The 116,737-nt window shown below is 39.2% G+C and overlaps 8 protein-coding genes across 19 annotated transcripts; 4 read left to right on the top strand and 4 right to left on the bottom strand.

Annotated features, from left to right (window-relative positions):
* The first annotated feature begins 841 nt into the window (after positions 1-841).
* LOC115765533 lies at positions 842-2,819 on the top strand. The gene is made up of 4 exons (XM_030709151.1): positions 842-1,102; positions 1,161-1,734; positions 1,792-2,291; positions 2,350-2,819. The coding sequence occupies exons 1-4, from the start codon at positions 933-935 to the stop codon at positions 2,660-2,662; spliced, it is 1,557 nt and encodes a 518-aa protein (XP_030565011.1). The 5' UTR covers positions 842-932; the 3' UTR covers positions 2,663-2,819.
* Positions 2,820-3,194: 375 nt separating this feature from the next.
* Positions 3,195-20,143, bottom strand: LOC115765481 (embryonic polarity protein dorsal). Of its 5 annotated transcripts, XM_030709072.1 has the most exons (10): positions 19,891-20,128; positions 18,705-18,814; positions 9,095-9,490; positions 8,359-8,537; positions 7,898-8,292; positions 7,752-7,830; positions 5,341-5,448; positions 4,312-4,374; positions 3,647-4,251; positions 3,195-3,585 (listed from the first exon to the last, which is right to left on the bottom strand). In XM_030709072.1, the coding sequence occupies exons 3-10, from the start codon at positions 9,469-9,471 to the stop codon at positions 3,295-3,297; spliced, it is 2,097 nt and encodes a 698-aa protein (XP_030564932.1). In that variant the 5' UTR covers positions 9,472-9,490; positions 18,705-18,814; positions 19,891-20,128; the 3' UTR covers positions 3,195-3,294. The 5 variants fall into 5 exon arrangements, with proteins under 5 accessions (XP_030564932.1, XP_030564927.1, XP_030564928.1 ...); XM_030709067.1 differs by lacking the exons at positions 3,195-3,585; positions 3,647-4,251; positions 4,312-4,374 and having other exon boundaries at positions 5,401-7,830; positions 19,891-20,143; XM_030709068.1 differs by lacking the exons at positions 3,195-3,585; positions 3,647-4,251; positions 4,312-4,374; positions 19,891-20,128 and having other exon boundaries at positions 5,401-7,830; positions 18,705-19,031.
* A 2,421-nt stretch (positions 20,144-22,564) lies between these two features.
* Positions 22,565-24,041, top strand: LOC115765504 (interaptin). 2 transcript variants are annotated; one of them, XM_030709118.1, is made up of 4 exons: positions 22,565-22,972; positions 23,040-23,249; positions 23,309-23,589; positions 23,636-23,744. In XM_030709118.1, exons 1-4 carry the CDS (start codon positions 22,658-22,660, stop codon positions 23,661-23,663), a joined length of 834 nt encoding a protein of 277 aa, XP_030564978.1. In that variant the 5' UTR covers positions 22,565-22,657; the 3' UTR covers positions 23,664-23,744. The 2 variants fall into 2 exon arrangements, with proteins under 2 accessions (XP_030564978.1, XP_030564977.1); XM_030709117.1 differs by having other exon boundaries at positions 22,566-22,972; positions 23,647-24,041.
* Positions 24,042-25,550: 1,509 nt separating this feature from the next.
* Positions 25,551-28,914, top strand: LOC115765505 (short-chain dehydrogenase/reductase family 16C member 6). The gene is made up of 4 exons (XM_030709119.1): positions 25,551-26,132; positions 27,827-27,944; positions 28,092-28,692; positions 28,755-28,914. Exons 1-4 carry the CDS (start codon positions 25,971-25,973, stop codon positions 28,855-28,857), a joined length of 984 nt encoding a protein of 327 aa, XP_030564979.1. The 5' UTR covers positions 25,551-25,970; the 3' UTR covers positions 28,858-28,914.
* Positions 28,771-31,022, bottom strand: LOC115765503 (probable ATP-dependent RNA helicase DHX35). Its single transcript, XM_030709116.1, has 2 exons — positions 28,938-31,022; positions 28,771-28,853 (listed from the first exon to the last, which is right to left on the bottom strand). The coding sequence occupies exon 1, from the start codon at positions 30,990-30,992 to the stop codon at positions 28,944-28,946; it is 2,049 nt and encodes a 682-aa protein (XP_030564976.1). The 5' UTR covers positions 30,993-31,022; the 3' UTR covers positions 28,771-28,853; positions 28,938-28,943.
* Positions 31,023-32,456: 1,434 nt separating this feature from the next.
* LOC115765554 (slowpoke-binding protein) lies at positions 32,457-92,911 on the bottom strand. Of its 7 annotated transcripts, none has more exons than XM_030709187.1 (13): positions 92,668-92,911; positions 74,939-75,022; positions 73,819-73,895; positions 68,064-68,551; positions 67,390-67,509; positions 66,841-67,008; positions 63,343-63,550; positions 63,050-63,286; positions 62,815-62,996; positions 39,956-40,166; positions 39,769-39,894; positions 39,550-39,692; positions 37,759-37,978 (listed from the first exon to the last, which is right to left on the bottom strand). In XM_030709187.1, exons 3-13 carry the CDS (start codon positions 73,822-73,824, stop codon positions 37,939-37,941), a joined length of 1,929 nt encoding a protein of 642 aa, XP_030565047.1. In that variant the 5' UTR covers positions 73,825-73,895; positions 74,939-75,022; positions 92,668-92,911; the 3' UTR covers positions 37,759-37,938. The 7 variants fall into 7 exon arrangements, with proteins under 7 accessions (XP_030565052.1, XP_030565051.1, XP_030565047.1 ...); XM_030709186.1 differs by lacking the exon at positions 92,668-92,911 and adding an exon at positions 86,515-86,804; XM_030709188.1 differs by lacking the exon at positions 92,668-92,911 and having other exon boundaries at positions 74,939-75,034.
* Positions 90,914-102,245, top strand: LOC115765557 (myosin-VIIa). The gene is made up of 10 exons (XM_030709194.1): positions 90,914-91,158; positions 92,965-93,228; positions 93,290-94,411; positions 94,467-94,982; positions 95,389-96,429; positions 98,485-98,694; positions 98,756-99,042; positions 99,210-100,748; positions 100,808-100,931; positions 100,986-102,245. Exons 1-10 carry the CDS (start codon positions 91,135-91,137, stop codon positions 102,237-102,239), a joined length of 6,381 nt encoding a protein of 2,126 aa, XP_030565054.1. The 5' UTR covers positions 90,914-91,134; the 3' UTR covers positions 102,240-102,245.
* Positions 102,184-104,199, bottom strand: LOC115765555 (zinc carboxypeptidase). The gene is made up of 5 exons (XM_030709193.1): positions 103,696-104,199; positions 103,493-103,629; positions 102,956-103,337; positions 102,511-102,898; positions 102,184-102,454 (listed from the first exon to the last, which is right to left on the bottom strand). Exons 1-5 carry the CDS (start codon positions 103,858-103,860, stop codon positions 102,261-102,263), a joined length of 1,266 nt encoding a protein of 421 aa, XP_030565053.1. The 5' UTR covers positions 103,861-104,199; the 3' UTR covers positions 102,184-102,260.
* Positions 104,200-116,737: the final 12,538 nt, after the last annotated feature.

The raw sequence follows: 116,737 nt of genomic DNA, 5'->3' as shown, positions 1-116,737 counted from the left end.
ATTTAGATGCCAAATGTATCTAGAGGCCAAAACATGACAAAAAAGCCAAACCTCATGAAAATCGGATGAGATTTGACAAAGTTATGGGGGTGGGTATATTATAGGTATTATATCTATGTGTATGTATGCATGCATGTATGTGTGCACTTATTAATATATGTACGCATGCATGTTTTATTTTCTAATACCAAATGCAGAACAGGCTTTTTTGTAGCTGAGCTGCTAATTTAAATAAAACGAATTTCTACCAAGTGCTGTCCTCCTCGATTCTCAAGAATTCAAGTAGCCTCGTCAGTTTTTGATGCAAGTTTAGTTAGTGCCTGGCAAGTGGGTTGGCGATGAAGTCAGGGGTGAGTATGTTTTGTATGTATGTATGGACGTATGTACGTATGTATGTATGCATGTATGTATGTATGTATGTATGTATGTATGTATACATGTATGTATGTTTGCATGTATGTATGTATGTATGTATGCATGTATGTATGGTTGTGTGGTCGTATGTATGTCTGTATGTATCTGCGTGTGTGTATTTTTGTGTGGATAAATGGATGTATGTATGTTCGTACATATGTATGTATGTTTAATGTATATATGTAATACAAACAAACATGTATACATATATATACAAATATGCACAGAAACATACATGTACGCATGCTTATATTTATGTATGCAAAAATGCATACACATACAAATGCATGAATATATGGATATGTATGTACATATATATAAATTGTGAGCAGTAGGCATTGGGTTTTATTTAGTTTAGAGAACTGTTACAGTTTGAAACGATTTTAGTTTTATATTCCTGAACAATCTGAGCGCATTACAGCAAAAAACTTTCAATTTTGTGTGTGTATTACAAAAAAAAAGTTGTATTTATTTGTGACGTGTAGAAAAATTGAAGAATATAATAAAAGTGAGGCAACATGTGGCCCAAGAGTCCGCGCATCCGTAGAAACGAGCTGCTCGCCAAGCAGAACGATGATTCGCCCCGCTCCAAGAAGAATTCCCCCCGGGCGCCCTACAATGTCGGATCTGTGCTGAAGAAGCGTCGCCCCCAAAGCTATAGCCAGCGCATGCAGAAGAAGCTGCAGGGGTGAGGCCAAAGATAAAAGATAAATTTATGTGCTTTTCCTGGAAAGCTTATTTTACAGCATTGAGAGCAAGGAAAATGTCCAGATCTTAAAAATACCCAAGGCTGTGCTGCTCACACCTTCCTCCTCGGAAATCTCACTCACCACAAGCATGTCCAGAGCGGGTGTGCCCACCTATACAGTGCAGCCGAAGCTGGAGAAGACTGCGGAGGCAGAGGCGCAGCCAGCTGCACTGCCTCCGTACCTGACACTCAAGCGGCAACAAACGGCGGCCATACTGAACTTTCGAGCACGCAAATCTGTGTCCCAAATGGATTTTAAGGAGGCACGACGTACCGGCAACTATCAGCTGGTGGCACATGTGCCCAACTCGAACGCCCTGGTGCCGGCTGCCCAGCACCCAGAGGGTCGTAAGCTGACCATCAAGGACGACAGCCTTACCCAGCTGCTGATGCAGGACGCGGCCCAGCTGTGCAGCACGCGGGAGGGCAATGTGCGCTTTGTGGTCAACGGAGATCAGGATGTGCGCATTGCCAGTCTGCGCATCTTCAATACGATCATGCTGCGCTCCTGGCGCCGCCGTCGCGAGGAAGTGCGTCATCTTAGCGAACAGGTCGAGGACTATAAGCGCAGCGTAAGTGCACAAGATTCCATTGGAAGCGACTTACTTATAACTCCTTTTTTTTTGTAGTTTGTAAAGAGTCGCAATCAGCTGCATGTCTACAACACGCTTTTTGCGGTGGAGAAGCGTCGTAACGATACTCTGAACGATCAGCTGAAGCAATCCTACATGGACAGTGCCAAGACGAAGCTGTCTTACAACGAGCTCAACATTCTGCTGAGCCAAACCAACCAGGAGAAGCAGCAGTTGGCGCAGGAGAACGCCTACAAGACGCAGGAAATTGAGAATCTGCAGGAGTTGCTGCAGGCGACCAAAAAGGAACTCTTCCAGGCGAATACGCTGCAGCGGGAGCAGCTCGAGCAGCTGGCACGCGTTCAGCTCGAGTGCCAGGCTGCCAAGTTCGACATCGAGGAACTGACGGCTCAGTTGCATTCCCTGAGATCAGAATTGGCCGAAAAGCAAGAATACGTGGAGAAACTGCGTGACAATATTACCCGCATTGCCGACGAACTGCAGCTGTCCCGCACAAGCTTCGTAGAGCACAAGTGTGAAAAGGAGCTACAAATCAGGTGAGATTCCTCACTAAAACAATGATTATTTTATTCACTAATTATTTCTCCCACCTAGTAAACTGATGAAGCTCTCGGAGGAGCTGGAGAAGGATATCAAGCTGAAGGACGAGCAGCTGCTCACGCTGCAGAACTGCCTCGCCGCCACGGTGGGTCAGCGCATTCGCCAGTGCTTCGCCCAGAGCCAGGCCTATCAACATGCCACCTATCGCCTCATGCACTTTGTCGCCTACTGCATGCTGCCCGGCACGCCCCCGCCAGCTCTGCCCATGTCATCGATTCCCTGTGCCGTCAAAAAATTGCGTGGACTTTTCCATGGCGGCACCGGTGGCGCCGACGGAGCCGAGGATAGCCGGGTAATCAGTAAATAGTATGCAAAATTTTCAGTAGGCATTTGTTTATAATTTATAATTGCACGTTCCGAGTTTTTTGGCGTTCCTTGAAGTTCTTTTTGGTGTTTAATTTATTTTCTATTTAGTAACGGAATTCAAGTAAACAATTAAAATTGTTTTGTTCACTAAAAAGTTGGTCGTTCCACTTAAATTAAATAAATACTCATTTTTGCTGATTGTAAAATTTCAATAATTTCAAATTTTGGTTCAGTTTTAACGAGACTTGCAGTCAAGGAAAGACATTCACTAGGGGCTTGTGTAATGCTACCTTAAAATCTTATTGAATGCAGCTTTCTATATAGTTTTAATCGCATTCGAAAAAGAATGTTTAAAAATCTGTAAAACACATTATATCCGCGAGAAAAGGTGTTATCAAAAATGCATAATTTTCTAGTGTTGATTTAATCAACCATGTCCAACCATGACCGCAATGTTATCAGCCAAGAAAATCGCCCCCGTTTTGCTATTGATTGGAAAAACTTGTTAATGATTTATTTACTGCTAAAACGATTAATTTATTCGTATTGAAAATATTATGCTAAAAACACACAGATTTTACATTTGTATAAAAGACGACTTAGGGACTAACACAACAGAGCTTAGCCAAGGTATTACGTAGATATTGATAGGTTTGATATTTGCAGATCTTCTGAATTGAGGCGCAACATTTGCTGATCCTCCGAGTTAATGCGAACCAGCTGCTCGCTGTCGAAGCTGAGCAGGTTGCTGATCGTGGGACCATTCTCATTGTTGTTCGCGTTGTTGTTGTTGCTGTTGTCGTTGTTGTTGTTGTTGCTGTTGTTATTGTTGGCAGCAACATTGTTGTCGTACTGCTGATGCATGGGCGTGATATGCTGCTGCAACTGTTGCTGCTGATGCTGCTGCAGAGTATGCTGATTTTGCTGCAAAATATAAGAATTATTATTGAATGAAATTGAGTTTATTTCAGGCTTGTGAACCTACCAAGTGATTCGTGGTCAGATTCCATTGCAGATTGCTGGCCGCGCCCGCGCCTGAGGTCAGCAGATTGTGCATGGTAAATGGATTGTTGAGATTGCTTAAATTGTTGCCGTTGCCAACAGCAACAGTTGGCGACGCCGACACCGCAGCAGCAGCAGCCACAGCAGCTGCCGAGAATTTGCTCTCCCAATGCGTGGCAAACGGATTTGGATTCGGATTGGAATTATATTGCAGCTGTTGCTGTTGCTGCTGCTGCTGTTGCTGCTGCTGTTGCTGCTGTTGTTGCTGCTGCTGCTGCTGTTGTTGGTGCTGTGCCAGTAGCTGTTGCGTAAAGGGATTGTAGTTGTTGCCCAACTCCAAGTTGCCAGCACCCGGAGCAGCATATTGCTGCTGCTGCTGCTGTTGCTGGTGATGATTGGGCGACATCAACTGTTGTTGCTGCTGCTGTTGCTGCTGCTGCTGTTGGCCATTGCCGGAGCCTGCCGCTGCCATGTTGTAGGGCGACGGCGTGCTGTTCTGATTGTAATTGCTTGCGGGGGACAATGGCTGCGGCGAGGGCGTTAATTCTGGCGGCGCCCGATATAAACCAAAGGGTTGCGGTGAGGTGTCTACAACATTTGCAAACATTTAATTAGCATTCAGTTCATAAGCTGTCAAGTTGTGCTCACCTCTCGGTTCGGTTTTAATGGGCGGTATGTTCTGTGCGTTCCAACAGTTCATGTTGTTTTGTCCTAAAAGCAGTGCACAAATATGTTAGCAAAAATCAAAGCAATTAATAAATAAAAATATTGTATGAAGCAAACATAAACACAAAGCAACAAAACTAAAAGATTACTAAAAGCAAAAAAATAAATAACAAAAAAAGAGCTTTAGAAAAAGGGCACAAAATAAAGGCGAAGTTTGTGATTTGAATTTTGCATAAAAACTAAAATCTAACTTATAGCAAAAATATAAAAAGCAAAAGAGAGTATTAGAAAAAGGGCAAAAAAAATAAAAGCGAATTTTATGATTTAAGATTTTGTAAAAAATTGTAACTCATGCAAAATTTGTCGTGCTCAAAACTTACTCCGTTTAATTGTTTCTTTAGCTCGACAATATAAAAACTTTAATATTCGAATTTTTCGATTTATAATTATTTTTTTTATTAATCTATACGTTTTATAAAATAGTTTTGATTACTTTTAATATTCAATAATTTGTTTTTTGTATAAAAATATCAAATTGTTTTTCCGTGTTTTATGCAAAGCGACAAATAATTGTTTTTTTTTTTTTTGTTTCTTAAAATTCCAACAACAATATTGCTACTATATATTTCTACAACGTATTTATTTAAATATAATTTGTATTTATTTTTGCATAGTTTTAAATATGGTTTTATTTTTCGTTTCAGATAACTTGAATATTTTCTAATAGTCTATACGATTAATACATCATAGAGCTTGCCAAGTCTTTGGTTTGGGTCGAGCATACTTTAATAGGTAGAATCTGAATTGACTAATCGATGTCACACTCAAACAAAACTGCGCTCGGGTTGGATTTATCCAACACACACACACAACATCCGCCAAAACACACCTGATAAAACAAACCACAGGGACAAACGAGACAAACTGGACAGGTGAGAACGGGACAAATAAACCAGCACCATAAAAGACAAAGCCCGCAACCAGGTAAGTGAAAAATTGTAGAAAACTTACTCCCATCCTGGGGATCTAGCTGATGCTGCTGTTTCTGCTGCTGCTGGAGCAGCAGGTGCATGGGATCGCCGCCAGTCTTTTGACGTTTCCGCCTCAGGTGTGCTGGATCTATAAAAAAGAGTTTACAAAAGGGGACAAATTGTTGGACAAGTCTTGATTCGGTTTAGATTACTTAGACGAATCTATTAAATACAAAATCAGGCGCACTTTTCCGGCGCCCGCTCAAAACAAATTCGCGCAACGATTTTCCCTTTCCCTTTTGGGGAAAACGCGCTGCTGCACAAATCAAATTTCGTTCGGGTAGTTGCGACTACGACTACCGCTTACAAAATGTGGGTTTCGGTTCAACAAATCTAAAACAAATACAATTACAAATTTTTCGGGTTAAGCTGCACGGCTTCCCGCTGCCAAGTGTAAATTGCTGCCAGGATGCAATCCTCCGCAGCTGACCAGACATAAATTGTTTTCTGATCTATCAAAAAAATTACAATATTCAATATTCAATTTCAATAACAAAAATTAATTGCCATTTGCCGCCGCCAAGCGTTTGGCCACCTGGTCAGGTGTTAGAATCTCGCCGGCATCCACCTGGGCATAGTAGGCGGATGTCTCGTCGAATTCGCTGGCCGTCGCCTGGGGCGGCACACTTGTATAGAGCGCAAAGTGCTCGACCTCGGTGAGATCGAGATTGGGATCCATTTTCACGTTAAAGTGCGCCTCAATGGAGCTGACCAAATTGTGCAGGCTCTGGCGATCGGCAATGGCCACCAGCTCCATGCCGCCCTCGCTGATGGGTATCTCGGCCAGCTGCAATGCGGATGCAGTGCGTCTATCCAACTGGCCGCCCACCGTAATCGTGCTGGCATTCGAGTAGGCCTCGTGTGGCGCCTGCTGCAGGCTGCTGGCGCTGTCGCCCTTTAGAGGTATGTGCACCACGTCCGCATTTAGGTAAGAGGGTCGCTTGCCCGACACGCTGCTCACGCTGCGTCCGCAGGGCTTCCCAGCCTTGCCGATCTTTCGTGCCGCACCCGCTCCGCCCGACTTCAACGGACCCGAGCTGGCCGCTTGATTCGATTTGGAGGAGCGTTGCGAGGCGCGCAGCGGATCGCGCATATTGAGATTATCCAGGCTGGGCTCCCGACTGGCCGCTGCGCTGGTTGCCTTGGAACAATTCTCGCTGCTCTGCTGCATTAGCTCCGGTTTACTCTTGCGGCGCGAGAACAGCTTCGAGAAGAAGCCGGGCTTCTTCTGCCGCGGCAGCGTATTGAAGTTGGGATTCGTTGTGGATTTGCTTTTGGACTTGGTCTCCGGCGGCTGTGGCAAGCGTTTTGTGGGCGCGGCCGGCAGATCGGATACACGCGGATGGATTATGGGCGGCGGCAGGCCACGTGCCTTCTCGCGCACGGCTGGAGGCGCCGCATCCCCGTTGTTAGCCTCTATGGAGCGATTCTCGGCATTGCTGTCCTGCTTGCGCAAACGCTTGGGCGGCAGCGGCGGCAACTTCTCCTCCTCGGTGGCGGCAAGTAGCTGGGCAGCCGCCAGTTCTAGCTGCTCCCGCTCCTGAGTACGCTCCTGCTGCTCCTGAATCCTCTCCTGCTGCGAGTTGACCTCCACTGCATCGTAATGCTGCGCATCTTCTGGCGCACACTGCGACATGGGCGGCGTTGGTGGCATTATATCCTCCATGGGTATATCGACTGGATGCTTGTAGGCGATCTGCAGACTTGTGTAGGTGGCGGCATCGTCGAAGCTGTCGTCCACCTGCATGGGCGGCCGGTCCATGCTCTGCAGCTCGTTCTGTAGCGTGTTGTTGTAGGTGTCGCGCTGCATCACAAAGTCCGTGTAGATCTCATCTAGCTCGGCCACCTGCTCGAGCAGCTCGTTTAGCGTCTTATCCTCCTCCGTGGTGGCCACCTGCGTCTCAACCGTTGCCTCGGTCGCATCGCTGTCGTCGGCCTCGACTTCAGCCGGACTTGGGCTTGGCTCGTGGGGCTGTTCCGGCAGCTCGTTGGACTTCATCCATTCGTTGATTTTGTCGTTGGCCGTCAGCTGGTGCGGCTCTGGCGCCGCCATCTGCTGCTCCAGTTCCAGTTGCTCCAATTCGCGCACCTTTTCATCGATAATCGTATCGATTTCCAGTTCCGTGCGCAAACGCTCCGCTTCCGCTTCTGCATCCGCTGCTTCCATGTCCTGCGGCGCTTGATCTATGACATCCACCGCCTCCGTCGTCCCGTCAAACAGTCGCAGCTCCGGCTCCGGCTGCTCCAAGGTGGGCGTATTTAGATCAATTACCTCAATCGTGGGCGGCTCGCGCTTGGCGGCGCCCGTATCGACCGACAGAATTTGCTGAAAGATGTCTTCATCGGGCTTCCGCTTGAGATGCCGATGAAGATTCCAGAACGTATGCCTACCTGAATCCAATGGCACATATTCGAAGGGCAGAGCCTCGCTGGTAACGCCGTCCGAGGGTCGACGCAGCTGGATAAAAACCTGCGCGACAACAACAATCCCCATTTAGTTGGACAGGAAGCTCTAGAGGATCAACTGACTGGCTCACCTTGGCGGGCTCCGTTATCTCCAGTGTGTGATAGCGCGGAGTCTTAAACGTAATGGCAGTCTGCTTGTGCACGTCCGTGTGCTGAAAATCGCCCAAGGCCTCCCACACCGTTTGTCCGTTCTTCTCCTCAAAGAAGCGCACCGTGATATCCTCCTTGGCCACCTTCTCGCACAGCAATATGATCTGGGTGTTGCCCAGCACGCTCGCGGAGCAGCTGCACAGACGGCAAATGACCAGATCGGACATGGCCTTCTTGTCGAAGATCGGCTCGGAGACAACTGGCGGCAGGGGCGATGTGAAGCGTCCCTTCTGCTCGCTCTCCATAAATACTTGAAAGCACAAACGCACCGAGTTCAGATCAATGCTCGACGGCTGAAAACGATGCGAGAACCCAGCTAAATATGAAGAAATTCATGATTAATATATACATAAAGAAGTCTGTGCTGTATTTGGGCACCTACTCTTGAACGGATCCACGCGAATCTCTTCTCGCGCCTTCAGCGCCGCCTCGATGTCCTTCTTCTTGACACACTGGATGCCCAAATTGCTGAACACGGCTCGCATTGTCTCGCTGCTGATCTCCAGTGTGCAGACGCCCTTTTTGCAGCCCTCCTTGCCCACCAGATTATGCGGATGTGGCCTGTGGATCAAGCAAATGAGAGCTAAGTAAACCAATTTAATAAAGTTAAATAATGTCTAACTAAAGGACTCAATCCAAGATATCAAACTCTTGATATCTGGATTTCTAACTTCATTTTTGGATAAATTTTGAAATGATCCGAAAAACGAAATAGTAACAAAATATATCTTATCTTTACATAGTTCGATTCCCAAACTTTGTTCTCTACATAGAAACATAACCCAATTATTTGTAGTCCAGTTTCCAGTCATATTGCAATTAACAATGGTTTTTACGGAATATTCTCGTTCGAACCACAAGATATTGCATATATTGTATTATACATATTGTATTATATTATAAAATATGTTTAAGGTTGGTAACTGTCCCAACTATCCTCTCCAATCCTAACTATTCTATCAACCATAGTTATTATAGTGATAATGACAATGCACCCAAATATCTCGCTCCTCTAAAGACTTCATCTACGACTATTTCCAAATCTTCAAAGATCTTTATCTAATCTTATGCTGATCTAATCAAGCTATTTGTGTCTGTATTATAATGTTTCATATTACCGATATGGCGTATCCTTGGTAACGCAGGAAACGACAACAACGGCGCGTCCTTTGTAGCCGACGATTTCGATGGTCGGATAGGTTTTGTTCTCGGGCGTGGAATTGACGCCGGGTATGGAACCCGCCGAGCGTCCCTCGCATTCATAACGGAAACGCAACGCTTTTCCGGCTGGCTGCTCCGTAATCTTCACATACGGTTTCTTTCTCACATTCTTGGTTGATTGTGACAATTGTTGAGTTTGTTGTTGTTGCTGCTGTTGTTGTTGCTGCTGTTGTTGCTGCTGTTGTTGTTGTTGCAGGCCATTGTAGTTGAGGTTCTGCTGCTGGGGATCACCTGCTGCACCCGCAGCGGCCAAATTATTTTGATTTGGAAACATTTCAAGGCCGAAATATTAGCTGCAAAAGAAGATCGAACGGAAAATGGTTTAGTTTTAGTTCAGCCGCATCCGAATATACTTGGCAACTAATGACGCCGACGGCGACAATGACGACGCACACCAAAAATAATGCCCAATTCAAATTTTCGTTCAGTTTCCGCGAAATTTTCTCTTTAAATACACACATTCATTTTTACAGCATAGGTAAACAGACTAGACTCTGTGATTTATCCAAAACCCTAGAGATTTGCAGTCTAGACAGAACTGAACACAGAAACTAACAGGAAAACGAAAAAAAAAGAGAAAGAGAAAAAAAGAAAGTTATCTTCGGCACGCCGAAGATTTAATACCCTTGCAGACATAACTTTTTCATAACGCTTTGATCGTATTCAAGGAGCACAGGGAAAAAGTTAATGCCTAGTTTGGTTAAGACAATAATAACAAAAAGTTGTTCTCATAACTTAATTTTCGACCGATTGTACCAATGGAAACTATATAATATAGTAGTCCGATGTAAATAAGAAGTGTCTGCTTGGAAGGCAACTTTATTTTCGACCGATCGTTCATATGACAGCTATATGATATAGTGGACCGGACAGACGGACATGGTTGTTAATACTGATAAAGAACTGATATATACAATATGGTGTCTTTTTCTATGCGTTACACATTTAACGACAATATTATAATACCCTGTGCAAGGGTATAATGATAAAACGTGGGCGTTTGTATACGTTGTTGTTTTACATTCGAGTGTATAGACATTATATTACATTTGTTTTGATCCCCTCAAAAATGCAGTTGACCGAAAAAGTGCGCCTGTTCGTGTTCGTGGAACCGGCTGCTGGTCTGGGCCAGGCCAGCTTCGGACATTCATTTAAAAATAACATTTTGCGTAATGCGTAAGCGACAAAATGCTCCGCTGCGGAACTTTGCAGTAGTACAAGTGCCCGACACGAGCAGGTAGTATCTATAGTAGATATACATATAGATATAGCTATAGATGAGACATAGACAGATATAGACTCGCTCGGAGAGTGGCCTCCCCAAAGATGTGGCGTTCCAAAACAAAGTTGGGATTTGACTAAGCAACTTTCTGGCGGCACTTTTATATATATATATATATCTTATATAAAAATATACTATAGCCATATGACCTCAGACTTTCGATTCGTTCACGTCTAGACATTGGTCTGCCATTAAAAGAATACGTCAATTGGTCTGCAGCAAGGCATGGGGTAAATTAGAAGCAAAAAAAAATAAAAATAAAAAAGAATAATAAAAGCAAATAAACGTGTCTACGAGTTGTCGATTTTGTAATCTTTGAGATAATTAATAAAGACTGAAGACATATCAAATAATTTAAGACTTTTTTTTGACAGCATCTAAAAGCAACATTAGAAGTACGCTCTCCGAAAGTCCAACACCAGGCAATTATTAAATAGATTCATCATTTACTTGAAGATGTATAAATTAATATATGAATTTAGTTGAATGAAACTATTTGATTATAATTATTTAATGATTGCCCAAAATGTGGCTCCAGATATAAGACATGCCATAAATTGCGCGTGAAACTATTCGCGAAGGAAACTAAACTAGACACATAAATCTTTTGGAGGCAGCCAGCATATGTCTGTGTCTAAATGGACCTTTGAATATGAACTCGATCTGCCAGTTTAAATAATAGACAAAATCGGCAAATGTGCCTGTCATTTTCAATTTGGCTTTTACCGAGCACACACACACACACATATATTTTATATATATACAATTTATATATAAAAATAAAATACATTAAATGATCGTTGATATATTTCGTGCATTGCTTTTATGTTTTTTTATACCCTGAATCCATTAAGAATGGGTATATTGGAAGAAGGAAGCATCTCCGACCCCATATATATATATTCTTGATCAGCATCAATAGCCGAGTCGATCTAGCCTAGATCCGTCTGTCTGTCTGTCCGCCTGTCTGTCCGTCCGTTTAGATGTAGGTGCTCCTAGTTCCCGCGCAGATCGAGTTTGTTTCCGATAATCGATAACTTACTCCGTTTCCATCGATAATCGATAGAAATCGATATCGATATCCTGTTTTTTGGGCAATTTTGGTAAATAATAAGAGCTAGAGTCACCAAACTTTACATATAGCTTCTAGAATAGTATATATATATGCATTTGGTGTTGGAAGAAGAGGGTTGAGGGTATCCCCTAGTCGGGAGCTCCCGACTGAACCTCTTACTTGTTTTTGTTATTTGACAATGTAGAATCTCGATTATCGATTCTCGAGGACAAACACACAATATTACAAAAATTACGTCATTAATTGTTGCATTAGGCAAATATGGAATAGGCCAATTGGCCAAAAGCCAATATTTGTAATAACTCCAAGTATATATGCATATACTAGATATATATCTATATTTTAATCTAGCGGGCAGCTTTTCTCAATAATCACCTTTTACTGTATCTAGTTAAATGTTGGTCTGAGCTCACAAAATTTTCCAAAATTTTTCGGTTTTTGAACAAACTATTTTCAATTCTTTGGCTTTTTTTTGTTTAATAATAATTTCTTGAATGCCACACTCTATTTTTGATGTTCTTTTGCGGATTTGACCGGTTCGCGCAGGCACCGAAAAGAGGCGAAATTTTCTATATACGCGCACGATTTTCCCAAACACATATAGATGTGTGTGTATATATGTATAGTTATATATATATATATATATTTGAATTTTATTTTTCGAAACGCACGTCCTGGGTTCTCGCCTATCGGCCAGAGACTGAGCAGCGAAAATGAAAGCGAGCAAATATTCATTCGAACATTTTCGTATACGCTTCTCCCTAAAAGTTGTTGTCGCCGAAATGAAGGAAGCTTTTCTGATATTTTTATCTCAATTTTGTCTTTTAAATTGTTAATTTTCTTTTTTCAATAAATGTATGTGTGCTTAATGCAGCATTCATGCTCCACTGTATATTTATTTTAGAGGGCTTTCGACGAGAATCAGTTCAGATTTTTATCAATTTAGTTAAAACTGAGGTATACAAAAAAGTAGCATGTATATTTAGTTAATATTATGAACTATAGAAAAACTGCTGGTGAATGGACTCTGTTGGCGATGTCAATAAACCTTAAGACACTTGTGTCAACAAATCGTTAGAAAAATACTAGAAAACAAGTAAGAATTTCTAGTCGGGAGCTCCCGACTAGGGGATACCCTGAACCCTCTTCTTCCAACATCAAATGCATATATATATTCTATTTCAGAAGCTACATGTCAAGTTTGGTGACTCTAGCTCTTATTATTTACCAAAATTGCCCAAAAAACAGGATATCGATATAGATTCTTATCGATTGCTTGGAAACGGAGTAAGTTATCGATTATCGGAAACAAACCCGATCTGCGCAGGCACTAGGAGCAGACCCATTTTCAATGGGTTCAGGGTATAAAAAGACTATCATAGACTGCAAGAAATGCAAATAAATAATAAAAACAACAAATGGAGCTGATACTCAGCTGTTACAACTGTTTAACAATTGATAAGGGGGAAGAAAATAATAACAATAAAATTGCAAACAGAAATTCGTCTAAAAATATTTTTGTATGATTTCTAGAAACATATTTTTCAAGTTGATTATAACAAGTTTTAAGATATGCATATTTAAATTCCAATAAAGTTGAGTCACAAAAATTCATTGAGAAAAATAAGCATGCATATGTATGCTACGCTCGAGGCTGCTTGACTAAAAGATACCCTGTGCCAGTCGTAAGCGACTGAATAAAAATCAAAATATAAAAACATGATTGACATACAAAATTCCTAAAAATGTATGTTTCTTAATGCTATTTGTTTGCAATGTGCACGACTTAATATACCCTTTAGTTTTTGGAAAGAGAGAGTATAGAGTATAGTAATAAATATATGAAACAATCTCTTCTTAATCTCTTCAGGCTTTATGTATCAGGCTAATGTATATAGATTTGCACAACTTAATATACCCTATAGTTTTGGCAAAGCGAGTGTATAGAGTATAAAAATGAGTTAATGCAACAAGATAAACAATATTTCGGTTGAAATTGGTTAATCTGAACGAATTAATTGCTGTATATGTAAAAGAGCTGCAACTGAATAAATGCGCTGTCCGAACGCAATTTTGCTTTATGTTCACAATAAACACAATATTCAGGTAGATATATAATACGTATTAGGCATTCGGCATTAGGCATTAGGCATCTGGCGATCTGGCGATCTGGCGTTTATTGGCATTTCCGTTCAACGGCCACAGCGAAGACACTTGTCAGCATTTCTTTCTTAGGGGCTGTTGGCGCCGCCCCAATACGAAACGAGAAAGAAGGGCTATTTACGGCACGCCGAAGATTTAATACCCTTGCAGACATTACTTTTTCATAATGCTTTACTTGTATCTAAGAAGCACTGGGAAAATAGTTCATGTCGCGTTTGGTTAGGATATCTTGATAAACAAAAAAGTTTTCCATAGAACAACTTAATTTTCGACCGATGTTTCCTATGGCAGCTATATTTTATAGTGGTCCGATGTTGATATGATTTGCCATTTATTTGAGGAGCATAGTAAAACTAATAAATGCCGAGTTTGGTTAAGTTATCTTGATAAGCAAAAAAGTTTTTCATACAAAAACCTCCTTTGCGACCGATCATTCCTTTGGAAACTAGATAAATAAGTAGCCCGATGTAAATAATACTTTGCATAAATGTAGGTAACATAGTAAACCTAATAAATGGCAAGTTTAGTGCAGATATCTTGAAAAACAAGAAAGTTCTCCCTAGAATCGATGTTTCCTATGATATAAGATATCTTCCACTAGCTAAATGATATAGTGATCCGATTCAGAGGGTTCCGACATTTGTCGATAGATTTAAAACTGAGAGACTAGTTCGCATAGAAACAAACTATGTTGACTCGGCTATTGATACTAATCAAGAATACATGTACCTTATGAGGTCTCCTTAAATGCGTTAGACTTTTGAGACAAAATGATAATACCCGCTGCAAGGGTATAAAAAGAAAATACCTTTACCTCTATACACTATATTATAATATTTGTGTGTGTATTGGTTTGCCGAGCACATGTGCATTATAAATTTTTGTGATAATTATATACAAAAGGCGACTTGTACAAAATGTTTTTGTTTTTAACAAAACCCAAAGAATTTCCAAGAATATTGTGACTCACAAGGCAAAGATAATCATTACGTTTCGGATATATAATGGGGGCATCTATAATTTTGAATATGCCAGGAATTCGCTCGTGTGGCCAACGCTGCACAGAACCGAATCATTCAGAAAACGCGTGCTCTGTCGTTTGTGTGATGACATTTTATGCAGGTGATTCGCATAGAAATTCAAACCTGTTCTAAGGGAGCGTAAGGTCAGTTACCCCGCGCAGTTAGGGGTTGGCAGTTTGTACTATAGATCAGGCTTATGGTAACTTTTTATCTGGTTGCACGGCAACAATTGCTAACACTTTTTAATATTCCCAGTAAATTGTCACACATATTCTTACAATGCCCTTTTTATTGGTAAATAATAAGAGCTAGAGTCACCAAACTTGACATATAGCTTCTAAAATAGAATATATATATGCATTTGATGTTGGAAGAAGAGGGTTCAGGGTATCCCCTAGTCGGCAGCTCCCGACTGGAAACTCTTACTTTTTTTATTTAGTCTTTTGTTTTTTAGGGGACTCGAACCCTAATGTTCGTGCTCGGTCCCTTTATGCTACTTTATCGACTTTAAGATAAGATAACATTAGTAGCTAGTTTTAATTGCCTTAACATATAAAAAATTACGTTCATTCATTAGAAGGGTTAGTAAGAGAAAATATTAGAACTATTTATTTATTTATTTATTAGCAATATTATTATTATTATTTGTCCCGGACCCAGATTATATTTGTAACGCTTTTGTTTATAGCACCTTGTCATATACTAACAAGTAAGTGGGCTCTTGTCGGAAGAGCCCGACTAGGGGATACTCTGTAATATCTTCTACCAACACCAAAGTCGGGAAAGTATGTATGTTCTTTTGGAACGTAAACGTCATAGTTTCGCCGGACAGATGGACATATTATTATAGGCATAATGTCCCGGGCTTAGATACGTCGGCGGAATTATAGGTTATAGATGGGCACAAACAAAGGGACGGAGGGACAAACAGACAGAGCCCCTAGATTCGGCTATTGATGTTAATCAAGAATATATACCATATACTTTATGGGGCTCAGATGTTTCCATGCTTCCTGTTACATATATGTACATACATGGGCACACTCTCTCAGGGCTTAGGGCATAAAAACATATATGCCCAATAAAACAGTTGGAAACGGAACGCACAAAATGCTGCAGATAAGCTACCGGATTGCCGGCTTTCAGATAGGCTACAAAAATATGCGTATCAGATGGAATGATATGGCACGGCGTAGTATACGAATAAAATAATCGATGATATATAAAAACACGTCGGGCAATAATGTGCTAGATGCGAGAGTTCCAGAAGGTAGAATGAAACCGAATAGAATTGATTCACAAAACCGTAAAAAAAAGAGAAGTTTGCATCCATAAAATTGATTAATGATAGGCAAAGAAAGAGAGAAAACCAATGTGACAGACAGAGAGAGAGAGAGAGGGAGACAAATGCAGAAGAAATTAACTAACCGGGCGCCAATCGGGCAGCTATGGGCTATTCGGCCAATAGAATGGAATCTGTTGAATATTAATTATGCAAATTTTATGCTATATGCAGGGGGTAAAAAAAAAAGAAAAGAAAAAAACATTTGGCGCCAGGCTCTACACATTAAGATTAAGATCAACATCAAAAGTAGCAGCGAATTCTTTAACCTGGCCCAAAACAAGCTCCAACTAGTTGGGAATTCACAGCGAGACGCCGACTTGTCGCCAATATGTTTGGACAAAAAAACTTAAATGATTGCTGGCGTCAAGCAATTTACAGGTAAAATAAAAATACAAATAAATAACTGATAGCTGATGCTGTCGTTGTCCAATCTGGAACTAGTTCCGACTTTCAAATTGAAGCAGTTCTTGTCGAGTCTACTCTTCTTTCTGTTCATCTATATACATAAAACTGTTTGTGCTGACTGATTGACTGACTGATTGGTGAAAAACGCACAGGTCAAACCGTAAGAGCTAGTTTCGGGGAATTCCACCCGCATGTGTGGAAAAATCGTGAAAAACGTCTGTATGCAACTTTTTAGTTAACCTTGATGGTATTATTTTCAGATCTTTGTTCAAATTCATTTGAGGGCTGTTTCACGCTTTTCTTCTTGGTGGAACTGGGTCTCAAAGATTTGGTGGGTGACGTTTCATGCTCAAATTTGTTACCAAAGATCTATACGAAAATTCATTTGAGACGTGTTTCACACTTTTCGCAGCATCCAAGCTGCCTCGGTGGAAAATGCAATTCAAAGATTTATTGGGCTATGTTTTAAGAGCTTCGGCTTCAAGATTCCCACCACAATACTAACATGGGCGGCAACCGTTTATTACAACACTTGGTGGAAAGATAATATCCACAATTCTTGGCGCAAAACCTTGTCACGGGCAAGGTCGGGCAATACCCGTTAGTAATTTGTTAAATCGACTCCATTTTCAAACAGTTTTCTATTAATATTCTTAAGTACAAGTCTGAGTTGCTTGAAAGCGGTAGAAGAAACGACTGCAGCAGAAATCTATTATATATATATATATATATATCTATTAGACTGATATTCTGGCAAATCAAACTAAGATACCAAATTTTGGTTATAATTTTGAACTGAAGTACTTTACGTATTTGTTTTTTTTTTCGGCTCAAATCAAATCACGGCATTTGGCTTTAGGCGCAATTATTTCAATGTATTCGCTTTTGATTAATGATTGACTGAATATGAGTCCTATGCCATAGCGGAGCTCAACTTTAGTTAAATCCCGGGTTTGTTCCATGAAATGTCGTTTATTGACTTGGCTTCAGCTCGTAGAGTACACAAGTCGAGCTTTATATTGTATATCGCACAGTTGAGATAACTATACTCTTCATGACTTGCTATATTTGCAGTCGTTGTTGTCGATGTCGATGTTGTTGTTGTTTGTCTCACACACACATTTAACACTAAATAAACTGAGTCAGCAGCCGGTTTTGCATGCCGTTTGTGCAATATAAAATTACGTTGAATTAGCAAGAAACATCACATCTTTAATTACCTGTAGTCTTAGCCAAGGACAAGTTAAACTAGAATTTACATTTTTATATATTTTTTTTTTTTAAATTATTTGATGCTGTTTTTAATGTAATTTTCAAAAAATCAACGATTTCGTCTAAAATTTTTCTTTTCACACAAGTTAGTCGGATTAAAAGTGATTTATCGCGTGGTAATTTCCGTTGTGAATTTATCCGGACAACAGAACCGCAAACGCATCGAGTCGATCTTCGAATGAAACACAATTGAAAATTCTCGTGCCGTATTTGACGCCCTAAACAAATGCAAGTGCCTACAAAAACGAAGCGGCAAAGCTTTCCTCACACCCCCCACAGACACACACACACACACACGCACACATAGGCACACTGAGTAGAAAACTTTTAGGCGATGTTGGATGCGCCGCGTGCTGCGACTGCGACAGCGACTGCGACTGCGCTGCCATGTACACAGGTGTTTTAGTTTTCTGTTTCAATTTATCGTTTGTATATACGCCAGACGATTTAATCCACACAAGAGAAAAAGAATGAATGAAGAGAGGAGGAGGAGAGGCAGAGAGGCAGCTTGTGCTGAAAGCTTTTACAAGGGGTTGTAAATACACAGAAACTAAATTTGGGCTACCATCTGCAACAAAATTGGGTGATTATAGCCTGATTCCACTATGCGCAAAATATGTTACATTCACAAACTTCACATTCTGCGATTCCATTAGCTAGTGTCATTTGTCGGTAATGCATGAAAAAGATTTAAAAAATGTAGTTTCCTATGGGAAAACGTACAAGCAACATACATACATACTTATCATTCGCAAAAAATGTTAGATTCGGAAAAATGTAAGAAATGTTGGCTGTGATATTAGGCTATACTATTGTATTTGTGTACGTCTTATTGGGCTTACACTCATTCCAAATTGAAAATTCCCGTGGTAAATGGATAAAAGAAATACAAACATTCGAAATGTAAGTCCCCTATCCCCTTTGAAACTTATCATGTACTTACCTAAATTAATGTTTTTTTAATGAAAACTTAAAATGCATCGAGTGTTGCTTTTTGGTTTTTATAGCTGTACTGTTATAGCTTTCGATGCGAAGTTCGTTACAATTTGGGATCTGAAATTAAACACGTACAAAACCACTTTAAGAGCTAAGTTTTTCTCTACTTCACAGTAACGCGAGAAGATCGAAGAATACTGTTGTTACGTAAATAAGCTAAGTAAACAAGTATTTTCTATTTATTTGTTGCATCGACAACAATACAAATTATTTCAATGTCTATAGTGCACACAAAATAACTACATGTTACAGTAACCGGTTCGGTATTTCAGTTATATTTGAATAAATGTACATAAATAATTTTTTCTTAGCTTATTTGAATTTTTTTTTGCACGAAAAAAACAACACGATTTAATGCGACAAGCACACGGCACACTACATGAACTGTGCGATAATAAAGCGAAAGAAAAAAAGAAAAGTGTGAGATAGGAAAAAGAGCTATAATAACAACAACAGTAAATGTTATAAAATAAAATAAAAGTACAGAGCGCAAAGTCAAAAATTGAAAACTAACGAAACTCTAAGAAATCGAAGTTTACGGTGAACTGTCGTCGAAAGCGAGAGCGTGAGCGTGAGCGTCAGCTAGTGAGAGCAGAAGAAAGAGCACAAGCAAAGAGAGATAGCAACACAGAAGTAGTGGTGGGGAAGGGGTGAAAGGAAGAGCGTGAGCGCGCGCTTTTGTAATGACGTCGTTTTCTTTTTGGGAATTCCGGGCTTTATGCTTATGCGATCATCATGATGTTTTTGTTTTTGCAACAGCGGCGGCGGACTTAATTTGAATTCGATAATGTGTGTGCGCACACACACACACACACACATATACATATATATGCAAAGCGTGTAAGCAGACTGTTACGTTTTTTTTTTTTTTGTTATTGTCTGGCAAGCTTTTGTATAACTTTGGCGCTTCGGCGAGATCTCAGCGCGGCGTCCGACAACAATTTTGTGTGGCGTAATCTAATCGGCAAAACATTAAATTCTTAGCCATATTATCGAATGTACGTGCATTTGGGCCCGTTACAAATATGAATTTGTTGTTATTGTTATCGTTTTTTGTTTTCTGTTATGCTTTGCGTTGTGCTCTCTGCTAAACTTAAAGCTTGCAGGTGAAACTTTGATCATTTGTAATGCACCTTATTTTACGTTTTCATTTTATTTTTATCTACAATTTGTCTACACTTGGCATGCACAGGTTTTCTTAACTTGCCTGCGCCACAAGTGCGCAGCAGAAGAGAGGCACAGTCACAGAGACAAAGAGAGAGGTGGAGAGCGAGAGCGAGAGAGAGGGAGCTTTTAGCATTCGCGCGCGCGCTGTTTTGTAAGACGTTAAAACACAGTTAAAATCACACGTTATCGACGTCCGACCGACCGACCGATCACGTCGCAAGCGAATTGAAGACTAAACTGGAAGCCAAAAGAAGAGCAAAACAAGTCACGCAGACGCCATTAAAGTTGCCGCCAAGCGAAGAGCTTTTCGCTCAATGATAGGGCAAACAAAAACAAAGATCACAGTTTAACCGAAGACCCAAAGCAAGGGGCATGACGCAGCCATGGCCGTCGACAACAAGTGCAAGCGCGGCTCAAGAGAGCGCGAGAGAGCAACAAAGACACAACGTCACAATCTCCGAGCGAAGCTTACCTGAGCCGAGCTGAGCTGAGCTGAGCTGATCTGAGCTGAGTCACGTTGACGTCGCGACATCGAAGGCGGATTGCGAAACAAACAACTGGTTCTGTCTGGAAAATTTCTCGCAGTGTTGCGTGAGCGTGACTCACACGAGTTCGCTCAAGAAAAGCTTTTTCCGCGCCACAACGCTTTTATGAATGAAACAGTTCTGTTGTGGCTAAATGGGGTGGCATGGGTGGCAGCTGCCGCTTGTTTGTCTGCGACAACATCGACTGATTCAGGCCACAATTCCTGGAAAAGGATATCATCATTCGCCGGCATTTGTTATGGCATTAACCATAGTCAAGGCGCCATGACTCACATGCGCCCTGCAGCATGCCTATGTCGTAAATTAACTTTCACTTTCCGCCTGAACTCTGACATTCGGGATGCCTTATTCCATGGAACTCATCAGTTGTGAAAATGCATGCCCTGCTGATTCATGCAACGACAATGAAAATTACCCAAAGTGAAGAGATAAAGTTTTGAATAAGAAACTTGTACCTTTTTTTTTAATTTTAATAAATCAGAAATCTGTATCGTGCTTGATAATTTACATATGCAACTTGGGTCAATTCGCACACTTCTAAGTAATTTTAAATGGACATTTTCCCTTATCCCTTTGCTGGCAATTCCCAAAGAATTTCCCACTATTCGCCTTACTTATAACACATGTTTAAAAGACACTCGACCCATTCAACGGTATCTGAAGCACCAAAGCAAAAATTCCCTTATCACCAACTAGCATTTATGCTGGCAATTCCCAAATAATTTCCCACTATTTGCCCTACGTTATCTAAACACGCGACCGATGCAAGGGTATCTGAAGCACCAAAATTTCCCCAGCCAAGCGCGTATGAGCTAAACTCCAAATAAATAGAAATTATGTCAATCGTGAAATTTCACAACAAATAATAATACCAACAGAATTTCGAGGAAAAACAACAACAAATGTCCTGGCTAATGGCACACGGGTCCCCCAGGCCAGACATCGATCAAACATACGCCACCTGCCTCACCTGTTTTACCTGCTAATGCCACAGTCAACGGCCAATTGGAAAACGTTTGTCGGTAAAATCACGCGATACTTGTCCAGTGTTTACCTGGCGAGCAGGTTTTTCACGTAGGGGGATGACTGGGCTGGGACTGGGTACGGGTACGCGTAAAGCCGACACGTGCTGGGCAGGTAAGAAGTCGCATATATTACCTTATATACACGACATATTGATTTTCCTGCTACCATTTTTCTTGTTGTTGTTGTTGTGCTGTTTAAGCTCTTTGAACTTCCTGCGACACGTGTCCTTGAGGCAGCTCGACCTGGGCAACTAACCATACAAAGTAGACGCGTTCAATGCGAAGGTGAAAATGCGGTGAAGGACCTTGTAAAAGTTGCGCCAGGCAGATTGAGAAATGAGATATTATACGAAAATGTAATTTCACTAAGCTGAAATAAATTGCAAGAGAATTCTGAATTTAAATGAAATGCAATTGGAATAATTTCTTTTTTTAAATAACTTTTTTAAATATTTATTTTAAATAAATGTATATTTTTTGGAATACAGATTGAAAATGAGATATTAAAGGAAAAGTGCAATTACACTGAGCTAAAATAAATTGAAATATTTATGTAAGAGAAATATTTGTTTTTTTAATATTGTTTTAAAAATATATATATTTTTGTAAGAAATTCTGTCAGTGAAAAAGAAAACTATTTTGGAATAAATTGGATTCAGTTATATAAGCATATACATAGTTACATAGTAACATTTTTTGTTGACAAATTTCCATTTAGCTTTCAGTCTGTTGAAAAAGTAAGGGCATGCCGCAGTCGGCTAGACCCCAGCTGATGTGCTTGGTGGCCGGAATCTCCGCCTCCAATTCGGAAGTGTGCGTGCAATTTGCCAGTTAACATGCAAGGACTTTTGTCGATTCTACGAAATTCTTGTGAAATACTGCAGTGCAATTATATAACATAATATTCAAAACGATTTAATCAAGACATATACATATATATATATATATATGTACATATATACTATATCCTAGTGCACATCGAATGAAACTTCTTAACCTACAGTACAAATTTAGTGTAGGCATAAAAATTCATTAAAGTTATCAATTTTTGTTTTATTTTTTTTTTTTTTTTAATATTTTAACAACATTTTTTGATACCTGGACTAATTAGTTAATGTTTTTGAGGTTCGCCTTTGCAGTTATACATAAAACATTTTTGTAACATGGATGTCGTACAACTGGGCCCGGAGAATAACCAAAAATTCTCCTATACCCATGATCCCAATCCGAGCATGGACTCCACTGCGCTGCGTCCGGCCCAGTGCCATGTGGACGACTCGTGGAGCACGGTCGGCACGCAGGTGCTGGTCACGTCCGAGAGCATAGTGGAGCAGCAGTCGGTGTCATGGAGCCCTAGCCGGGACATGGACAGAGTTGCCAGCATGAAGATCTTCACCTCGGTCATGCTGCACGCCTGGCGGCAAAGACGCGCCGATGTGCGCCGGCTGCAGCAGGTGGTGGAACGCCTCCAGCGTAAGGTGAGCTGCGAGGGATTCAAAATTGCAATCAATATATATTTATATGTAATATTTATTCCCCTTTCAGTCCATGCACTCCAAGAACGAGCTGCATGTTTCCAATACTCTGATGCGCGTGGAGCAGAAGCGCTGCAAGGAGCTCCAGCTGGAGCTAAAGAAGTCCACATTAAGCATCAACGAAGTGCGCAGCTCTTGCGAGAAGTTAAGCACATCTGTGCGCAGCCTGAAGGCCGACAAGGATCAGCTGGAGCAGGAGCTGAACTTCAGCCGACAGGAGGTTCGTTTGCCTAGCAATTCCTTCTTTATCGTTCCCTGAAAAACTATTTTCTCTTGCAGCAATTGGAGCTGGAAAGAAAGTTGGGCAAATGCAAAGATGATCTGTTGGGCGCGTTGATGGAACAGCGCAACTTGCAGCTGCAGCTCTCCGAGGAGCAGAGCAATGCGCAGCAATTGGCGCGCGAGAAGGAGCTGCTGTCCATAAACATGCGCAGCATGGAGACCGAATTTGGCAGACGCGAGGAGTCGTACATCCAGGAGTTGGAGCAAAAGAACGAGGCACTGCATAATATGCGGATGACGATCGAGAACCTCGAGCGGCGGCTGAGGGACCGTCAGATGTAAGTGCCACGAGCTAGCCTCCGACAGCTTTACAATTTCTCAAAGGTGCATTTCAGCAAACGTTATGAACTAAAGCACTATCTGAAGAATATGGATCGCAGGGAACTGGACGACTTCCAGACTGACCTTGAGACAGAGCTACCTCCGAATATGACCGCTATCACGGGACTTCCGTCAAGTTCGGTTAAGCGCAGCACCTTGGCCCTCATAGCCGAAGATTATGGAATTGGGCAATTCTGGTCCACAGTACATTATTATACATCGAGCGCAGCTCTGCTTCTCTGGTTCGTTATACTGCCGAAACAATCGCTGAGAAATGGATGCATGCCGATAAAGAAAAGAATAGCTAGTCTAAAGTGAAATGTCCCCCCATTAAAGTAATTAGTGTATTCTAGTAAAAATAATTTTTGCAAAAGAATGGGCAAATTGCTCGGCAATGCCGCGAGAATGGAAGTGTTCTGAACAGCAAATTTATTACGAAAATCCGAAGCTAAGCTACAAAGTTACTTAACCAAGAAATTTTGAAAATGGCTGACTTGGGCAACTGTTGTTGGCTTCAACATAAGCGCCCCCCGCCCAACCCGTTGCCTATACGCATCATCAATCTCAAAAGCGACTGAAATACGCGCGAGGCGAAGGTTGGGCGGTGGGTTGGGCTGATGCATAACCGTGCGTCTGTTGCTATTCGACCCGTCGTCGGTAGCAAAGGCAGCGGAAAGCCAATCGAAACCTGTTGCCACAGCAATGCCAGGCAGAATTACTGGGAAACAAAGTGTGACGGAGGGTCGGCACTGAGCAGATCTGATAAACAGATGGGCATCTATATATCGATCAATGCACAGAGAACAATCACAGAAGACACTTCCAACGTTCACGTGAGCACTGCTTGTATTTATACTCAGCAAGCGCAAAATACGCGCTTGGGAATTACAAGACGAAGCAGCAGCAACAGCCGCTGCCAAAACAGGGGTGGATTTTGCATCAACACTGCGCAGTGTGTACCAAATAATGCAGGTAAACGTATTTGTTGCTGTTCAAATAAGAAGCCTTAGACATTTTTATTTACATTACATACAAAAAAAAAGCCAAAATAGCTTTTATTATTATTTTGTTTTAAAAAAAGCTAAAAGCAAATTTCTTCATAAAATAATATGTTGGTGTCCACGGCATTCGAACCGCAGACCTGACTTAGAAGACACCAAGATACTTTATGAAATACATTTTTAAGATACTTTACGTAAATAAATACATAATTATTTTAAAGAGTGCTAAAAACAAATGTATTTATAAGAAGTTTTTTGGTGTCCACGGCATTCGAACCGCGGACCAGTCCTAAAGACACCAAGATACTTTTTAAAATGAATTTTTAAGATACTTTGCGTCAATAAATAAATTTATATAGTGCCTAAAAGCATGCTATGGTTTTAAACGATTTTAAAAAGATAGCTTAGTTGCTCGTAAAAATGTGAACGTATGTAGAGTATCAAACTCAAATATTTATAATTAATATTCCTATAAATATAATAACAATATAATAAGACTTCAGACAAAAGGCATGAATTTGAAAATGAATACGAGTCAACATAAATGGGTACAACAGCATAAAAGATAAATTACAAAGCAGAGAAGTCTATTAACATTTGATTATCTTAAACTTTGTGATAGTAAAATGAACTATCAAACAGGTTCTGAAGAATTTCTTCGACTTACCAAGTAACCTAACCTAACGCAGCTGTTGAACTAGCCAAGTTAAGAAAGTGATAGACGCTGACATTTGCCTAACGTATTTCTGCGGTCACGACACGACTATTTTGTGAATCTTGCAGCAGATCTCCAGCGGCTGCCCACAAATAAATAAAATAAAAGTAGAAAGAGCGACAGAGCTCAGCTGAGGCATGAGACAAGATTCCAGGCGCTAGACGATAGGTTTCAGTTTGTATTTTGACTTCGGATGGCGCGGACGCAAACCTGGCCAGCAAAATAAAAATACAACAACAACGAAAAAAAAAAGATACAAAGCCAGCGAATTTTAACAAACGTAGCGCGCGCCTCCGCAAATAAAAGAAATAAAATAGTAATAATAAAACGGCAACAAAAGAGTGAAATTTCAAATGAGTTTCATTTGAATTCATTGTGTTCGTTCGGGCTCGGTTCACTGGCGGAATACCTGATCATTAACATGCAAAGTGCTTGGCCCACTCTGCGCAAATAAAAGCTATAAGCCGACAATTTTGTATTGTGTCTCGCATACGAAACTACATCCACACGTGTTTGGCAGCCCATTGCGAATTTATTAATAATTACAAGGCCCTTGTCTTGGGGTTCAATAAAAGCCTTTCGGACACATCGATCTTTGGTTTATGAGAAATTCTTCGGCAACATGAACAATCCTACGGCTCCTGGCCTGCTGCACATGGAAAAGCCTTTGGCTGCTTTCTGTCAATTTTTCTTGGATTTAATTGTGTTCACAATTAAATCTATATTTTATATATCGGAATCGCTTTATTATACAATATTGCCGCAGCGTTTTAGAAAGTTGAAGGTAAGGAAAATACTGAAACCAAAAAAGGAAAAGCGAATTTACATAATTTTATAATTAGCCCCTTGTTTTTTATTTGAGCTCTTGACTTGCGGCAGCTATAAGTTAATGTTTTTTTTCCCCCTAACTCAACGGAGATGAACTTCATACTCATAAACCTAAATTAGCCGCTGCCTTGTTTATTGTTTTTGTTATTGTTTTTCTGTTGTTGTTGACAAAAGCTACCTAACCCTTAATAAATGACAGTTCATTTGGACGTGTTTTCTGTTTCGTTTCAAACAAAACCCAAATACATCACAGCAACTAATTAGTTAGTAGCAAGTAAATTAAGCTAACACTTTATGAAGCTTGTTAAATGCCATTTTAATTACTTGCTACAATTATTAGTTTAATTGAATAATTTAGCAGCGTGGCTTGGAATTAAATTAAATAATTATTTGAAGCAATATCTAATGTTTCAGCAAGCTTTAGTTTTTCCCAATTCGCTTGAGTATTTGCCATCCAAAATTGTCTGCATTGTACCGCCGGCATTTTGATGGCTCTAAACTTTCCAATTGATTTTGCTTTGTTTTCCATTTTACATCTTTCATTTGCAACAATCGTAAACCTCAATTTTGACAGACTCAACAAGATCCTAAACAAAACGGTGGCGTTGTTTGGACATACTTCAACGGTTTCCGTTGGCATTACCAAAATATTGAAAAAAAAAAACAATATATATATGCATCATATTCACACGCTGGCGCGTTTTGTACTCTTTTTAATGGCTTTTGGTCTATGAATGAACTCGTCTTTATTTATTTGCACAATTTTGTGTTTGTCTTCGGGCCTTTATTTTGGCATTCGTGGACGTCACTTATAATACGAGTACTCGCAGACTCCGCAAATATTTATGATAGTTTTTGGCTTCTCAGTTATTTGTTGGGGCTTTGTTTGCAATTGGGGCATGTGTCATTAAAGTGAAGCAGGTCTGAACCAAAATACAGTTCCATCGCACATCATTTTTCATTAAAAGTTGGGCGCTTTTCTTAACAAATTTTTCAATTAGTTTGTGCAACTGGTTTTTCGCATACAAAGCTATTTTCTTAGTCATTGTTTTTGTTGTTGTTGCTGGGGCAAGTCGGTAATCAACAGACATAAAGCACAACCCGAAATTACACAAAAGAAAATCAAGTAAAATAATATACAATCTTACTAGAGTATACAAATATATGCGCCTGAGGGCCTTTGACTAACTTTTGTTGTATATCTGCATATATGTTGAAATGGCAACTGCTTACAAAATCGATTTGAAATTATAGTTCGACATTTTGATGTTGAAATAGACGCTCCTTACTTGGTTGATCATTCATAAAATATGCAAAACGTTTGCTGCACATTAAATATTCGTGTATCTTTCAGATAAATACATATGCAAAGCAAGAAATATAACTACAGATAAACGTAGATATTGTAAAATTAATATGTTTTTACACATTGAAAAATAAATAAGTATATTTATTATCTATTTACTAGTCAATGGTATTTACTTAATCTACATATAATTTAAGAAGTACTAATTAAGACTATTATTTGACATATATTTCAAAATATCTATATATTTATGTATACAATTCGTATTAACCTTAATAATATTGATATCTTATCTGTTTATTCAGTTTAACTTTCACTTGTCACTTGTCTCCACTTTTGAACAGAACATATCGGGCCAGGTGGTGCTCATAACTGGCGGGGGCGGCGGAGTTGGACGATTGATAGCCCTCAACTTTGCCAGACTGGAGGCGCGCATTGTCATCTGGGACATCAATCAAGAAGGTGAGTTTCGCTTCAGCTGTGCCTCGGCTAATTAACGCTGTTCGGCTAAATGCTTCAATTAGCAGCTGGGCGGGTGAAGGAACTCGCAGGGAGAAAGCTCTGCTACACTTACAAATTGATTAGCTAACCGTAACTCTTGGTTAACAGCCATCAAGACGACAGTCGATCTGCTGGCCAAGCATGGTTTTAACAATTGCAAGGGCTATGTGGTGGACATATCGGATCGTGAACAGATCTATCAGCGTGCGGCACAGGTCGTCGAGGATGTCGGCCATGTGGATATCTTGATCAACAATGCGGGCATCGTGTGCTGCAAGCCCTTCTGGGAGCTGCACGATCGCGTCATCCAGAACACGTACAACATCAACATCATTTCCCATTACTGGACAGCGAAGGCCTTTCTGCCGCACATGATGCGACAGAATCGTGGACACATTGTGACCGTTGGCTCCGTAACAGGCATGCTGGGCACCTACGGATGCAGCGATTATGCGGCAACCAAGTACGCTTGCATTGGCTTCCACGAAAGCCTGCTGACGGACCTGAAGGCGCACGGCTATGACCAGATACAGATGAGCCTCGTTTGTCCCTATTACATCAACACGGGCATGTTCTCGGGCGTGAAGCCGCGCCTGGTGCCCATGCTGGAGCCCCAATACGTGGCCGATCGCATCGAAGGCGCGGTGCGTCGCAACGAGGTCTGGTGCGTGCTGCCCAACTCTATCCGCCTGCTGACGCCGCTTAAGTGGTAAATATCTATACAATCCATAATCTATATCGAGTCTGAATAGTCTTGAATCTTGCTTGCAGCTTGCTGCCGGCCAAAATGTGCTGGGAGCTGATTTCGCGCGTCATTCGCGGTCCCGAGTCCATGATGATGTTCCAGGGTCGCGGACGCGTCGCCGCCGGCTAGCAATATATAAAAGAGTTCCAATTTTAGACTTAAGCTTAAATTTATATTCATATTAAATATCATTATATTTTGATTGTTACCCGCTGCTAATCCCTGACTGTGGTCTGCTGGTAGTAGTGGGGCGCCAGTTCCGTGAGCCATTCCTTCTTGATGACCGTCACGTGGTTCATGAAGAGCTTTGTCGTTTGGAGCAGCTCGGAGTAGACGACGTACTGCGCCTGGGGCAGCGTGTAGAGAGTGGAGTTGGGATGTATGGCCAGCTCGGTGCCGCTGCTGATTTGCCTGTAGACGCCCGAGTGATGCAGGTAGGCGACCTGCGTGAAGAAGCCAGCGGTGATGCATTTGCACAGCATCTCCACGTCGCCCTTGCACGAGAAGATGGCTATGCCGTACTTTTTGCGGGCTAGCGTCAGGAGTTGCTCGCGCAGCTCGCAGGCACGCTTCAGATTGCGATAGATGAGATAATATTGGCCGCAGAACTCCTTGGTCATGCCCTCCTCCACAAAGGCGGTGTGTATGTTCAACAGCGTGATGAGATCGCCTTCGGCCACCTCGAAGTGACGATGTGCAATGCGTCCGCTTTGCTGAGCTGCCGCCGACGCCGGGCGGGAAAAGACCGACTGCACCTGGAGCATGGCAATAATCGTAATGATTTCCTCGGCGCAGCCCATTTGCCCGGAAACGTACAACATCTTGGACAGCATGGCGCTGAAGGGCAATTCGGCCAGCAGAAAGCCCACGGGCCTGGTCAGCTGACCCTGCTCATCGATGGCATCCAGGGCGTAAAGCGTCTCCAGGGCGGACAGCAGATTTTTGGCCGGCGGCGGCGAGGGGAAATCAAAACGCAAAATGTTGCCAATGCCCAGCGCCTTCAGCTGCAGCACAGCGCCGCTCATCTCGCTGCGGCGCATCTCCGGCGGCTGACGTGGCGCCAAGGCATCGTAGTCCTGCTTCGTGTACAGTCGATATACTTTACCGGGACGCACGCGACCCGCGCGACCAGCACGTTGTACGGCCGAGGCCTTACTGATGGGCACAACGACGAGGCTGTCGCTACAGGTCGCCGGATTGTACCACTTGACCTTCACGTAGCCGCAGTCGATGACGTACACAATGCCCGGTATCGTGATGGAGGTCTCCGCTATGTTGGTGGCCAGCACCACCTTGCGCACCCCCTTCGGCGGCGTAAAGAACACCGCCAGCTGATCGCTGCTCGACATGCTGCCGTACATGGGCAGCACCTTGAGATTGGTCGTCTCGGCGCCGGCTATGTATTCGCGCAGCAGGTCCAGCGCCTCCAGCACCTCCTCCTGGCCGGTTAAGAAGGCCAGGATATCGCCCAGCGACTCCTTCTGATGCAGCTTCCAAACGGTCTCCACGGTTTCGCGCACATAGTCCGCGCAAGGCTCGTTCAGATAGAAGTGGCTGACCGCGTGCATGCGTCCCTCTATGCTCAGCTTGACGCTGATGGGATGATCGGAGTCTGCACCTGGCCAGCTGAAGAACTCGCTGAAGAAGTTCGCATCGATGGTGGCCGAGGAGATTATTAACTTCAGATTGCTGCGCTTGCGCAGAATCTTTTTCAGCAGCCCGAGCACCATGTCAGTGAGCATGTTGCGTTCATGCGCCTCATCCACAATGATGACGCCGTATTGGGTCAGCAGGGGATCGGCTAGCAGTTCGCGCAATAGAATGCCCTCCGTCATGAACTTGATGTGCGTCTCGCTGGAGATGCGCTCCAGAAAGCGCACCACATATCCGACCGTATCGCCCACCAGCTCGCCGCGCTCCTGGGCCACGCGGTTGGCCAGCGTCACGGTGGACACACGGCGCGGTTCGGTGATGCCAATCATGCCCTTGCTGTGCCAGCCCCAGTCGTACAAGTACTGCGGCACCTGCGTGCTCTTGCCGCTGCCCGTCTCGCCCACCAGTATGACCACCTGATGGTGCTCCAGGCAGTACAGAATCTGGTCGCGGTACTTGCGGATGGGCAGGCGCTCGCGCTGCTCGACTAGGCCAAGATTGTGATTCGCATTGAAGACAAAGGCAGAGCCCTGCGGCTCCTGCCCGCCGCCGGCATCGGCAATCGCATCGTCAGTTTCCGGTTTCAGAAACTTTGGCTTAAAAGTTGCCATTTGTGGATTAAATATAAGCGGCTTTTTTACAACTATTTAGTTAACTTGATTGTTATCGTGTAATCGAGTATGAACAGCTAAAGTGGTGGCTGGTCGATATATTACAGCTCGCTGATATCGATATGCGCGTACATCAATATAGAGAATAAATAAGTGCTGTGCATTGCCAAATGGGCGCCAAATTGAATGTGCCCATGAATGTTGCAAAATTTGAATATTAATTCGAATGTGAACAGCTGAAGTGGCGGCTGGTCGATGTATTTCAGCTCGCTGATAACTTATCGATATGCGTGGATCAAATAAGTGCTGTAAATTGCATAATGGGCGGCAAATTGAATGTGCCCGGCAACGTTGAACAATTTGAATTGCAATTTATGTGCGTAATTATTTATTAGTTTTCCGTTACTGATCTGCGGCTGGCTTTAAGAAATAGATTGTTTCAATAGGATTTCTAGACTTATTTCTTTATTCAAAGCTTAAAATCATAAAAATATTCACTTAATATCACTGATTCTATAAATAAGTTTATATATTGTTTGCTTTAAAAATTGTTTTGGGATGATTTTTTTTTCAGCCCATTAAATTGGGCAGTATTTTATAAGGATACGTACACAAAAATATTTTAACTTTGCCATACTTGTTAAATAAATGTACACAAACATTGTAATGTAGTATAATAAAACGGAAACAAGCTGTTTACTTTTGTCGTAATCATTATAATTAATCAAGAAGTGTACTTTCAATATGTATGTAGTTTGAATGTGGAACTCTGTGCTCTGTTCAAGATCTATGTTCAATATTTGTATTGACTCGAACTGGATATCCGGGGGGAACTTCCATGAAAGTGCGTCTCGCTAGGTGCGTGCGTCTAAATTTATAGTTTTAATAGTTATTATTTTCTCTTGTACATATTGTATATATATTTTTCTCATTTTTCTTGTGTGCCTTCTGATATATGTAAGTTTTGTAAATTTGATTGCATTTTTATTGGATGTTTCGTAATCTTTCTTATATTTAAGAATACACGAGTATTTTCCACGATTTTTATTTCTGTCTACCAACGTTTCATTGACTTATTTATTATTAATTTATTTGTTTTTAATATTTAAGTGAATTCGTACTTTCTTGTCTTTAGTTAATTAACATAAACATAAACATTTTGTTATATTTTTTTTTTTTGGTAATGGATTAGTTTTTTGAACTCTTGTGTTTTGATTACTTACTTTTCGTATACTCTTCCTGCTCTACATGTGATCCATCGTAACTGAAGGTTAAGCCCCTGCTAAAACATTTGAATTGTATTTTGCTTTACATTTTATACTAAATTGAATTTAGTTGTATTTTATCTATATAAATATTTAATTTAAATCTGTTTTGGCCGTGTTATACTCTAGATATACTTGGTATTAAGTTTGTATTTTGAATATTATCCATTTTATTAATTTTCTTTATTGATTTAACACTCTATGTTTTATTTTATTTGCTGGGCTTTAAAACAATTTTAAGCTACAGTAAAATATTTTAAATACTCGCTGCGTAAGCTTAAGTCTTAGCTGTGTAGATGGCTACAAATAATTGTGTATAATTTTGCGTTCGAAAACGTTTTACTCAAAAGTTTGTTAGCTAAAAAACCATCAGAAGGATGGAGGTGTATTTGATGCTCACATTGTTGATGTTGTTTTTATTTCGTGTTATTTTTTTATTAGCAGTCTAAAGAGTTGAAAAGCATCAGTATAGACTTATTTTCAGTAAAAGAGCTTTGTACACTTGTACACAATAAGCGTAAAATACAATAGATACAAAGAAAATATTATTGTTACCAGAAGAAAGCTTTATGTGTGGATTTGGGCATAGGCGAAAGCAGCCCCACGATTATTAGCCAAAAACATGTTTGGGACAAACGACAACATTCAAATTCTTGCGCCACTATCGGACAGTGTTGAAAAAGCGCCGAAGCTGTACCAGCATGTACCAAAGAGGTAGGCTAGAAAGAACAGACGTACATATTGCAAGTGTCATTCCGCTCTAAACACACATTTGACTCGTATTTAACCAGTCATCCTTTTTAAACTTAAAACTCATTGGTTGATTCCCTTTTCGATTTCATTGCTACGTACATACATATTTTATCACATGCTTTGCATTTTGTCTGTTTAATACGTTTCTGTGTGTGGGTACTTCATGGCACGATTGAGAGATCCATCGTGACGTCACAATATCATGCACTCGTACAAAAAAAAAACATGTCTTACGATAATTTCTCTCACGCACGCTGAATTTAAAATATATGTAAGCAAATTCCAAGCCGACATTGTGACGTCACACTCTACAAAAACCGCCATTTTTCGTGTCGGCTCTCAATAATATTTCTCAATCGCAGCTTATAGCTGGTCCAGGTCCGATTGCGGCTCAGTTGGGCTAATCGGCGACATCTCGACGCTGTCGAGCAGCGGCGTCTTTTCCTCGCTGCAGCTGCTGCCCGGCGCATCGTCCATGTCCATGACAAAGATGCGCGACAGCTCGGCGCCGCTCAGCGTTCGCCTAGAGGGCGACTCATCCACGGAACTGTTGTCCTCGGCGGCGGCGCTGTTGCTGCTGCTGCTGTTGCTGTTGCTGGTGCTGCTGTTGGTGTTACTGGTGCTGCTGCTGCTGACGTTGAGTGCCTGATCCAGGGATTTGGATGGTGTGCGATAGCTGGCAGTTGCTGGCGACTGGGCGGAGGGAAAGTTGGAGCTTAAATTCGTTTGGCAGGTGAGCGTAGCCAGCGAAGTGGTCTTGATATTGGTCGTCTTCAGGTGGTTAATGGAGCAGCTGCTCCAGCTCAACTTGCCGGCTCGTGCCGGCGGCTGCAGCTGCTGCTGTTGTTGTCCCTGGCTGCTGCCGTTGCTGCTGGCTGCTGCGAATGCGGATGAGAATGATGAAGGATTATTGTCCTCGTTGAAGCTCAGCTCGTCCTCGCTGCCGCTGTGCGTATTATTGATGGCCGTCTGCTTGAGCCGCACCAAATGCCGTTCCGAGTACGATTTACGTGCGTCCATCACACGCAAATAGTCGGAGGACTCGCCCAGATCTTCACTCTTGGAGCTGCAATAGCGTCGCGTCGCGTGCCCCGTGCCACAGAAGCTGGTCGTCACGCTCAACATCTGCTGGCTGCCGCTGAGAGAGCGCCGACTGCCCTGGGCGGAGGAGCAGCAGCTGCTCTCGTAGTGATTGTCCCGCAGCGAGCTGGGCGAGAGCCGGGCCGAGTGCGACGAGTGATTCGGCGAGTGCTCCAGCAGGGAATCGTTGCTCTTGGCAATGCGATTCTTGCGATAGAACTTGCTGTCGCGCCAGAGCGTCTGGCGCTGGCTGCCGCTGGCGCTGCCCGTGCGCTGCAGCTCCATGCTGGAGGCCGGATGATGGCCAGGGGATTGGTCCGTCGACGCGGTCTTGCTGATGCGGAACGAGGCGTGCGTCAGCTTCTTGTATTTCTCGCTCTGCATGTTAACCCTGTTGTCCGAGTGCGTGCGGTCCGCCATGGGCAGGAAGGCGTTATCGATGCGCCGCTCCTCCTCGAGCGAGCGAAAGGCCAAGCGGTTGACGTTCTTCAGATGCTGCTTGTCCGAGCCGGAGCGCTTCGGCGACATGTCCTCAAAGGAGCTGACCCGATACTTCTGCGAGAACACCTCAATCATGCTGGAGCGCTTCGAAGGCGATGTCGTGTAAATCGAATTCTGATCATTGACGAGAATCTTGGGCGGATCGAACTGCTGCTGGAGCTGCTGCTGCTGCGGCTGTGCCGTGCTGCTGGAGGCTAGCGAGGAGTTGCTCGAGTTGCTGGTGGCCGTCACCAGAATCTTGGGGGACAGCGACACGGGAAAATGCTGCGGTCGCATGTTGCCCAGTGACGCGCAGCCCGATCCGGATCCGGATGAGGTCGAGCCCGTGCCGGACATGGCATCGTCAATGTGCAGAAAATTGCTGGGCGAACTCTCGCGACAGGGCGACGAAATGGCCGAGTCCTGCGAGACCATGCTGCGCGGTATGGTGGCCAGTTCAAGGCAGGTCTCCTTGCCGCCCGTTGTCGTGGCTATAATGACATCCTCGACGCCTTCGTCAATAGGCGAAGAGATCGATTGAAAACTGTTCAGACGTATGCTCGAGGAGCCAATGGAGAAATCGTTATCGGTTAGCGAACCAAAGGCCGAGTCCTGCGACGGATTACTGCGTCCATATTTCAGACACTTGAGCGAATACTCCAGGCGACGACTCTTCGAGTTCTTGTAGTTGCACATGTCCGCCGTCAGCTGATGATTGAATGAGGCCGCCGCCGCCGAAGAGCTGGACGAGGCGTGCAAGCGCTGTGCTCCACCCGAGCCACTGGCCACCGCATCATCTGGCGCCGCCAGCGTTAAATGCTCATCATCCGCCTGCTCCCGCCCCTCGCTCTGCTCGGCGAGCAGCACATTCAGATTGCTTTGACTGCTTGTACTGCAGTGAATTGTCGGCTGCTTTTGGGCACAGTTGCTGTTGCTGTTGCTGTTGTCATCCGAGTAGAGCACCGCGTGGTCACAGTAGTGAATGGGCGACTCTGTCGGGGCATACTGCTGTCTGTGCTGTGTGCGTGTAAACGAGGACGACCCGGAGGCGGAGTCCCAGTTCTGGTTACGCTGCAGTCGCTGCAGGCCCTTCATCTGACAGACGCTGCTGCCCACCACAATCTCCTCGAGCAGGCCCCCCTCCTCCTCCTCGCTTGATATGTCAAATGAGTCCATTGTTCGGCTGATGCTGTGCGAGGCGAGAACAACAATCAGAATGCGATAGACCACATAAAGGCTCAATGGGCTCAATAGCAATAGATTTCAGCCTGGATTGATGCAGGTAACGCTGCCTCTGGCATCACCTGCTGCTATTGTTTTCGTATATCTGTGTGTTTGTGTGTGTGTGTGTATGGGTATATGGGTAAGTGCGGGCGTGGCCATCTGCCAACGTGCTGCAGTTGAAGCATCAATAATAACTTGCTGGGTAGGCACGTGCTTTGTTCGCCTCGAATCTAATTAGGAACCCTGACCTATGCTCAAAATGATTAATTTTCCTTTGAATCTTCAACTAGCGTATACTCTATTCTTTAGTATAATTACTTAAACTATTCATTAGGAACTGTACATTAGTGGGAATTTAGGGTGGGACTAGCATATACTTTATCCTTGCTTGGTTTATATTCTTTAACTATTCATTAGCATCTGCACAATAGTGTGACTTTTTCTTCTAATTTTTCTAATGGGTTGCCTACAATATCATTTTTTTCATGATGTTATACCCTTAAAGCTTTTGCTCGTCTGTCTGTTTCTGTTCAAGCTAGCATCTTAGTTTTAAGGATTTCCTCGAAATATATCGATATATGAGCTATGCTTTCAGGATACCTTCGGGAACTCACTGACCATTCCCAGCTAGGAGTAGGAGCATAGCTGGTCGGACAGGCTATAAATTTTCCCCACAGGTTATTTCCCATCATTATCTATTGATCCTAACTCTATATATCTAGATAACATTTCCTTACTTTATGAATAACTTTTGTCTTTCTTTTTCCTATTTATTGTATTTTCATAGTTAATATAGTAAATAATGATTATTTTTAATTCAATTCCTATATCTGTAAAACATTTAAATTTGTTGTCAAACAGATCTTTGATTTGTTTACTATACAAATATTTGAAATGTGGTGTTGTATGTGCATTGCATAGCTAGATGACACTTAATTTTGAGAGTATGAAATATAACTCTACCAAACCTAATGTTATTTATTTCATTTTTACCGTTAGTAAAAAAAAGTCAAATGTTCTAAAATTCGGAAAAAATAAGCAAAAGAACAAAAAGTATTATCTCAGCACGAAATGCAGAAATTTTTGCTTTTAGAAATTAGTTAATTACAAATAATATATATTCTAAATATGGGGGGTATCTAATGTTTTATATCAATATTTTATTGACTAAAAGTAGATACTTTGGAGAGTATCAATAGAGTATAATCAAAAGGCAACTTTTTATCGATATACATATATATTATGTTAGGCGACAAGTTTGTCAAACATCGGACTATTATATGGTGCTGCACCCATATAATAATTTGGTCAAAATTCCGAGCTTAGCTATGTGAATAGATTTTTAAAATAATATCAACAGATTATCTACATTATGGACTGTAAGGGTATCTAATCTTCGGCAGGCCGCAAACAAATTGCTTTTATTTTGATACAAATGTGCATGCAATATTAATTTGAAAGCAGTTAAAACAACGTGTATAAAATAAAGCCGTACAAATGGAAACAACAGTTATTTACACACGGAAATTATTTATTTATCATTTTTAAGCGAACAAAAAAAAAACAATTGCAGATGGAAAAAGTCGATTCTCTACAAAAATCGTTTTTGGTGAATGTATTTTTGGGCATGTGTCCGATTTGACGAATGCCAAATTTGGAGATTCGTTCAAAAACGGGGCGTGGCTTGCTAGCTAGGCGCTGTGCACTGAGGGTGGAGTGAGGGGGGTGGGTAGGGGGGGGGGTCGCCGCTGGTGGTTTTAGCATATACAAAAATTTGCCACTTACCACAGTTATTTTTATTTTTTTTCTTAACCCAACAACAACAACAATTTGTTTGTATTTAGTATTACTTCCATTTTTGGGAAATTTTTGTTTGGTTTTTTTTTTTTTTTGGGGGTAATAAAAAATTGCAGTTGAGTACAAAAATTGTTGTGATTGATACAAATTGCGCTGTCAGCTTGTTTTTTAGGTTTTTATATTTTATTCAGGTATTCTTTTCATTTGCCATTTGGTCTTACACTTTGTAATTGTGGTAATTGTATTTGTGAGTGATTTGTTGTGGATTTTTTTGTTTGTTAATTTCATATTCGTTTGTTCTGTTTGCATCTTGGTTGATTGATTGATTGATTGATTGGTTGGTTGGTTTAGTACATACGAAAGACTTCATAGGGCGCAGGCGGAACACTGTAGTTGGTTCGAACGGGTTATGTAAATAAACAAATGCAGAAATGCAACAATTTGTAAATCATAAATAAAACACACACGTATGTTAGATAGACAAAAACAAAAGTTGATAGACATTCAAGAGCTGATCTGTATGTATTTATGTAGAGATGGGGCTTGTGTAACTGCAACTGGTTCAGTTTGATTGTTCGGCTCGCAACACTAAGACATACATATATATATATAGATAGAGTAGGTTTTTTATTCAGATGTATTATAGACATTGGTTTTTGGTTGATTTGGTTTTAGTTGTAGAGAGAAAGAGAGAGTAAACATTGCATACAAAAAACTTTAGTTGAAAAATTCCTCTACTTATATGTATATAAGTTAATATATGTATAAGACATGCGTTTTGTTAGGCAGCAAAAAATAAATTTACACTGAGAGAAATATATATATATGTATATATGCTTAAAATATACATGAGCAACGATGTGTATTGGGCATTTAATAAAGTAGTTGCTTCTGCTACCTCAATTCTATACTCTGCCCTCTCCCTTCTCCTTTCTTCCCTCACCGTTCTCCATATTACCTAATTACATTCTCGTTTTGTATGCATAATTTTCGAGCACTTAATACTGACAACAGGCGCAGACAGAGGCAGTCCGGTCGCGGGGCGGGGGCGGGGGTGGGTGTAACTGCGAGAGCGAGGGATCTCGGCCAGAACATTATCATAATTACCGCAGGCACGCACACCAAAGCACACAGACAAACGGACAGGTGCTTGGGTGAGACACATGTACACTTATACATACATACACACATAACTGTACAAATGCGCACACACATTCGCACATTAAGTTTATGACGCCATTTTTTGCTTATGCTCTCATTTTGCGTTATGCAGTTTCTTCACTGTTTGCCTTTTTTCTCTTTGTTCGTTTTACAACACATTTTATTCTATACACTCATTATGTGTGCGTTTTGCAGAACTTGTCTGGGTGTCTGAATGTGACATTGTGTTATCTTTTATTAACCTGAAATGCATCTACATATTAATTTGCAGGAGCAGAGCCAACTAAAAACTTTACCCATCTCGAGTCGACAGCAAAAGAATGTGTTATATTTTTTGTTACAATTTTTATTTTTGCTCATGTTGGTAAGGTCTACTTGTTTGAAAACATTCTAGCGCTCATTAAAATAAATTTAAAAGAAAATAAAAAAAAAGCCTGCATTGTTAACTACACATTTATTAAAGAAGATACTGTAATAAATAAATATATATATTTCTTAATTTCATGCAGGTTTTAAGAAATATTGAATATTGAACTTTCGTAAAGAGTTTTAAAGCTAACTATAATATTACCCTCTATATCACTAGACCCAACATAGATCTTAATGGACCAGACCTCACTTAACAAATGGCCTTTTGCTGGCAGCTGTAACAGTACGTGAATGTGTGTACGCTGAGATTCGAATATGTATTAGCCTGTGTGCGTGTGCATGTGTGAGCGTGTGTGTGTGTGTGTATGTCGGTGGGCTGCATGGCTATGTGTTGGTGTCACGAATCTCTAGTCTCCATGGACACTTACCCAGTACGTCGATCGTGCGGCGTCGAGGGGGGCGTGCACGGAGAACTCGCCGCGCTGAAGGAGCTGCCCAGCGAGGCGCATTGCCGCTTCTTTACAGCGTGCAGCAAATTTAACGTGGAACGGCTGAGGCTCGGCTTGATTGTCTGAATGCGGTGTAAAAATAAATAACGCTATAATGGGCGGCATTTTGATAAGGTTTCTTTTATTATTGATACTCACACTGAAGCACGGGCCGCGCAGCTCGCGTAAATCGATGCTACGGAATAGATCGCATAGGACTAGGTCCTCGACGGAGGGGCATACGCCGCTGGGCGGCTCAAAGATAAGGCCTAATATTTCTAGAACCTACAAAATGCAAATTGTAACAGCAATCTTATCGTGGAGACGGTCATGAGCTGTGGCTTACCTGGCCAATTTGTGGATAATGCTGCAACTCCATTTCGAGCACCCGCATGGACGGTTTCGGTGTGGTCATTTCCTGACCGGTGCACATCTCATAGAGCAGATGGCCAAAGCACACGATGTCAACATTCTCAATTTCCGTCACGGAACGAGACCACATCACGGCATTATTGCGCGAGCTCAGCCCCAGCAGGCCATTCTCCAGGCCCGATAACCTGACAAATGGAAAAGCAGACATATGATGAACCATTAAGAAATTGCATAATTAGAGGTCGACACCATCATCCTCTCCAAAAATGACATCGCTTAGTGCCATTTTCCTGCCTGCCTCAACTATGCTGGGAATGGCCAACACGTGGTAAATTTTATGTCTAAAATGTTTCTCTCAAATGCCGGCAAATCTGCTTGTGTGATAAATGTACTTTATGTGGTGATAAAAAGGTAGTTCATGAGTTTTTAAATAAGATTAAACCTTTCTTAAAATCATTATCAAACGATTACCATATTTTTATCATAGGTAATGAATTAAAAACATTATTTGAATTTAAAGCATAAAAGTGTAAGTCGTGTAAAACTTTATGCTTTAATCGATTTCTATATTTACTCTGGCATCGGCATACACAAAAACGCCCCTGGTCACGACCACAAAATGTTCAGCAAATTTAAATTAAAAGTGCAAAAAGCTTGGAGGATTTTTTTGCGTTTGTTGAGCCTCGCTTTTTTCGTGTTTTTGCCTCTTTTGAAAGGTGTTAACGGGGGCGTGAACACGGGCTGTCGCTTGCCGCGAAAGGCACAAAGGATGAGGGCTAGGCCTAGGCGTGGGTTAATGGGAAAAACGTTATTTTGGATGCATTTGGTATGACCAACAACGAGGGCAATTATTTTGATGAATTGATTTTCCCAAAAACGATTCGTTTGTAAAGTCACCCCTTCTTGATGATTTTTTGGAATATCTGGGCCAAATAATGTCCGATTGTGGAATTTAATACCATTTTGGACTCGTAAGGATCAGTACTATCGACTGGCATCAAAACATTGAAAATCTAAATTTTGACCCAAATCGACCAAAATGGCAAGGGGTTATATCACGTTTTTTATCAAAATCGGGATCGGTTCGAAAATCATCAGTTTTTTTATGATTTTTTTTTGAATATCTCAGGTAAATAACGTCTGATATTCAAATATTATACCTTTTTGAATTTGTACGGATCCCTACTATCAAATGGCATTCAAACAAATTAAAAATCGGTGGGTTAAAAAAATTTGTTGACCAAAAAACGATTCGTTTGTAAAGTCAACCTTTTTTGATGATTTTTTGAGTTTTATCTACTTTTTGAGCGACAACTTTTTTTAATATATTAAATATTATTTATTTCAGGTAACTACAGTCACAACTTGACAAAAGGGAGGACAGAAGGAGAATAGCTGGAAAAGACCAGACAAAGCTTACTTGGGCAACGCCGGATAATACCCGCTAAGTGTAGATACATGAAATAAAAACTAAATACTCAAATGCGTTTTTTATCAAAATCGGGGTCGGTTAGAAAATCAAAACTTTTTTGATGATTTTTTTTTGAATATCTCAGGTAAATAACGTCTGATATTCAAATATTATACCTTTTTGAATTTGTACGGATCCCTACTATCAAATGGCATTCAAACAAATTAAAAATCGGTGGGTTAAAAAAAGTTGTGGACCCAAAAACGATTCGTTTGTAAAGTCACCCCTTCTTGATGATTTTTTGGAATATCTGGGCCAAATAATGTCCGATTGTGGAATTTTATACCATTTTGGACTCGTAAGGATCAGTGCTATCGACTGGCATCAAAACAATGAAAATCTAAATTTTGACCCAAATCGACCAAAATGGCAAGGGGTTACATCACGTTTTTTCTTAAAATCGGGGTCGGCTCGAAAGTCACAACTTTTTTGATCAATTTTGTTGAATATCTCGGTTAAAAAGCGTCAGATTTTTAAAAGTTACACCCTTTTGAATTCGTACGGATCCCTACTATCAATATCAATCAATATTGACATTCAAGTAAATTAAAAATCGATGTGCTTAAAAAAAATTGTTGACCAAAAAACGATTCGTTTGTAAAGTCAACCTTTTTTGATGATTTTTTGAGTTTTATCTACTTTTTGAGCGACAACTTTTTTTAATATATTAAATATTATTTATTTCAGGTAACTACAGTCACAACTTGACAAAAGGGAGGACAGAAGGAAAATAGCTGAAAAAGACCAGACAAAGCTTACTAAGGCAACGCCGGATAATACCCACTAAGTGTAGATACATGAAATAAAAACTAAATATTCAAATGCTGTAAAACATATATTTTTTGGAATAACTATATAAATAATAATTAAGCAATGAAAATACGATGCTATGAAACAAAATAAATATATTGAAAAATAAATCAATTCTGATGTTTTTTTTGTGAGGAATTTGTTGGACAGTTGAGGTGAGTAATTCGAAAGAGTCGACATAGCTTCGCCGTTGATCTGCGCGAGATTATTTTGTTAGAAAACAACTCTCGGGTAAAAAACGTCTGATTTTCGTTTTTAATGCGTTTGAGATATGTCGTTTTGAAACGACATAGCTCCAACGTTCTGATTTTCGTTTTTAATGCGTTGGAGATATGTCGTTTTGAAACGACATAGCTCCAACGTTCTGATTTTCGTTTTTAATGCGTTGGAGATATGTCGTTTTGAAACGACATAGCTCCAACGCTCTGATTTTCGTTTTTAATGCGTTGGAGATATGTCGTTTTGAAACGACATAGCTCCAACGTTCTGATTTTCGTTTTTAATGCGTTGGAGATATGTCGTTTTGAAACGACATAGCTCCAACGCTCTGATTTTCGTTTTTAATGCGTTGGAGATATGTCGTTTTGAAACGACATAGCTCCAACGTTCTGATTTTCGTTTTTAATGCGTTGGAGATATGTCGTTTTGAAACGACATAGCTCCAACGTTCTGATTTTCGTTTTTAATGCGTTGGAGATATGTCGTTTTGAAACGACATAGCTCCGCCGCTCTGATTTTCATTTTTAATGCGGCGGAAATATGTCGTTTCAAAACATTTGCATTGCATACCCAAAAGGGGCGTCAGTTGGCCGCTGACTGTCGAGATATTTCTTAAAATCTGCCAAAATACCAGGCGAACAGAAATGCATAGACGGTCGACGAGTGGTTTGAATAAAAATATTTATTGCATAGCATTAAGGGGCAAAAATGTAACTAATTTAAAATGAGTCCTGTTAATTAGCAGTTTATGTAAAATGAGCGCGGTAAGCTGGCTGTCAAACAACAGCTGCAGCTGCAGCTAATGTAAAAGGGCGCCTGAAAGAAAAAGCATACATATTATTGGACCATTTCGATGCATATTTTGCAAGGATCTGATCCTTTAGGTTCCCAAGGACTATATCGATGGTATGGTATAACCAAGGATATGCTAGTCAACTAGAAACCATCCAGGGATCCAGGAACTGTTGCTGGGTGTGGGTGTAAAAGAAAAGCATACATATTTTAGGTTCGCTAGGACTATATCTCTGATATAGAATAACCAAAGATATATAGGTCAACTAGGTACCATGAATAGCGATCACTGATTTTATTACTTTAAAGAGACATAACTCAAAGAGACATAACCAAAATCGACAAAAAAGCAATTTTTGAATTTTATCCCATTTTGGACTCGTAAGGATCAGTACTATCGACTGGCATCAAAACAATGAACATCTAAATTTTGACCCAAATCGACCAAAATGGCAAGGAGTTACATCACGTTTTTTATCAAAATCGGGGTCGGTTCGAAAATCATCACTTTTTTGATGATTTTTTTTGAATATCTCTGGTAAATAACGGCTGATATTCAAATATTATACATTTTTGAATTTGCACGGATCCCTACTATCAATTGGCATTCAAACAAATTAAAAATGGGTGGGTTAAAAAAAAGTTGTGGACCCAAAAGCGATTCGTTTGTAAAGTCACCCCATCTTGATGATTTTTTGCAATATCTGGGCCAAATAATGTCCGATTGTGGAATTTTATACCATTTTGGACTCGTAAGGATCAGTACTATCGACTGGCATCAAAACATTGAAAATCTAAATTTTGACCCAAATCGACCAAAATGGCAAGGGGTTACATCACGTTTTTTATCAAAATCGGGGTCGGTTCGAAAATCATCACTTTTTTGATGATTTTTTTTGAATATCTCGGGTAAATAACGTCTGATTTTCAAATATTATACATTTTCGAATTTGTACGGATCCCTACTATCAACTGGCATTCAAACAAATTAAAAATGGGTGGGTTAAAAAAAGCTGTGGACCCAAAAACGATTCGTTTGTAAAGTCATCCCTTCTTGATGATTTTTTGGAATATCTGGGCCAAATAATGTCCGATTGTGGAATTTTATACCATTTTGGACTCGTAAGGATCACTGTCACACTATCGACTGGCATCAAAACATTGAAAATCTAAATTTTGACCCAAATCGACCAAAATGGCAAGGGGTTACATCACGTTTTTTTATCAAAATCGGGGTCGGCTCGAAAATCATCACTTTTTTGATGATTTTTTTTGAATATCTAGGGTAAATAACGTCTGATTTTCAAATATTATATCTTTTTGAATTTGTAGGGATCCCTACTATCAATTGGCATTCAAACAAATTAAAAATCGGTGGGTTAAAAAAAGCTGTGGACCCAAAAACGATTAGTTTGTAAAGTCATCCCTTCTTGATGATTTTTTGGAATATCTGGGCCAAATAATGTCCGATTGTGGAATTTTATACCATTTTGGACTCGTAAGGATCAGTACTATCGACTGGCATCAAAACAATGAACCTCTAAATTTTGACCCAAATCGAAAAAAATGGCAAGGGGTTACATCACGTTTTTTTATCAAAATCGGGGTCGGCTCGAAAATCATCACTTTTTTGATGATTTTTTTTGAATATCTCGGGTAAATAACGTCTGATTTTCAAATATTATACATTTTCGAATTTGTACGGATCCCTACTATCAACTGGCATTCAAACAAATTAAAAATGGGTGGGTTAAAAAAAGTTGTGGACCCAAAAGCGATTCGTTTGTAAAGTCACCCCTTCTTGATGATTTTTTGGAATATCTGGGCCAAATAATGTCCGATTGTGGAATTTTATACCATTTTGGACTCGTAAGGATCAGTACTATCGACTGGCATCAAAACATTGAAAATCTAAATTTTGACCCAAATCGACCAAAATGGCAAGGGGTTACATCACGTTTTTTATCAAAATCGGGGTCGGCTCGAAAATCATCACTTTTTTGATGATTTTTTTGAATATCTCGGGTAAATAACGTCTGATTTTCAAATATTATACATTTTCGAATTTGTACGGATCCCTACTATCAACTGGCATTCAAACAAATTAAAAATGGGTGGGTTAAAAAAAGCTGTGGACCCAAAAAAGATTCGTTTGTAAAGTCATCCCTTCTTGATGATTTTTTGGAATATCTGGGCCAAATAATGTCCGATTGTGGAATTTTATACCATTTTGGACTCGTAAGGATCAGTACTATCGACTGGCATCAAAGCAATGAAAATCTAAATTTTGACCCAAATCGACCAAAATGGCAAGGGGTTACATTACGTTTTTTATCAAAATCGGGGTCGGCTCGAAAATCATCACTTTTTTGATGATTTTTTTTGAATATCTCGGGTAAATAACGTCTGATTTTCAAATATTATACATTTTCGAATTTGTACGGATCCCTACTATCAACTGGCATTCAAACAAATTAAAAATGGGTGGGTTAAAAAAAGTTGTGGACCCAAAAGCGATTCGTTTGTAAAGTCACCCCTTCTTGATGATTTGTTGCAATATCTGGGCCAAATAATGTCCGATTGTGGAATTTTATACCATTTTGGACTCGTAAGGATCAGTACTATCGACTGGCATCAAAACAATGAACCTCTAAATTTTGACCCAAATCGAAAAATATGGCAAGGGGTTACATCACGTTTTTTATCAAAATCGGGGTCGGCTCGAAAATCATCACTTTTTTGATGATTTTTTTGAATATCTCGGGTAAATAACGTCTGATTTTCAAATATTATACATTTTCGAATTTGTACGGATCCCTACTATCAACTGGCATTCAAACAAATTAAAAATGGGTGGGTTAAAAAAAGTTGTGGACCCAAAAGCGATTCGTTTGTAAAGTCACCCCTTCTTGATGATTTTTTGCAATATCTGGGCCAAATAATGTCCGATTGTGGAATTTTATACCATTTTGGACTCGTAAGGATCAGTACTATCGACTGGCATCAAAACATTGAAAATCTAAATTTTGACCCAAATCGACCAAAATGGCAAGGGGTTACATCACGTTTTTTATCAAAATCGGGGTCGGCTCGAAAATCATCACTTTTTTGATGATTTTTTTTGAATATCTAGGGTAAATAACGTCTGATTTTCAAATATTATATCTTTTTGAATTTGTAGGGATCCCTACTATCAATTGGCATTCAAACAAATTAAAAATCGGTGGGTTAAAAAAAGCTGTGGACCCAAAAACGATTCGTTTGTAAAGTCACCCCTTCTTGATGATTTTTTGGAATATCTGGGCCAAATAATGTCCGATTGTGGAATTTTATACCATTTTGGACTCGTAAGGATCAGTACTATCGACTGGCATCAAAACAATGAAAATCTAAATTTTGACCCAAATCGACCAAAATGGCAAGGGGTTACATCACGTTTTTTATCAAAATCGGGGTCGGCTCGAAAATCATCACTTTTTTGATGATTTTTTTTGAATATCTCGGGTAAATAACGTCTGATTTTCAAATATTATACATTTTCGAATTTGTACGGATCCCTACTATCAACTGGCATTCAAACAAATTAAAAATGGGTGGGTTAAAAAAAGTTGTGGACACAAAAGCGATTCGTTTGTAAAGTCACCCCTTCTTGATGATTTTTTGGAATATCTGGGCCAAATAATGTCCGATTGTGGAATTTTATACCATTTTGGACTCGTTAGGATCAGTACTATCGACTGGCATCAAAACATTGAAAATCTAAATTTTGACCCAAATCGACCAAAATGGCAAGGGGTTACATCACGTTTTTTATCAAAATCGGGGTCGGCTCGAAAATCATCACTTTTTTGATGATTTTTTTTGAATATCTCGGGTAAATAACGTCTGATTTTCAAATATTATACATTTTCGAATTTGTACGGATCCCTACTATCAACTGGCATTCAAACAAATTAAAAATGGGTGGGTTAAAAAAAGTTGTGGACCCAAAAGCGATTCGTTTGTAAAGTCACCCCTTCTTGATGATTTGTTGGAATATCTGGGCCAAATAATGTCCGATTGTGGAATTTTATACCATTTTGGACTCGTAAGGATCAGTACTATCGACTGGCATCAAAACAATGAAAATCTAAATTTTGACCCAAATCGACCAAAATGGCAAGGGGTTACATCACGTTTTTTATCAAAATCGGGGTCGGCTCGAAAATCATCACTTTTTTGATGATTTTTTTTGAATATCTCGGGTAAATAACGTCTGATTTTCAAATATTATTCATTTTCGAATTTGTACGGATCCCTACTATCAACTGGCATTCAAACAAATTAAAAATGGGTGGGTTAAAAAAAGTTGTGGACCCAAAAGCGATTCGTTTGTAAAGTCACCCCTTCTTGATGATTTTTTGGAATATCTGGGCCAAATAATGTCCGATTGTGGAATTTTATACCATTTTGGACTCGTAAGGATCAGTACTATCGACTGGCATCAAAACAATGAACCTCTAAATTTTGACCCAAATCGAAAAAAATGGCAAGGGGTTACATCACGTTTTTTATCAAAATCGGGGTCGGCTCGAAAATCATCACTTTTTTGATGATTTTTTTTGAATAGCTAGGGTAAATAACGTCTGATTTTCAAATATTATATCTTTTTGAATTTGTAGGGATCCCTACTATCAATTGGCATTCAAACAAATTAAAAATCGGTGGGTTAAAAAAAGCTGTGGACCCAAAAACGATTAGTTTGTAAAGTCATCCCTTCTTGATGATTTTTTGGAATATCTGGGCCAAATAATGTCCGATTGTGGAATTTTATACCATTTTGGACTCGTAAGGATCAGTACTATCGACTGGCATCAAAACAATGAACCTCTAAATTTTGACCCAAATCGAAAAAAATGGCAAGGGGTTACATCACGTTTTTTATCAAAATCGGGGTCGGTTCGAAAGTCACAACTATTTTGATCAATTTTTTTGAATATCTCGGGTAAATAACGTCTGATTTTCAAATATTATACATTTTCGAATTTGTACGGATCCCTACTATCAACTGGCATTCAAACAAATTAAAAATGGGTGGGTTAAAAAAAGTTGTGGACCCAAAAGCGATTCGTTTGTAAAGTCACCCCTTCTTGATGATTTTTTGCAATATCTGGGCCAAATAATGTCCGATTGTGGAATTTTATACCATTTTGGACTCGTAAGGATCAGTACTATCGACTGGCATCAAAACATTGAAAATCTAAATTTTGACCCAAATCGACCAAAATGGCAAGGGGTTACATCACGTTTTTTATCAAAATCGGGGTCGGTTCGAAAATCATCACTTTTTTGATGATTTTTTTTTAATATCTCGGGTAAATAACGTCTGATTTTCAAATATTATACATTTTCGAATTTGTACGGATCCCTACTATCAACTGGCATTCAAACAAATTAAAAATGGGTGGGTTAAAAAAAGTTGTGGACCCAAAAGCGATTCGTTTGTAAAGTCACCCCTTCTTGATGATTTTTTGCAATATCTGGGCCAAATAATGTCCGATTGTGGAATTTTATACAATTTTGGACTCGTAAGGATCAGTACTATCGACTGGCATCAAAACATTGAAAATCTAAATTTTGACCCAAATCGACCAAAATGGCAAGGGGTTACATCACATTTTTATCAAAATCGGGGTCGGCTCGAAAATCATCACTTTTTTGATGATTTTTTTGAATATCTAGGGAAAATAACGTCTGATTTTCAAATATTATATCTTTTTGAATTTGTAGGGATCCCTACTATCAATTGGCATTCAAACAAATTAAAAATCGGTGGGTTAAAAAAAGCTGTGGACCCAAAAACGATTAGTTTGTAAAGTCATCCCTTCTTGATGATTTTTTGGAATATCTGGGCCAAATAATGTCCGATTGTGGAATTTTATACCATTTTGGACTCGTAAGGATCAGTACTATCGACTGGCATCAAAACAATGAACCTCTAAATTTTGACCCAAATCGAAAAAAATGGCAAGGGGTTACATCACGTTTTTTATCAAAATCGGGGTCGGTTCGAAAGTCACAACTATTTTGATCAATTTTTTAGAATATCTCGGGTAAATAACGTCTGATTTTCAAATATTATACATTTTCGAATTTGTACGGATCCCTACTATCAACTGGCATTCAAACAAATTAAAAATGGGTGGGTTAAAAAAAGTTGTGGACCCAAAAGCGATTCGTTTGTAAAGTCACCCCTTCTTGATGATTTTTTGCAATATCTGGGCCAAATAATGTCCGATTGTGGAATTATATACCATTTTGGACTCGTAAGGATCAGTACTATCGACTGGCATCAAAACATTGAAAATCTAAATTTTGACCCAAATCGACCAAAATAACAAGGGGTTACATCACGTTTTTTATCAAAATCGGGGTCGGCTCGAAAATCATCACTTTTTTGATGATTTTTTTGAATATCTCGGGTAAATAACGTCTGATTTTCAAATATTATACATTTTCGAATTTGTACGGATCCCTACTATCAACTGGCATTCAAACAAATTAAAAATGGGTGGGTTAAAAAAAGTTGTGGACCCAAAAGCGATTCGTTTGTAAAGTCACCCCTTCTTGATGATTTGTTGCAATATCTGGGCCAAATAATGTCCGATTGTGGAATTTTATACCATTTTGGACTCGTAAGGATCAGTACTATCGACTGGCATCAAAACAATGAACCTCTAAATTTTGACCCAAATCGAAAAATATGGCAAGGGGTTACATCACGTTTTTTATCAAAATCGGGGTCGGCTCGAAAATCATCACTTTTTTGATGATTTTTTTGAATATCTCGGGTAAATAACGTCTGATTTTCAAATATTATACATTTTCGAATTTGTACGGATCCCTACTATCAACTGGCATTCAAACAAATTAAAAATGGGTGGGTTAAAAAAAGTTGTGGACCCAAAAGCGATTCGTTTGTAAAGTCACCCCTTCTTGATGATTTTTTGCAATATCTGGGCCAAATAATGTCCGATTGTGGAATTTTATACCATTTTGGACTCGTAAGGATCAGTACTATCGACTGGCATCAAAACATTGAAAATCTAAATTTTGACCCAAATCGACCAAAATGGCAAGGGGTTACATCACGTTTTTTATCAAAATCGGGGTCGGCTCGAAAATCATCACTTTTTTGATGATTTTTTTTGAATATCTAGGGTAAATAACGTCTGATTTTCAAATATTATATCTTTTTGAATTTGTAGGGATCCCTACTATCAATTGGCATTCAAACAAATTAAAAATCGGTGGGTTAAAAAAAGCTGTGGACCCAAAAACGATTCGTTTGTAAAGTCACCCCTTCTTGATGATTTTTTGGAATATCTGGGCCAAATAATGTCCGATTGTGGAATTTTATACCATTTTGGACTCGTAAGGATCAGTACTATCGACTGGCATCAAAACAATGAAAATCTAAATTTTGACCCAAATCGACCAAAATGGCAAGGGGTTACATCACGTTTTTTATCAAAATCGGGGTCGGCTCGAAAATCATCACTTTTTTGATGATTTTTTTTGAATATCTCGGGTAAATAACGTCTGATTTTCAAATATTATACATTTTCGAATTTGTACGGATCCCTACTATCAACTGGCATTCAAACAAATTAAAAATGGGTGGGTTAAAAAAAGTTGTGGACACAAAAGCGATTCGTTTGTAAAGTCACCCCTTCTTGATGATTTTTTGGAATATCTGGGCCAAATAATGTCCGATTGTGGAATTTTATACCATTTTGGACTCGTTAGGATCAGTACTATCGACTGGCATCAAAACATTGAAAATCTAAATTTTGACCCAAATCGACCAAAATGGCAAGGGGTTACATCACGTTTTTTATCAAAATCGGGGTCGGCTCGAAAATCATCACTTTTTTGATGATTTTTTTTGAATATCTCGGGTAAATAACGTCTGATTTTCAAATATTATACATTTTCGAATTTGTACGGATCCCTACTATCAACTGGCATTCAAACAAATTAAAAATGGGTGGGTTAAAAAAAGTTGTGGACACAAAAGCGATTCGTTTGTAAAGTCACCCCTTCTTGATGATTTGTTGGAATATCTGGGCCAAATAATGTCCGATTGTGGAATTTTATACCATTTTGGACTCGTAAGGATCAGTACTATCGACTGGCATCAAAACAATGAAAATCTAAATTTTGACCCAAATCGACCAAAATGGCAAGGGGTTACATCACGTTTTTTATCAAAATCGGGGTCGGCTCGAAAATCATCACTTTTTTGATGATTTTTTTTGAATATCTCGGGTAAATAACGTCTGATTTTCAAATATTATTCATTTTCGAATTTGTACGGATCCCTACTATCAACTGGCATTCAAACAAATTAAAAATGGGTGGGTTAAAAAAAGTTGTGGACCCAAAAGCGATTCGTTTGTAAAGTCACCCCTTCTTGATGATTTTTTGGAATATCTGGGCCAAATAATGTCCGATTGTGGAATTTTATACCATTTTGGACTCGTAAGGATCAGTACTATCGACTGGCATCAAAACAATGAACCTCTAAATTTTGACCCAAATCGAAAAAAATGGCAAGGGGTTACATCACGTTTTTTATCAAAATCGGGGTCGGCTCGAAAATCATCACTTTTTTGATGATTTTTTTTGAATAGCTAGGGTAAATAACGTCTGATTTTCAAATATTATATCTTTTTGAATTTGTAGGGATCCCTACTATCAATTGGCATTCAAACAAATTAAAAATCGGTGGGTTAAAAAAAGCTGTGGACCCAAAAACGATTAGTTTGTAAAGTCATCCCTTCTTGATGATTTTTTGGAATATCTGGGCCAAATAATGTCCGATTGTGGAATTTTATACCATTTTGGACTCGTAAGGATCAGTACTATCGACTGGCATCAAAACAATGAACCTCTAAATTTTGACCCAAATCGAAAAAAATGGCAAGGGGTTACATCACGTTTTTTATCAAAATCGGGGTCGGTTCGAAAGTCACAACTATTTTGATCAATTTTTTTGAATATCTCGGGTAAATAACGTCTGATTTTCAAATATTATACATTTTCGAATTTGTACGGATCCCTACTATCAACTGGCATTCAAACAAATTAAAAATGGGTGGGTTAAAAAAAGTTGTGGACCCAAAAGCGATTCGTTTGTAAAGTCACCCCTTCTTGATGATTTTTTGCAATATCTGGGCCAAATAATGTCCGATTGTGGAATTTTATACCATTTTGGACTCGTAAGGATCAGTACTATCGACTGGCATCAAAACATTGAAAATCTAAATTTTGACCCAAATCGACCAAAATGGCAAGGGGTTACATCACGTTTTTTATCAAAATCGGGGTCGGTTCGAAAATCATCACTTTTTTGATGATTTTTTTTTAATATCTCGGGTAAATAACGTCTGATTTTCAAATATTATACATTTTCGAATTTGTACGGATCCCTACTATCAACTGGCATTCAAACAAATTAAAAATGGGTGGGTTAAAAAAAGTTGTGGACCCAAAAGCGATTCGTTTGTAAAGTCACCCCTTCTTGATGATTTTTTGCAATATCTGGGCCAAATAATGTCCGATTGTGGAATTTTATACAATTTTGGACTCGTAAGGATCAGTACTATCGACTGGCATCAAAACATTGAAAATCTAAATTTTGACCCAAATCGACCAAAATGGCAAGGGGTTACATCACATTTTTATCAAAATCGGGGTCGGCTCGAAAATCATCACTTTTTTGATGATTTTTTTGAATATCTAGGGAAAATAACGTCTGATTTTCAAATATTATATCTTTTTGAATTTGTAGGGATCCCTACTATCAATTGGCATTCAAACAAATTAAAAATCGGTGGGTTAAAAAAAGCTGTGGACCCAAAAACGATTAGTTTGTAAAGTCATCCCTTCTTGATGATTTTTTGCAATATCTGGGCCAAATAATGTCCGATTGTGGAATTATATACCATTTTGGACTCGTAAGGATCAGTACTATCGACTGGCATCAAAACATTGAAAATCTAAATTTTGACCCAAATCGACCAAAATAACAAGGGGTTACATCACGTTTTTTATCAAAATCGGGGTCGGCTCGAAAATCATCACTTTTTTGATGATTTTTTTGAATATCTCGGGTAAATAACGTCTGATTTTCAAATATTATACATTTTCGAATTTGTACGGATCCCTACTATCAACTGGCATTCAAACAAATTAAAAATGGGTGGGTTAAAAAAAGTTGTGGACCCAAAAGCGATTCGTTTGTAAAGTCACCCCTTCTTGATGATTTTTTGCAATATCTGGGCCAAATAATGTCCGATTGTGGAATTTTATACCATTTTGGACTCGTAAGGATCAGTACTATCGACTGGCATCAAAACATTGAAAATCTAAATTTTGACCCAAATCGACCAAAATGGCAAGGGGTTACATCAAGTTTTTTATCAAAATCGGGGTCGGCTCGAAAATCATCACTTTTTTGATGATTTTTTTTGAATATCTAGGGTAAATAACGTCTGATTTTCAAATATTATATCTTTTTGAATTTGTAGGGATCCCTACTATCAATTGGCATTCAAACAAATTAAAAATCGGTGGGTTAAAAAAAGCTGTGGACCCAAAAACGATTAGTTTGTAAAGTCATCCCTTCTTGATGATTTTTTGGAATATCTGGGCCAAATAATGTCCGATTGTGGAATTTTATACCATTTTGGACTCGTCAGGATCAGTATTATCGACTGGCATCAAAACAATGAAAATCTAAATTTTGACCCAAATCGACCAAAATGGCAAGGGGTTACATCACGTTTTTTTATCAAAATCGGGGTCGGCTCGAAAATCATCACTTTTTTGATGATTTTTTTGAATATCTAGGGAAAATAACGTCTGATTTTCAAATATTATATCTTTTTGAATTTGTAGGGATCCCTACTATCAATTGGCATTCAAACAAATTAAAAATCGGTGGGTTAAAAAAAGCTGTGGACCCAAAAACGATTAGTTTGTAAAGTCATCCCTTCTTGATGATTTTTTGGAATATCTGGGCCAAATAATGTCCGATTGTGGAATTTTATACCATTTTGGACTCGTAAGGATCAGTACTATCGACTGGCATCAAAACAATGAACCTCTAAATTTTGACCCAAATCGAAAAAAATGGCAAGGGGTTACATCACGTTTTTTATCAAAATCGGGGTCGGTTCGAAAGTCACAACTATTTTGATCAATTTTTTAGAATATCTCGGGTAAATAACGTCTGATTTTCAAATATTATACATTTTCGAATTTGTACGGATCCCTACTATCAACTGGCATTCAAACAAATTAAAAATGGGTGGGTTAAAAAAAGTTGTGGACCCAAAAGCGATTCGTTTGTAAAGTCACCCCTTCTTGATGATTTTTTGCAATATCTGGGCCAAATAATGTCCGATTGTGGAATTATATACCATTTTGGACTCGTAAGGATCAGTACTATCGACTGGCATCAAAACATTGAAAATCTAAATTTTGACCCAAATCGACCAAAATAACAAGGGGTTACATCACGTTTTTTATCAAAATCGGGGTCGGCTCGAAAATCATCACTTTTTTGATGATTTTTTTTTAATATCTCGGGTAAATAACGTCTGATTTTCAAATATTATACATTTTCGAATTTGTACGGATCCCTACTATCAACTGGCATTCAAACAAATTAAAAATGGGTGGGTTAAAAAAAGTTGTGGACCCAAAAGCGATTCGTTTGTAAAGTCACCCCTTCTTGATGATTTTTTGCAATATCTGGGCCAAATAATGTCCGATTGTGGAATTTTATACCATTTTGGACTCGTAAGGATCAGTACTATCGACTGGCATCAAAACATTGAAAATCTAAATTTTGACCCAAATCGACCAAAATGGCAAGGGGTTACATCACGTTTTTTATCAAAATCGGGGTCGGCTCGAAAATCATCACTTTTTTGATGATTTTTTTTGAATATCTCAGGTAAATAACGTCTCTTATTCAAATATTATACCTTTGTGAATTTGTAGGGATCCCTACTATCAATTGGCATTCAAACAAATTAAAAATCGGTGGGTTAAAAAAAGCTGTGGACCCAAAAACGATTAGTTTGTAAAGTCATCCCTTGTTGATGATTTTTTGGAATATCTGGGCCAAATAATGTCCGATTGTGGAATTTTATACCATTTTGGACTCGTAAGGATCAGTACTATCGACTGGCATCAAAACAATGAACATCTAAATTTTGACCCAAATCGACCAATATGGCAAGGGGTTACATCACGTTTTTTATCAAAATCGGGGTCGGTTCGAAAATCATCACTTTTTTGATGATTTTTTTTGAATATCTCGGGTAAATAACGTCTGATTTTCAAATATTATATCTTTTTGAATTTGTAGGGATCCCTACTATCAATTGTCATTCAAACAAATTAAAAATCGGTGGGTTAAAAAAAGCTGTGGACCCAAAAACGATTCGTTTGTAAAGTCATCCCTTCTTGATGATTTTTTGGAATATCTGGGCCAAATAATGTCCGATTGTGGAATTTTATACCATTTTGGACTCGTAAGGATCAGTACTATCGACTGGCATCAAAACAATGAGCATCTAAATTTTGACCCAAATCGACCAAAATGGCAAGGGGTTACATCACGTTTTTTATCAAAATCGGGGTCGGCTCGAAAATCATCACTTTTTTGATGATTTTTTTTGAATATCTCAGGTAAATAACGTCTGTTATTCAAATATTATACCTTTTTGAATTTGTAGGGATCCCTACTATCAATTAGCATTCAAACAAATTAAAAATCGGTGGGTTAAAAAAAGCTGTGGACCCAAAAACGATTCGTTTGTAAAGTCACCCCTTCTTGATGATTTTTTGCAATATCTGGGCCAAATAATGTCCGATTGTTGAATTTTATACCATTTTGGACTCGTAACGATCAGTACTATCGACTGGCATCAAAACAATGAACATCTAAATTTTGACCCAAATCGACCAAAATGGCAAGGGGTTACATCACGTTTTTTATCAAAATCGGGGTCAGTTAGAAAATCAAAACTTTTTTGATGATTTTTTTTGAATATCTCGGGTAAATAACGTCTGATTTTCAAATATTATACATTTTTGAATTTGTACGGATCCCTACTATCAATTGGCATTCAAACAAATTAAAAATGGGTGGGTTAAAAAAAGTTGTGGACCCAAAAGCGATTCGTTTGTAAAGTCACCCCTTCTTGATGATTTTTTGCAATATCTGGGCCAAATAATGTCCGATTGTTGAATTTTATACCATTTTGGACTCGTAACGATCAGTACTATCGACTGGCATCAAAACAATGAACATCTAAATTTTGACCCAAATCGACCAAAATGGCAAGGGGTTACATCACGTTTTTTATCAAAATCGGGGTCAGTTAGAAAATCAAAACTTTTTTGATGATTTTTTTTTAATATCTCGGGTAAATAACGTCTGATTTTCAAATATTATACATTTTTGAATTTGTACGGATCCCTACTATCAATTGGCATTCAAACAAATTAAAAATGGGTGGGTTAAAAAAAGTTGTGGACCCAAAAGCGATTCGTTTGTAGAGTCACCCCTTCTTGATGATTTTTTGCAATATCTGGGCCAAATAATGTCCGATTGTTGAATTTTATACCATTTTGGACTCGTAAGGATTAGTACTATCGACTGGCATCAAAACATTGAAAATCTAAATTTTGACCCAAATCGACCAAAATGGCAAGGGGTTACATCACGTTTTTTATCAAAATCGGGGTCGGCTCGAAAATCATCACTTTTTTGATGATTTTTTTTGAATATCTCAGGTAAATAACGTCTGTTATTCAAATATTATACCTTTTTGAATTTGTAGGGATCCCTACTATCAATTAGCATTCAAACAAATTAAAAATCGGTGGGTTAAAAAAAGCTGTGGACCCAAAAACGATTCGTTTGTAAAGTCATCCCTTCTTGATGATTTTTTGGAATATCTGGGCCAAATAATGTCCGATTGTGGAATTTTATACCATTTTGGACTCGTAAGGATCAGTACTATCGACTGGCATCAAAACAATGAGCATCTAAATTTTGACCCAAATCGACCAAAATGGCAAGGGGTTACATCACGTTTTTTATCAAAATCGGGGTCGGCTCGAAAATCATCACTTTTTTGATGATTTTTTTTGAATATCTCAGGTAAATAACGTCTGTTATTCAAATATTATACCTTTTTGAATTTGTAGGGATCCCTACTATCAATTAGCATTCAAACAAATTAAAAATCGGTGGGTTAAAAAAAGCTGTGGACCCAAAAACGATTCGTTTGTAAAGTCACCCCTTCTTGATGATTTTTTGGAATATCTGGGCCAAATAATGTACGATTGTGGAATTTTATACCATTTTGGACTCGTAAGGATCAGTACTATCGACTGGCATCAAAACAATGAACATCTAAATTTTGACCCAAATCGACCAAAATGGCAAGGGGTTACATCACGTTTTTTATCAAAATCGGGGTCGGCTCGAAAATCATCACTTTTTTGATGATTTTTTTTTATTATCTCGGGTAAATAACGTCTAATTTTCAAATATTATACATTTTTGAATTTGTACGGATCCCTACTATCAATTGGCATTCAAACAAATTAAAAATGGGTGGGTTAAAAAAAGTTGTGGACCCAAAAGCGATTCGTTTGTAAAGTCACCCCTTCTTGATGATTTTTTGCAATATCTGGGCCAAATAATGTCCGATTGTTGAATTTTATACCATTTTGGACTCGTAACGATCATTACTATCGACTGGCATCAAAACAATGAACATCTAAATTTTGACCCAAATCGACCAAAATGGCAAGGGGTTACATCACGTTTTTTATCAAAATCGGGGTCAGTTAGAAAATCAAAACTTTTTTGATGATTTTTTTTTAATATCTCGGGTAAATAACGTCTGATTTTCAAATATTATACATTTTTGAATTTGTACGGATCCCTACTATCAATTGGCATTCAAACAAATTAAAAATGGGTGGGTTAAAAAAAGTTGTGGACCCAAAAGCGATTCGTTTGTAGAGTCACCCCTTCTTGATGATTTTTTGCAATATCTGGGCCAAATAATGTCCGATTGTTGAATTTTATACCATTTTGGACTCGTAAGGATTAGTACTATCGACTGGCATCAAAACATTGAAAATCTAAATTTTGACCCAAATCGACCAAAATGGCAAGGGGTTACATCACGTTTTTTATCAAAATCGGGGTCGGCTCGAAAATCATCACTTTTTTGATGATTTTTTTTGAATATCTCAGGTAAATAACGTCTGTTATTCAAATATTATACCTTTTTGAATTTGTAGGGATCCCTACTATCAATTAGCATTCAAACAAATTAAAAATCGGTGGGTTAAAAAAAGCTGTGGACCCAAAAACGATTCGTTTGTAAAGTCACCCCTTCTTGATGATTTTTTGGAATATCTGGGCCAAATAATGTCCGATTGTGGAATTTTATACCATTTTGGACTCGTAAGGATCAGTACTATCGACTGGCATCAAAACAATGAACATCTAAATTTTGACCCAAATCGACCAAAATGGCAAGGGGTTACATCACGTTTTTTATCAAAATCGGGATCGGTTCGAAAATCATCACTTTTTTGATGATTTTTTTTTATTATCTCGGGTAAATAACGTCTGATTTTCAAATATTATACATTTTTGAATTTGTACGGATCCCTACTATCAATTGGCATTCAAACAAATTAAAAATGGGTGGGTTAAAAAAAGTTGTGGACCCAAAAGCGATTCGTTTGTAAAGTCACCCCTTCTTGATGATTTTTTGCAATATCTGGGCCAAATAATGTCCGATTGTTGAATTTTATACCATTTTGGACTCGTAACGATCAGTACTATCGACTGGCATCAAAACAATGAACATCTAAATTTTGACCCAAATCGACCAAAATGGCAAGGGGTTACATCACGTTTTTTATCAAAATCGGGGTCAGTTAGAAAATCAAAACTTTTTTGATGATTTTTTTTGAATATCTCAGGTAAATAACGTCTGTTATTCAAATATTATACCTTTTTGAATTTGTAGGGATCCCTACTATCAATTAGCATTCAAACAAATTAAAACTCGGTGGGTTAAAAAAAGTTGTGGACCCAAAAGCGATTCGTTTGTAAAGTCACCCCTTCTTGATGATTTTTTGGAATATCTGGGCCAAATAATGTCCGATTGTGGAATTTTATACCATTTTGGACTCGTAAGGATCCGTACTATCGACTGGCATCAAAACAATGAACATCTAAATTTTGACCCAAATCGACCAAAATGGCAAGGGGTTACATCACGTTTTTTATCAAAATCGGGATCGGTTCGAAAATCATCACTTTTTTGATGATTTTTTTTTGATTATCTCGGGTAAATAACGTCTGATTTTCAAATATTATACATTTTTGAATTTGTACGGATCCCTACTATCAATTGGCATTCAAACAAATTAAAAATGGGTGGGTTAAAAAAAGTTGTGGACCCAAAAGCGATTCGTTTGTAAAGTCACCCCTTCTTGATGATTTTTTGCAATATCTGGGCCAAATAATGTCCGATTGTTGAATTTTATACCATTTTGGACTCGTAACGATCAGTACTATCGACTGGCATCAAAACAATGAACATCTAAATTTTGACCCAAATCGACCAAAATGGCAAGGGGTTACATCACGTTTTTTATCAAAATCGGGGTCGGCTCGAAAATCATCACTTTTTTGATGATTTTTTTGAATATCTCAGGTAAATAACGTCTGTTATTCAAATATTATACCTTTTTGAATTTGTAGGGATCCCTACTATCAATTAGCATTCAAACAAATTAAAAATCGGTGGGTTAAAAAAAGCTGTGGACCCAAAAACGATTCGTTTGTAAAGTCACCCCTTCTTGATGATTTTTTGGAATATCTGGGCCAAATAATGTCCGATTGTTGAATTTTATACCATTTTCGACCCGTAAGGATCAGTACTATCGACTGGCATCAAAACAATGAACATCTAAATTTTGACCCAAATCGACCAAAATGGCAAGGGGTTACATCACGTTTTTTATCAAAATCGGGGTCGGCTCGAAAAACATCACTTTTTTGATGATTTTTTTTGAATATCTCGGGTAAATAACGTCTGATTTTCAAATATTATATCTTTTTGAATTTGTAGGGATCCCTACTATCAATTGTCATTCAAACAAATTAAAAATCGGTGGGTTAAAAAAAGCTGTGGACCAAAAACGATTCGTTTGTAAAGTCATCCCTTCTTGATGATTTTTTGGAATATCTGGGCCAAATAATGTCCGATTGTGGAATTTTATACCATTTTGGACTCGTATGGATCAGTACTATCGACTGGCATCAAAAAAATGAACATCTAAATTTTGACCCAAATCGACCAAAATGGCAAGGGGTTACATCACGTTTTTTATCAAAATCGGGGTCGGCTCGAAAATCATCACTTTTTTGATGATTTTTTTTGAATATCTCGGGTAAATAACGTCTGATTTTCAAATATTATACATTTTCGAATTTGTACGGATCCCTACTATCAACTGGCATTCAAACAAATTAAAAATGGGTGGGTTAAAAAAAGTTGTGGACCCAAAAGCGATTCGTTTGTAAAGTCACCCCTTCTTGATGATTTTTTGCAATATCTGGGCCAAATAATGTCCGATTGTGGAATTTTATACCATTTTGGACTCGTAAGGATCAGTACTATCGACTGGCATCAAAACATTGAAAATCTAAATTTTGACCCAAATCGACCAAAATGGCAAGGGGTTACATCACGTTTTTTATCAAAATCGGGGTCGGCTCGAAAAACATCACTTTTCTGATGATTTTTTTTGAATATCTCGGGTAAATAACGTCTGATTTTTAAATATTATATCTTTTTGAATTTGTAGGGATCCCTACTATCAATTGTCATTCAAACAAATTAAAAATCGGTGGGTTAAAAAAAGCTGTGGACCAAAAACGATTCGTTTGTAAAGTCATCCCTTCTTGATTTTTTGGAATATCTGGGCCAAATAATGTCCGATTGTGGAATTTTATACCATTTTGGACTCGTAAGGATCAGTACTATCGACTGGCATCAAAACAATGAAAATCTAAATTTTGACCCAAATCAACCAAAATGGCAAGGGGTCGGTTCGAAAATCATCACTTTTTTGATGATTTTTTTTTAATATCTCGGGTAAATAACGGCTGATATTTAAATATTATACCTTTTTGAATTTGCACGGATCCCTACTATCAATTGACATTCAAACAAATTGAAAATCGGTGGATTAAAAAAAGCTGTGGACCCAAAAACGATTCGATTGTAAAGTCATCCCTTCTTGATGATTTTTTGGAATATCTGGGCCAAATAATGTCCGATTGTGAAATTTTATACCATTTTGGACTCGTAAGGATCAGTACTATCGACTGGCATCAAAACAATGAAAATCTAAATTTTGACCCAAATCAACCAAAATGGCAAGGGGTTACATTACGTTTTTTATCAAAATCGGGGTCGGTTCGAAAATCATCACTTTTTTGATGATTTTTTTGAATATCTCGTGTAAATAACGTCTGATTTTCAAATATTATACATTTATGAATTTGTACGGATCCCTACTATCAATTGGCATTCAAACAAATTAAAAATCGGTGGGTTAAAAAAAGCTGTGGACCCAAAAACGATTCGTTTGTAAAGTCATCCCTTCTTGATGATTTTTTGGAATATCTGGGCCAAATAATGTCCGATTGTGGAATTTTATACCATTTTGGACTCGTAAGGATCAGTACTATCGACTGGCATCAAAACAATGAACATCTAAATTTTGACCCAAATCGACCAAAATGGCAAGGAGTTACATCACGTTTTTTATCAAAATCGGGGTCGGTTCGAAAATCATCACTTTTTGATGATTTTTTTTTTGAATATCTCAGGTAAATAACGTCTGATATTCAAATATTATACCTTTTTGAATTTGTGGGGATCCCTACTATTAACTGGCATTCAAACAAATTAAAAATCGGGTTAAAAAAAGTTGTGGACCCAAAAACGATTCGTTTGTTAAGTCAATCTTTCTTGATGATTTTTTGGAATATCTCGGTAGATTAGTGTCGGATTTTGGAATTTTACTATCTATATATATATTTAAAATTGAATTTGTAGAATATTTAAATATTTAAATCAAATTTTGCTAATTATCCCGCACCGAACGAATTGATTAACCTTGCACTTTTCAATTTCATTATTCATTGTTTAACATAATTGCTTCGCCTACTCAAGTAAATCAAAATTAAAATGTTATTAAGTTAATGGAAACAACCATATAATAAAGGTAAACAAATAAAGCTGCACAAATTTTAGACGAATCGATTTCCGCGGCACGTGTCGCTAACCTTGAAAGCTTATCGCAGAGCAAGCCGGATTAACTCATTAACAAATTAGTTTCCAGTTTGGTGAGGGCTGTGAACTCACCTGGCCGCTCCATTTTGCAGAATGACATTGCCGCTGTGCAGGTGGCCATGAAGTGGAAAGCCGCGCTCCTTTAGGAAGAGCAGCGCTTCCAGAATTTGCCGGCCCAGACGCTGCACTTGGCTAATGGGCAGGCCATTCGGCTTGCGTGTATACTTTCGCGCCCAGGGCTCGTTCCATTGGGCCTGAAAAAGGTAACGTCGTGAGTAATCAGTTGTGCGTAGTTCAAAAAGCTTACTTTATAAATGAGATCCTTGAGACTGCCACGCGAGTTGAAGGGCGTGACCAGGCAGGCATAATTATGTGAGCTGTTGCGCAAGAAGCCCAAATCTAGTACCGGGTAGATATACGGATGATGCAGAGATCCAAGTAGCTCCATAAGTATTTCCCTTGCGCATTCATCGGGGGGCAGACCCTCAAAGGCCACACAGTCCGAAGGTAGTGGCAGCAGCGTCAGTAGACGATCTGTGCGCACCTGATTGCAGAAGAAGGGTTAGGTTCCCCGCGGGCTCTTTTCATGTTTTTACTTACTGATGCATCATTGACCAGGAACCAGTTCTTGCCGTGCCTGGAGCCAATCTCATCCAGATGTGCAATAACCTCGTAGCGTCCATTGGCGCTCTGTATCCACTCCTGTGTAGCATTTAGGGCTCGCTCCCGTTGTGCCCGCTCGCGGGGACTGCGCTCCACAACGCCATTGCCGCTGTCAAGTGCTGAGTACTGATACTTTATGTTGGGCCTGCAAGATTGTTCAAAGAATTAGAAACCATTGAAGGAACGGATTTCTTTGGAAAAGAGCTGTCATTTGCGCGCATACAGAAAGGAATTCAAACTATGGATATTCAAATAGGAACTAGAACAAATCACAAAAGTGTCTACAAACTTTTGACATTCATGATATATGCGGGTAATTTATTTACATTACATAGACAAAGTTTCCACTTGTCGCGTTTGTCAATTGATGAAATAGGAATATCAAATTTGTATGTTCGCTCTATTCGATTTAAAATGCGATCTCAAGACATGTTTATATTAAATTGTAACAACCTAGTAATTAAAGGTTTGACGAGATCAGAAGATGAATAAAAAATAACGTTGTTAAAGAATTTAAGCAAATATGTACACTAGCGTGAAGCTTAGCATATTCAGTATGTTCTGCCTTTTTAGGAATGCCACTTGGCCACGAAACATTGTCGCGTGCCACATCTCACATGCCACATGACAATTGTAACAAAGTTAAGTCTGTTTTGGCACGCTATTTAACATGCAAAGCGCATCCTTATTCAAATTGAACACTGAAATGTTATAAAAACTTGTTGAAATACAATTTAAAAAAGGTGAAAACATCAAAGACAATCGACCTAACATCCGAATTGGGCAGGTGCAGAAAACGAAAGTTGGCAAATATAGTTTCGAAACAGAGAGAAGCTTTCCAAAAACAAAGTATGACCCGCCTGAAGCGGAGGTAGGCGAAGCGGAAAAAGAAACCCTGCCTGCGCAATGGCGCAGCGGAAACGGAAGCAAGAGTTGAACGTGTTTTTATTTTACATCTTTTTTTTACTTTATTTGCCGTTTGGCTGTGCAATTTATTATTTGTTTATTTTTAAACAATGCGCCGGCAAAGAGTTCGTGGGCGAAATTCAAAAAAGTAAAGTAGATAAACTGAAAAAGGAAAGCATGTCAAAGCGATGACAACTGTAGGGTATCGAGTTACTGCGGCTTAATTGTGTGGTAAAGGAGCCAAAAGAGAAGTGGCGAATGCGAGAAAGAAAGACTTTTCGCAAAACTCAAACTGGATTGAAGTGTTCCGGGACACACAAATACACACAGAACAAGAGGAGGCAGGCTCATAAACAAACACTTGCGGGCCACTTAATCAAAACAGAGCAAAGGTTAAGCACATCCTCGGGTTAAGTTAACATGTATTTGAAAATTTAATAAGGCAACGGCAAGAACAACAATAACAAAAGAGAGTGTATGTCTGTGTCTATGTGGCACAAAAGTTGGTCAAGAGGCTTGCTTCACTTTCATTCGTGTGGCTAACGCGACGTATACGCAATATATGTACCCGAAAGCCTTTTGCGTCCGAACAACAGAAGGCGAAAAAGTGAAAAATATTGCAAGGCCTCACAAAACACAGCATTCAACACATAAAGACAGACACACACACTCACACACACTCACAAACACTCACACACACACACACACCGGTATATACACTCATTTGGTACATGTCTTTCTGAACGCTTTGGCCAACGTTGCGTATGCTTTGGCCAACGTTCGTATGCTTTATACTTTATTGCAGCTTTTTCAGCCGTGCACTTCGTAGTTTGTTGTGCTGTTGTTGCAGATGTTAAGTGCCAAGACCTTGAATGGAATTGTATAGTATATATGTTATGTACTGTGCACAAATGTGTGCATAGATGTACTTTGCATTTATTTAAGCTAATTTTAGCTTAAACGCATGCTGCAGCTGCAGAAACCACTAAAGTTTTTACTTCTTCGCAGTATAACCCTGCGTTAGTTTATGGAACAGCAGGCTCTATACAGAAGCCACAAACATTAGTAAAAACAAAGACTAACAAATTTTGTGTATGCAATAAATTCCGTTTGTTGGAAAATCTACCATTCGAGCTCTAAATTGCCAGCTAAGCATACATATCATGGCCTCCATGGAATTTACTCAACTAAAAAAGGGACCAAAACAATCGTCAATAATTTGAGCACATATTGCTTGCCAACACATTTGCTGAGCTCACCTTTTGCTGCGTTTCATAATTAACGTGCTCAAGTGTGCATTTTTTTATTGCTTACTTAACAGCGCAGCAGCAAAGCAGCCTGTGTGGGTATAGACACACATATCGATGCTCGTTGAAGTTCCCACAAGCAAACACACACATACACACACACATATGTGGAAAAATCAGCACACAAATAGATGCTTTGCACCAACACACGCGAACTGAAGCTTACGCTCGCTTGCACATTCATCACACGGGTCAGCACGCAGCGTCGGCACACCCACACACACACACATACTCCCACTCATTCACACAGGTATTCAGACACAATCGCCAGGAGGGGAGGGGACTTTCATCAACGAGCCTCGCTTCCCCTTTGCGAACGGAATTTTCCAAGTTGATAATTTAATTTGCAATTTTTGTGCCTGCGTCTAATTGAGCAGGTGAAAACCTTGGCAACAATTTTACCTGTGCAATTCTGGCCGCAGCCCCTGCGGCGGCATATGGCACACACAAAATGCATTTTATCATCAAATTTAATTTCTATAAAGAGATATTTTTTTTTTTGTGAACTAGGGCTTTTGTGTGTGCTTTTGCAGTTAGCCCTCTCAGGACGCATTCAGGTTGCATTTTTTGTAAAGGTATCTTGAGCTCGTTGTTGCGTTTTTGTTATTACGTTAATTGTTGGTACATATAATTAAATTTTTGGCTTATACGTATTTAAATTCACAGTATGCTAGCAAAATTGTAAGTTTTCGTTTGTGAAAATTCACTTGAAACCGTTTCATTTTATTTTTGTTTTTTATCGGAATAAATTTACCTTTTAAATTCAAAATCAAGTTCAAATTGTGAAGTGTTTTTTTTATTTGTTTTTTTTTTTTTCGTGGTTTTGTGGTTTCTGTGCACTAGGTCTACGTGAAAGCATTGCGAACGCCATTAGCCGCTACTATTTAGCATGCAAAGTGCTTTTGGGCTACAAAAAAAAGCGATTGAAACAAAAATGATAAGGAAAACTATACTCAACCAGAACCAGAATCGGCACACGAAAGAGAAACTGAAGAAAATGCACTTGAAATATTTGAATAAAATCGCAAAAGCAAACGATTAACGTAAAATTGAAAGCGAAATTTGCCAATTGTATGTTTTATAGTATTAAGTTGTATAGATACAATAGATACAATGAGTTGAGTTTCAAGTTTTTTTTGCGGTGGGTTGTGATCGGATACAAAGATACAAAATTAGTTTGGGATTAGAAATTAAATAAGTACATATAAATAGAATATGCAACCTTGTTGTTAGTACTGAATCTATGGTATCTCTACTTCCGGTTTCCGCTGGCATCGATTTGCTAAAAAAGAGCCTAGCAAGATTGTCTAACCTCGCGCTAACCAGTGGCGATTTCTCCGAGTGCTCGGACAGATCTGAGTTATCTTGCTCCGAGCTGGCCGACCGGTTGCTGCAAATAGAAGGACGCGAAAATAACGTACCAGAAATTTTGGAAAATAGAAGACAAAATTTTGGAAATATAAACAAAGAAAATATGCAATAATTGTGATTTTGATTTTGTTTGGTTTATCTGTAGAATATTTTTGAATTTCAATTTGAATAAGCTTCAATAGAATATTTAAACTAAAACTATAATCAAAAGATGATGAGAAACCTGTGCAGTTACTGTGTGGCGTACATTGAATATTACGAGTAAGCAGCTCATTTGGCGAACAGCTGTGCACACGTCCCATCTCAAGATTCACGGACTCTCTGCTCTATTTGCATTTACATTGTGTGTGTGTTTTTTTTTTTTGGCTAGTGGAATCCGGTGGACAAATCTTGTACTCACCTACTGTAGATTTGGCGTCGATTGGCGGCTGACAGCGCTGAGACATCGAATTCGATCGCCGAATTGGAGCGTTTCAGTCCATTCGCCTTGTGCAGCTTCTTCATAATGTGCTTCACTTTCCTAAATCATCAATTCGTTTCGATTCGTGTTAGAGATAAATATGAGGTGTGAAATGTGTGAGAAACAAAATAGCTTAATTTGCATGGGGAAGTGTCGAAAAAGCTAGGAAACTGCCCAAATCAAATTTTATTGATAGACGGAATAAACTTATTAAACGCTTTAGTTATTTAAGTAATTTTAAAAAAAATGTTTTTTTTTTAAGAGTATCCTTGGTGTTTAAAAGGGTTTTAAAAAAAAGGGATTTGTGTACTATAGTCTTAGTTAATTTTACCAAGACAGTTATGAAGTGTTTTTGACAAAAGGGAGATTTTCTTTGATTTAGTTGGTTGCAAAAAGAAATAGTCAAAGTTTTATCAAATTTATCAAATATGGCAAATGTAGTCTCAAAATAGACAGACAATCTTTTTAAAAAGAATAAATAAAATAATTAAGTGAACACGTTTTAATTTAAAGACATGTGCTAGCTTTAAAAAATTATCGGAACAAAATCTAAGATTCGTAAGTTTCGTAATTGCCTTTGTGACACTTCGAAATTGAGTTTGGGGACAACTCACTTTTCGGGCACTGGTGGCCTGACAAAGGGATCATGTCCGGTTACTGCGCTGGCGCGATTATCGAGTCGCTGCTGTTGGGCAGCCTTGTTGAACTTGAACATGGTGAAGGACTTTTTGGCGCTGGCCACCTCACAGACACGTACGATTATCTTGCGGCTGCTCTTGAAGACCGTGTTCAGCGTCTTGTAGACGAGTATGGACACAGACTTGGAGGCGTGCGGATTGTGGTTGTGGTGCGGATGCGAGTGGAGGTGCGGATCGCCTGTTGGCTGTAATTTGGGCAGCGGATTGGGCAGGGACTGCTGCTGCTTCAGTTGATGCACTGCAACATGCGCCGGCGACGACGTCGATGATTGTGATCGGGCGAAGACTTTCTGTACCGCAGGCTGCGGATGTTGCTGCTTCTGCTGCTGCTGACGGCGGCAGCTGATGATAAGCTCCTGCTCCTGGCTAGGGATCGCTGGCGCGGCGATTTCGCTGCAAGTGTCCTGGTATCGACAAGGATAACGATATCAAGTGTGTATGGTTGTTGTTTATTTGTTATTGTTGTTGATGTTGTTTGTTGTTTGTTTGGGAACAAAAGTCGAGTTTCGAAAAGAAATGGAAAGACATATGCAATAAGTTTAATAAAAGTTTTGTCCATTGCACGCTGGGCGAACTTTTGATAAACAACACAGCAACAAAAGGGAAAGACAAATAACGAACTGAGCAAAGCGATTCGTGAAAATAAGAAAATCAAATATTTCTGCATATTGCATTTGCATTCGAGTTGTCTTCTGCTCTCAGGTGATTTTTGCTGACGTCACATTTAGCAAGTTCAATCGATCAGGTGAGTCTCTGTGTTTTGTGTGTGTATTTAATTAATTTGCTGAGTGTCAGTGTCAACTATGGGATTAATAATCACAAAAGCATTTGGCAAGGCCTTCATTTATGTGAACTCCATTTTAAAGCGATTCAAAACCAAAAATCGGAAATCAAATTAGAATATTGTAAATTTTGTAAAGCGATCAAAATGAACACATGCGATTATCTTAAATTTTATCAACTAAACTAATTTGCAGCCAATATTATTTGTTGCATATATTTGTATATATGTTTATATAAATAAAGAAAAAAGCGATTCAATTGCTAAACTTTGCGTGTAAACCAAAATATTTTGTGTATTTGAAAAAATACAGCCAATTATTGAATTGTGTTTGTGTGTTGAGAAAAGAAAATTGTTGAAAGTTTGCTTGATTTGATGCTTTATTGCTCTTTTGTGAATTGCTTAATTTTTAGCCGACTATTTGATAATATTTTCATTATTGAAATTTGGCTTTGGCTTCAAGAAAATTGCGAATTTACCTACCAATCGCTCAAACAACAACGTTTGCAATAGTCCAATGCACGACACCTATATCTGAAGTTCGATTTTAATGTATTATTATTCGAATTCATTTAACACACCGGGGAAGTTGGAAAAAAATGGGGAAATTGAGCGGTCAGTTTCACAAAAATGTTAAAAACAGTGTGTAAAAGTTGTTGGTGGTAGGTCAAATTGATATTATATATAGTTGGCCTTAGAGTACATATATGTTAATCAAGGTTTGACCTGTGGGAGATTTACTAGGGTTTGTTCACTAAATCAGGAGGATGTCAAATTTTCAGATTGCGAAAAATGCTTTGGTTTGTGATCTTGCCGTATTACAATAGAATTTAAGATATGTGGACGCCACGAATATATTAAATTGGATATTGAATCCATTTCCACACTTCAATCGAAAAACTCAAAGTTTATTTTGGTGGTTTTCGCGGAAACTTTTTGTTGCGTTGATTGAAAAGTATTTGTAAAACTTCGGAGCTTTTGCTCAATGCTATGGTAACACGTTCGAAAAACCACAGCAACAGAAATAAATGCAACAGCAACAATTGCAACAGCAACAAAATGACAAGAACTTTAATGGGCGGTTAAATATCATGCGCCCAGTTTGCAGTTTACAGTTGCGCGCATTGTGGGTGTTCTGTGTGCATGTGTGTATGTGCGTCTGTGTGTGTGTTTGTGTGTGTGTGTGTGTGTGTGTAAAATGGCATTGAGCACTGTGTGCTCTATGGGCCTACCCTTGTTTGGGCTCCACAACATGTGCTTGCACGTGTCTTGGCCTCGGGCCTCTTCGCCATTTGTCTAATTGTCTAATTCTAATTTTACATTTTATTTATTTTTTGTTGCCTTCATTGTAGCTGCTGTTGTTGTTGCTATTGTTGTTGTCTGTTGACTTAATCGTATTTGATTTTTTTACAAAAACAAAAGCCAGTCCGTCTACTTTTCCTACCATTACCATTTATCTAATCAGGCGTGCGAAATGCTCGACATTCGTAATACCTTTTGCTAGCTTCTGCCGTTTGTTTTTGAGGATTATTGATTTTATTTTGTGCCGTCTCTTCTTGTCTTTCAGCTTGAGGTCAAGTTGAGGGAGGGCAGCGGCAGGTGAATTTTCGAATCAATTTCTATTTTCGAGGTGGTCCCTGTGCCAGCCATCATCTGGCCCCGTCCGACTCCTGTAAGATATTGTAATTGCTCCTCATATTGCTTGGTTGGCGAAAGTCAAAGGTTGTGTCAAGATATACGTGTTTATACCCATTACGATTATTGCATTAGCCTGTCACTTTGTTGTGCTATTGCAAATTAAATTGTCAATTTGCTTGCGGCACGAAATCGAATACGAAGAACGTGATTCGCGGGGGCAAGATATGGAAACTTAACGAAAGTTTTATATTTCATAATGACTAGAGTTCTTTAATATGTAAAAGTTCAACAAATATTATTGTTGCTTATATTTTTGCAGAGTTCAGTTTAAGGGCGAACTACTAACAATTTATTTTACTTTCTATTTTAATTAACTGACATTATCGCGCTGCGTTAAATGTACAAGACCCCGATTCCCATTAAAAATGAAAGAGCTTTGGAAGAATACAAATACAATAAAATGTGTTAAAAATATCAGTAAGTAAAATACTTGATAAACTCCACTGTAAAGTTTTTTTTTTATAATATCAGCCTTTTCTTATAAAACACAATTTGTTTTGTTTTGCAATAGAAATGCCAAGTCTTCTTGTAAATAATGAAAATTCATTTAAGAATTTGGCTACTTTTACTGAAACACCTTGCATTATTTAAGCTTGCAGCCAACTTTTGACAGCCAACAAAATGTCAAAAGGCCAAAAATTGAATTGCACATTAAATATAATGATGGCAGTTGCGGGTAACAGGTGACGGGGGAGGGGGTTAGGAATTTCTCATTTGCCGGACCGGTAATTAGCTTGGAAAGCAATTTACTTTCGTGGAAAACACTTGACACTCAAAGACAATAACCTGCGCGTTTTATAAATATCCGGACTTATTTCATCAACATTATCAACGGCTGCGCAGAAGAAGATCACATTATAAAAGTAATATTTTTTTTAAATAGTTTTCGCTTATGGGGCGTGTTCACTTGACTAATTATCACTTGTTAATAAAGGTTGTTTTCAGTTTTGTGGCTCTATAAACACGCACACGTGAATCGAGCTAAACCAACACGGCCACGCAGCTCGTCGGGTCGTCTGTTAATGAAGGTAAATTTCGAACATCGTTTCGGTTAAAGCGCAAAAGTATGAAATTTTCTTTATTCCAGTCCGACGCCATGTCCGTCCGTCTGTCTAGCCGGGCGACTACCTTTGTAGTGGTGGGTGGGTTCTACGAAATGTTTGCGTGCCTCATATCAGCCAGGTGCCTCGTCGCTTTCTTTATTGGCATTGGTTCGGCGCTTGGTCTGTCGGCCCCGTTCTAACTGGATTATAAAAATTGATTTTTAATTTTTATGACAATTTCCAACTGACTCATGTCGCTTTTGCCATGCCATTTTTATTTGCTCGTCTTCGCTTAACCCTCGTCCCACGGCTTGGCCTCCTCTTCAAACTCTTGAACCTAGCATGTCAGCTTGTTTGGCCCGACAATGGGCTAACAATGTATAATTTAGCTCGCTATTTTACATGGGAAGGCGAATCAGTTTTAATTGCTTTGATCGATCGTGGTGATAGTTGGGGTTCACAGAAATAGCAGATAGGAGGGCCTTAGTTGAAATTTTTTTAAATGTTAATAAGATAGTAAAATAATAAATCACTTTTAAAATTGATGCCAAGCAATATATCTATGACATGTTCGAAACTATATCAATGATTCATTCCAGTTAATATTTAAATTAAATATTACATTTTAAAACACCCTTCTTGAATATAGTTAACAGCCTAGTCGAGACTTCTTATATAAAATATTATACATCAATATCATTAAAAAAATATTATATTAACTAGATCAGAATCGCTGATCGATTCCAGCGCAAAGTAAAGCATATTTAACACTATTTCTACCAAGATTTTTGTGTATACCTATTTCAAAGGTGTCTTTTGACATCTTAGCAATAAGAGAGGAATAGATTTATGGGTTTATTATGCTACCACTTAATTAATTTAAAAAAACAATTAATGAGTTATCAAAAAATAAATTTGGAAAATATTATTCAACTTAGAAAAAAAAAGCTCAATTTTAAAATTAAAAAGGTATCTTTTGAGAGCTTTGGTAGAAATAGTGTTAAATGTAAAAAAATTAGGTTGCCATTTCGACCACTGTGCGACTATGATTTCGTCCACTGTCCCCTTCGTGACACATTAATCATGACCCGCTCAACGACTGTTTACCTTTGCTGACCATCGCCTTTTGCCACAACTCCCCGCATGGACACGTGTGTGTGTGTGTGTGTGCTCAGTTGTCGCAGGACAATCGTTTGTATGCAAATATTTCAGTTTGTTTACTGTTTGCCGTTTCCTTTTTGTGTGCTCCATATGGAAATTGGAAAAGTTTTTCTCTATACATACATACGTACTTATATTACGTATACGACGCGTTGGCCTTTAACTTCGCGTAAAAAACACTTACAACCGAAACGAAATAAAACGCAGCCGATGGGAATCAAAGGCACACGCACACATTTAAACACGCAACACATAAAGGCATGGCATTTGCCAGTTGTCCTTTTCTGCGTTTGTCTTCTAATAAAATGATAGTGTGTGTGTGTGTGTGTGTGTGTGTGTGTGTGTGTCGTATAGTGCTGGGACGAGCTGGCGCCAACCACATCGTAATAGGCCCCTGGGCGGCGCTCTTAGTGGTCACCACACCCTTCCTCTCCGGACGCTTTGAATGTCAACTGCGTCATTCTTGGCTTGGTTTTTGTTTCGCTTTTTTTTTATTTTTTTTGAGACAAAACAGGCTGTGCCCTTTGGTCCCCCGCTTCCAGTGACCTTGTCATTAAGTTAATTGTTCGCAACCAGTCCAATTGCCGACTTGAATTATTTAGTTGGCTTTCTGGCCGTCCGGCCGTGGCAGCTTTTGTTTGTCTCTGCCAGTCTTTGACTGTGCTGCAACCCCTTCCCCACCCCCTGCCACATTGCACATTCGCCACGTGGCGCACATTGTTGTTCTTGTTGTCATTTTCGCAGGCTTCCTTTGAGCACCCCGCCATGCCTGCACGTTGTCCGCCCGCTTCTCTCAGGGCTTTGACAGCCACGTGCTGCATGGCTTAGTGCGTTGACAATTTGACCATATCTTTAAACTAAAAATCGGTTAACAAAGCCTCTGAAAAAGGCGCTGGATAATATTCTTCTCTTTCTTCCAGCTCACAATTTTCTTGAATTTCTTGAGTAATAGAAAATGGATTGTCAAGACTCGAAAATGTTTACATACCTGCATCGTCTTATCCAGTATGAAATGACAACGATTCCACCTAATATTAAACCTCCCAAGGCACACCAAAATAGGGTCTGAAATGGATAAAAATAAAGTTATAAATTGGCTGCTTGTGACTGGCTAAAGTTTAAAATAATAATAAAAGTAATAAATTATATTCCCGTGTTAATGATCAAATGACGAAAATATACTTCCAGATTATTCTATTGTATTACAATGCGTCCATTCTTTTTTACTGAACTCTTATTAAGATGTCTTGAATTTGTGGTAAAAAAAGTGTCATTCTATGACTTGACATCTTAATTGCAAGGTTTACGGCTTTTGTATTTAATAGAAAGATTAGCCGAAAAGGTTTCAATCATTCACGACATTTAAAGTTATCTGTCTTTTCAATTTGTGAAAGCCAAAAAAGCTTCAATCATTCACGACATTTAAAGTTATCTTCCCTTTCAATTTGCGGCAGCCAGGTCGGGTCACATCATCAATTTTGCAGCCCCAGATGTCAAATGCATTGGAATTTTGGGCCAGAGCAAGGCCAATGTGTGACATGGCAATATAAATCAGTTAAAATCTGTTAAATATCCTGCCAAGCCGAATGATTTATTAAATTGGGTTCCGGCTCAGATAATAATGTCAATTTGCTTATGTGAAAAATTAACAAAAATTCTCACAGAAATTTAAGAAATGTCGAGCTGTTAATTGAGAGCATTGCCCTTTGAAATACATTTTTTAGATTGAGTTGAAATTATGTGTAATGGGCATGAAAAATGCACTAAATGAAAGCCGCAAGAAGGTCTGCGGCAGGCGGCAAGTTGCTCGGCAATTTGTGATTTTCCAACAATTTCAGCACAATGAAATTCTATTGTCGGCGGCCATTGTCTTTGCCCTTTTGCTGCTGTAAGTTCATCTGAAAATGGCAGTCTGCCAATCTGATAAAGGCCTCAGTCGCTTTCCACAATGGGATGCATTTTGTACAACTTACAAACAACTTACAATTATGGCGCCATAATTGAGAGGAATTTGGCTGGAAATTCGCAGAATAATTCCTCATGATTTGTCGGCTCAAATGTTATAATAAACAAAGAGCCAAGTTCAAGGCAATGGGAATTATACTTACAATCCAGTAGTGCGTTTCAGTATGTTTGCTTGAATTCAGTTGCATCGCACGTTCCTTTCATTTATGCACGTCACAGTGGGTCGGCTGAAATGTAAAAACAAAACACTGATTAATCCAAAAGTTTATAAGAAAAATAATAAATTACAAACGTATAGGTTTCTTTGATAAGTTGGATAAGTTATGTTACACTTCCTCATGCAAATAAGAAATCAAACTTGAAAATGTTCTATACCAAATCTTTTCTAATGACCAACGTTATGCAGAAATCATCTTCATTAGTTAATTTACTTTGAGCACTTGCTTTACATAAGCGATAGTAAATGGATGCTAATGCCTACATCAATATCCGGGTCATTACATTTCATTGATTTGTTTTACTAAATATAATTGGCAGAATGTAAGCAAACTCATCGCACCCACCGATTCAGTGAGCCGACAGATTAGCTTCCCTCATCGAATTTCAAGAGCACTTCATTTCGAGACGACGTCCAGCTGGGCGTCCTGTGGAGGCGAGAGCGTAATTCTTGGTGTAGGGATGGGCGTGGGTGTGGTCATGCCAACGGAATGATTGCACTTGATTTACGGGGACCTGCTCGTTGGAGTGTTCCAGTGCGACGCCTGTGAAATAATCATAGCATAGCTGGGCAAATATGACAGGCAAGGGGGATTCCTTGAATCTTTAGATTTACTGAAGCATTTTTGCTCGCTCGAAGCAAATGGCAAACTGTTGATTTAGGCTACTAGATGCTAGTCATGTTTTCTCGGTGTCGTGTCTCATTGTCCGACGTTTCAGCTTTATACAATGGACACATCGCAGCTTCCACAGGGACAAGACGGATGTTCAACTTGTTCTCTCTTTTTTGCTGCTTTGCATACTTTTCATTCAACTAGCTAATTTTGTTTTAAATTAGTTTATTAACATAATATTTTTTTTATGTAGTATTATGTGAGATCTCCTATTTCTTTTCAGAGCGGTAAATAGTTCTTGACAAAATTGTAACCATACGAGAGCAAAAGAATTTTCCGCAAAAAAATTTAACATGATAATCGTATGCAAAACAAATGCAATTGATGGGCATCGCAACAACAAGAATACACATGTCAAATTGTTATTTTGTTTTGAGTCAAAAAACAGACAAATTTACAACCCTCGGAAGCATTCCCAAGCTGGCCAATCGCTACAAGTTATGCCACGGCTTTTGCAATAATAATAGTCTAGGGTAAGGGGAGTGTGAAGAGCATATGGCGCGAGTTAACAACTTTGGTTTAATGGGGCAAAAAGTGGCCCAATAAAAATGTCAATAATACGAGAGAACACACACAGAGACACACTCGAAATGAACTCGACTACTCGCCACGCAAGTAAATTACTAATACACAGCGTAAGCCGCACGTCTGCTGGAAAATCGAGTGCGAGGCAAGTGCAGCTGACCGTCTGAAAGTGTGCCACATGCCACATGCGGCGTATGTTCATTTATCATCACTCGGCTGTCATGTTGAGCCCGTCAGCGTGATTTGTCCAACTTTGATCCAGAGCCGAGTACCACAAGGACATATTTGATGGCTTCACTTGTGTTGCCTTTTTTTATATATTCTTGTATTTCTTGTTTTTCTGTTTTCTGTGCGTGTTAGCACTTATTTTGCTGTGGAAAAAACTTTTGTCCTGACAAAGCACCCAAGTCCATGCACTGTTATAGGACCATTACGCTTAAGCGATTAGTTAATTATATTAACTAACGCAACTTGCTCTGTTCCATATAGCCTTAACATATGCTCATTCAATTTGACATTAATTGTGGGTTGTTAATTTGGAGCACAAAATTTAATACAATTTTAGTTTCAAGTGGATAAGTCAATTTCGAAAAATGTCTATTTAAATTACAGGTTAAATTCGGGTGATTTAAGTTGATCAAGAAGTTATTCTGAGCAAGGTCAGCTGAAATTTGTTTACCGAATAGCCTAATTCCACTGTCCACATTTCTTACATTTTTTTGCGTATGTCACATTTTTGTCTAATGTTAACAATTATAAAAAATTTAACATATAATTCGCTCTCTCACTCCCTCCCATTTTCTTAGACTACCTTTACTTAACTTCTTTTAGTGCTGAGTATCTGTCTATCTACCTTCTTCTAAAAGGCAATAAAGTAATCGTGTTTGGGTTTCTGAATATAGAATAAGCTTATATGTTAGACCAATTTATAGCCGGAACTAAAATATTTTTGTATAAGCCTGAGTCTAATAAATACAAAGTTGACCTGTGATGAGTAGTCGCAGACAGCTTAGTTTATTGAGTGTAAAAATTGCGTTTTTGTATTCTTTTTTCAAAAGGCCAAGGAAAATTCGACTATCTGCACTTCCGCCTGCTGGAAAGGAAAATAAATGGCGACAGCCATCGGCCATGGCAAAGAGAAATGGCCAGAAGCTAAGCGAAAAATAATGTAAAATGTAAATGGAAATAAATAAGCCTCGACGCTGGTCAGTTTTGCACGAGTCTGCGCTGAAAATGGACGCCGGCTGTTGCCATAAACTTGTATGTAAATTATTTTCAACTCATATGAAACATAATTGAATAGAATAGAGGAATAAAAGTGTAATTTGAAATGCAAATGGCAAGCACAGAAATTAATGCAATCAAATTGAATTGATAATCAATAAAATTGATTGCCAGAAAAGGCAAAAGTGTAGGTAAAATGTGCAAATGCTTTTGTTGATGAGTCTCGCAATCAGTTTGAGTGTGGTGCAGGTCAAGAGAGTTCCTTGGCTGTAAAATAAAATGACCAGATGGAGTCACGAAGTGACCCGGCTTATGCTGTAACTGTCTAGCACTTCGACTTGGGCATTTTATTGTTGGTTCGCGCAGGTAAAGGTCATGTGCTAATCACAGCGACCTGGTGCGGATGTGAGCTTGGAATTCGTCCGACACACTGCCATGTCCGTAACTGCAACAGCTGCCGGATGTAATAAAAGCAGCGAGCAGGGCAGAAACAGGAGGTCGCTAATGCACCGGAAGTGCAGGCGGTAACCGTCTCCATCCAGCTGACCATTGGCCAACTTCCAGCTTGAGAGGAAAGGGACCTGGAATCCGACCCGACTATTGTTTGTGTCCTTAAAATGCACTCGTAAATTTGAGAGTCGGTCATGGCAGCTGTTCGCGAGCTTTCAGGGTTGTTATTTTAATTTTTGTTACGAATGTGGCATTTGTAATAGCAAAGGTATGTCGACCCTTAACACATTGCACAAGGCAATCCGAAAGCAAGGCCACAAAGAACCTTTAAGCTGAAAGCTGTAGCTTTTTATTATGAACCGAGAACTCAAAGTAAACACAGCTTTATTGCTAAAGAACCAAACTCAATCGTCTGCAAGTCTGGCGCTGAATAAGTCATATTTATGTTCGACTTGATTTACTTTGCCACAAACAATAAATTTTGGGAAGCAGCCGCATGGATACCGGTGTCGAATAGCACATAAGGATTCAAAAAGCGCAAACAAAGTGTTGATCAAATTTATTTTCATTGAAACGTCAGCTTTTGAGCCATTCGTCCTGCCTCTCATGTCCTGTGGGCCCTCTGGCTGGCAGTTTGTTACCGCCTGATGTCCTTGTTGACAATGTTCGTTGTGAGTTCTATTTTTTCCTTACCAACACCAAATTTAATTCAGCAGAAATCGCTTTGAGTTGCTGTTTTTATTATTTTATGACACGGCAAAAACTGAAATCCACCTTCACATACATTTTCCCCTGGTGCTTCATGCCAATTTTAAACTTTTGCTGAGTTCAATTTTCCTATTTTCTTTTTTATTTTGACAATTGAAACTTTGCTTTTGATATGCGAGGCTTTTATTTATACTACAACAAAATCTAAATAATTCTACCTTGGCTCAAACTACAGGGTATATGAAACTGGATAATGTCCATATTTTGTATATACATATGTCTTTGTGAATATTTCTTCATTCCGACTATGTGTAATTCTTTTAAGCAATGTTTGCTATCCCCTCGTTTGTTATTTAAAACGATGCTCCACTTTTTATATTTGTATTATTATTTTTTTGGTCCGACGACGGCTTTTGATTTGAGCTGACACAATGCATATATTTGTATTTAATTTGCATGTGCTGCATGCCAAGGACTTGATGTCTCTAACCGGCCCTGACACACATTTGGCTAGCTGGCCCAGGAAACCGGCTAAATTGGCATCAAAATGCGCGCTCAGTTTTGTCAGACCGGTAAAGAGATTAATTACCCGAATCCAGCAGATGGTTAGCACATTTCCTGTCAGTTAATTAGCGGAACTGGGCCTGACTGATGGCTTCTCTCAGCATAACGTGGACCTTAAACAAAGTATCTGCAGCTTACATATAGCCTAGAGCCCAGCACTTGCCTAACACAATGGTCAATTACGCGAGCCGCATTCGAGCGTTCTGCCCGTAATTGTTAGCCGAGGACAAAGGCTTGATTATTTGCATGGAATTGTCCGACAAAGATGCTGACAGTTGTCATCGCTTTTGTTTAACATGTCAACTATGAACAGATATCAATCATCATCCACTGCATTTGCACAGATTTTGAATAATTACAAGTTTTAATCGCTCCGGACTGACAGTTGAAGGAACTACTACCAACAAACTTTTTTTATTAAATTCGGCAAAAATCATTTGTGAATATTCCATCAAATATTTTGAGGAACATTTAAGACAAATTAAATATGTTAATGAAATATAATAATGAAAAATGAGAGCATTAAGCAAATACATTTATATGCTTATTTTAGGTCGCATATTAACAATTTTATCTGTGTTTTTTTTTTTTTTGGGTTTGCTGGCCTTGTAGATTTTGTGCAAGCCTATAGAAATCTGTTTGTACACATTGATGTCATGTTGTTAAAATACGTGTTAATAACATTTATTAATTTTGATTCAGTCGATGACAAGTTTTGCATTTCAATTAGCGTTGGTAAATGTGAAAAAATTAATCCCTATTTTTCTATATATAGAAACGTTGCCCTGAGATGCTGAAAATTTCTGACTTGGAAAATTCCAACCGAAAAAAAGCTCTAAAGCTCCGTGGACTTCATACTTTTTTCAAAATATCTATATTTAATACAACTTGACATAGTACGGAAGTAAAAAAAATTGATTTGCCCAGAAAATAGATACTGCAATGCTTAAGACTTTCAGGTGTACCCAAAACTAAAAAAGAATAATTAATAATTATATGCAAAATTAAATGCAATTTAAATGCGTCTGAAAATAAAAATGTCTATCCAGCGCACTTACAGCCAAGAAGCGAAGTGAAAGCCAGGCTAATTCCATTTAAAACTCGCTCGTGGGATTATTCAAATGAATATTCGTTTACTTTTTGCCTATCAAGTGGGTTGTGGGTGCTTCAGTTTCCATTATCGTGTGTATAAGTAATTATTCCAGTTATTACAATAACCTAAACTGATTTGCATATATGTATATATGTATATGCCCTCTGGGCCAGCTATGTATGTATATAGCAATTGTCGACCCATTGCCTTAACCCTGTTGTGCAGTGCTTGAAATAGTATAGAACGAGAGAGCTGCGAGCTCTCGCTTGCACATACATATATTTATACCTTTCTCCTTGGCAACTTGTATATGGCCCAAATGCGCTTTGCATGAATCCGGTTGCCTTTGGAGCTCAACTAAAGGGTTGAGAATTTGCAGATTAGAGCAGAGCAAGGCAACTGCTGCGGTTGCGGTTTGTATCCTCCTCTTGACTAGGAGCTTTAAAGCAACATTTCCAGCTGAAGGCTTATTATGTGACCACATTTGCATTGACAATCCGAAGTTTTAATGATTATGCTATACCCAAAATCTGATCAAATGATCTAAGAATAATATATCTATTTTTTTAGTCACCAATTTACAAACCCTACGTATACCTGTTGAAATAGGCTGCAACTATATATAAACAAAATGCAGGAAAATCTCGTTGATTGACCCAGCACGAGACCAAGAGAATGAAGGGAAAACAAAACAAACCTGAAAAAACAGCTAATGAAGAATGAAAGGAGGCGGATATGCAAAGCGGAAGTTACGAGGACATTTTCAGCCCATTAGCTGTTAAGCCAAACCACACTAACTGAGCCATTCAACGGACCACGGACTGATAAGACCCTCCACATCCCTCCCCCCCACACCTTTTCTCATTACCATTTTGTTCGCACCAACTGTGAACTGAAAATGTTCGAAGCATTTGCAAGTTCAATGTGTCCCCAACGGGTTACCATACATCTCTTCCCTCTCGTCATTTTGATTGCCAACTAATTAATAAATTAACGTAGCGCAAGCAAAAAGAAGAGTTTCCATTGCGTGCGACAAACCGGAAATGCACATTTCGTATATGGCGCGCCATGTTTAATTTTTTAATTACAGACATGTGTGTGTGTTTGTGTACGTGTAAATTTGTAAATTGGTGCACGAGTGCTGCCAATGTGAAGCGGAAATGCAATTTATGTTTCAGTTTCGAGCTGCGCAAACGGAAGTTGTACTTGTCGATAGACGTAAACATGCCTCAATGACAAATTAAAACTGTTTAAGCTTATTTGTAGAAGTATGCGAAATACGGATTGAACAAATAAGTTTAACTAAACACGATTTCGATAACGATTTTGACATACTTCTTGGAAACGGGGCAAGTTTTATATTACCGGAAACAAACTCCTACTGCGCGGGCACTGGGAAGACGTACAATTAAAATTTCAAGTTCCTTGCTCTTATAGATTCTGGCATACGAACAGACGGACATGGCTAGATCGACTCAGCTAATGATGCTATTCAAGAATATTTATACATAATGGGGTCGGTGACGCTTCCTGCTGCCTGTTACATACATATGCACAAATACATTATACCCCTTTTACCTATTGTTAATGGGTTATAATGGGTATACAAATGCAAATACTTTATTTTTAACGCATGTCAGCAAGCACATTGCTTAGCAAATTGACAGAAATTAAATTAGCAATTGTCTTCGCATTCTAAAGTTTATTAATCGGCAAATAAATTGTTTTCCCTTGCATTTTTCTGTTTGTGTTGCCATTGCTATCCATGGTTATTGGCTTTCAAGAGACTCTTTTTTATCCCATTTGTGTGCTTGTGCTTGTGTGCATAATAAGCCAATTGATAATCCTCATACTAATGCAAACAAGACTTATTGAAAAATTGTCCAATTAGGAGCTAAGAGGATGCAAAGCGAAAGGCAATAAACTAACTAGTTAGTCAGAGACTGAATATCGATTATAGCATCTCCGTGCCATATATGTGTCACGCTAAAATTTATTTAAATTTAGCATAATTTATGGATTTATGAGCACGTGTTTGTGTTTTATATATATGTCGCATGGATCAAACATTCTGTCAATATGCTGACACCAAAATTAGCATATTTTCACAAAGCAGGCTCTGAAGCTCGTACGTTTTACTTACGTTAACGTGTTTACGTTAAACGTAAACACTTGGAGCTCATACTATCTCGCCTGCACACACAAGCCAGGACCCAATCATCGATTAGGCTGTGGTTTTTTTAAGGGCGGACGTGGTCTATAGGATCGTTAATTAGATACTGAAAAACACTTTCTGAGTTAAAATCGATTAATGAATTAAATTCAATTTAAGTAATTTACTTAAATCGAATATTTTTAAAATATTTGCGTCTTTATGGTTTTGCTGACGATTTGCTTGCACACATTATCCTGTAAAAGGTCCAGACAAATATTTGTGAGCATTTTTAACATTAATAAAATGCGATTTATATTAAGGAAATCTTATCATATAAGCATAAATAGTGATTGGTTTTTATTTATAGAAATAATTTTTATAGACTCCAATGAGTTGTAACATAAGATAATCTCTGTACTATAAAGGAAACAAATTTATCCTAAACTCATATTTAGTGAGGTTTTACCACACACACAAAAACACAGTTGTCCATATATGCCAAGTGAAACGCCCAAAGTGAATGCCAAAGTAAAAATGTGGCCAACCTTTGACCTTTGCTACTATACGAAAAAGTAAAATAAACAAACAAATAAAATAAAGCCGCCTGCAAAGCCAAACAAAATGAAACAGCAAAAGGAGTTGGGTGGGAAATGTAGCCTATATTGGAGCCAAAAAGTGTGGGCGGAGTCTGTAACATGAACTAATTCCCCCCTCAAGGTAAAAGCCAAAATAACCACCAAACGAAGCAAAATTGAGGGCAGTGGGCGTGGCGCATAAATCACATAACAAGTATCCTGTCAAGCAATTTGTTGGAGCCAAGTTGGGCACTGGATAAGCGTAAGCTGAAGAGTTGAGCTGACTGATTGGATATTAAGCGGGACTCCTAATGAGGTATTCAAATAGATTTGCGATAAAATTAGCATTTGCTTAAAGGCAAAATGCCTAATAATAAATTTGAGACAAATATGGTGCTAAGTCTATGCGATGAGACGGGGTTTCGAGAAATTCCACGCGTATTTGCGGAAAAATTGCGAAAAACGTTTGCATGAAACTTTTTTGTTGGCCATGCGATGGGCTTCAATCTCATTTTCAATCATTTTTGTTCAAATTCTCTTGAGGGGTGTTTCACACTTTAGCGATTTAGGAAATTCCACCCACAACAGTGGTAAATTGGCAAAAAACGGTTGTAGGCAAGTTTTTTGTTTTCCGTCCGATCTGTTTAAAACTCATTTTCAAAGATCTTTGTGCCTGACAACATTGTTTTTGGTCAAAATTCATGTGAATATACATCAATATACGCACATATATATATATATATATATATATATATATATATATATATACATACATACATACATACATATATGCATACATACATATACACATATACACATACATACATACATACATACATACATACATACATACATACATACATACATACATACATACATACATACATACATACATACATACATACATAACATACATACATACATACATACATACATACATACATACATACATACATACATACATACCTACATACCTACATACCTACATACCTACATACCTACATACCTACATACCTACATACCTACATACCTACATACCTACATACCTACATACCTACATACCTACATACCTACATACCTACAAACATACTTCTCCAGCTCTGCCTCCTTGGCACTCCCCCTCCTGCACCTCCGGCATGCTCCTCCGGCTCCTCAGCTTCCAGCGTTGAAGCAGCCTGCGCCTAATTCATAGGTGAAGCCTGCAAGCCTTACTTACATTTTTGAGAATCGAGGAGGAGGGCAGCTTTAATAAATACGTTTTCTTATTTAAATTTGCCGCGCAACAAGATAAATAGATCTGCTAATGATACTTTATAAGGCAATTTACATGCATACAAACAAACATATATACGCACATACATACATACATACATACATACACATATACATACATACATACATACATAAGTAATAATATCAATTTGGCATCTAAATCTGGCAACATTATTTTCTAAATTCACGTAAAAATGGTACCCTCAAATATCCTATAGAGACATACAAAGGTTTTTAATCATGGTTCGGCCTCTTGATCAATTTGGCATCTAAAGCTTACAACATTATTCTTGTAATTTATAAATTTTTAAAAACTAACCAATCTCTTTTTAACTATTCAATGTAATTTGATGCTTTGAATACATTAAAGATTCAAACTGCTTTTAGACTAATCCAGTTCTCGAATTTCTGCAACTGGTTCTAGAATTATACACTGGTATGGGTGATGTGCTATACATCAGTTAGATATGTCGATATTCTTTATTGTTATACCCTGAACCCATTGAATATCCGTAAAAGGGTATAATGTTTTTGTGGAAGTGTATCTAAAAGGCCGAAGGAAGAAGGAGTATTGAGGCGGTGGCCAGGTTGAATGAGGTCGCGAGTCGAGTCGATCGAGGCTGGCGATTGCCCCTAGTCGGGCACTTCCGACTAGAGCACTTCAGCATGTTAACATATATATTTTTTTGTATCAAGGTAATTCAAAATCGCGCTTTGTCTCTCTGACAACGACACACTCCCAGCTTTGTGTTTCAACAAGAACGTGCAGCTGCCAGATTCAAAAAGCACTTCTGTTTTGTCTTAAAATAAACAGAAATAGCAAATATTATGCATACGCCAGGAGGAACACTGAGTTGTTGTTGTTGAAACAATGCTTTGGGGTAGCAGCTGTCTGTCTGTCTGTCTGTAGAGTTCGTCAGGCGTTCGCATAATTAAGGCGTCATAAATACTCGTACTTGGTGGCGGGATTTGAACGTTGGGGTCGGCATGTTTTTATTGGGGAGCCCGCAGCAAATAAAAAAATATCGATTCAACTTTGCCATTGAAATTAACATGGAAATCAAATCAAAAATAAAACACAAAGCACAAAAAATGCAATCAAATAAAAATGTTTGCGGAAAAACAAAAAGTAAACGGACTGGATTCCAGCAAAAACTTTCCCAAAGCCAGTTGCCAACAATTTGTATTTCGTCATTCGCAGATTGCGTAGTTTTTGCTACAACTAAAATACTTGGACCCCGAACACGTAACCCGCTTTAGCCAGCGGCTACAGCCGGCCGTGTCGTCCTGAACGTCCTGGCCGTGTCCTTGGACGCAAAGCATGCCCGTTAAAGGAACAGCAAATGGCATAGAAAGTATTTCAAGCGTACTTCTATTTTTGAAAGTTCGGATAGTTATTTGTCTCATTAGAATTAGTTTAAGCAGTTTTGAATAGAACGCAGCTGCTGGAAATTACTTTGACCCCTTCTACAAATGATATTCATCCACAGCTCCCGCAGCGCTCTGCGTGTGTGCATGTGTGTGCATTGCGGCGTATACGTAATGTGCACTCACTTAACAAGCAACTGGGCTTCGAGGAAAAAAACTGCATTCTTTTTGCTCTGATTAATACCAATAATCTGCTAGGTAGGGAGTGCATTAATTTGAAAGTCATTTCCAAGAAAGGATTTAACTGAAAGTGGAACTGAGCAGTCGACCTTTTACTTCAAGCTAAAAAATTGTTTAGTTTACCAATAAAAATAAACAATTATTTAAAGAAAATTCAAGTTTTTCTTCAATAAAAATAATAGAATAATTTAAAGTAAATTAAAGTTTTCCTTCAATAAATATATAAAATTATTTCAAACAAATTAAAGATATTCTTAAAATAATAATAATATTATTATTATTTAGAGATATTAAAGTTATTCTTCACATTGCTTAGTCAAGTTAAAGCCAAGTTTATCTCAATCCTGGCAGTTGCTGTGTACCGAGTTCACAGATCTAGGTCAATGCTTCACGCATAAGAATTTTGTGTTTAAATAAAAGAGATTAGATTAGTTAGAAAAACCATTTAATCCTTTTTATTTAAATACAAAATTCCTTTCGTTGTAAAAAACTAAAAGTTTTTTAAACTCTAAAATTCTGTAAATAATTTATTACTGAGAAGTTCGTGCGCTATTTATGAAAATTGATTTTGGTCTTGCCAAGCTGCAATTGGGTCAGTTAGCCTAGCCAAAACTATAGTTTGTGCAATTAGCTAGGCGTAAATCGGAAAACTCACCTGTAACCAAGCAGGAAAATTTATAGCTGCAAGGGGGGGTGGGCGGCGGCGAGCGGCGCTTCACTTAGCTACTTTTTTTGGTTCCTCTGTGAATTCTCTCGCTTGTTTAATTGAATTGGTTCGAGTCGTTGGGGTTGTTGCAGTTAACAGTTATGCAGTTTGAACTCGCGGATGCTTCAATATCCGCGACGGCAAAACTCTGAGCCTATTTGGGAAGATGTACAACAGACGCGGTCAGTTGCTCTCGCGCGACTGATGAATGGCGCCTTGCTGTGCTATCCATTCGTGGATTCGGTTAACGGTGCTCGGAGTTCGATGCTCGGAGTTCGGTATTCGGGCAATTCGGTATTTCGTATTCGTTTATGCCTGTCGCTGAGTTGGGGTAATGCTTGTTGTTGTTTTGCTTCGGCTGGAGGCAACTGGCAAACAATTCTCAATTCGGCAACGAGACTCGGACTCGAACTGGGATTGGGACTGGGCCAATGGGCCAGCGAAAGCAACAACAAGAAGCACAGTAATAACGAATAACGAAAGCGAAACGAAATAATAAATGCCTTAAATAATTTATTGCATTTTTAAATGAATATTCCGAGGGAGTGAAAGAGAGACAGAAAACGAAAGTCGCGCACAAATCACTCACAAAAAACACTCAAGCATTTAACTCAACTTTTTGTTTCTACTTAATAAAATTTGATTATTTTGAGTCAATCTATTTATGTGGCTTAGAACTACCGTTAAGTTGGGAGCGCGTGTTCGCCTCGCGCAATTGAGAGAGAGAAAACATCCACTCCGCTGCGTGACTCGAACTGAATTAAAAAAGTTGGCAACCTGAGGTTGCGACTGTTCCTGTGTCTGGTGTAAGGTTCGTCTCGCAATTTTCTTGATGTTCGCTCCTCGTGCGTGTCCGTTTCGTATCTATAAAGTTTATATTTCCATTGACACCCTTTCCCCAAGTGTGCATGGTTCGCCCGACAACGCGCCTATCGTATGTTTCGCTTCCATTCTGTTTCACATGAAAGCGACAACGAGCTTGCAGAAGCTCTCTCGACTGCTCCAGCTGTTTTCGCGAGACTTCCAGAATGCACAATAATAACAACAAATGAAGCTTTTTACGCATGACCTAACGGTGTGCCGAACTTTTGCATTCTACTCCGCTGCTCTGCATATCTTCTAGTAGGCTCTGGCTGTCTCATTGCCTGTCACTCAGCTGTTTCTGTTCTGGTGTTTTAATATAGTAATTTATGGTATTTATAATAATAATAATTTTATAGTCACTTTTATATTAAAAAAAAAGTACGTTAAATATCTTAGATCGCTATGTAACATTAGATTCTAATAATTGTAATACAAAACTTTTTTTAATTTTTGTTGACAGCATAATAATTTACTTTGGCATTAGGTTCCCAACCAAAAAAGGTCATTCGAATCATTCAGTATCTGATAATAACGCTTCTTTACACTTGCATTGCTTATGCCGAACTCTCTTTGGGCATTGAGTAATAAATATTTGTTTTTAGCTCTTTGGGTAATCTAATGTGTTAAGAGAGCGTTGATGACAATCCATGGAGTAATAAACACATACATTTATTACTCAATGACGACAACCGTTTGCCGACACTTCCAATTGAAAACGCTTTTGCCTATTTGCGTGAGAGCTCAATCAACTGCTGAGCTTTTCAGTCAAATAACAAAAAGGCGGCTACTCGCAGCTTTTACTCAGCCAGCGCGGCCTGCGCTCCGCTGTTCGCATTTCATTGATGCCCAAATATAGGTCAACAATGTGCTATGGGACAGTCGCAGAGACAGAGACGGTGGCAGTTGCGGCGGCGGTGACGACGGCAGAGAAAAAGACATCGGCGTTGCGTTTATCAGTGCAATGGTAACAATGCTGCCGTTACTTTGTACTCGTTAATATATATGTGTGAGTGCATGTGTGTGTGTATGTATGTTGGCATTCATTAGTAAAATATGCACTTGTAAATATGTATGCGTAAGTGTGAGTGTATGTGTGTGTGCGTTGGCATTGCTTAGGCGGCCGCTTCGTTGGTGGCCACCATACACATACATACAATTACACATAAACACACACAGTGAAACAGCGCGAAAACAATTTGCACGAGAACATCGCGTATACGCCCCGTTATCATCAATGGCTAAATTTATGGCCGACCTTGTCCGGCATACACAAATATTTCGTGCATTTGTCACAACTCGTTGTCCGGGCAATAATTAAATTTCACGCGGGGCACCGGACAACTGAGACAATCTCTTTTGACTCCAATTTTGTTTTTGTTATTTTAATTGATGCGATCCGAAAAGTGGGTCAACGGTAAAGACATTCTCAGGATAATCCTAAATGCGCTTTTAAGGCGTCCACACCAAGTTTACCCCCCCCCCCCCCCCCCCCCCTTCGGTCACACCAGTGGAAGCGAGTTCATTGTATTATGCCAAGGACTCACTTAAGGAATAAAGCAAAAGCTTGTTCTTGCCGGCGTGATTGTCGCCTCGTTGTAAAGGACATCCAAGTGTATAAAAGCTCGTTCCGCTACCCGCAGCTCCCCGCAGCTTACGTGCATTCCAATGCCCCGCAGCCAAGCAGATGCCATCCACTTCCTATTAAATTGCACCCCAGACGCACTTCTTCACTAGCTTCCGGACGGTTCCCTACAGGCGAAGGTCGCTGCATATTGAATAAATTAATATAAATCAATGCTGAAGTCTTTGAAGTCTACTTAGGAAAATCCATTCCGATCTAAACATTATCTTGGCAAAGAGATAATACAAATGAAATGTTTTAATATTAACAAAACTATCAAAACCGGACGTGACTGGACATGACACATCCTGGCCTCATTATCTGCTTGCAATTAAAGACATTCAAAGAATAAATGCGAATTTAGGTTGAAAGCAATAAATATGATATCAACATAATTGTTGCAGCTGCAATTTTAAGAACATTTTACCTATGTAAGGTTTCTAAATGTATTAAGGCCCCTGTCCCTATCGAAGTTTTATAAATCACAAGTACATTATGATTATGTGACATTTGTGATGATAACGAAATACTATGACAAATCGTTCTGCAAATAAGACCTCGACTCGGTGGTTGAACTTTGTAATTTGTTTCGAATTAATGAAATAAATTCACAATGCCTGCACACAGTCTATCAATTATTGTATAAAGATATCAACTTTTATATTTAGGGGTACATTTTTTTTGCGTGTTTAATATCGAAAGCCAATGAAAGTGCTTTTCTTATTAAATTAGGCCTTTCACTGCGTAGAAAATATTTAATTAATCAAGCTTTTATCGGTTGTAAATATAAGAATTTTAATCCCAACAAATATCAAGACCAAAAATCACATCTCTTTTAGTGATTAGAACTTTTACTGGTTCAATGTTATTTCCACAAACTGCGATTTTGCATATAATTTTTACGAATTTTTTAATGTACCTAATGCTAACGTCGTGAATGTGTTGAATTATTTAATTGTTTAATTATTTCAAAAAAATTTCTCTGAGCTCTTTTGCCTGTTTTGATGCATACGATTTAGTTATTACAATTCATCTACATATAAAACACGTACACAATCCATGACCCCAGCCAAAAGTAATAATAAATAATAAAACAAGTAAGAGGTTCTAGTCGGGAGCTCCCGACTAGGGAATACCCTGATCCCTCTTATTCCAACACCAAATACTGTCGTTGCATTGATGTTTTCGCTAGCTGCCCATCCAATTGCTCAGTTACATATAACTTTGGTTTTTATGGCTCTGCAGTGTTAGCGGGAATGTGGCGATATGTATATAGAAGGACCTACATCTAAAATTTTAAGTCTTTAGCTCTATGGGATGGACGGACAGACGGACAGACAGACAGGGTTGAAGATTACATACATTTACATTTTGCACAAATACAATATACCCTTTTGCCCATTTTTAATGGGTTCTGTGTATAAAAAAAACCCCCTTGTTTGGATTCGCAGGGTTCTAGACTTATCGGTAAAAAAACATTTGTAGATAGAATTTATCGACATGCCGCGTGACTCATAAGGGTAACCGGGAATTATCGACGCGCTAATCTCAAAGATAAGATCGAAAAATTTATGAAAATTTTTAAACATTTTCTAATTAACCTGCAGTCTCTGGTCAAGTTCTTGGTCAATGTTATCCGATTTTTCTACTGCAAAACTGACGCACCTGATCGTAGCCGGCCATATGGCGAGACGGCGATAAGGCCAGACGCGGCTGCCAAAAAACAAAAAAGAAAAAAAAACAACACATTCAATATTCATTATCAATATCAACCGCGCCGCCGCTGCGCTAGATAAGAAATTAAATGACAGCAAGGGCCCTAATTCCAGAGTTCCGTTCACAAGTGAACGAGTCTCCGTGCCGAACAGAACCCCACGGTCGATATCAGAAGAATAATAAAAGTCACAAAACTACAAAAAATTGTTGTGAAAACGGCTGTGAAAATAAAAACCGAATCGTTGCGCAAATATTTGTTGGCCAATCAATAGAAGCCTCGGCGCGTGTGGGTCTCGGCAGAGTGCTCCAACTATCCAAAACTATATCTCGAGTAGAGTTCGGCTTTGCGAAGAATTCAAATACGAAGCATGTCGGAATTTCTGCGGGAACATGTAAGCTCTGCAATAGTTCTAATCATTAAGTATACGTGTAAAGTTTGCCTAAAGTCCTGTGAAAAATTTGGCTTATAAATATAAAAAATTAGTTTGAATCTTACAATTTCTATATAATAATTAAGTGAAAAGTTGTTGTCGCTTGAAAGGGTTTTATTGCCTATTTGTGCTCTGGCACGTGGTAAGCTAAAGCTGTTTCTTATCAAGTTTGAAAAATTCTGCACACGGGAATGCCGGACTCAAAGATGCCCTATACAAAGCTACTCTCTTAGATTGTTGAGCTCAGCCGGAAAGACGCACATTTTTTGAAAATGTTACATTTGTTTTAGAAATGTGAAAAATGTATTTACTTATCGGAAAACGTACAGACCACATTTTTCACAATTTTCTAAAAAGTGACATTCGCAAAAAAGATGTAAGAAATGTGGATAGTGGAATCAGGCATCTGACCGAAAAGACACACATTCAGTCAAGTTGATTTTTACCAATTTGTCTGGATGCAAATTAAAATATTGGCTTGAGAGGAAAACAAAAAAAGAAGCTTCAACCATTCTAACAAAGGTTGAAATGTATCAAAGTGGAATTTATGATGTCATATGTCGTTATTTGGATTATTTTTTGTACCAAAATATTCGGCTAAAATTTGCAGCCCACTTGTGTCAGTTGGCACTTTGATTATGACTTGGACTTGGACTATGTGATGATTAGATCATCGTAAAAATTACTTTTCAATTAAATATGAATTATCAATTTGCAATATATTCAACAGAGGATGACCTCATGTTCTGGCACTGATTGAGAGTCACGCTTATCGTAAATAATATTTATATATTCGAATTGTTAACCCTTTCAGGAATTGGCTTTAAATTATCAATCAATGTGTGCTTAGCAGTATTTATTTTTTTTTTTTCGGTTGCCATTAGTCACAATCTTATCAAAATGCCTAGGCACAGGTGTGTCTTATGTTATTATAGATAAACAAGGTCGCAGCGACTCCATAAAAGAATAAATAATTTAATATAAACTGGGAGCTAACATGGATTCAACTGTCTCAATGAGAGCTTGACTCTTTAATGGAATACTTTGTATTAATTTTTTACAAATATGCCCGTTCACTTTCTTTTTTGGCAATTATTGTCTGTTTGTTGCCGTGTTGTGTTAACCGTTTTGATTGTCAAATACCGATAACACTCTGTTTTTTTTTTGTATATCGGCATTCCGACGAGATAAGATAAGCACTTTGAGTATATTTGAGGTCTCAACTGTTTGCTCAACGGCTACCGTTTTATTCTCCCAAAACTTTTGGGGACTTGAACTTAGCCTTATTGTAAACTAACCAAAATTTCATTAACAACTTTCTTCGTATTGATTTCCGCATGTTTTTCGATTACTTTTTACGCTACCAGTTCTTTTTTAATGCCCCAGATCCCAACGAATTTAACATTTGATTTGGCCCAAACTTTTGTTGTACAACTATTTGTCAAAGTCTTTTATAAAGTTGGTACATACCGAGGTGTCTGTGAGTTGGTTTTCCTTTGATAATGTGTAGAAATTCCGTAGCATAAAATTGCTTATCATCATTTATGTTGGGTCGTTAATTGTGGTAGCTGCAAACAGTGTCAATTTCAACGAATCAACTACACGTATTGATTTACATGACGGCAATAATCAATTTCCACACACCGAAATTCCTTGACATTGAGTAATATTTCGACTTTTGGTATCTTATCGCAAAACGAAGAAGTGCTGCGCGTATACATCATAATTATTACATCGATAAGATCTCCCATTGATAATCGATTGCAGGGCGAGTATGTTTGGGTCAAGCCGCAGAACACGAGCAGCGAATTCGCGGTGCCCTTCGGAGCGCGGATTGTGCGCACGGAGAAGACCCAAACGCTGGTCTGCGATGATGCCAAGAAGCAGTTCTGGGTGCCGGCGGGAGATGTGCTCAAAGCGATGCATCTAACCTCGCAGGAGGATGTGGAGGATATGATCACGTTGGGCGATCTGCAGGAGTACACGATACTGCGCAATCTCCAAACGCGCTACGCCAAACAGTTTATTTACGTACGTAAGGATAGAGAATCCCTCCGAGAAGTTTAACTAATACTCGGAACTCTTTTTACAGACATACACAGGCTCCATGCTGGTGGCCATCAATCCCTACCAGATACTGCCCATCTACACGCATCGCGAGATCCAATTGTATCGAAATAAGAAGCTCAACGAGCTGCCGCCGCACATCTTCGCCGTGAGCGACAATGCCTTCCAACGCCTGCAGCGCCTTAAAGAGGACCAGTGCGTCGTGATTAGCGGCGAGTCCGGAGCCGGCAAGACCGAGAGCACCAAGCTGATACTGCAGTATCTGGCGGCGATCAGTGGCAAGCACTCCTGGATCGAGCAGCAGATTATCGAGGCAAATCCCATAATGGAAGCCTTCGGCAACGCGAAGACCGTGCGCAACGACAACTCCTCCCGGTTCGGCAAGTACATTGACATACGCTTCACTCCGGCGGGCGCCATACAGGGTGCTCGCATCCAGCAGTACCTGCTGGAGAAGTCACGGATTGTCTTCCAGAGCCGCGAGGAGCGCAACTATCACATTTTCTATTGCATGCTGGCGGGTCTGAGTGCAGCGGAGCGCGAACGCCTGCAACTGCAGGAGCAGAGTCCCAGCCAGTATCATTACCTGGCGCAGGGCGGCTGCTTCACGCTGGCGGGCAAGCAGGATGCCAAGGACTTTGCCGACATTCGCGCCGCCATGAAGGTGCTCTCGTTCAAGCAAGAGGAAGTCTGGTGCCTGCTCAGCCTTATGGCGGCCATCCTGCATCTGGGCAACTTGCGCTTCAAGGCGACCGAGGTGGCCAACCTGGAGGCGGCCGAAGTGGACGATCCTGTCAACCTGCAGCGTGTGGCCCAGCTGCTGGGCCTGCCGGCGGCGCCTCTGAATACTGCGCTGACCCAACGCACCATCTATGTGCACGGGGAGCACGTGGTGACCAGCTTGTCGAAGGAGGCCGCATTGGAGGGGCGCGATGCGTTTGTGAAGTCCCTCTACGATGGCATATTTGTGCGCATCGTGCGGCGTATCAATGAGACCATCAACAAGCCGCCGACGGAGCCGGTGAATAGCATCGGAGTGCTGGACATCTTTGGGTTTGAGAACTTCGACAACAACAGCTTCGAGCAGCTGTGCATCAACTATGCCAATGAGAATCTGCAGCAGTTCTTTGTCGGACACATTTTCAAGGTATCTCAACTATCTCAACTCTCCATTTATATTGCTAATGTTCTTGGTCTTGCAGATGGAGCAGGCGGAGTACCAGCTGGAGCACATCAACTGGCAGCATATCGACTTCCAAGACAATCAGGATATACTCGATCTCATCGGCATGAAGCCCGTCAACATTATGTCGCTCATCGATGAGGAGTCCAAGTTCCCCAAGGGCACGGATCAGACTCTGTTGGAGAAGCTGCACGTCCAGCATGGCAATCGCTCCATCTATGTCAAGGGAAAGACTACACAGACGTCGCTCTTCGGCATTAGGCACTATGCCGGCGTGGTCATGTACAATCCGTTGGGCTTTCTCGAAAAGAATCGCGATTCCTTTAGCGGCGATCTGCGTTCCCTGGTGCAGCGTTCCAGCAACAGGTATCTGGTGGACATCTTTCCCCAGGAGCTGCCCATGGACACGGCCAAGAAGCAGCCCACCCTGTGCGTCAAATTTCGCAACTCCTTGGATATGCTAATGCGCACCTTGTCCCAAGCACATCCCTACTTTATACGCTGCATAAAGCCCAATGAGTATAAGGAACCCAATGTAAGTAGACACAATATTCTGGGAAAGATTAAGATCGGATACTGATTCGGTTTAAATATCCAATGTGCTCGATGAGAACTCTCTCTCTTCTGGTCTCCCTCTCTCTCTCTCCCTGTTATTCCGTGATAAGTATGCTGTATAAATTTGGTCTATAAAGTCAGCTTGAGTAGACGGTCGTTTTTTTTCCCCGGCGAGAATATTATAATTTTGTGGTGAAATGATTAGCGCATAGAAGGAGTCATCTCCGAACCCATAAAGTGTATATATTCTTGATCAGTATCAGCAATCGGTCGAAAAGTATGTTCTAGTATGAAAGACATTTTTGTTTATCAATATATCTTGACCAAAGTCGGTTTAAATAATATCATCAAATATTGTACTTACCTAATTTTCTTTCCTCTTCTAGAACTTTGACAAGGAGCTGTGTGTGCGTCAGCTGCGCTACTCGGGCATGATGGAAACGGCTCGCATTCGTCGCGCTGGGTATCCCATACGCCACGCTTACCGCGCCTTTGTGGAAAGGTATCGACTGCTGGTGCCGCGCACGGGTCCGCTTGACAAATGCGACTGTCGCTTGTTGGCGCGACAGATTTGCGACTCGGCGCTGCCCGCCGATTCGGATCGCCAGTTTGGACGCACGAAGCTCTTCCTGCGGGATGAGGACGATGCTCTCCTCGAGTCGGAACGCTCGCGGATAATGCTCAAGTGCATTGTAACCATACAGAGAGGCATAAGGCGTGTGCTCTTCCGGCGCTACATGCAGAAATATCGCCAGGCCATCGTCACAGTGCAGCGCTATTGGCGCGGACGTGCCCAACGGCGTAGGTACCAGGTGATGCGGCTCGGCTTCCATCGGCTGGGCGCCTGCATAGCTGCCCAGCGACTGACCACCCAGTTCACGATGGTGCGCAGCCGCACGATAAAGCTGCAGGCACTGTGTCGCGGCCAGCTGGCCAGAAGACGCTTCCGCGCGGAGCTGCTGGCCAAGCGGGAGACGCAGCTGCAGCGGAAGCGAGTAAAGGAACAGGAACTGCTGCGCCTTAAGGAGCTGGAGCAGCAGCGTCTCAAGCAGCAGCAGGCTGAAGCGGAGCTCCGTTTAAAGGAAAAACAGGCGGCGGAGCAGCGTTTCAAGGAGGAGATTGCGGCACGCAATGCTCAAGCCATGTTGGCTGTGAATCAGCCCAAACGCACAAAGTCCTTGAAGCGATCAGAGCAGCCGCAGATCCGAGCGCAAGTGTTGCCGGCGCCCACGTTACAGGCGCGCATGTCCTTGCCTCCGCCCCCGCCGATGTCACCCATTGCAGTTGTGCCACTGAGTACTCGTCCTGCCAGCAACAGCGTAGCCAGGACGAATGGCAATGCTGTGGATAGCCCCGGCTACATGGATGTCGAGTCGTCCAAGCAGATTGTGGACGACGTGTTCGGCTTCCTGAACGACGAGCCCGATGTGAGTGGTCCATTGGGGCCGAATGTCAAGGAGAAGTCCTTGATATTCGAGCGGCAATTGCGCCTGCGCAAAGATGTCCCCACCAAGCTGCTGTCCCGACCCGTCAACTACTACGAGGCGGCGCCTCGCAAGGTCGCCGACCAGACGCGTCTCTAGCAGTTGCCGGGTGCCACCGGGTCAGCTCTGAACAAATTAGACAGCCTTTACGATAAGTAGTCAATAGCTGATATTATGAAGATATTCTTCTTCATCTCTTGCAATCGTCTCACTTGTGGGCTTCCTTTTGATGCACCTGTACAAATGTTATATCCATGTCGGCTTGTATATATATATAGTATATATACCCATATATAGTTAAATCGATTCGTGTTGTGATCGTTCAATTTGCCCAAAAGGCTCCCATTTTATAAATGTATATTCTCTGTACAAACCTATTTATTATATTTTTGTAAATAAAACCCGCTTCGGTGGCGACATCCATGGAATTTAAAGATATGTACGCAATCCATTTCGTTTTTTCTTCACAGTAGTTCCTTATCGATCTATATATATATATATGTCTCAGTTGTCTTCTTTTTCGTACACGTTGGTCATTTCACATTGTGCCTTTTGTACTACATGTCCAGTAGCTTTTTTGATCATTGTCAACTGCAAATAAAGAACATGCCCAAATAAATTTGAGGTGAATTACTATCTGCGGAAATTAGAACATGCTTTTGGCATTCTTATTCTTCAAGCTATTTTCAGCTTATTTTGATAAGACATTCAATTGCTTGATATTCGACCCGCCACACTTTGGACTACCAATGACAATATTTACATAAACAGTGTAGGGTGAAAGATTAGAGCTACGTAATCTATTAAATGTGATTGTTCTCAAGATAGAGTCAACAGCTTTATTTATTATTTATTTATTTATTTTTTTGTTTCAATTTTTATGACTCAATGTGAAGGTGTTTACTATTGGAAACAATAGAAAACTTGTCTTAAAATAGTGATTGGCCAATTATTTATATATTTCGTGCATTTGTGAAAATGGAAGTGCTTTTTTAAAATGTATTTCAAGTTACCTTATATTCAGACTCATACCTTTGAGCAGTAAAAGATTTAATGAATTATGAGGACATTACTGAAGCAAGTGAATATACTCATTTGAATAGGAGTCTATGTGTATATTAAACAGACATTTCCTTTTAATTTTCTTCAGACAATGGCATCTTTGGGGCATAGCCTATGTATATAGCCTGTTTGTATGAGGGTCTTGCTTATTTGGGTATATTTTCTGCTATTAAATCTTTTTTGTAAATGTGTTATTAGCTACGTTCCCCATAAAATTTGAGCCCTCCAGTTTGTGTAAAATATTATATATGTTTGCTTATTAAAATGTGAGGATCTTACTGTTGCAAGTATGTAAATGAATAGATAAATGATTAGCTATTTCTTTGTTATCTATTTTTTTAATAATATGTATTCATTAGCATTCTCATAGGAATTTAAACCTTGTATAGGTTGAGTGTCCTAATTTAGGTATATTTTCTGGCATTAGCCTAAAAGTTTTATACACCAGGAAAACTCTATTGAAATAAAACAACAGCAAAACAACAAAAATCCTTAATATTTATTGACAAAAGTGTAAATTTCATGCCACTGCCGCAATTTAGACTCCAGAAACGCACGGCGTCGAATATAGTCAGCAACTAACTTTAGAATTCAAAATATTTTAGCAAGAACCTCAGCTATCGCTATCGAAAAGCTTTGCAAGTTTAAAACAAATGCCCCGCATGATAAATGAAAAAAAATGCGATCGTAAATAATCGACGGACTCTTATCGGATCGGCATATCTACTTGAAAAAAAAAACTTAATACCAACGCGTTTTGCTAGGCGATACTACATGGATTAAGGCTGTCAGAATTCCATTATAAATTAACTCAGTGCATTTTTATAAGAGAAACCTGAGCAAAGTGCTAAGGTTAAAATAATTCTAAATTAAAATTATGCTAAAATACGTACATATTTATATTTTTTTAAATCTTGGACTTACTTTCAATTATAGATCACGCTCAAGAAGAGCAACAGCATCAGCTCCGCTGGCACCATCCGTCTGCCCAAGACAAGTCCCCCCAATGTGGACACATCGGACTTTAGCTTCTTGAAGTTTGCCTCGACATATTTCTGTAACGGGACTACATATCAACACGAGAGGAAGCCCTTGAAGCAGCCTCTTTTGAAACATGATCTGCACATCGATCAGACGGCTGCCAAGGTAAATGACTTTAACCTGACTCAAGTGAATTCCAGACCCAGACTCATTTTTTTCTCATTAGGCCATTTGGCTGATGATTCTGCGCTTTATGGGCGATCTGCCAGAGGCTGCGCCCAGCCCGACCCAACATACGCTTCGTAACCCACAACTTATGCAGGATATGGCGCGGATTCTCGGCTCCAAGCCGCGTCGCTTTGTCAGGCAAACCCTCAAGCGTCCAGCAAAAATGATTGGCAATGGTCAACAGGATGCCGAGGAGTTCTATCAGCTCTGGCTAAACGGCGGCAGCAGCCATCTGGACAAGATTCACTTCATAATTGGACATGGCATTTTAAGAGAAGGATTAAGGTAGGTTGCGAGTATATCCTCTTGGGGCTATTCTCTTGAATTTATGCAGGATATGTTCGGAAATTTTCATTTCAATTTAAAAAGAGTTATCTGTTAATCCCAACCTTAGGCCCATTTCTACATGCATACTTATGGATGTTTACGCACCTTGTTTAATATCCTTACAGGGACGAGATCCTGGTTCAGATCTGCAAGCAGCTGTACCTGAATCCCAGTCGCAACTCACTCTCCCGCGGCTGGTTGCTGCTCTCGCTCTGCTTGAGCTGCTTTCCGCCCACATCCAATTTCGAGCCCTATCTGCGCAGCTACATGAAGGTAGGCACCGCCAAGCTGCAGGCGGCGCCTTGTCTGCAGCATCTGGAGCGCACGTTGGTCAACGGGGCGCGTTCCCAGCCTCCCTCGCTCTTGGAGCTGCAGGCGATTCGCAGTCGCCAGCCTTTAAAGCTGGCGATTTATTTGATGGACGGCGAGGCTCGTAAATTGCAGGTGGATGCGGCCAGCACGGCCAGGGAAGTAGTGCAGCAGCTGTGCGATGGGCTGGGTCTATGCGACAGCTTTGGCTTCGGCCTGGTTTTATCGTTGCACGAGAGGCTTATGCCACTGGGCGCTGGACGCGAGCACGTGCTAGACGCCATTGCCAGCTGCGAGCAACGGCAAGCGGATGCACCTTGGAAGCTGTACCTGCGCAAGGAACTTTTTGGTGCCTGGTACGATCCTGCGTTGGATCCCCAGGCCACGCATCTCATCTACAAGCAGATTCTGAGCGGCTTAAAATGCGGCGAATATCGCTGTCGCTCAGAGAAGGACATTGCGATGGTCTGTGCCCTGACCACCTACATTGAGCATGGAGCACAACCCGTGGCTAAACTCTCTGAAAGCCAGCTGACGGCCTTTGTGCCACAGGATCTGCTGGCACCGGGTGAACGGGCCGTACACAACTGGAGTCGATTAATTGCCGCAACGTACGAGAGCAGCGCCTATGTGAAGAAGGGCCAGGACGAGAAGTCGCAGCAGCGTGCCAAGGAAGACATTTGCTTGTTTGCCCATCTGTCTTGGCCCATGCGCCATTCTCGTCTCTACGAGGTGCTCCGCGTGTCCGGTCCCAAATTGCAGAGCAATGATCTCGTGCTGGCTGTTAATGCCACAGGACTCTCACTCATTGACGAAACAGAGCAGGTGCTCGCATCCTGCAGCTATGCGGAACTGCTCAAGGTGCATTACCGAGCCAACGATCAGTTGCACGTGCTTACCGCCCAACATGAGAACTTTGTGCTGCAATCCAGCGAGGCTCTGGATGCAGTTGAGCTCGTCGACTTCATGCTACTGAACCTACAGCAACGCTCCAGCTACGGCGTAGCCATAGACAGCACCCAGTCACAGTCTGAAGAGGATGACCTGCTGGCGCTGAGAGCTGGGGATCTGGTGCAGTTCGAGGCGGGTGTCACGGGTGCCCAGCTGATGACCAAGGATCCCCGCTGCAGCTGGCGTGGCTGTGCCAATGGACAATGGGGCCAATTTGTCGCCGCCAATGTGCGCATCCTGGCCACACTCTCCAAGCCCAGCGCACAGTTACAACAGATATTCAAAGAGCAAGCCCGTCGTGATTCCGTAGAACAATCCGAGGCAAAGGGTCCGACGGCAGCTCCGCTTCGTCGACATCATAGCTTAGCACAGTTTGCTGAGATGCAGTTCCGAGAGCGATTGGAGTACATTCTTTTAAAGACTTATATAATTTGAATTATCTTCAACTTTCACCTTTTGACAGATCGGAGCAGTCCCCTTTATGGAGGTATTCACCGGAACCACTGAAGGCACCGCTCCTTAGGTCTCTGCACTCCAAGCCGCAGCTCTACCAACAGGCACAAGTCATTCATCATCACATACTGAAGGTGGGCAAGGCTTATATGCTAGTCTGATCCTCGTAACAATTTGTGTTCCTTCAGTACATGGGCGACATAGCACGCGGTAATCTGCCTGTGAATACGGATTTAATCTTCCAGCCGGCTCTGCAAGAACCGTTGCTCTGTGATGAGGTCTTCTGTCAGCTTATGAAGCAGCTAAGCAACAACCCGCTGGAGGTGAGCGAGGAGCGTGGCTGGGACTTGCTCTATCTGGCCACGGGCATCATGGCGCCCAGTGTGCTCATCATGCGTGAACTTATTCTGTTCCTTAACCTGCGGCACGATGCACTGGCGGATGCATGCCTGAGGCGCTTGAAGCGTTCCGTGCAGTACGGCCAGCGAAAGCACGCCCCGCACCTGATTGAGGTGGAGGGAATCCAGCAACGTTGCATGCATATCTATCATAAGATCTACTTCCCGGACGATACCGTGGAGGCCTTTGAGATAGAGTCTCATACGCGGGGAGCGGATCTCATCCGGGAGATAACACATCGTTTGGAGCTTAAGTCGCAGCTGGGCTTCAGTATTTTTTTGAAAATGGGCGAGAAGATTTACGCCATTCCCGAGGCGGAGTTTGTGTTCGATTTCATCACAGAACTTTTGCACCATCCCCGCCAGCAGAAGACAATCCGCGCCAGCAGTGACGGCCACTATCAGCTACATTTTATGCGAAAGCTTTGGCTTAACTGCCAGCCAGGCACGGATTTCAATGCGGATATGATCTTTAGTTATCCACAAGAGTTGCACAAGTACCTTAAGGGCTACTATGCCATTGATCTTGAGGTGGCCTTGCAGTTGGCCAAACTAATTCGCAGGGCGGATCAGGATAATGAAGAAGGTTTGCCGCTGCAGGAGCTGCTGCCCCGCTTGGTACCTGAGGATTTGCTACGGTTGCAGACGTTGGCAGAGTGGCATCATCAACTCTCGCCAATTATGCATCAAGAGGCCGGCGCTGACGAAGATCAAGCGAAGCTGATGTTTCTACAGGAGCTGGCCAAACAGACGTGCTTTGGCTCCACTTTCTTCGTTGTCAAGCAGCTGAACGACAAGTCCCTGCCTGAGAACCTTTTGATAGCGATCAACGGCACAGGCTTCCATCTACTCGATGTGCATACAAAAAATCTTCTGAGAAGCTACAGCTACACGGAACTGGGCATGTGGAGCTCCGGCAAGAACCACTTTCACATACGATTCGGCAACATGATTGGCGCCTCGAAGCTACTCTGCAGCACCACCCAAGGCTACAAGATTGATGATCTGCTGGCGTCCTACATGAGTCATTTTAATGACGAGTAATCAATAGAAATAAAGTTTGGATTATATGTAACCTAGCTGGTTGGTCTTGTCAATCAGGGCAACCATGCCGGCCATCAGCTCATCGCAGTTGGGCAGAATCTGAGCGGGCGGCAGTACGAAGCCAAAATTTCCCTTGTCTCGAAACTCAATGGTAAAGCCTACCTTTTTGTCCAGCTCATTGAACACCCAATCGACAGACGAACCTGAAGCGACATCTACAAAAATAAAACGTTTTTAGTGGCTTGAAAAATCTGGGAATTGGTCGACCTACATAACACGGAGGCTGTGGAGCCGTAAACGTAGTCAGTGCCATAGACCAAATTTTTGATGGCACCGGCAAAGGCGGCGCCTATTTCTTGCAAATCGTCGTAGTTTTCTGGGAACTCAACTTTTGAGTGGCCATAGGGTGACAGCAACCATTGGCCGTAGGAGTGAAAAGATAGGTACACGCTGAATTTATCCTTGATGCTTGTTAGATACTCGGACAGCGCCTTAGACTCTGGCTCCGACCAAGGTGATTCGCCGGCAAATGTCTCGCTGCAAGGATCCGACGAGGCGCCATTATTTTCCATCCAGTGTGAATTGAAATTACGATTTCCATCGACTCCGATGCAGGACGAGGTGGCGTGGGGTTGACGCGTCTTGCGCCACAGCCGATTCTATGTTACATAGTTCGGTTAGCTGACCAGTTATCAAATAAATTAAATTAAGATTACCTGGCGGTGGGAGTATTCAAAGCCATCTACATTGAAGACGGGCACAATATACCAATCGTAGTTCTCCGCTAAGTTGCGCACCTCTGTTGTCTGTGAGGTAAGCAACTCGTTGATGAACCACGTGGCACTGGCCGAGGTGATCCACTCACGTGCGTGTATGTTAGACTCAATAAATATGCCGGGCTTATTAGAGCCATGGGAAATCTTGATGCCACGAATGTTTCGTCCCTCGTAGGACTGGCCAATAGAGAAACTTTCAGTCACGCTGGGATAGGTTGCCAAAATTTCATCCAACCATGCCTCGATCTCGGACAGTTCGTGGTAACGTTTCCAGCCAAAGGTGCCGCTATCTCTGTTGGATATTTGCTCGTCGTCGATAAGCCTAAATATCAAGCAATTAACTTTATAGTACGCAAGATTAATACACGATTTGCCCAAGTCTTATCGTGGAACAAAAGGCAATTATATAACAGGGCTCTAGGAAAGGAATTCGAAGCATATGAAAAACCCTTTTTTAATATCCTTCGGCTTACTTACTTTTGAACATTGTCTATTAAGAGCTGGCTGCTGATACCAACAAATTTAAGGAGTAGCTGAAAGCGCGTTGACTCTGATGGACTGACCATAATGTGCATTTGCTTGGTGTGGTCATCGTATTCCTTCCAGATATTATACTAAACAGCAATGGCATACAGCAATCACAAAAGCTTCAGACTTTCAATTTACAATTCCTTACATACCTTTTGGCTAAGCTCACCCAGTTTATTTATCAGCGATAATTGTATTTTATTCTTTATGCTTAACTGATAGACACTGTAGTTATCGTAACGCGTCGTGGGCGGGTCCTTGAGTGACCCAGCGCTAGCTAGAACCACAAGCGTTGCAAGCACCCAAATCACACGCATAGCGATAATTGACTGATTGATATCGTAGTCAAACTAAAACTTGATAGCTAAGTAGCATTGCAACCAATTTTTCTGGAAATTATCTTTATTGATTTATGACTGTCCAGCCTTCCAGCCAAATAAAACCCACACTAAAGTTTCAGGTAAACCAGCTTTTTAGATTCAGCTTGCAAAGATGTTATACCAATTAAAGTGTGTGTGGCAATACATGTAACACATGCATATTACTTTGCCGAGATATTCGAAAAACTCATAAAAAAAGTTGACTACTTTTTGGTCAACTTATTAACCCATTGAATTTGCATTTTAATGATAGTTGGTAAGTAATCCGTACAAATTCAAAATGCCAATTGATAGTAGGGTTCCGTACAAATTCAAAAAGGGAAATATTTGAAAAATCAGACGTAATTTACCCCTTGCCATTTTGGTCGATTTGCGTCAAAATTTAGATTTTCTTTTTTTGATGACAGTTAATAGTACTGATCCTTACGAGTCCAAAATGGTATAAAATTCCATAATCGAACATTATTTAGCCCAGATATTCAAATAAATCATCAAGAAATGGTAACTTTACAAACGAATCGTTTTTGGGTCCACTACTTTTTTTAATCTACCGATTTTTAATTTGTTTAAATGCCAATTTATAGTAGGGGTCCGTACAAATTCAAAAAGGTATTATATTTAAAAGTAAGACGTTATTTACCCGAGATATTCAAAAAAATTCATCAAAAAAGTTTTGATTTTCGAACCGACCCCGGTTTTGATAAAAAACGTGATGTAACCCCTTGCTATTTTGGTCGATTTGGGTCAAAATTTAGATGTTCATTGTTTTGATGACAGTCAATAGTACTGATCCTTACGAGTCCAAAATGGGATAAAATTCCACAATCGGACATTATTTGGCCCAGATATTCAAAAAAATCATCAAGAAGGGGTGACTTCACAAACGAATCGTTTTTGGGTCCACAACTTTTTTCAACCCACCGATTTGCAATTTGTTTGAACGCCAATTGATAGTAGGGATCCGTACAAATTCAAAAAGGTATAATATTTCAAAATCAGACGTTAATTACCCGAGATATTAAAAAAAAATCATCAAAAAAGTTTTGATTTTCGAACCGACCCCGATTTTGATAAAAAACGTGATGTAACCCCTTGCTATTTTGGTCGATTTGGGTAAAAATTTAGATGTTCATTGTTTTGATGCCAGTCGATAGTTCTGATTCTTACGAGTCCAAAATGGTATAAAATTTCACAATCGGACATTATTTAGCCCAGATATTCCAAAAAATCATCAAGAAAGGGTGACTTTACAAACGAATCGTTTTTAGGTCTACAACTTTTATCAACCCACCGATTTTTAATTTATTTGCATGCCAATTGATAGTAGGGGTCCGTACAAATTCAAAAAGGTATAATATTTGAGAATCAGACGTTATTTACCCGAGATATTCAAAAAAAATCAACAAAAAAGTTTTGATTTTCGAACCGACCCCGATTTTGATAAAAAACGTGATGTAACCCCTTGCTATTTTGGTCGATTTGGGTCAAAATTTAGATGTTCATTGTTTTGATGACAGTCAATAGTACTGATCCTTACGAGTCCAAAATGGGATAAAATTCCACAATCGGACATTATTTGGCCCAGATATTCAAAAAAATCATCAAGAAGGGGTGACTTCACAAACGAATCGTTTTTGGGTCCACAACTTTTTTCAACCCACCGATTTGCAATTTGTTTGAACGCCAATTGATAGTAGGGATCCGTACAAATTCAAAAAGGTATAATATTTCAAAATCAGACGTTATTTACCCGAGATATTAAAAAAAAATCATCAAAAAAGTTTTGATTTTCGAACCGACCCCGATTTTGATAAAAAACGTGATGTAACCCCTTGCCATTTTGGTCGATTTGGGTCAAAATTTAGATGTTCATTGTTTTGATGCCAGTAGATAGTTCTGATCCTTACGAGTCCAAAATGGTATAAAATTTCACAATCGGACATTATTTGGCCCAGATATTCAAATAAACCATCAGGAAATGGTGACCTTACAAACGAATCGTTTTTGGGTCCACTACTTTTTTTAATCTACCGATTTTTAATTTGTTTGAATGCCAATTTATAGTAGGGGTCCGTACAAATTCAAAAAGGTATTATATTTAAAAATCAGACGTTATTTACCCGAGATATTCAAAAAAAATCATCAAAAAAGTTTTGATTTTCGAACCGACCCCGATTTTGATAAAAAACGTGATGTGACCCCTTGCCATTTTGGTCGATTTGGGTCAAAATTTTGATGTTCATTGTTTTGATGACAGTCAATAGCACTGATCCTTACGAGTCCAAAATGGTATACAATTTCACAATCGGACATTATTTGGCCCAGATATTCAAAAAAATCATCAAGAAAGGGTGACTTTACAAACGAATCGTTTTTGGGTCTACAACTTTTTTCAACCCACCGATTTTTAATTTGTTTGAATGTCAATTGATAGTAGGGATCTGTACGAATTCAAAAAGGTGTAATATTTGGAAATCAGACGTTATTTACCCGAGATATTCAAAAAAATCATCAAAAAAGTTTTGATTTTCGAACCGACCCCGATTTTGATAAAAACGTGATGTAACCCCTTGCTATTTTGGTCGATTTGGGTCAAAATTTAGATGTTCATTGTTTTGATGCCAGTCGATAGTTCTGATCCTTACGAGTCTAAAATGGTATAAAATTTCACAATCGGACATTATTTAGCCCAGATATTCAAAAAAATCATCAAGAAAGGGTGACTTTACAAACGAATCGTTTTTGGGTCTACAACTTTTATCAACCCACCGATTTTTAATTTGTTTGAATGTCAATTGATAGTAGGGATCTGTACGAATTCAAAAAGGTGTAATATTTGGAAATCAGACGTTATTTACCCGAGATATTCAAAAAAATCATCAAAAAAGTTTTGATTTTCGAACCGACCCCGGTTTTGATAAAAAACGTGATGTAACCCCTTGCTATTTTGGTCGATTTGGGTCAAAATTTAGATGTTCATTGTTTTGATGACAGTCAATAGTACTGATCCTTACGAGTCCAAAATGGGATAAAATTCCACAATCGGACATTATTTGGCCCAGATATTCAAAAAAATCATCAAGAAGGGGTGACTTCACAAACGAATCGTTTTTGGGTCCACAACTTTTTTCAACCCACCGATTTGCAATTTGTTTGAACGCCAATTGATAGTAGGGATCCGTACAAATTCAAAAAGGTATAATATTTCAAAATCAGACGTTATTTACCCGAGATATTAAAAAAAAATCATCAAAAAAGTTTTGATTTTCGAACCGACCCCGATTTTGATAAAAAACGTGATGTAACCCCTTGCTATTTTGGTCGATTTGGGTAAAAATTTAGATGTTCATTGTTTTGATGCCAGTCGATAGTTCTGATTCTTACGAGTCCAAAATGGTATAAAATTTCACAATCGGGCATTATTTAGCCCAGATATTCCAAAAAATCATCAAGAAAGGGTGACTTTACAAACGAATCGTTTTTAGGTCTACAACTTTTATCAACCCACCGATTTTTAATTTATTTGCATGCCAATTGATAGTAGGGGTCCGTACAAATTCAAAAAGGTATAATATTTGAGAATCAGACGTTATTTACCCGAGATATTCAAAAAAATTCATCAAAAAAGTTTTGATTTTCGAACCGACCCCGGTTTTGATAAAAAACGTGATGTAACCCCTTGCTATTTTGGTCGATTTGGGTCAAAATTTAGATGTTCATTGTTTTGATGACAGTCAATAGTACTGATCCTTACGAGTCCAAAATGGGATAAAATTCCACAATCGGACATTATTTGGCCCAGATATTCAAAAAAATCATCAAGAAGGGGTGACTTCACAAACGAATCGTTTTTGGGTCCACAACTTTTTTCAACCCACCGATTTGCAATTTGTTTGAACGCCAATTGATAGTAGGGATCCGTACAAATTCAAAAAGGTATAATATTTCAAAATCAGACGTTAATTACCCGAGATATTAAAAAAAAATCATCAAAAAAGTTTTGATTTTCGAACCGACCCCGATTTTGATAAAAAACGTGATGTAACCCCTTGCTATTTTGGTCGATTTGGGTAAAAATTTAGATGTTCATTGTTTTGATGCCAGTCGATAGTTCTGATTCTTACGAGTCCAAAATGGTATAAAATTTCACAATCGGACATTATTTAGCCCAGATATTCCAAAAAATCATCAAGAAAGGGTGACTTTACAAACGAATCGTTTTTAGGTCTACAACTTTTATCAACCCACCGATTTTTAATTTATTTGCATGCCAATTGATAGTAGGGGTCCGTACAAATTCAAAAAGGTATAATATTTGAGAATCAGACGTTATTTACCCGAGATATTCAAAAAAAATCAACAAAAAAGTTTTGATTTTCGAACCGACCCCGATTTTGATAAAAAACGTGATGTAACCCCTTGCCATTTTGGTCGATTTGGGTCAAAATTTAGATGTTCATTGTTTTGATGCCAGTAGATAGTTCTGATCCTTACGAGTCCAAAATGGTATAAAATTTCACAATCGGACATTATTTGGCCCAGATATTCAAATAAACCATCAGGAAATGGTGACCTTACAAACGAATCGTTTTTGGGTCCACTACTTTTTTTAATCTACCGATTTTTAATTTGTTTGAATGCCAATTTATAGTAGGGGTCCGTACAAATTCAAAAAGGTATTATATTTAAAAATCAGACGTTATTTACCCGAGATATTCAAAAAAAATCATCAAAAAAGTTTTGATTTTCGAACCGACCCCGATTTTGATAAAAAACGTGATGTGACCCCTTGCCATTTTGGTCGATTTGGGTCAAAATTTTGATGTTCATTGTTTTGATGACAGTCAATAGCACTGATCCTTACGAGTCCAAAATGGTATACAATTTCACAATCGGACATTATTTGGCCCAGATATTCAAAAAAATCATCAAGAAAGGGTGACTTTACAAACGAATCGTTTTTGGGTCTACAACTTTTTTCAACCCACCGATTTTTAATTTGTTTGAATGTCAATTGATAGTAGGGATCTGTACGAATTCAAAAAGGTGTAATATTTGGAAATCAGACGTTATTTACCCGAGATATTCAAAAAAATCATCAAAAAAGTTTTGATTTTCGAACCGACCCCGATTTTGATAAAAACGTGATGTAACCCCTTGCTATTTTGGTCGATTTGGGTCAAAATTTAGATGTTCATTGTTTTGATGCCAGTCGATAGTTCTGATCCTTACGAGTCTAAAATGGTATAAAATTTCACAATCGGACATTATTTAGCCCAGATATTCAAAAAAATCATCAAGAAAGGGTGACTTTACAAACGAATCGTTTTTGAGTCTACAACTTTTATCAACCCACCGATTTTTAATTTGTTTGAATGTCAATTGATAGTAGGGATCTGTACGAATTCAAAAAGGTGTAATATTTGGAAATCAGACGTTATTTACCCGAGATATTCAAAAAAATCATCAAAAAAGTTTTGATTTTCGAACCGACCCCGGTTTTGATAAAAAACGTGATGTAACCCCTTGCTATTTTGGTCGATTTGGGTCAAAATTTAGATGTTCATTGTTTTGATGACAGTCAATAGTACTGATCCTTACGAGTCCAAAATGGGATAAAATTCCACAATCGGACATTATTTGGCCCAGATATTCAAAAAAATCATCAAGAAGGGGTGACTTCACAAACGAATCGTTTTTGGGTCCACAACTTTTTTCAACCCACCGATTTGCAATTTGTTTGAACGCCAATTGATAGTAGGGATCCGTACAAATTCAAAAAGGTATAATATTTCAAAATCAGACGTTATTTACCCGAGATATTAAAAAAAAATCATCAAAAAAGTTTTGATTTTCGAACCGACCCCGATTTTGATAAAAAACGTGATGTAACCCCTTGCTATTTTGGTCGATTTGGGTAAAAATTTAGATGTTCATTGTTTTGATGCCAGTCGATAGTTCTGATTCTTACGAGTCCAAAATGGTATAAAATTTCACAATCGGACATTATTTAGCCCAGATATTCCAAAAAATCATCAAGAAAGGGTGACTTTACAAACGAATCGTTTTTAGGTCTACAACTTTTATCAACCCACCGATTTTTAATTTATTTGCATGCCAATTGATAGTAGGGGTCCGTACAAATTCAAAAAGGTATAATATTTGAGAATCAGACGTTATTTACCCGAGATATTCAAAAAAAATCAACAAAAAAGTTTTGATTTTCGAACCGACCCCGATTTTGATAAAAAACGTGATGTGACCCCTTGCCATTTTGGTCGATTTGGGTCAAAATTTTGATGTTCATTGTTTTGATGACAGTCAATAGCACTGATCCTTACGAGTCCAAAATGGTATACAATTTCACAATCGGACATTATTTGGCCCAGATATTCAAAAAAATCATCAGGAAATGGTGACCTTACAAACGAATCGTTTTTGGGTCCACTACTTTTTTTAATCTACCGATTTTTAATTTGTTTGAATGCCAATTTATAGTAGGGGTCCGTACAAATTCAAAAAGGTATTATATTTAAAAATCAGACGTTATTTACCCGAGATATTCAAAAAAAATCATCAAAAAAGTTTTGATTTTCGAACCGACCCCGATTTTGATAAAAAACGTGATGTGACCCCTTGCCATTTTGGTCGATTTGGGTCAAAATTTTGATGTTCATTGTTTTGATGACAGTCAATAGCACTGATCCTTACGAGTCCAAAATGGTATACAATTTCACAATCGGACATTATTTGGCCCAGATATTCAAAAAAATCATCAAGAAAGGGTGACTTTACAAACGAATCGTTTTTGGGTCTACAACTTTTTTCAACCCACCGATTTTTAATTTGTTTGAATGTCAATTGATAGTAGGGATCTGTACGAATTCAAAAAGGTGTAATATTTGGAAATCAGACGTTATTTACCCGAGATATTCAAAAAAATCATCAAAAAAGTTTTGATTTTCGAACCGACCCCGATTTTGATAAAAACGTGATGTAACCCCTTGCTATTTTGGTCGATTTGGGTCAAAATTTAGATGTTCATTGTTTTGATGCCAGTCGATAGTTCTGATCCTTACGAGTCTAAAATGGTATAAAATTTCACAATCGGACATTATTTAGCCCAGATATTCAAAAAAATCATCAAGAAAGGGTGACTTTACAAACGAATCGTTTTTGGGTCTACAACTTTTATCAACCCACCGATTTTTAATTTGTTTGAATGTCAATTGATAGTAGGGATCTGTACGAATTCAAAAAGGTGTAATATTTGGAAATCAGACGTTATTTACCCGAGATATTCAAAAAAATCATCAAAAAAGTTTTGATTTTCGAACCGACCCCGATTTTGATAAAAACGTGATGTAACCCCTTGCCATTTTGGTCGATTTGGGTCAAAATTTAGATGTTCATTGTTTTGATGACAGTCAATAGTACTGATCCTTACGAGTCCAAAATGGGATAAAATTCCACAATCGGACATTATTTGGCCCAGATATTCAAAAAAATCATCAAGAAGGGGTGACTTCACAAACGAATCGTTTTTGGGTCCACAACTTTTTTCAACCCACCGATTTGCAATTTGTTTGAACGCCAATTGATAGTAGGGATCCGTACAAATTCAAAAAGGTATAATATTTCAAAATCAGACGTTATTTACCCGAGATATTAAAAAAAAATCATCAAAAAAGTTTTGATTTTCGAACCGACCCCGATTTTGATAAAAAACGTGATGTAACCCCTTGCTATTTTGGTCGATTTGGGTAAAAATTTAGATGTTCATTGTTTTGATGCCAGTCGATAGTTCTGATTCTTACGAGTCCAAAATGGTATAAAATTTCACAATCGGACATTATTTAGCCCAGATATTCCAAAAAATCATCAAGAAAGGGTGACTTTACAAACGAATCGTTTTTAGGTCTACAACTTTTATCAACCCACCGATTTTTAATTTATTTGCATGCCAATTGATAGTAGGGGTCCGTACAAATTCAAAAAGGTATAATATTTGAGAATCAGACGTTATTTACCCGAGATATTCAAAAAAAATCAACAAAAAAGTTTTGATTTTCGAACCGACCCCGATTTTGATAAAAAACGTGATGTGACCCCTTGCCATTTTGGTCGATTTGGGTCAAAATTTTGATGTTCATTGTTTTGATGACAGTCAATAGCACTGATCCTTACGAGTCCAAAATGGTATACAATTTCACAATCGGACATTATTTGGCCCAGATATTCAAAAAAATCATCAGGAAATGGTGACCTTACAAACGAATCGTTTTTGGGTCCACTACTTTTTTTAATCTACCGATTTTTAATTTGTTTGAATGCCAATTTATAGTAGGGGTCCGTACAAATTCAAAAAGGTATTATATTTAAAAATCAGACGTTATTTACCCGAGATATTCAAAAAAAATCATCAAAAAAGTTTTGATTTTCGAACCGACCCCGATTTTGATAAAAAACGTGATGTGACCCCTTGCCATTTTGGTCGATTTGGGTCAAAATTTTGATGTTCATTGTTTTGATGACAGTCAATAGCACTGATCCTTACGAGTCCAAAATGGTATACAATTTCACAATCGGACATTATTTGGCCCAGATATTCAAAAAAATCATCAAGAAAGGGTGACTTTACAAACGAATCGTTTTTGGGTCTACAACTTTTTTCAACCCACCGATTTTTAATTTGTTTGAATGTCAATTGATAGTAGGGATCTGTACGAATTCAAAAAGGTGTAATATTTGGAAATCAGACGTTATTTACCCGAGATATTCAAAAAAATCATCAAAAAAGTTTTGATTTTCGAACCGACCCCGATTTTGATAAAAACGTGATGTAACCCCTTGCTATTTTGGTCGATTTGGGTCAAAATTTAGATGTTCATTGTTTTGATGCCAGTCGATAGTTCTGATCCTTACGAGTCTAAAATGGTATAAAATTTCACAATCGGACATTATTTAGCCCAGATATTCAAAAAAATCATCAAGAAAGGGTGACTTTACAAACGAATCGTTTTTGGGTCTACAACTTTTATCAACCCACCGATTTTTAATTTGTTTGAATGTCAATTGATAGTAGGGATCTGTACGAATTCAAAAAGGTGTAATATTTGGAAATCAGACGTTATTTACCCGAGATATTCAAAAAAATCATCAAAAAAGTTTTGATTTTCGAACCGACCCCGATTTTGATAAAAACGTGATGTAACCCCTTGCCATTTTGGTCGATTTGGGTCAAAATTTAGATGTTCATTGTCTTGATGACAGTCAATAGTACTGATCCTTACGAGTCCAAAATGGTATAAAATTCCACAATCGGACATTATTTGGCCCAGATATTCAAAAAAATCATCAAGAAAGGGTGACTTTACAAACGAATCGTTTTTAGGTCTACAACTTTTATCAACCCACCGATTTTTAATTTGTTTGAATGCCAATTGATAGTAGGGATCTGTACGAATTCAAAAAGGTGTAATATTTGAAAATCAGACGTTATTTACCCGAGATATTCAAAAAAAATCATCAAAAATGTTTTGATTTGCGATCCGACCCCGATTTTGATAAAAAACGTGATGTAACCCCTTGCTATTTTGGTCGATTTGGGTCAAAATTTAGATGTTCATTGTTTTGATGCCAGTCGATAGTTCTGATCCTTACGAGTCTAAAATGGTATAAAATTTCACAATCGGACATTATTTAGCCCAGATATTCAAAAAAATCATCAAGAAAGGGTGACTTTACAAACGAATCGTTTTTGGGTCTACAACTTTTATCAACCCACCGATCTTTAATTTGTTTGAATGTCAATTGATAGTAGGGATCTGTACGAATTCAAAAAGGTGTAATATTTGGAAATCAGACGTTATTTACCCGAGATATTCAAAAAAATCATCAAAAATGTTTTGATTTGCGATCCGACCCCGATTTTGATAAAAAAACGTGATGTAACCCCTTGCTATTTTGGTCGATTTGGGTCAAAATTTAGATGTTCATTGTTTTGATGCCAGTCGATAGTTCTGATCCTTACGAGTCTAAAATGGTATAAAATTTCACAATCGGACATTATTTAGCCCAGATATTCAAAAAAATCATCAAGAAAGGGTGACTTTACAAACGAATCGTTTTTGGGTCTACAACTTTTTTCAACCCACCGATTTTTAATTTGTTTGAATGTCAATTGATAGTAGGGATCTGTACGAATTCAAAAAGGTGTAATATTTGGAAATCAGACGTTATTTACCCGAGATATTCAAAAAAATCATCAAAAAAGTTTTGATTTTCGAACCGACCCCGATTTTGATAAAAACGTGATGTAACCCCTTGCTATTTTGGTCGATTTGGGTCAAAATTTAGATGTTCATTGTTTTGATGCCAGTCGATAGTTCTGATCCTTACGAGTCTAAAATGGTATAAAATTTCACAATCGGACATTATTTAGCCCAGATATTCAAAAAAATCATCAAGAAAGGGTGACTTTACAAACGAATCGTTTTTGGGTCTACAACTTTTATCAACCCACCGATTTTTAATTTGTTTGAATGTCAATTGATAGTAGGGATCTGTACGAATTCAAAAAGGTGTAATATTTGGAAATCAGACGTTATTTACCCGAGATATTCAAAAAAATCATCAAAAAAGTTTTGATTTTCGAACCGACCCCGATTTTGATAAAAACGTGATGTAACCCCTTGCCATTTTGGTCGATTTGGGTCAAAATTTAGATGTTCATTGTCTTGATGACAGTCAATAGTACTGATCCTTACGAGTCCAAAATGGTATAAAATTCCACAATCGGACATTATTTGGCCCAGATATTCAAAAAAATCATCAAGAAAGGGTGACTTTACAAACGAATCGTTTTTAGGTCTACAACTTTTATCAACCCACCGATTTTTAATTTGTTTGAATGCCAATTGATAGTAGGGATCTGTACGAATTCAAAAAGGTGTAATATTTGAAAATCAGACGTTATTTACCCGAGATATTCAAAAAAAATCATCAAAAATGTTTTGATTTGCGATCCGACCCCGATTTTGATAAAAAACGTGATGTAACCCCTTGCTATTTTGGTCGATTTGGGTCAAAATTTAGATGTTCATTGTTTTGATGCCAGTCGATAGTTCTGATCCTTACGAGTCTAAAATGGTATAAAATTTCACAATCGGACATTATTTAGCCCAGATATTCAAAAAAATCATCAAGAAAGGGTGACTTTACAAACGAATCGTTTTTGGGTCTACAACTTTTATCAACCCACCGATCTTTAATTTGTTTGAATGTCAATTGATAGTAGGGATCTGTACGAATTCAAAAAGGTGTAATATTTGGAAATCAGACGTTATTTACCCGAGATATTCAAAAAAATCATCAAAAAAGTTTTGATTTTCGAACCGACCCCGATTTTGATAAAAACGTGATGTAACCCCTTGCCATTTTGGTCGATTTGGGTCAAAATTTAGATGTTCATTGTCTTGATGACAGTCAATAGTACTGATCCTTACGAGTCCAAAATGGTATAAAATTCCACAATCGGACATTATTTGGCCCAGATATTCAAAAAAATCATCAAGAAAGGGTGACTTTACAAACGAATCGTTTTTAGGTCTACAACTTTTATCAACCCACCGATTTTTAATTTGTTTGAATGCCAATTGATAGTAGGGATCTGTACGAATTCAAAAAGGTGTAATATTTGAAAATCAGACGTTATTTACCCGAGATATTCAAAAAAAATCATCAAAAATGTTTTGATTTGCGATCCGACCCCGATTTTGATAAAAAAACGTGATGTAACCCCTTGCTATTTTGGTCGATTTGGGTCAAAATTTAGATGTTCATTGTCTTGATGACAGTCAATAGTACTGATCCTTACGAGTCCAAAATGGTATAAAATTCCACAATCGGACATTATTTGGCCCAGATATTCAAAAAAATCATCAAGAAAGGGTGACTTTACACACGAATCGTTTTTGGGTTCGCAACTTTTTTAACCTACCGATTTTTGTCAATAACTTTTTAAAACCATCGATTTTTAAAATGTCTGACCGTCAACTGATAGTTCTGATCCCTACGAGTCCAAAACGGTACAAAATTTCAAAATCAGACAATATTAACCCAAAATATTCAAAATAATCATCGAACCGAGCCCGATTTTGAGAAAAAACGTACCCTCAAATATCATATATGGACATAGATCAAATTTTCCCACTCCCATAACTCGGTCAAATCTTATCCGGTTTTTTACGAGGTCAGGCTCTTTGATTATGGTTTGGCCTCTTGATCACTTAAGCATCTAAATCTGGCAGCATTTTTGTTGGTCAAAATTCATGGAGAAATAGTACGCTAAAATTATTTTGTGTACTCACCTTAATCATCCCTATAAAACTACTTGTTGTTTGCGAATTGATCACAATTAACAAATGTACTTGTTGGTCCAGCAAATGTAATTACTCTGCTTATTAGTATTGTTCCGGCACTGCCATCTCTCTTCCTCTTAGATGTGGTCGTCTTACATTCTTTTCAATACGTAAATACATATTAATACGCAGCTCCATGCCGGACCAGCTTGCAACGACAACTGAAGTCCAACTGCGAAGCGCTGCTCCATTTATACTGTTGACTCTTCTTCTTTCAATCGTAGCATTTGGTCCAGCAGATGTGAACACTTTCTACTCTCCTTATTAGTTATGTTCCTGCACTGCCATCACGCTTCGTGTCACATGTGGCCTGCTTTGATATTCTTCAACACGTAAATTCATATTAATACGCAGCTCCTTGCCAGACCAGCTTGCAACGTCAACTGAAGTCC

The sequence above is a fragment of the Drosophila novamexicana genome, unplaced genomic scaffold (genome assembly GCF_003285875.2).
Source record: "Drosophila novamexicana strain 15010-1031.04,08,12 unplaced genomic scaffold, DnovRS2.1 tig00000974-arrow-arrow-pilon, whole genome shotgun sequence".
NCBI lineage: Eukaryota > Metazoa > Arthropoda > Insecta > Diptera > Drosophilidae > Drosophila > Drosophila novamexicana.
Note: the sequence above shows the minus strand (reverse complement) of the source record. Positions and strands in the feature narration are given on the sequence as shown.

Excerpts from the sequence above, each read along its gene's own strand:
- LOC115765533 (XM_030709151.1), top strand. The coding sequence starts at position 933 with ATGTGGCCCAAGAGTCCGCGCATCCGTAGAAACGAGCTGCTCGCCAAG. Across the intron at positions 1,735-1,791 it reads TCGAGGACTATAAGCGCAGC|TTTGTAAAGAGTCGCAATCA; the intron begins GTAAGTGCACAA and ends TTTTTTTTGTAG. Across the intron at positions 2,292-2,349 it reads GAAAAGGAGCTACAAATCAG|TAAACTGATGAAGCTCTCGG; the intron begins GTGAGATTCCTC and ends TCTCCCACCTAG.
- LOC115765481 (XM_030709067.1), bottom strand. The coding sequence starts at position 9,471 with ATGTTTCCAAATCAAAATAATTTGGCCGCTGCGGGTGCAGCAGGTGAT. Across the intron at positions 8,538-9,094 it reads ACCAAGGATACGCCATATCG|GCCACATCCGCATAATCTGG; the intron begins GTAATATGAAAC and ends CTTGATCCACAG. Across the intron at positions 8,293-8,358 it reads TCGCGTGGATCCGTTCAAGA|CTGGGTTCTCGCATCGTTTT; the intron begins GTAGGTGCCCAA and ends CTTCATATTTAG.
- LOC115765504 (XM_030709117.1), top strand. The coding sequence starts at position 22,658 with ATGGATGTCGTACAACTGGGCCCGGAGAATAACCAAAAATTCTCCTAT. Across the intron at positions 23,250-23,308 it reads TGAACTTCAGCCGACAGGAG|CAATTGGAGCTGGAAAGAAA; the intron begins GTTCGTTTGCCT and ends TTTCTCTTGCAG. Across the intron at positions 23,590-23,646 it reads CGGCTGAGGGACCGTCAGAT|CAAACGTTATGAACTAAAGC; the intron begins GTAAGTGCCACG and ends GGTGCATTTCAG.
- LOC115765505 (XM_030709119.1), top strand. The coding sequence starts at position 25,971 with ATGAACAATCCTACGGCTCCTGGCCTGCTGCACATGGAAAAGCCTTTG. Across the intron at positions 26,133-27,826 it reads AGCGTTTTAGAAAGTTGAAG|AACATATCGGGCCAGGTGGT; the intron begins GTAAGGAAAATA and ends ACTTTTGAACAG. Across the intron at positions 28,693-28,754 it reads CTGCTGACGCCGCTTAAGTG|CTTGCTGCCGGCCAAAATGT; the intron begins GTAAATATCTAT and ends TCTTGCTTGCAG.
- LOC115765503 (XM_030709116.1), bottom strand. The coding sequence starts at position 30,992 with ATGGCAACTTTTAAGCCAAAGTTTCTGAAACCGGAAACTGACGATGCG.
- LOC115765554 (XM_030709192.1), bottom strand. The coding sequence starts at position 68,164 with ATGTTCAAGTTCAACAAGGCTGCCCAACAGCAGCGACTCGATAATCGC. Across the intron at positions 63,287-63,342 it reads TCCTGGTCAATGATGCATCA|GTGCGCACAGATCGTCTACT; the intron begins GTAAGTAAAAAC and ends TTCTGCAATCAG. Across the intron at positions 39,693-39,768 it reads TGCGCGGCCCGTGCTTCAGT|ACAATCAAGCCGAGCCTCAG; the intron begins GTGAGTATCAAT and ends CACCGCATTCAG.
- LOC115765557 (XM_030709194.1), top strand. The coding sequence starts at position 91,135 with ATGTCGGAATTTCTGCGGGAACAT. Across the intron at positions 96,430-98,484 it reads TCCTGAACGACGAGCCCGAT|ATCACGCTCAAGAAGAGCAA; the intron begins GTGAGTGGTCCA and ends TTTCAATTATAG. Across the intron at positions 100,932-100,985 it reads TTCATCATCACATACTGAAG|TACATGGGCGACATAGCACG; the intron begins GTGGGCAAGGCT and ends GTGTTCCTTCAG.
- LOC115765555 (XM_030709193.1), bottom strand. The coding sequence starts at position 103,860 with ATGCGTGTGATTTGGGTGCTTGCAACGCTTGTGGTTCTAGCTAGCGCT. Across the intron at positions 103,338-103,492 it reads TTAATAGACAATGTTCAAAA|GCTTATCGACGACGAGCAAA; the intron begins GTAAGTAAGCCG and ends CTTGATATTTAG. Across the intron at positions 102,455-102,510 it reads CTCCACAGCCTCCGTGTTAT|ATGTCGCTTCAGGTTCGTCT; the intron begins GTAGGTCGACCA and ends TTATTTTTGTAG.